Source organism: Mixophyes fleayi, chromosome 3 (assembly GCF_038048845.1).
Source record: "Mixophyes fleayi isolate aMixFle1 chromosome 3, aMixFle1.hap1, whole genome shotgun sequence".
In the NCBI taxonomy this organism is placed as follows: Eukaryota; Metazoa; Chordata; class Amphibia; order Anura; family Limnodynastidae; genus Mixophyes; species Mixophyes fleayi.
The window spans coordinates 336,112,378-336,256,556 of record NC_134404.1 but is presented as its reverse complement, the minus strand read 5'-3'; the positions used below and the strand labels follow the sequence as shown (position 1 = coordinate 336,256,556).

Here is a 144,179-nt window from a genome sequence, read left to right as displayed (position 1 = left end):
CTTTGTGGCGCCTTAAAAATAAACAAAGATAATGTATTTAGCTAAATACTGAAAATATATTAGAACATTTCCCATGGACAAATGTTAATATAAAACAGCTCTCACCCGTAGATCACATCAGCACATGTACAGGAGACAGTGACACTGTGCAAAACCCTGGTAATCCTCCAGCTCAGCCTCAGGCGTCAGAGGAAGCATGAGAATGATCAGATGCCAGAGGGAAAATAAACAACCCTACCTCTCATTCTCTTCCTTTGAAGTCCACACTATCCGTCTATTTTTCTATTTTTTTTATTTATTATTTTTAATTTTTATTGAGGTAAAGAGAAAAATATGTCAAGTACAATTAAATGCATTATAAAGTACAAGTATGTATTCACATTTTTTTTTTTTAACATTACAATGTGCAATCACCATTACATGTCATTCCATTCCAAAAATCCCCCTTTCCACAGGACTTAACTGTCATTAGATATAGATAGACTGATTGGGGGGTCTGCAGAGACCTTTCTCAGCTCATACCATTCAGTATTGTGGAAACTGTTCCAGAGTTGTGTTCGTATAGCGTGAGGTAAAAGGTCTATAAAACTCTCCCATGTGTTAAAAAATTGTTTTACTCTAGACTCTTTTTGCAAGGAAGTCTCTATCCAATCCATTCGAAATATATGATAGAGTTTTTCTCTAAAAAGAGAGAACACAGGAGGAGAATTCTGGGCCCAGACTTGCAGAATGCTTTTTCTAGCCGCAGCTGAAATTGCTAATAATAAACTTTTGCATCCCCTGCTAACTTTGCAGCTACTTGGAAGTATTCCGAATATCGCGCATTCCGGAGATAGGGGTGCATAGTTCACCAAATATGTATTAGAGAATCTCCAAATCTGAGTCCAGAATCTTTTAATTGGGGGACATTCCCAGAAGCAATGTGTCAGATCCGCTCTTGGAAATCCACATTTCGGACAACAATGAGATTCCGATAGTCCTATCTGAAACCTACGAGATGGAGATAGATACGCTCTATGAAAAATATTAAGAAACATTTCTGTATAGGTCATGGCCGGTAAAATTTTAATGGAGTTGGCAAGTGCTTTAAGGAGAACTTCTGGAGTCAGATGAGGGAACCGTTCCTGCCATAACGAAAGACCAGTTTTAGAGTGATTATAATCAAATTGATCCCGTATCAAGGAATAGTGTTGCGATATGGCCTGATGAGTTAAGGGAGGCTTTGAAAGCATAACATCCAAGGGATTATCCCAATCCGAGGGAGGAATTTTCCGCAAAACTGTACTAATGTAATGTTGGCATTGCTAGGTGGTAGGGAGCCAGCTGCGGATAAGTTGAGCTAATCTGGGCATAGGTCATTGGTTTACGCGTGTTTATATCGATTGTCTTATTTTAGTAATTCCCAACTTTGCCCAATCAGTAAATGGGAGGGAGGCTGAGCCATTCTGAAAATTCGGGTTCTTTAACAGGGGGAGATGCACCGAAGTATAGGGACTTAAGTGGTTTATGTGTTTGCGTGTGGTATATAAGAGTGGATTATGTATAGTCTGAGTTGGTAGTTCTTGTTCATGTAAGTGGATAAAGGCCAATAAGTTAAGATTAGGTATATAACTCTGGTCCAGTGTAGTGTTAGTATAGATGTCTGTCTTATGTAACCAGTCTCTAAGGTGCCGTAATTGAGCCGCTTGATTATATCTGGTGATATTTGGCAGATTCAGCCCCCTCTATCTTTGGACTGCTGTAACTTGATCAGCCCAATACGCGGTTTTTTGGAGTTCCAAATGAAACGTCTAAAGTCTGCATCTAATCTCGCTGCATCTGATCTTGTCAATAGTAGTGGTAAGACTTGTAGAGGATACAACAATTTAGGAAATATGATCATTTTAATTATATTTATCCTACCTCCATAAGAGAGGCGTAAGTGTTTCCAGTTATTCATCTCATGTTCCACCACACTTATCGCTTTAGAGATATTGAGGTCATATAAAGAGTGAATATTTTTTGGTAGTCGGATGCCCAGGTATGACATGGTCGATCCCGCCCAAGTAATAGGAATATCCCTTGCCCTGGCTGGGGTTATGACATCTTTACCCAGGTACATAGCGGTGGACTTCTCAAAGTTGACAGAGAAGCCCGAGACAGATCCAAACTCAACCACTCTATTCATCAGAGGTTTAAGTGAGGCTTCTGGATTAGATATATATATCATTACGTCGTCCGCAAAAGCTGTAATTTTGATTTCCTGATCCCCAATTTTAATCCCCTCCAATTGTCTCCAGTTTTGCAAGACCCTAAGCATGGGATCCAGTACTAAATTAAATAAAAGTGGGGAGAGTGGACAACCTTGTCTGGTCCCTCTAGACATTTCCAGGGGAGAACCTGTGATTCCATTGACCAATAAGGATGTCTTAGGGGAGGTGTAAAGAAAAGTAATCAGAGCCCTAAAATCCGTGTCGAAACGCCTATATGAAAGGATTTCATTCAAAAATGGCCATGCGACAGAGTCAAAAGCCTTTTGGGCATCCAAACGAAGGAGCATGTTAGAGGTGGTTCCCAAATTTGAGGCCACAATTGCTGAAATAGCAGTTCTAATACCCTTAACCGAATGTCGTCCTGCCACAAATCCCAACTAGTGGGGTGTTAACAGCCCAGGAAGAATATTTTGTAAGTGGTCTGCCATGATTTTTGCTAGAAGTTTGTAATTTGTGTTCAAAAGAGTAATAGGACGATAAGACCCCTCCAATGTAGGGTCCTTGCCTGGTTTAGGGATAAGAACTGTATGGGCCAAATTAAATGAAGGGTAGATTGGGCGCTCTCTATGAATTTTTGAGAACAAATCTGCTAGGACATGGGCCAAGTCTCCCTCTAAGATTTTATAATATTCTGCCGTGAGGCCATCTGGGCCTGGTGTTTTATTGAGTTTCAAGTGCTTAATTGCCAATTCTACATCTCGGGATGTAATGTCCTGCGACAGAGATTCCCTCTGGTCTGGTGTTAGTGAAGGTAACTTGGCCTCTGTCAAAAGTTTGGACATTAGCTGAGGATTTGGCGCAGAGCCTTTATATAAAGCTGAATAATAAGTTTGAAAGGCTTCCAATATCTCTTCCGATTTAGTAAGAAGCTTAGAAGAATTGGGGACTTTAAGGACAACTATGTGGCTTTTGCGTTTCTGGGGTTTGGTTATGTTTGCAAGCAATTTGCCGGCTTTATTTCGCCATATTTTTTGAAAACTCAATTTGTTGCTTTGCTTGAGCCGTCAAAAAGCTTTCTAGGATTTGCCTCGCATCACAATAAGCCGTCCATGTCATATCAGATTGATCGGAAGTATATCTAGTATAAGCCTCGGTCGATAGTTTGTGTAAGTTGTCATAGACCTCTCTCGTCTTTCTGCGCTGTCTAGACACATATGCAATTATATGGCCCCGCATTACCGCTTTTGAGGCATCCCAAAAAAGAATTTTATCATCCCATTGGTCAATGTTATTATCTAAATACTCCGCCCATCTGTGTCTTAAAAATTGTTGAAAGTGATCTGAGTTATATAGATAAGATGGAAATCTCCAATGTCTAGGTCTCCTTCTCAAGCTTGGATTTTGAATCGTAAGAGAAACCATGGCGTGATCTGAGATAACTATATCAGCAATGTCTGCTTAACGAACCCATGGCATTAAAGTGTCAGTGACTAATATATAATCTATTCGTGAAAAGGATCTGTGTACACCAGAATGGAAAGAGTATGATCTGTCTGTTGGGTTTAAAAGGCGCCACGGATCAACCATACCACACCCGGACACCAAACCAAAGAAACCCTCAGAATCCCTTGGGTTAGTTGTGGAAGGTGCATTTGACCTATCGTATTTTGGATCAATGACAGAATTGAAGTCATCTGCAATCATGAGATTAGGGGTATCACGTAAAACAAGCTAAATCAGAGAGTGGTAGAAATCACGTTGTGATCCATTAGGGGCATAAATGTTCAGAAGAGTAAATTTCTCATCGTTAATTTGTAAATGAATTAATAAATATCGGGATCTATGAGAGTATCTAAAACTGTGTATTGAAGATGCCTAGCAATTATTATGGCTACTCCTCTGGTTTTTGTTTTATATGAGGCTGAGATGCAATCTCCAATCCACCCAGCTCGCAAAGCCGAACTATCAGACTTCCTCCAATGTGTCTCCTGCAAAAATGCTATGTCAATATGAGCTCGCTTAAGGTGGGTAAAGACTTTTCTGCATTTAATGGGAGAGTTTAGACCACCCACATTCCAAGAAGACAAGTTAAGGGTCTGTGGAGTGTCAGACCACTGAGAATCCGACTGTGCAGACTGCATCTTAAACCTATCCCCACACAGGGGAGATCAACTAGACCAAAGGTGTGTAGAAGGAGAGTATAAAAAAACTCCTCCAAAACCATCAAAAAGGAAGTCTGACCCAAGTAATAAGTTCCCCTATCTTATACTTGCAGGGTGGGACATTGTGTGTCTAAAAAAATTGTGAAAGTTAAAAGCAAAATACATAATGCATTACATTTTTTTGTACCTCAAACATTATCTAATCATTTTCCTAACCAAATTCTGTGTATGATCTCTGGAGATAATGCCAGAGATCACAGAATCTACAACCAAAAACATTTGTAACATAACTAAGTCTATACGTATATTCATATATTGAGAATTCACAAATCAATAATAAACAGATATTATATAGTCATCATGTATATTAGTAGCCATTTTACATTTTGTTGATTGACTGCAGAGCATTATACCTTTCAAGTTGGTGCCCTAGGGAGTGAGCTAGCACTAGTTGGTGACCCTGAATGTGAAGTCAACACCTGAAAGTGTTTTTTAGCTGTCTCCGGATTTTCAAAGATTAGTGTTCGACCATTCTCCACCACTCTAAGCTTAGCTGGGTAAATGAGGGCAAAGCTTTTATTGTTGCCAGCCAGGAATTTGCAAACCGGCGCAAATTCCTTCCTTTTCTGTGACAACATAGCCGAATAATCCTGAAATATTAGTATTCTATTGCCCTCAATCTCCAATTGCTTTTTTCGCCTAAATGCTATCAAAATTTTTTCCTTGTCAGTAAAGTTTAAGGGGCATATTCAATTACGATCCGATCCGCGGTAACGCGCGTTACCGCGGAAAATGCGCAGTACGGTCGTTAATACGGTACCGCATTAACGCGGATTTTCGTACGCAGCCCTATGGGCTGCGAACGAAAATCCACGTTAATGCGGTACAGCGGATTAGATTTGCGGCCGTTCCGGCGCGATCCCGCGGATCGGGATCGTAATTGAATATGCCCCTAAGAATCTAGCCAAGACAGGTCGTGGTCTAGCAGAGTTTCCCTCTTTGATTGGGCCTAGACGGTGAGCTCTTTCTATATGTAAGTTGTCTATTTCATTGTACAAATTTAGGGCAACTATTAGGTCCTGTCTAAGATATGAGAATAAATCAGGTCCTTTCACCGACTCTGGGATATCAATAAACCTGAGATTATTCCTTCGGCTACGGTTTTCCAGGTCGTCCATTTTTTCCTGCATTTGTGCCCATTTACACGAATCTTGTTCAGCCCCATTTTGTAAGGATAGAACGTTATCCTCCACGTCGCTGGTACGTTGTTCCAGCGTATTTATTCTGTTCGTATTTTCTGCTATTTTAGCGACAGCTGCATCAAAAGTGTCCTGAATAGCTCCAAACTTTTTGTCTATGATGGGAAGGAGGATATCTAGAATGGTTTGGGCCGTATCTGAACTTGTAGTAGTTGCAGGTCTAGTAAGAGGAGTTTGGTCCCCCTCCTCCATCTCCCCTGCAGAGAGGGGCGAGGAAGGAGAGGAAGCACCCCTACCCACTCCAGGTTTGTTTCTGCCCGCCTTAACCTGGTCTGGCTTACTATTTGCATGTTTGGATGTATTTTTACTACAATACTTCTCCATATCCTAGCCAACCAGGTACTAATACAAGAACAACATAACATATATGGTTATACGTATCCAACTTCAGGAACGCTTCAGTGTTTGTCTCTGCTTCGTAGGCCCACTTGTGTGGCCGGACTCCGGGGAGAAAAGGATAGGAGGAATTCTTCTGCACTTGGCTTTCCAATTAAAACGTATCACGTGTCCACTCCAACTCTCAAATGGAGCGTATTCCGTTTCTTTCAAGATTGAAGCCGTCAATGGAAATGAGTTGCTTGAAGAGATTTGTTAAAACGCGGTCATCCAGGTGTACCACCCTCCGGAGGTCCTTATATTTGATTTTCAGTCAGTCATCTGAGCAGGATGAGTGTCCAAGGATCTAAGATAGCGACAGTCCACTACTCAAGATAGCAAGAGGCAATAGTGTGAATAAGGTCCGATGCAATGGAGTAGAATTTTTAAGCTGTGGCGCGACCATACAGCCAATTGCGAATCACAAGTCCCAGTAGCACCGCTGGAGGGTCTGGAGCAAGGAAGGAACCTAGCAAATCCAAATGTAATGAATCCACAGGCAGCACCAGACATCAGACATTCAATTAGGTCGCGAGTCAGAATAGATAGGCGAGATAGGTTTGAAGGGTCTATGTAGATGTCAGACAGGCTCAGATCTTAGTAAGGGCTCCTGACGTTGGGATGCAATGGGTTAACTTTATCCCAGTTTTAATACAGGATTTTATAGTATCTTGTTTGCCCAAAGCGATATCCAGGTTACCCCCTTTCATTTTTTAAACACATGTAGTTCCAGCAGCTGTGTTTTATGTTGTTTTTTGTTTTTCTTTTTCCTTTGGGATCCTGCATAGATTCAATAGGCACAAATTGTAGTGTGGTGTATTGCACACTAGATGGCAGCAAAGAGTAGTAATGATTATTTAGGTGCTGTTGGCATGCTGCCAGGGTAGAGACAGAAACAGCAGACTTTTTTAAGATAAACTAACTTCCATTAGTTACTTGTTGGTGTGAGTTAGAATCTCTCATCTCAGCCTCAAACATGCAGGCATCGCTGTAATGACTGACACTTCTCTCTGCCCTATTGGAAACTTTTAATGTGCTGATATCTGTTGTGGAGCTCTGCAGTCAGATTGTCTTTCAATCTGTGACCTAAGCCCATACTTGCCAACTCTCCCGAAATGTCTGGGAGACTCCCGCATTTTGCGAAAGTCTCCCGGACTCCCGGGCGAGTGTGGCAATCTCCCTGATCGGCAAAATTCGGTTTAAACGCCGCGATTCACCCGGAATCGCAGTGTTTAGCCCCGCCCCTGCTGTAAGATGACGCGTTTTGCGTCATCACGTCAAGGGGCGGGGCTAAAATGACGCGATCTTGGCGCCCCGCCCCCTGTACGCCCACGTTCCAGCCGGCATCTCCCGGAAGCCAGAAAACAAATGTTGGCAAGTATGCCTAAGCCACTCCCCCGTTCTGCATCTGAATGTGAATGGAAGCAGTGTCAACGAGGCTTTAACAGTCACTATATACTATGTGCTTCACTAGCCTTCAGGAATGTCTTCAGCGGCAGTATGGGTGAATGAATAAACTAACTGCCTCTCTGTGCAATAGAGATTGCTGCCGGGGAGCTTGTTATTATCGGAGGGATGTTTTCTCCTACCTCCGCTGTGTAGTGAAGTGTGACTCCCCCCCTCTCCACTTCACAACATGTTCCAGCAGGCACCACGAGAGTCCACTCGCCGGAAGAGAAGGACGCGATGGCGTCCAAGGACTTCCGGTCCCGCAGCACCAAGTTTCCCCAATCCTCAGGGACAACAAGAACACCTGGGAAAAAGGTCCCAATCGTCTGGGCAATGTAAGTAAGTGGCGAGACACCCGCCTCACGGTCCTCCGATTGGAGCTGTCAGATTTTTAAAACGGCTGCGCTTCTGAAACTGCCAGGGCCGTGGGGAGGGCTCCAGGCTGGCGGATATGCCAGCAGTAACTCTCAGGGGGAAAGTAGCGCTTCAGGATAGTTTTATTTGGGTGTGGGTCGCCAGTAATTGGTATTTTTATCCTTTTGGCACGGAGCTCCAGGCAAATGCGACCGTCTTGGATGGCTACCTGGCCCCGCCCCCCTATCCATCTATTTTATCCTCTCCACCTTTGTGTTGTTGTCATTTATCGCCCCCCCCCCCCCCAGGTCCAGTTTCCCAATACCTTGTCAACTTTGTGGCCTGGCTCAGTTATTTCCTATCTTATGACCTGCCTACACTCATACTAGGCGATTTCAACATTAGCATTGATAATCCTAATCCCAATTCTGCCACTAAACTTCTTTCACTTACTTCATCTTTTGGATTCCCCCAATGGACCTCACCTCCCACCCACTGTGATGGGCAGTCCCTTGACCTTGTCTTCTCCCGCTACTGCTCCATCTCTAGTTTCTCCAATTTAGCCTTCCCACTCTACAACCACAACCTTCTTTCCTTCAGCCTCACCTTACCTCATGCCCTTCCCCCTGCACCCAAATACACACGTACACAACGAAGCCTAAGTACTCTTAACCCAACCCACTTCTCATTTTCACTAAAACAACAATTTTCTCCAATGACTACATTGTCCTGTCCTAATCAGGCTGCCGCTTTCTATAACAAAATACTCCCTTCAGCCCTAGACACTGCAGATCCAGCTACTACATATAGTCTCAGACGATCCAAACCCCAACCATGGCACAACAAACAGACCCGCTACCTGCAAAAGTGCTCCCACACTGCAGAGCACCGCTGGAGGAAATCTCGTTCCTATCCCGATTTCCTCCAGTATAAATTCATCCTTTCGTCTTACATCACAGCCCTTTCAATTGCCAAACATTCTTCAAATCTCTAATATCCACCCAGTCTTCTAACCCAAGTCGCCTCTCTAACCACCAGCACCTCCTCCTCTTTCCTCCCTCACTGCCCATGATTTTTCACCTATTTCAAATACAAAATTGACAGCATTCGACAAGATATATCCTCATGCCATATTCCCATCACTCTACCCACCTTTATCTACACTCCCCAATCCACCCTTAATTCATTCACTCCAGTAACTGAAGACGAAGTCTCTGCACTCATCTTATCATCTCACCCTACAACCTGACCACTCGATTCCATTCCCTCCCAACTACTCCGCTCCCTCTCCTCCACTACATGCCCACCTCTAACTCACTTCTTCAACCTGTCTGTCTCCACTGGCACATTTCTATCCTCCTTTAAACATACGCTCATCAAACCTTTTCTAAAGAAACCATCTCTCGAGCCACCCTCACTCTCCAACCACCACCTACTTCTCTCCTCCCCATTGCCTCCAAACTACTTGAGTGATTAGTGTACAAACACCTGTCTCACTCTCTCCTCTTATTCCATTCTCGAGTCTCTGCAATCAGGATTCCGTCCCCAACATTCCATTGAAACTGCTCTCACAAAAGTGACCAATGATCTACTTACTGCAAAATATAATAGTAATTTCTCTATACTCATTCTCCTGGACCTCTCTGTTGCTTTTGATACTGTTGATCACCCTCTTCTACACACGCTTCACTCCATTGGCCTTCGTGACAGTTCGTTCCTGGTTCACTTCCTACCTATCAAATCGCTCCTTTAGAGTGTCGATCTCTGGCACATCCTCCCCTCCACTCCCAGTATCTGTTGGGGGCCGACAACACTACAAATCTATATCTCTTCCCCTAACCTCTCTCCTTCTGTACTAGCTTGTGCAACCAACTGTTTTTCTGCTATCTCCACATTGATGTCCCAACGCTACCTAAAACTCAACATCAATAATAAATGAAGGTCGCGCTGCTAGAAAGCAAATCAATGTTGGCTAAATAAACACCACAGTTTACGGAGGATCTCCTGTCAAGCAAAATGATTCAATTGACAAATTACCAGGTAAAATTAACACTGCATTTAATATACTTGTCAATATCCACAATCAATCGGACTTAAAATAGTGCTCCTGGATCTATGAAATAAACCCTATATTAGGGTATACCCAATATAGGACACTATATTTAAACACACATATAAAGAAACACACATATAAAAACACACATATAAAAAGGACACAACCGCGGCTGTATAAAAAAAAGTTGGTGTACACAGAAAAAAGCACATCCAGATATAGAATAATCAGTCATAGATCCGGAACATCCAAAGTATTCAGTATATGCTTAATAGAATGCACACTGTTCTATGAATAATGAGTAAATACCTCATGGATACGGCCTCCTTCAGAGTCAAATAGTGTGTGTGGCGAGATAGATCTCAATCACCTTATTTCTATGATCCGTCAATAAAACAGATGATCCGTTTTTTGGATGATATCATTCCCTCTGAGGTTAGCCGGTCTCTAAAGCACGGACTCCGCTGTACAACACAGATCCGGTAATAGTGTTGTCTCAATTCCGGCTGGAGAGCGCTCTTAGTTCATAGTACAGGTTGTTGGAGCCAGTGATAATAAAGGCTTCTTATGGACCAGCTGAGTGGTATAATGCCCCAGAGTGAATTTGAATAATTAAAGATGATTCGCCACTTCAATAAAGACACTTGAATGTTAGAATCGAAGGCACACTTGTATCCATGTATAAAACACACAAACCCCGCTGACGCGTTTCGTGCTTCTCAGAGCACTTTCTCAAAGCTTTGAGAAAGTGCTCTGAGAAGCACGAAACGCGTCAGCGGGGTTTGTGTACAGTATGAACAGTGTGCATTCTATTAAGCATATACTGAATACTTTGGATGTTCCGGATCTATGACTGATTATTCTATATCTGGATGTGCTTTTTTCTGTGTACACCAACTTTTTTTTATACAGCCGCGGTTGTGTCCTTTTTATATGTGTGTTTTTATATGTGTGTTTCTTTATATGTATGTTTAAATATAGTGTCCTATATTGGGTATACCCTAATATAGGGTTTATTTGATAGATCCAGGAGCACTATTTTAAGTCCGATTGATTGTGGATATTGACAAGTATATTAAATGCAGTGTTAATTTTACCTGGTAATTTGTCAATTGAATCATTTTGCTTGACAGGAGATCCTCCGTAAACTGTGGTGTTTATTTAGCCAACATTGATTTGCTTTCTAGCAGCGCGACCTTCATTTATTATTGTTGTTTGTGGTACTTATTATTATTAGTGGGATTGAGCTGCCCACTGTTGGTCTGCAGCAGCGAGAAAGTCTGCCTATTATTAGGTTTCTCCATCTTCTATCTCCCTCCAATTTATTAGAGTGTAACCCCTAATTTTTCTCCAGTGTGCGCCCTAACCCTTATTGGGATTATCTGTCTAAAACTCAACATGTCCAAAACAGAGCTTATTATATTCCCTGCTGCCAGAGTCACCACCTGCCCTCAAATCTCCCTCACTGTCAATAAAACCAAAATGTCCTCAGTCTCCCAAGCCCTCGGCCTTGTTGTCACACTTGACTCCGCCCTCTGCTTTATTCCTCACATCCAGACTCTCTCCAAGTCCTGTCGAGTCCACCTTAAAAGCCAGAATGCGCCTTTTTCTTACTCAACATGCTACCAAAACTCTTATCCATTCTCTCATCATCTCCTTTCTTGACTATTGCAATCTCCTGCTATCTGGCATTCCTAATACCCATATATCCACACTTCAATCCATCCTAAATGCTGCTGTAAGACTGATCTTCCTCTCTCACTACTCCACATCTGCTGCACCACTTTGCAAATCCCTACACAGACTCCCTGTGTTCTGCAGAATCAAATTCAAATTACTCACCTTTACCTACAAAGCCCTTAACAACACGACTCCTGCATACATCTCAAATATCATATCAAAATACTCTCCCTCCTGCCCTCTTAGATCTACCTCTGACCTGCGCCTTGTCTCGTCTCTGGTAACCACCTCTCACTCCCACCTACAAGATTTCTCCCGTGCTGCTCCCCACTTATAGAAAACTCTACCACGCTCAATCAGACTTCCCCACAGTCTTCAAATCTATAGATGGTCTTTGAAAACCCATCTCTTTTCTAAAGGTGACCTTATCCTCGATAACACTATTCACACTAAAGCACCCTCACACCTGTCCCAATCTCCACTCTTAAAATAGATTTACTCCTCTTGTTTCAGCTGTGTCCGCTTCCACTTAGATTGTAAGCGCAGGGCCCTCCATACTGTTTGTTTTCATGTCTGCATGTATTTTATCTACCTTGTATTTCCCTGTTTTATGTATGTACTGTTTTCCCTACTGTACGGTGCTGCGGAGCACTGTGGCGCCTTACAAATCCTCTGTCGGTCTCCAATATCACCTTTACCCGGATGACATTCAACTTTACATCTCTTCCCCTGATCTCCCCCCCCCCCTCCTCTCTCCCATATCTGACTGCCTTTAAGCCATCTCCTCTTGGATGTCCTCACACTTTCTTAAAATCAACATTTCCAATACCGAACCCACTGTCTTTCCTCCCTCTAAATCTTCATCCCCCCTCGATCTATCACTGTCAACACCACCATCTGTCTTCCACAACTCTGCTGCCTAGGTGTCACCCTTGACTCCTACCTCTTTTTTTTACCCCACACATCCATTCTCATGCTCAATCCTGTCGTTTCCAACTATGCAACATCTCCCGCTTCTGACCCTTCCTGCCACCACAACCATCATTCATGCTCTCATTTCCCATCTCGGTTACTGTAACCTTCTCCTTACTGGCCTCTCCTGCTCCCACCTTGACCCCATTCGCTCAATACTCAACGCGGATGCAAAACTTATCTTCTTTTCACGCCGCTCCTCTTCTGCCTCCCCTCTCTGCCTTGCCATTCACTGGCTCCCCTTCAGGATCCTTTTCAAACTCCCACCCTCACTTACAAGTCCCTCTTCCACTCCACTGTCCCATATATCTCTAACCTCCTCTCCATTCACACTCCCTCCCGTTCCCTGCAATCAACCAATGATCATCGCCTCTCGTCCACTCTGATCGCCACATCTCCCACGCCAGAATTCAAGCTTTCTCTGTGGCTGCCACCCTCCACTGGAACGACCTTCCACGCTCTATCCGACAGTCCCCTAATCTGTGCTCCTTCAAACGGGCACTGAAAACTCATGTTTCTCATAGTCTACCAGCCATCCACCTAACCATCTTACATCCATCCACCTGATCATCTTCCATACAGCCACACATGCTTGATCCCCTCACCTCTCTCCTCCCGTGTCCCTATACACGTGTCTCCTCCGCGTGATCCCCTCCACTGACTCCCCCGTGTGCCCAAAGTCTGTTTTCCCTCCAGTTAGTATGTAAGCTCTTAGGATCAGGGCCCTCTTCCCTCCTATCTCTTTACCATTTCTTCTCATCCAACGTCACTGTACTAGCTATGCTTGGAGCTATAGGAGTCTTGGTTTTGCTTGATCATTGTTCTGTACTGTTTACCCTGTATTGTCAATTGTGTGTATTCTGTATGGCGCTGCGGAAACCTTGTGGCACCATATAAATAAAGGACAATAATAAATAATAATATTTGATGTTCGAGATTAAAAAGTTTTAGCTTCCATAGTTTCTGTGCTCACAATGGACTGTGAACACAGTTTAAATGCATGTGAAGATGGTGATCAGTAAATTAGCACGACAAAAGTAGGATAATAGCGAATACTATTTTGATAAGCAGTGGGCAGCACAGTGGTTAGCATTGCTGTCTCACAGCGTTGTGACGAGTTTAGTTCGGAGAAGGGCCCTAACTGTATGGAGTGGGTATGTTCACCCCATGACAAAATAGATCCATAAGGGGTGGGGGGTATGTATTGGGGAGGTTAGAATGTAAGCTACATATTCTCTGTACAGCGCTGCATAAGGATTGGCAATATATAGATAACATGATAATAAGCATTCGAGAACTGTTCTCTTACAGGCAAGTGCAGCACAGGGGAAAACAAAAGGATGTTAAACAGTCATAGTACATTCACAAACATAACAGATTAAATTATTGTTATTTGCTTGTTGGTCTATTTGCCATTATACTCATAGGGGGAGATTGAAATGGGCGCGTTACTCTTGAAAGTAACGTGACCTGTCCACTATTACTGTTACTACGGTAATAGTGTGCTCTATGAACTTTCATTCAGTAATTTTAACCCGGATGTCTGCTCACGGCTTCCTTTGCCGTGAGCAAATATCAGCCTTAAAAATTATCGTAGTAACGGTAATAGTGTGCAGGCCACGATACTTTTAAGAGTAACGCGGCCAAATGGATTCCCCTCATAAAATATTCATTATTTTCATCTCAACATTTTATAATTCTAATAAAAAAAAACAACTAAAACTAATACAACAGGGGACATTTATAAAAACTAAAACGCTGTCCATAACAATCAGACTTTTACTTTCAATTTTAGAAACTGCACCACAATCAGCTAAAATATTTCTATGACCAACACTACATTTTTTCCTATACAATTGGGTTTTTTTTTGTTTGTTTTTTATACAGATAATGTATTCAAAAATAGTTTATTAAATAACTCTGGAAGAAACTTAATACATTCTACTTTAAGGAAACAGCTATATGTTAACTTCTAAGTATTTTACCCAGAGTTTACTTCTGTCTAAAAGTGGGCCTGCTTGTGTGTGTGTTTTTGTTTTGTTTTTTAAATACGTTTTATTAATAACATCTGATCTTGAACAGCATTACAAAATATAAAATTCTTGAGAGGTACATTAGTGAGATGATAAATGCAGATACAAATTTAACAATGTGTATGACACTCTCACAGTGCTTTTACAATACAAATTCAGCTTCATATGAGCGTGATAACATGACGGTTATTTTGTTTTAAATTATACAAATAAAAGAAAAAAGATGTGAAGGGGGGAGGTATAGGGCAAAATGGGGGAGGGGAAAGAGCAGATTGGGATGGTTAGGGGAAGGGGGAAGGAATTCACGCTTTTATGTTTTTTGCAGAGGGTAATCTGGGGTTTCAAGTAACAGATCGGACATGCCTAGAATTGAAGCAGGGGTTGGTTATGGTATGAGGCCCATGGAGACCAGACTTTGTTGAAGGACACGGAGGAGCCCCTAAGCACGCTGGTGATGTATTCCATCTGATAGGTGTGCCAGACCCGACCACAGACCATCTGGAGCGTTGGAGGCGTGGGGTTCTTCCAGTGGGCAGCTATTTGGCAGGTAGCTGCACTGATTATATGCCGAAGAAGCTTATGGGTGTGTGTTGGAAGGTCTGGGAGAGGTAGAGGCAGTAATACATGCTTAGGGTCGGAGGGTACGGGAGTATCGAGAATAGCTGTTGCTAGTGCGAGAACTTCTGTCCAGAATGGGCGCAGTTTGGGACAGTCCCAGGAAGGAAGCCAGTGTGGCCACAATCTCTCCAGCAAGCTGGGCTTGTTTGAGGGTATATAATATGGAGCCTAGAGGGGACGTAATACCATCTATGCAGCAATTTATTAGCGTTTTCTTTGATACAGACATTTATGGAACAACGTGCTGTCCACTCATAGATGTCCGACCATTCTTCTGGGTCTAGGGATGTTCCCAAATCTGCCTCCCACTGTGTCTGAAAACGGTCCTTGGCCTCCGTGGAGGTGGGGAGTAAGGAAATTGTATAGCGTTGAGATCAGACCTTTTGAGGATGGTCCCGATAGGCATAAGTTCTCGAACACAGTGGGGGGTCTAGCAGAAAACTGAGCTCTGACCTGCTGGTGATAGTGCATGATTTGTAAGTATTGGTGGAACTGTCCCATCGTGAACCCGCACCGTTCTATACAATTATTTTTATAAATGTGACCTATTGTATATATCATTTCCAAATCAGTATTTTGCAGCTGCATATTTGGAAACCTTTGCAACTGAAGCCAAACAATGGAAAATTAATTTTAAAAATTAATTAAAAGTATGATGCACGTTATAGAGCACAGGCAGCTCTCTAGCTGTTGTAGAACTATAAGTCCCAGCAGTCACCATTAACTAGAAGACCAAAAATCAGTTGCATTACTTTATTTTACATATGTACACGGTATTATAGGGAGTTGACAGTAAATTTAAGAGCACTGACAGCTCTCTAGCTGTTGTGGAACTATAAATCCCAGCATAACAGGCCCAACTATGAGAAGAAAAAAGCTGACATATTGTATTAGTTTACTTTAACAAATGCACACAGTATTTTGGAAAGTGGACTGTAAATGTAAACACTTCCATTAGACGTAATTATAATTTTGTAAAGCCAAAAGTATTAAACAAAAACATAACCTGAAAATATAGCCTCTTGGATCTACCAGCTGGAAGATGAAAACAAATATTGTCAATGAACCCAAATTTACAAATAACTAATTCTGAAATAATAAAGAACATATTTGTAGTTAAAGACTTTTAAAGAATCATGTTTTATTTTAGTTTTCCAGCTTCCTGTAAGCATTTCATCACATATGGGATATCAATCCTTTTAAAGGTAGGATTTGTAGCAGCAATTTTCTCAAAAACGTCAACGACCTCTGACGCCTCCATATTTTTGATGCTGCTGAAGAAGATCTGTGTGGCATGACTGTTCCCAACAGCTCCTGGTTCTTGGGTAGAGCCGTCTTTACACAAGCTGGCTGCACATGGTGACAAAGAATAAACTGCTTTGTCTAGACTCTGTAGACTATGACTGTCGCGTTGTTGATCAGTCCCCTCTTTATATGCTGAAGCCAGATGACTGTTGGAGAAGGATCCATGCGCATTTGCCATGCGCTCTTCCTGAAACTTCATCAGCGCTTCAGTACAGTTCTTAGTGATGTGTTTAATAAATACGGCATCCTCATCATTTTCTATCTCAAATGTTCTCAAGAAATCAAAAAAGCCATCATTGTTTTGAAATGTGGTAACTCTCCGTAAATCTGTGCGAGTGGATTTTAAAATGTCCTTTAACTTGTTGGGGAGATAAGTTTTACTTGAGGAATATTTGGCCACTTTGGCTGGCGTCGGGGCCTCCATGCAAATTTTCATATCTTTAACTTCTTGAATTTTTTTCCTCCCGTGCTTAAGTTGAATCTCTAATGCAATGGAATTCAATACTTCAAGAAATTCACCCTCAGATCCAAATGGAGGTAAGTAACGTAGGGTTACAGGATAGTGTTTGCGCAGATATTTCTGCATATGAAATGTCCCAGTTATATGGATGATTACATTTTGCCTGACAGCTTCTGTACCACAGAGCTCACACTGGTACTTGTAGTTGTCCACCTGGATTTCCACAATGTACTCCAAGCCAAGCAAGGGCGCATCCTTCGCATATGTATCCAGGAATTGCTGTAAGCTGTCTACGGGTCGCACCCCCGCAGGGGAAAAACGTCTAATGATCGATTTGTGTTTATTCCCCATCACGTGTTCGTAGAGGTTGGAGAGTGACGTACAGGTAACATTGCAATCTTTACATACATATTTCCGAGACACTTTATTCTCTTCCATGACCGAGCACCGTTTAGTTACCTGGACTGACACTTCCGGTACCGGGCCTGTGTGATGTGGTGTAGTCGGCTGCCGCTTCAGGGTGAACAGTGCGCAGGCGCAGGATGAAAAACAAGAAGTAGGTGATGCAACGCAGCAAGAGTGCGCAGGCGCCTAATCTTTTTTTTTTTTTATTTCGTCCGCGCCTGCGCACTGTTTACACTGAAGCCGCAGGTGTCTCCACCACATCACATAGGCCAGGTACCGGAAGTGGCAACCCAGGTAACTAAACGGGGCTCGGTCATGAAAGAGAATAAAGAGCCTCGCAAATATGAATGTATATATTGCAATGTTATATTTTTCGCCAGCCTCCAACCTCTACCGGCACATTAGGTGGAGTCACCACAAATTGGCAGTGATACGTGCTTTCCCTGCGGTGGTGCACTAAGTAGATAGCTAGCAGCAATTCTTGGATACATATGCGTAGGATGAGACCGTGGTGGCGGCGGCCCATGTAGCTATACAGGGCTCGGTCATAGAAGAACTGTACTTCAGTCTACGAGCATATTTTGGAGAGTAAACACAAATCGTCTCTGAGACATACTTCCCCTGCTGAGGTGCTACACGTAGGCAGCTTACAGCAATTCCGGGATACATATGTCAAGGATGAGCCCATGCCTAGCTTGGAGTACATTGTGGAAATCTAGGTGGGCAAGTACACGTACAGGTGTGAGCTGTGTGGTGCTGCAGCTGTCAGGCAAATTGTAATCGTCCATATAACTGGGACATATCATATGCAGAAATATCTGCACAAACACTATCCTGTAACAGTACGTTACTTACGTCCTTTTGCAACTGAGGGTGAGTTGATTATAGCATTGTATTCCTCTGCATTAGAGATTCAACTTAAGCATGGGAGGAAAAAAAATCCAAGAAACGAAAACTAACAACAAGGGCCCAATGCCCACCGACCAAAGTGGCAAAAATATTCATCAAGCAAAACAGATCTCCCCAGCAAGAAAAAGGACACTGTAAAATACAGTTGCACTGATCTAAGCAGAGACCGTCCCTCTTACCAAGAAACAGAATTGAAAATATATATGGAGCATCTGGAAAGACAGGACACCGTGAAGAAAGAAAGATGGAAAAATACCAAATGTCTGCTATTTCAAAATAATGATTTCTTTTTTTATTTCTTGAGAGAATTTTAGGTAGAATATTATGAGGATGCCGTATTTATTAAACGCATTACTCAGAACTGTACTAAAGCGCTGATGAAGTTTCAGGAAGAGCTAGCAAATGTGCAAGGATCCCTCTCCAGCAGTCATCCGGCTTCAGTACATTAAGACGGGACTGATCAACAACGCGACAGTCACAGTCCACAGAGTCTGGATAACGCCGTTTCTTCTTTGTCACCATGTGCAGCCAGCACCAAAGAACCAGGAGCGGTTGGGAATAGTGATGCCACACAGATCTTCTTCAGCAACATCAAAAATATGGAGGCATCAGAGGTCATTCTCGTTTTCGAGAAATGTGCTGCTACAAATCCTGCCTTTTAATGGGATTGATATCCCAAAGGTGATAAAATCCCTACAGAAAACTGGAAAACATGATGCTTTTGCATTCTTTAACTACAAATGTGTTCCTTAGTTAAAAAATAGTTATTTGTACATTTGGGTTCATTGACAAAAAAAACCCCATTTTTTCCTCCTCCAGCTGAGAGATCCAAGATTTTATATTTTCTGTTTTTGTCTTTTTGTACAATACTTTTGGCTTTACAAAGTTACAATTAAGTCCAATGAAAGTGTATACGTTTACAGTCCGCTTTTCATAATATCATGTGTATTTGTTAAAGTAAACTAATACAACATGTCAGCTTTTTTTGCTCATCTAGTGTGCCTGTTATGCTGGGTTTTTTAGTTCCACAACAGCTAAAGTGCTGTCTGTGCTCTTACATGTACAGTCCACTCCCTATAATACGGTGTGCATTTGTAAAATAAAGTCATGCAACTGATCTTTGGTACTCTAGTTAATGGTGATTGCTGGCACTTCTGGTTCCACAACAGCTGGATAGCTGCCCGTGCTCTATAACGTGCCTCAAACTAGTAAAATGAAAACCTATCAATTTTCCTTTTTCCACGGTTTGGCTTCAGATGTGAAAGTTTACAAATGTGCAGCTGCAAAATGCCTATTATGAAATGATGTATACAATAGGGCACATTTATGAAAATAATTGTATAGGAAAAATGTAGTGTTGCCAATAAAAATATTTTAGCTGATTGTGGTGCAGTTTCTAAAATTGAAAGTAAAAGTCTGATTGTTATGGACAGCGTTTTAGTTTTCATAAATGTCCCCTGTTGTATTAGTTTAAGCTGTTTTCTTTTATTAGAATAATAAAATGTAGACATGAAAATAATTAATATTTTGTAAGTATAATGGAAAATAGACCAACAAGCAAATAATAATAATTCAATCTGTTATGTTTGTGAATGTACTATCACTGTTTAACATCCTTTTGGTGTTCTCCCCGGTGCTGCACTTACCTGTAAGAGAACAGTTCTCGAATGCTTATTATCATGTTATGTATATATTACCAATCATTATGCAGCGCTGTACAGAGAATATGTAGCTTACATTCTAAACTCCCCAATACATAAACCCAGCCCCCCCCCCCCCCACCCGCTATAGATCTACTTTGTAATTGGGAAAACATACCCACTCCATACAGTTAGGGCCTTTGTCAGAACTGAACTCATCACAGTGCTGTGAGACAGCAATGCTAACCGCTGTGCTGCCCACTGCTTATCAAAATAGTAATCGCTATTATCCTACTTTTGTCGTGCTAATTTACTGATCACCATTTTCACATGAATTTAAACTGTGTTCATTGTGCGCACAGGAACTATGGAAGCTAAAACTTTAATCACAGACTAAAATATACAAATATTATAATTTTTATATTTTCTAATGCCACTGTCAGTGAGAACATCATCCTAATATATTCTTTTAAATGTATAGATAAGGGTTACTATGAATCAATCACAAATATCTTATATGATAAAATATATATAATTATATACAAACCCAATGAATCAATGACATTCAAATATCATTTCATAAAACACAAATGTAATTTAAAAACTATGACATATATTTCATAAAATATCATATAAGTACAGAATTACAGCAATGAACCAATCACCACTTTAAATTCAAGAAGAAGCTGTTATTAAATTTATATCCCACCAAAATTAGATGGGTATATAATATGGTAGGGATGAATTTCTGTGATTTCCTGGTATCTCTTATAACATCCAAATACTATTTCGTATTGGAAACAACAGTGGCTACAGGTGATAAGACACATCCAGCTCATTAACCACATTTCAGCCTTAGTGATCGGACTATAGTGGCAAGTTTGAAGCTGTGTATATTCATACAACCACGCGTTCTTTGAATCTGTTGCCGCCTATAATTACTGTCCTGGAGAGCCTTCTCATAAAAAAGTCACCCACCCGTTCTAAGAAGTGAGAAGCTGGATTGAATGTATATCTCCTCTTGCCGACTGCCTCTATCCAATGGAACTTCCTGTTGGTACGCACATATAATCTGTCCAGACAGAACTTGGACACAGTATATCAGTTCCTCCACTTGATTTGGTAAATGTTCTAAATAGTGAGCCTTGTAAATTATACTCTTGTGTTTTTTTAAATAATTCAAATGTATTGTTGAAGGGGATGAGGATGAGCCTACTTTAATATCTGTAGTTGCTCATACATTAGTTATCTACTACAGACTCAGTAAAACCTTCCCACATACCAGCAAACACAATAATATCCATTGCACAAAGACAGTGGTTCCAGCTATTGACCATGGGCGTAGTGATATTGTAGGATTGCCCCCCCCGGTGTATTTTCTCTGTTATGATAAATAAAAAATAAGCGCAGCTTGCTCGGAAATTTGGTCCAAATTTTCTTTTCTGCAAACCATTTTTACTATTTTTGTTCTTTATTATCTTCTTCTTAGTCCCTACTTTTCCTGACTGTCAGTACCTCTTAGTTTTATAAAGGGGAACAATATACAGAGACAGTGTCCCAAGGTTTTATAAATAGCCTTAATATCTTGTCGCAAGCCTCGTATGACTGTTTGTAGTCTTTTCAATCAAGTAATGGGTTCAGTATGTAAATATATTTTATATACTTTTATACTGCACTGAAGTTGCAGGAGTCTATAGTGACATGATTCAACTGTCTGTACACCAGATTAGGTATTTCTCCTCCTAAATTCTGCCCAAACTAGGCATGTCTCCTCAGCAAGATTTGCGAAATGTGCCTCGAGAGGCACAAAGGGTGGAAGGAAGGTAGACTCTGGCTGTAGGTGAATTTGGCAGACAGGGCCACCATCAGAAATCGTGGGGCCCAGTACAAATGAAGCAGGCAGGGACCCACGAAGAACCCCCCCATAATGAAACACCCCCCCATGCCCCTCCCCCCGATGAACCCCCCCAACACCAGTAGCATTCAAAATGTTCTTTAATTATTAGTTGAAATAAAGAGAAAAATCAGAAATAAAAGGTGATAATAACATTTCTTTAAAATATACTTGCCAAGATCGCAGTTGCTGCTCCTTCTTCAGCGGCAGCGGGAACATCAGTGAGATATCAGGTCACACCACACCATCACTCACCGACAGGGAGAAGGGAGGATCACATGATTGCAGGGACGGAGCAAATAATCCCACGATTTACAGCTTCCTGGCTGTCACAGAAAGATCACATGATCGCAGGGGAATGATTGCTCCGCCCCTGCAATCGCATTCTGCATTCTTCCTTACCAGGGGGCTTGCTGTCCTCCAGTCCCGGCGTCTCCGCTGCTGTCTTCAGCCTGGTTGTCACCGTGACAGCCAGGCTGAAGACAGCAGCGGAGACGCCGGGACTGGAGGACAGTGGGCCCCCTGGTAAGTGTGTGCCACTGGGCCCCTTGGTGAGCCCGGGCCCGGTACAAGAGTACCCCCTGTTCCCCCTGATGGCGGCCCTGTTGGCAGATATACAGATACGCATGATTGTATGGAATATTTGAATCAGACTTTTACCGCAAGACCTGACATATGTGACACTCCCTTAAAAAATGTAGATTTTACGTTTTATACGAATGGGAGTTGTCATAGACAGACACACACAGGAGAATTATAGTACTAGTTATACTGTTGAAGATGACAAAGGTGTTCTAAAATCTGAACCCTTTGGCCCACCTCACTTAGCCCAAGTAGCTAAACTCGTGAGATTGAGAAGGGCATGTGATTTGGCAGAGGGCAAATCAGTAAATATATACACTGACTTTAGGTATGGCTTTTGGGGTAGTGCATGACAATGGGGCTCTATGGACACTTATGAAGCTTATGACAGCAGCAGGCACACTAGTAGCGCACTCACACCACATTAAAGAACTTCTGACAGTGATACAACTACCCAAGGAAGTAGCCGTTATCAAGTGTAAAGCAAACACAAGCGACAAGGACCCCATATCACTTGGTAATGACAGAGGAGATGTGGCTGCTAAGAGAGCAGCAGGTTCATCCCTAAAAACAATTTTGACTAAATTAGTGACGTTTAAAGCTCTCAGTGTACAGAAAAAATTAGAAATGTAAGATTTGTGTTTCTTACAGGAGAAGGCTGTCTGGAAGTTGAAGGAAAGTGGTCAAAAGTCCTCCGAACTCTGGAAAGATGGACAAGGTAGGCCAGTGGCTCCCAAGGCATATCTTACACACTTAGCAGAGACAGCCCATGGGTTGACTCACCTGGGTAAGGAGGATATGTGCAAATTGGTAAGAGCATACGGGTGTGCATCAGGCTTCTCTTCACAGGTTAGTAAGAAAGCAATGTCTTATCTTATTTGGCTGAGAAAGAATACGGGAAAAGCTATACCAACAGAGACATACCACATTTCTCCTACAGAAGGACCTATCCAGGTCATACAAATTGACTTCATCCAATTACCACCCTGCAGAAATCTCAGGTATTTATTAGTATGTATCAATGTTTTATCTAAGTGGGTAGAGGCTTATCCAGCTGCCTCTAATACTGCTGTTTTTACAGCTAAGAAAATTGTTTAGGAGTTTGTAGCTTTGGTATTCCCAAAATCATGGAAAGTGATTAGGGTACACATTTTTCTGGTATGTCTTTCAACTTGTGTGTAAACTCATGGATATTGATAGTAAGTTGCACACTCCCTATAGGCCACAAGCCAGTGGCAAAGTAGAGAGAGTAAAGAGTACTATCAAAAACAAATTGAGTAATGTGATGAATGAAACTGGATTGGTGTGGCCGAAAACATTGCCACTAGTTCTCCACAGCATCAGAACAACTCCTAGACACCCTCTTAACCTGTCACCATTTTAGACAAACAACCTCACATGATGGTAGATCCTCAAGATGATTTAAAATGTAACGGTGAAGTGACTGTTCAAATCTTATAAAGAGGAGCAAACAGTGGAGACATAAACAAAAGCATTTCAAAATACTGTCTCCTGATATGCCAGACGCTAACTTTCATGATGTTGAATCTGGGAAATATGTCATGACTTAAGACTTAAAACTGCAGTCAATATGTCCCTCCCCCCTTCCTCCTCTCCCCTCGTACCTCCCCAAAAAAATAAAAAATCATAGCAGTATGTTCTATTCACTAGATAAGTACAATGGTATAAGTTGCACCTCTGCTATTGTGGGGGGAAAAAAAATTCTATCTCAATTGACCACTTCGCAGATTTTTAACTCCCTCCTGGAATGTTTCTGGATGAGAAAGATGTATTTTTATTTTGTCTGTCACTTTCTTTTGCATTTCTCATTTTTCTTATCTGGTGTCGTTATATCTAGTAATAATGGTACCTGGACAAGATGTATGATTTGTACTGTTGTGCTGTATACATGTATCTGCTGTTATAAATAAAAAGTTTTAAAAAAACCCAAAAAAAACTGCAGTCAATAACATCTGAGCCAAGGATTCCACAAGGACTACTCTCCCATCATTGAGCTACAGTCTTTCTGTTTTTCTTTCAGTATTTTTCTCATCCTTTATTTTTTCTAGGACAATCTATTTTTGCAACAGTGATCTGGTGATCGAGATTGATTTGGGCAATGGTACTGATGTTTTGGTAATGAAGAAGAATATGGTAGCACAATCAGTTCAACCTAACACATTATTGAATTCAGGGGTAAATAAAAGGTCTTCTAACCCTGGACCTCAGAGGCAGTGTAAGGAGCTATTGTCTGAAGAATACTGTGTCTGTAAGTACTGTGAACCCATAATCGAAGAGAAATCCATCCAGCGATGTCAGTCTAATAAATATTTGAACTTGTGCAGACATCCATTAGATGATTATCATTTATTGGTGGGTATGGTGTTAAACCAAACTGAATGCTGGGTGTGTTCTCACGTGCCTCAGGGACAAAATAATGTAGGATTAGTGCCTTTCCCACTGAACATCTCTGAGGTACTCAAATTACATGGGGGGAGACCAATAGAAGGGAGATATAATATTATTAGGTCCCCAAGTTTGACACTTCGCCAATAGGTCTCTGCTGTGTCTGAATTTTTCTCACGCAAAGAAACTTGAGTATTGGGAAGCAGAACAAAATAATCAGACAATAGCCCGCCTCACAAATGTTGATAAAAGACCCATCAATATTATTAGAATATAGTTAACTAAAAAGGCTGAAGGATATCATAAACGAGGTTATGTTAACAGACATGAGAGTGTTGGTTGGGAAAGTTCTTCTATGTTACTGTTTACATGTTGTCCAAACTGAGATTTGCCTTAAACAGATGGAAATACTAGATATGGGGAAATTTACGAAGATATTGTGTAAAGTTATAACAGCCCATACAGTGCCTCATACCATTTCAGAAAATGTATATTATATATGCGGGCAAAGGGCTTACAAATGGTTAACTTCAAGCTCCAAAGGTATATGTTTCCTAGGAAGAGTGGTTCCTGAAATAATCATCATCATCATCATTTATTTATATAGCGCCACTAATTCCGCAGCGCTGTACAGAGAACGCACTCACATCAGTCCTGCCCCATTGGGGCTCACAGTCTAAATTCCCTAACACACACACAGACAGACAGACATAGACAGACACACAGTCTAGGGTCAATTTGTTAGCAGCCAATTAACCTACCAGTATGTTTTTGGAGTGTGGGAGGAAACCGGAGCACCCGGAGGAAACCCACGCAAACACAGGGAGAACATACAAACTCCTCACAGATAAGGCCATGGTCGGGAATTGAACTCATGACCCCAGTGCTGTAAGGCAGATGTGCTAACCACTACGCCACCGTGCTGCCCGACTAATGACTATTTCTCATGATAAAATGACTGACTTCCACAGAACAACTTCACCTCCATACGTACACACACAGTATGAACACATCATCATCATCATTTATTTATATAGCGCCAACATATTCCGTAGCGCTTTACAATTGGGGACAAACATAGTAAACTAATAAACAAACTGGGTAAAACGGACAAAGAGATGAGAAGGCCGCTGCTCGCAAGCTTACATCTATGCACACAGAGACAAAATAAATATGATTCCAGGGGAAGAACCATCAGCCACAAATTTAATTACAGAATCCACAGGGTTTCAGATCTTGGTTGCATTGGACCTCACCAAGACTACTGAGGGAACCCGAAATTATAAATATATACAGGACCTGGCTAAACTAATTGACAATATTACAGAGATGTATGATGACACATTCAGGTATATGGAGGGATTAGTACAACATAGAATGGTACTAAATTATCTCACTGCAATTGCTAGTGGATATTGTGTGACGTTAGCCACTCAGTTTGATGATAAGTGTTGTACCTACATAATGGGCACAAGAGCTAGTCACTGGTATAAGTAAACTCCTTATCCCTATAATTGGTACCTAAGCCTGTTTTATACCATAGCGGAGATTCATTAGACGTGGGCAGGTGTCTGGCAGACCATACGTGCCTATTTTTTGTGACCCCCTGTGCGAGGGCTATGATGACGTGATTCACAATGGAAGTGGTCGGGGTCTGGGAAGGTGGTCTTATATAATTTATTGAGAAATAGGAATTATTGCAATATTTGATAATTAGCTAAAAGACTACCACATTTAATTCACCACACGTTTGTTTCATCTTGGTGTATAATGATAATCTGTGTAATAAACAAACAGCAAGGGGTAAATGTATGAATCTCCGGATTCTTCATCTCCGGCGTGTTCAGCCTCTTCAGCGCTTAAATTTAAAGCGGCGCTGCATTGTAAAGGGAAGTTTCCCTTTACAATGCAGCGCCGCTTTAAATTTAAGCGCTGAAGAGGCTGAACACGCCGGAGATGAAGAATCCGGAGATTCATACATTTACCCCCAAGTCTTTATTAGATTCTCAAACAGATTTAGAAGAAGTCATTTATGTAACCAAGAACCGTTAACCTGTGGGGACTGACCTGCTACTATTTATCTGTAAACTGTTAATTAGTCACAATTTTAATAACAATATTGTTCAGAAGTTAATTATATATCCATGATTTTACAACGGTGTGAATAAAGAAGTTAGTTGGATAGATTTGATGATGATAATGATTGGGGGGGGGTATGAATTTGAATGGAATTAAATATTGATGTGAGGGTTACTTAGGTGGGGGGGGGGGTGATGTGGGAGTTAATAATTATAAGGGCCTCCGTGTGTGATGTGTGGGAACTGGGGTTGGGGTGATAGTGGAGGATTGCATGGGGAAAGGGGCAAAGATGGCATTGCTGTAATATGTGGGATAGGTCTGATACTGGTGTAATATGTGGGGATGGTATTGGTTTGATATATATTAATGGCAGAAAAATATGGATATATTAATCTCAGCTCCTGGACCTGAGGACCTTCCTCCAGCGGCCTTTCTGGGTCTTAGGCCCTTCCAACTCATCTCATTTGCTCACACCAAGGCTCATCTGCTCACACCAAGGCCTTCCGCAGCCTATAACCATCCAAGAGGTCTCCCTCTACACTGTCCTCCTGAAGCCTCTGTATATATTCCTGCTCCTCTTTCCTGATGACCTCCACAGGCCAGGCTTCTCAAACCATGACTGGATCTGCCTCCCCCCCCCGACTGGTACTCTCCTGTGGACTCGCAAAGCCTACCTCTCCATGTAGCTTCCCTCTACAGCTTCCTCACACCAGAGACGGGGCCCAACCTCCACTGGTGCCTATCCCACTGGTCACATCCATGCCAGACCCATGCCACGGACCTCCGATATCCCTTCAACCCCTATGCTAGACTAATCCTCTGCCCCGGACCTCTGTTACCTCACTACCCCTCTGTTGGACAATTCCTGCACCCCAGACCTGTGTTACCCCTCTACTGGACATCTTAACATAAGGATACCTTCTTTGTGGCCCTTTTCTTGTCTGGCCTAATGCTTATGTCCCCCGACCTTCTCAGCTCTCTCAGCCAACCTCTGTCCACCCTGTCTTCAGTCCCCCCAACCTAGACTACTGAGTGTTCCCCTGGGTCCTCGACATGCATCCTCATCCTTTAGGTAATTCATCCAGTGACCTCCCATCTCCAGCACAGTGTTACTAACCGTCCTGCTTCCGCCGTTTTGATTTCTATTACTAGGTTTGTACATATTTACATTGTATTTATCACTGTGTATACTTTTATTTCTAGCTCTCTTAACCTCCTTGCCATCACTGAAACCTGGTTGCCCTCCTCTGATACCACTACTCCTGCTACAGGGGCCTCTTCTTCACCCATTCCACCAGGTGGTGATGTGGGCACCCTTCTCTCTTTCAGTTGCACCTTCCAGGTCATTCCCTCTGAACATTCCCTTTTCTTCTACTCCCTCTCTCCTTGCCAGATGCACCCTCCCCCCTTACCCAAATCCTTGCTCCTCGAATGCAATCTCAATGTCCTCAACGCTGCTATCTTCTGCTCCTCTATTGATACACTCCTCTCTCCAATTACTGGACAGACGTGCTCTGACCAGGCTGTTACCTCATACAACCATACTCTCTGCCCTCGAGCCTACTTCAGCAGGGGCAGGCTGGGCTGGGGGGCATCTGCCCCCCAGGCTGGTCCCATAGTGGGCTACCTTGGGCTGGGTCACTGTGCCACCTGCATTTTTTTCCATTAAATTAGGCTACTGAGCAAGGCTGTAACTAGGGCTGTGTGACAGGGGCGACCGCCCAGGGTGCGACGCTGAAGGGGGGGCGCAATTTAGTAATATATTAGTTTCATTTGGTTAAAATTGAGGGCTAGGGGGGCGGCATTTGTCTTTCTCAGCCCAGGCGCTAGAATTCTAAGTTACGGCTAATCTACTGAGTCGAGTCTTGTCCCCCAGGCTAAAATCTGCCAGCCCTCTCCTGCACATCAGTCACCCTACGGTGCTCCAAACCCCACCATAGCACTGCAAAGTTAGTCCTTGCAAAGATGTTCTTGCACTGTCAAATGCCAGTGGAGGTAGCCTCACTCTCTCTAACTTCCAATACTTGAAGTGTCTTCTCTCTTCAGGGAGCGAGAATAATATTCAATCCTGCATACGCCCGCACCATCACTGTTTCAACAACTATAGACATGGTTGTTTCACATTTCCCATTGTGGAAAACTATTTGTTCCAGAAAAATAAGTACGTACTGTATTTCTCACTGCACAGTACCACATCTCTTACTCTGTATGTGGTGTGAAATTGTCATTATCTGTTTTAATTCTGCCTGCGACATACTTAGTATGGTTAACACACACTTCTCTCCTCCTGTCTTCATCACTTTTAACTCTGCTCGCCTGCTACCTAGCCTTACTCCTTGAGGACCCTCTTCCCCCATCCCCTCTCACTTCCTCCTCTTCCCCTGGGGGTCTCCCTCTCATCCGTGCCCTCCCTCCTTGGTGCCGTTGTTGGCTGACCTTCCCCCGCCCCTCTAGCTGTGCCTTGAGCTCACTGAGTTACTGTGATTATTGTTTACTGTTCTGTGCCGTCTCTCCTCGTATTGTTATTTCGTTTGTCCCTGTACGGCGCCGCGGACACCTAGTGGCGCCTTATAAATAAAAATTAATAATAATTAATAATAATAATCGGGGCAATTCCCCCCTTCGCAATACAGTCATAGTCCATCGTAACGTACCCTGCAGGTGAACTGTGCAGTCGAGGTTCTGGGCAATGGATTCCTAGTGTCTGGTGGAAATGTAGAAGTTAAATGGAAAGTTTGCGGTAGTTACCAACACAGGAAAGCATCCAGAAGTATTTTCATTGAAGCTTGATAGGTGTGATTTGTAATTGTCCACGATGAAATTAGTGTTAGAAAATTGTCACTAGAAATAGGGATAGCATCCCTTAGTAAAATGTATGATATGGCGTTCAAAGTGTATAAAAAGTTACTATATGTTAGTGGTCAGGTCAGAAGCCAAGGGTCTGGTAAATCATGGCAGAGACCGGAACTCGGGCAACTTTACAAGTTTCAGTATTAGTGATTACTGTTCTATTCAGCATGCACAGGGTTAATGGCAGCAATCCAAGAAAGACAGGTACTGGGGAGAATTAGGACTCGTGGTTAGAAACAATCCAAGGGTCTGGTACACAGAGAGAGAAGTGTGTGTGTGTGTGTGTGTGTGTTTTCTATGTACACATACACACAGCTCTTCAATCTACAGTCACATTTAATCCACTTCAGTGTCACAGTTGTTATGCTGTAAACCATTGCAGTCACACAATGCATACGGAGACCAGTCCCAGGAGAGAGGAAAATGAAAAATGGGTGTGGTGGGAGAGAAAGGTAGGGGATGCCTGTTTTATCTCTAGTGGGCCCCACAATTTCTGATTGCGTTCCTGTTCTTAGCTATTGTTGCACTTTTTTTCCTCATTTATAACTTTTTATTTAACATTTGTTGGGCACAAACATACAGAATACACTGGAACAGGTTTCCAAATTTTAGAATAGTTTGTAAAAAGCAACAATAAAACTTGTATCATTTATGGGGTGTGAGGTAGTGGGAAGGGGGCAGGGCTGGAAGGAGACGGAAATATTGCAACCTTGGTGTTTTGTAGTATCTGAATTCTGCAAAGTTTGGTGAGGGCAATGTTTGTTGTTGGAGCCAAGCACTTGTCTCATTTTAAATATCACACGGCATCATGGCCACCATCAGGGGGGTACAGAGGGTACCCTTGTAACGGGCCCGGGCTCACCAGGGGGCCTGGCGGCACACACTTACCAGGGGGCCCGCTGTCCTTCAGTCCCGGTGTCTTCGCTGCTGTCTTCAGCCAGGCTGAAGACAGCAGCGAAGATGTCGGGACTAGAGGCCGTAACTGTACCTTTAGCACTTAACTTCCCTCTCTCTCCCTAATATGTATATATATATATATATATATATATATATATATATATCACTTTTTGCACACACTTTTTGCATCGCCTAAGTCTGACCCCCTTCACGGAAGAGGGGACCAGGGAGGGAGCCGGATCGTGACCACAAAAGGTAAGCTTTTTTTTTTCTACAGGATTTTTTTTTCATTGCCTTTCCCCCTGGGCCCCCGGGCAACTGCCCATCGTGCCCAGTCGGAAAGACGGCCCTTCTACAACGGGGGGGTTCTTCAGGGGGCACTACCTGCTTCATTGTACTGGGCCCCACGATTTCTGATGGCGGCCCTGCCCAGCATGATTGGCAGGGCCACCTTAACAACTTTTTGGGCCCCCGGGCAATGCAGTGTACCGGGCCCCTAAAAAAAATAAATATATAAATATATATATATATATATATATATAAATAGTGTGTGTGTGTGTAAAAAAAATATATATGTATATATATATATATATATATATATAGGGGCCCCCTTAATTTACCTTAAGTCCGATCCTCTTCTTTTTTCCGCGCCGCTGAGTCTCTTCTGCCCTCTTCCGTGCTGTGGTTGCAGTGAATGCTGGGTGTGACATCACGCCCAGCATTCACTGCGAGTACAGCACGGAAGAGGGGACCAGGGAGGGAGCCGGATCACCGCTGATGTGACCGCAAGTTAAGTATTTAAAAAAAATATATATATATTTTTTTCGGATGGGCCCCCCTTGCCTGCAGGGCCCCCGGGCACCTGCCCATCGTGCCCAATGGAAGAGACGGCCCTGATGATTGGTAGTCTGCGGAGAGGGGGGGGGGGTGAAGGTAGCTAATGGTATGGAGTGTTTGTTGGGGTCTACTTTGTTTGATGAGCCACAGGGCCCACGTGCATTTGAAAGTGTTTTCTTTATTTGTTGTACAGATGACAGGTAATTGTTTTGATGCATGCTATAGGCCAGATATAGGATTTATGAGAAGAAGCAAGGGAAGGGGGAGTTGTTGTTTACATGATTTGGCAATAGCACATCTAGCTGATTTCTGAACACAGGAAAAGTAATTTTAAATAGATGGCATTCTAGTGTTGTACAACTACAAGTCCCAGCTTGACGGCTAGTATGGGACTTGCACGCAGTTCCACAAGAGCTGGATTGAGAGCTATAGATCCCATAATTCTGGTAAGTGGAGAAAAACAGAACTTCCTCCTGAACAACCTTGTCAATAAAGTATATGTATGTGTGTGTCGTGAATGCCAGCAACAGGTTAATCAATATTAATTGTGCATTTGAGTAAACATCATTCTTCCACCGTTTCTGAGACTGCAGAATTATGCCATCCCCTCTGCTTCAACCTGTTACGCTATCTCCGTACGCCTACTGCGTCTGCGCACTCATTCTGCGTAGCATCACCTATATTTTTTTTTTATTATTTTTTTTTATCAGGCCGCGCCTGCGCACTGTCAATCCTGAAGCCGCAGGCGTCTCCACCAGATCACATAGGCCCCGTACCGGAAGCTGCAGCCAAGATCACTAATCGGGGCTCAATCATGGAACATAAGAAAGTACCTTTTAGATATGAATGTAAAGACTGCAGTGTTACGTGTGGTTCAGTCACCACCCTCTACATGCACTTGATGGGGAGGAAACACGTTGGCCCTGAAACGTTCTTCCCCTGCCTGGGTGCCACCCGTGATCAGCTTACAGCACTTCCTGGATACATATGCGAAGGATAAGGCCATGCTTGGCTTGGAGTACATTGTGGAAATCCAGGAGGACAAGTACAGGTGTGAGCTCTGTTGTTCAGAAGCTGTCGAGCCAAATGCAGTCAGCCATGTAAATGGGTCACGTCACAAGCTGAAGTATATGCACAAGCACCATCCTGAAACATTCTGTTACTTAAATGGGTTTACAGATAAGGCTGAAAAGTTGAAAGCAGTGTATTCATCTGCAATAGAGATTGAACTTAAAAAATGGGAGGAAAATAATAAAAAAAACGGAAAGTAACAACGAGGATCCGACGCCCACCAAAGTGGCCAAATATTCCTCAAGCAAAACTGATCTCACTAGCAAGGAAGAGGACACTTTAGAATCCAGTCGAACTGATCTAAGTTGAGACCGTCCCTCTTTTCAAGAAACCAAATCGAAAATGTCTTCGGACCTTCTGGAAAAAGAAGACATCCTGAAGAAAAAAATGTGGGATTATAACAAACGTCTGTCATTTCAAAACAATGATTTATTTTTTGATTACTTTAGAGAATTTGAGATAGAAAATGATGAGGATGCTGAATTTATTAAACACATTACTCAGAACTGTACTAAAGCGCTGATGAAGTTTGAGGAAGAGCTAGCAAATGTGCAAGGATCCCTCTCCAGCTGTCATCTGGCTTCAGCACATAAAGAGGCGACTGATCAACAACGCGACAGTCTACAGATTCTAGACAAACCAGTTCCTTCTTTGTCACCATGTGCAGCCAACTTGTGCAAAGACGGCTCCACACAAGATCCAGGAGCGGTTGGAAAATATGATGCCACACAGACCTTCTTCAACAGCATCAAACATATGGAGGCGTCAAAGCTTGTTGGCATTTTCGAGAAATTTGCTGCTACAAATCCTGCCTTTAAAGGGATTGATATCCCAAATATGATAAAATACTTACAGGACACTGGAAAACTAAAAAAAACATGATGCTTTAAAATTCTTTAACTATAATTCTGAAATAATAAGGAACATATTTAGTTATTTGTAAATTTGGGTTCATTAACAATTTTTTTTTCCTATTCCAGCTGAGAGATCCAAGATGCTATATTTTCAGGTTATGTTTTCTGTACAATACCTTTAGCTTTGCAAAGTTATAATTAAGTAGGGATGTGCATCGGCGACTTTTGGTGTCTCGTGTTTTGTGTTTTGGATTCGGATTTTCTCGATGTTTTGGGTTCGGATTTGTTTTGCAAAACACCTGCCGAAAGGTTGTGGTTCGTATTTAAGGTTTTGGATTCGGATTTTTTTTGAAAAAAGCATAAAAAGTTCAAAAATCAAGTTTTTGGGCTTATTTTCACTCCTACGCTATTATTAACCTCAATAGCATTCAATAACAATCATTTCCACTAATTTACAGTGTATTCTGAACACCTCACAATATTGTTATTAGTCCAAAACGTTGCAACGAGGTATTTTTCTAGACTGCGTAGTGGAGTGGTCCCCACAATATAATAAGAAAACCATCAACTGGTCTTAATCGCACCAAAAAATGTACCTGGACTGCGTAGAGGAGTGGTCACCACAATATAATTTAAAAACCCTGAACTTGTATGATTCGCACCAATAAATGTACCTGGACTGCGTAGAGGAGTGGTCACCACAATATAATTTAAAAACCCTGAACTTGTATGATTCGCACCATTAAATGTATCTGGACTGCGTAGAGGAGTGGTCACCACAATATAATAAGAAAACCATCAACTGGTATGAATCGCACCAAAAAATGTACCTGGACTGCGTAGAGGAGTGGTCACCACAATATAATTTAAAAACCCTCAAATGATCTGAATCCCACCAAAAATTGTACCTGGACTGCGTAGAGGAGTGGTCCCTACAATATAATTAAAAAAAACCTCCACGGGTCTGAATTCCAAAAAAAAGTTTCTTGACTGCGTAGTGGGGTGCCCCCGGTACACAACTTTTTACCGGGGCCACAATATAATTAAAAAACCCTCCACGGGTCTGAATTCTACCAAAAAAGTTTATGGAATGCATAGTGTAGTGTTCCCCACAATATTATTTAAAAAATTTGCAGCAACAGTCAACGTTGTTTAATATCTGATACACCTCTATCTGGACTGCATAGTGGAGTGGCCCCGGTACTAAATTTGGTACCGGGGCCACAATACCTCCTCCAACTTCCAAGTGTAGTGTTTATAACATATAAACACTACAGTAGTTCTAGCACGTCAATACCTCTTATTTTAAATTATGACAGGGCATTTTACTTTTGGTTTAATTTTTTGAATTTGTTGACATTTTGTTTTACTTTTTGAACATGGCAAACGACTGTTGAATGGTCACATAATGCCAAAAAAAGAGTTGTAAGATGGAATTGTCCTTGGGCCCTCCCACCCACCCTTATGTTGTTGAAATAGGACATGCACACTTTAACAAACCAATCATTTCAGCGACAGGGCCTACCAAACAACTGTGGCTAAAATGATTGGTTTGTTTGGGCACCCACACCAAAAAAAAATTAATCTCTCCCTGTACAAACTAAACAGGCTCTACTGAGGAAAGATGTCGTCCTCATCCTCAACCTCTGATTCCTCTCCCCCTACAGTGTGTACTTCCTCCTCCTCACACATTATCAATTCGTCCCCGCTGGACTCCACAATCACAGGTCCCTCTGTACTATCTGGAGGGCAGTGCTGTACTTCATTGAGGAATTGATTATTCATTTTTATAAACATAATTTTTTCAACGTTGTGAGGAAGCAACCTCCTTCGCCACTCACTGACCAGGTTCCCCGCTGCACTAAAAACTCTTTCCGAGTACACACTGGAGGGGGGACAACTCAGGTAAAATAGAGCCAGTATGTACAGGGGCTTCCAAACTGCCTTTTTTTCCTGCCAGTAACAATATGGACTGTCTGACATGTCTATTTGGATGGTGTCAGCAAAATAATCCTCCACCATTTTTTCTATTGTTACAGCATCCAATGCAGCAACAGTAGACATGTCTGCAATGATTGGCAGGACCTTCAGTCCGGACCAGATGTTATCAGCATCCCCGCCAGCGGGTCTTTTAGGAAAACTGAGCTTTTTCCTCGCTGCTTTATCCTCCAAATTTTTGTTTTCCATTATATGTAGCACAAGAGAGCGTACCCCTAAGCCACACACACTCGGCAAAGCCTTTAAAAATTATATGCGGCACAGGAGAGTACCACTGGACTTATACTGCTGAATCAGTGAACTTTGTAATATTGCAGTACCACTGGACTTATACTGCTGAATCAGTGAACTTTGTAATATTGCAGTACCACTGGACTTATACTGCTGAATCAGTGAACTTTGTAATATTGCAGTACCACTGGACTTATACTGCAGAATCAGTGAACTTTGTAATATTGCAGTACCAATGGACTTATACTGCAGGATTGTTTTTGGATATTTTTTTTTTATTTTTTTTTTTTATAATTATTTTTTTTTTTATAACTTTTTTTACATTTTTTTTATAACTTGGGAATAATGGGGAAATAACAATGCCCTTAGAAGGACAGGGCACAGGACACAGCACCACTGGACTGAACAGGACACAGCACAGGACCCAGCAGCACCACTGAACTCAGAAGGACAGAGCACAGGACACAGCACCGCTGGACTGAACAGGACACAGCACAGGACCCAGCAGCACCACTGAACTCAGAAGGACAGAGCACAGGCCACAGCACCACTGGACTGAGCACAGCACAGGATATAGCAGGGCAGAGGACCACCTAACACACCCTCCCTCTACCCTGATCAATGCCTGAGTGAAGATGGCGGCGGCCAGCAGGGAATTTATAGAATCCGAGTATCGCGAGATCCGACAACGGGATTATGACTTGGAGCCTCGCTTTCAGTTTTGCAATTGGCGGGAATACCCGGATCTGTCTCGGATCCGGCTCGGATCGGCAAGGTTCGGGTGGGCTCGGATTTCAGATATCCGAGCCCGCTCATCCCTATAATTAAGTCCATTGGAAGTGTATACATTTACAATAAACTTTGCATCATACCGTGTGTATTTGTTAAAGTAAAGTAATACAACATGTCAGATTTCTTTTCTGCTCATCTGGTTAGCTTGTTATGCTGGGACTTATAGTTCCACAACAGCCCTTACGTTTACAGTCCACTCCCTGTAACACCGTGTGCTTTGGTAAAATAAAATAATGCAACTGATTTTTAATCCTCTATTTAATGGTTATGCTGGGACTTCTAGTTCTACAACAGCTGTACAGAGAATATATAGCTTACATTTTAAGCTCCCAAATGCACACATACCCTCCCCCCCCCCCCCCCCTCCAACCCCCTATGGGTCCATTTTGTCATGGGGAGAATATACAGACTCCCTACAGTTAGGGCCCTTGTCAGAATTGAGCTCCTCACAGCGCTGTTGGACAGCAATGCTAACTGCTGTGCTGCCCACTGCTTATCAAAGTAGTAACCGCTATTTTCCTGCTTTTGTCATATATTGATTTACTGATCCCCTTTTTACATGCATTTAAACAAAAAACAGTCCACAGAAGCTAAAACTTTAATCTCTGATATCAAATATACAAATATGATTATTTTATATTTTCTAATGCCACTGTAGGTCATATTTAAAGTACAAATATATATTCTGTGAATTTGCAAATGCAACAGTGAGTAAGTTTTTAAATTTATGTGTCTGAGAGGTCATTTGAAACGTGTCTATGTTGCGTTCATGATGGAAAATCTATTTCCTTAGCTGCCAATAGTGGCCATACTACATAGATATATTGGTGTTACCAATCACAGTGTGACCCTGGTGTTGTTTTACTGTATTCACAATAGCACGGCCTGAAACAGATAGCCCCTCTGATAAACCTGTGGGATGGGTTTCTGACTGCTCTGAGAGGCTGAGGGTCCATTTTGTCAAAGCCACTAATGTGCTCCTTTTAGCTGTACAGTGATTCTTGCTCCTATCAACAGATCTGCTGTGGGCTTCCCTTGCCTGCTTAACATGTGCAGGGAAAACACACACAATATCTGCACAGAGTAAAGGTCTGAGTAAACAGGGAGACAGCTGCTTCAGGACACCAAGTTGTTGGTCACCCACTTCATCCTGTGTTAATTTCCCTCTGGCATTTGATCATTCTCATGCTTCCTCTGATGCTCGAGACTGAGCTGGAGGAGTCCCAGGGTTTTGCAATGTGTCACTGTCTCCTATATATGTGCTAATTTGATCTCCAGGTGAGAGCTGTTTTATTTTAAGATTTGTCCATGGAAATTGTTATAATTGGTTTTTAGAATTTATTGGTAGCTAAATACAACATTATCTTTGTTTATTTTTAAGGTGCTACAAAGGGTCCGCAATGCCCTGTTCTCTATGCAAAATGTATCTGCTTTTATGCTGTATATTGTGTGAGTTAACTTGTATTAGATAGTTATTTTAAATCCAATGAAATTGTTATGATGTCCAGTGGTGTTTTTCTTTAACATCATTAGTTTTTATTAGAATGTTTTGAATTCAAAAATGGAAAGGCAACAAAAGAAAAAATAAATAGGGGTCGGGGAGGGGATATATAGTGGGGATCAGATGATACAAAATATTCAAAAGACCGAGTCCAACAATCCGGTTAGCACAATATACCCACTGACAATCCACTACGATTACAATGTAAATGGTTAAAGCTGGCAAAGGGATTCAATCAACCTAAGTGGTTGGGTGTCCACAGAATCTGATGGATCAAGACGTATGGAGCGCTCTCCGTCAGTAACAAACTCATGTCAGTTATGCATCAGAGAGGAGGAGGGTGCTGCCATAGAATAGGGGACTCGTATCGTCTAAGTTTCAAATTGAAACTGGGTTTAGACGACAGTATTTTTGGATAGTGGAAGGGGGAGGAGTTTTCCATAGTTGAGCTATGGTCCAGTGGTGTGTTCATGTTGTAATCTGCTGTGTGTGTGTATATAGAGGGTAATACAATTCTATTATGATTATGTGCAAGGGTCAGGTCATGTTGGATTGGTGTAGGGTCCTATGTCTGTATGGCAGGTGTGGACAATTTCCAGAAACCCTACTGACTAAAAATGCCATAGCCATTAGAGGAAGCCCCTGATTCTGTGCACTCTCCCCTCGCCGGATGGCAGCCCCACCTGAGCTTGGTGGAACCATTAGAATCCTGTCCATCATGCTTTATAGCCTGTTTGCAGGTTGTCATGTTAGGAGGGAGCCAGCAGAGTGTGAGTGACAGACTTGTAGACTTGCTCTAGAGAAATGCACCAGATTAACGCATGGGGCATATGGCCTAACTGAAATACTGGGATAAATTTAGGCAAGATCATGTTCCTTTTTCCAGCAGGCAGAGACCCTTTTGACCACCAATGTGAGGAAACGGGGTACTACTGGACTGAGAACTATGTAATCATCACCCGTTTCTCACGGTTTATTGTACTTTTTAATCCTTGGCCCAGTCTAAGTATATACACCAGAGCATTGGTGTATTATGTGTATTATTATTTCATGTTATTAGACACATTTTGCCCATACTATTACCTGTGATATTGTATGTAGTATAAATAGAAACAATATTGCCATACTGTGTGAAAATATCAGAACAACAGCAGTCATTTTGCTTGTGGTAGCTAATGTAATTACCATTTGTCTCAAATGTGTATTGTATGGGGTGCAGCTGAGATGAGGTTTGTTATCAGAACAATGTCTGAGTTAACTAGCTGGCAGCCCATGTTAATTAGCTAGGTCAACAGATAACCTGAGAGGTAATGAGGTTAGAACTTCTACTCATATGCAATGTGCCTCCACAGTAATATATTGGTTGAAATAGCATGGGGAAATGTATCAATATGTGTCAATATAAATGTAATTGTATCAAAAGGTATCACAGACTTATATTGTGTAACCCTGCTGATATCATGTGTCAAAAGTCTTATTGTTCCATGTAAGCGTGCAGTGTCATTCCTTGATGTACTATTGTAACCCCATGTGTAGTGTATCCAGCCAAAACAGCTAATTGAGTCAAGCCATTCTATTGTCTAATCAAGGTAACAGGGACAGTATGTCTAGCAGCTAAATTGTTGACTGGGAGGCCCCTTCTGTAAAGGGGAGGTTGGAGACATTTGACCCTATTTCCTGGGTACAGAGAAAATAATATAGGGCGAGGAGAATGCCAGGGGGGATGCTAGTTTGGAGGATCCTGGTGTAGAAGACATCAGTGAAAAGGACTCTGGGCCAGGAACTGTGGTGCCGCTGGAGGGAACCCTACCAGGACAGGGTTGGTGTGAGCTAGTAACCCAGGCTAGGAGACACCATAACTGTTTTGCTAAACGGTAGTGGTAATATTGCGGGAGGATAAGACGCTGAAAGGGACAGAGATTATGACTTTGGAGTGCTGACTGCAGGAGGCTGCTGGAGGATACGTGCTACCATTTACCCTGTAACTTGTGAACGTCTTGTGGTGTTGTGCTGTCGTAATAAAGTCTTATTTTGGATATATCTTGGTCTACCCGAGTGAGTTGAATCCCACAGAGGGTAACTTCCATCCCAGCTAAGGGTGGTATCCTCACATTTGGTGGCAGCAGTGGGATCACTCGGCCCGGTGTTGCAAGAACCGGGAAGGCTGCAAGGGACGCAAGCGGTTGCAGTCCAAGGGCCTTGTAGGTACAGCACAGCACGGGCTACACAGCACCCAAAGGAAGCCTATCAGAGGAGTTGCAAGAAACGTGAGACATGATCAAGTATAACTCCCTAAAACTGGATGAACTCCGGGGATTATGCCAGACAAGGGAAATTGCTACTACCCAGGATGACTTCAGGCCACAACTAGTGGAAAAACTATGCAAATGGGACCTGTGCCTACTCGATAATGCGGGCAGGATGAAAATAGCAGAGGTCCCAGCAGTGGAAGGCACCCAAGTTGGGACTTATGTTGCAGAAATCCTGAAAGCCAAGGAGTTGTATGAGGACCAGGAGCAGCCAGTAAGGATTCAGGAGATTGCAGCTACAATACAAACATCCCCCACCCCAGGCCAGTCAGCAGTGCACAGTGGAAGCTATGACTATGGTCAGCTTCGTCAAGAGCTGCAGCACGTCCTCAGTCAGTGGATCCGGAGAAAAGGACTTGAGCTGGTAAAAGCAGGGCTGACTGAGATATTTCCCAGCCTTCAGGATTGGGTGGCAAAGTGTAACCCACAGTCCTGGGATAAAGCAGAAAAGGGGCAGAGTGAAGGCCAAAGGCGACCCAGCAGTCAAGGACAAGCAATACCACACTTGGGACAAGTCGGGAAGTGGTGCCTTCGATGTGAATACTGGGGACATCTTCAACAGCAGTGTCCCAGGAAAGGAGGTCAATTAGACCAATTCCCTCCCACGGGGGTTGTTGGCAGGAGCCACCCCCGGAAAAACAAACACTACCACCCTGATGCGCCAGAGGCGAGGGGGGTAAAGGCCACTTGCAATGCTGTGGCTGACATGAGGCAAACAACAGGAGGACGCCTTTACAGGCACTTGAAACCTGTATGGGTGGATGGCAGAAAAGCCCAAGGATTTAGAGACTGTGGGGCAGCCATCACCCTGGTACGCCCCGAGTTGGTGGATTCCAGAAGAATTATCCCCAACAAGTACTTTAAAATTAGGATGGAGGATGGACGATGGGCAGAGATTCCAACAGCCCAAGTCCAGTTGCATTGGGGCCATTGTAACAACCTGGTAGAAGTTGGAGTTATGGCAGGAATGTCCAATGAGGTGATTTTGGGCAATGATTTGGGGCAAGACCTCAGGAATTATTTTGTTGAAAAAGCCCATAGAAAGGTGAGCCCCAGGCAGAGGAAGAACAACCACTTCTACACGCCAGTAACTAACGGGTATCAGCAACCTTTCTTTACCATCTCCGGGCCTCTGAGGGTGAGTAGCCAAGACCATCCTGAGGGGGGGGTTAGTCCTGGGGGAGGAGGATAAATCTAGACTGCAAGAAGCCCAGCTACTAGATGCAGATCTAGAAGGGATGCGGGCACTAGCAGATATGTCGTATAAGACTGGGGTGGTAGAGGATTGTGCTTGGTTGGATGGGTTACTGTATAAGGTGTCCAGCCCAAATCATAAGTACAGGTTGGTAGTCCCACCCGAATATCGGGATCGGTTTATAGCTCAGGCCCATGGGGAAGGGGGTACCGATCACAGAGGAAAAAGGAGAACACGAGCCAGGCTCAGACAGCAGTTCATGTGGTTAGGTTTAGCGAGGGATGTAGACCGCTACATAGCCAACTGTGCAGACTGCAAGAATATGTTAGGGCATGGCTGCAACAGTGACATTCGGACACAGGAGGGGAAAAGGCAGCATAAAAAGCAGGACATTGATGACTGCGTGATGTTACTCTCAGTAGTCCCTGCAGGAGATAGTGTGCAGCAGGATTCCTGCAAGAACCCTGTGCATAAGCGGGTGCAGACTGGGGAAATGAGTAATCCCAGTGCAGAAGGGAACTGGGAAAGGGGGAGGCGTAGCCAGACAGAACCCCAGACAACCAGGGAAAGGCAGTCGGTAAGGCTCTTAGACAGCAGGGCTCAGAGTAGCTACTGGAGCAGGAGACCGAGACTTCCCGCAGAGGTTCTGGGAATTGATAGGTGCTGGCGGCTACAAGAATATAACAAGGTGCAGCAAGTGAACGCTGGAGGCTGCGCACAGCCCAGCAGGAAATTGGTTCATCTCGTGGGAAACCACATAAAACCTGCAGTAGTGTCTGCAGAAGAGACTGGGGCTCAAGTTTAAAAAGTAGGGGAGGAATGTGAGGAAACGGGGTACTACTGGACTGAGAACTATGTAATCATCACCCGTTTCTCACGGTTTATTGTACTTTTTAATCCTTGGCCCAGTCTAAGTATATACACCAGAGCATTGGTGTATTATGTGTATTATTATTTCATGTTATTAGACACATTTTGCCCATACTATTACCTGTGATATTGTATGTAGTATAAATAGAAACAATATTGCCATACTGTGTGAAAATATCAGAACAACAGCAGTCATTTTGCTTGTGGTAGCTAATGTAATTACCATTTGTCTCAAATGTGTATTGTATGGGGTGCAGCTGAGATGAGGTTTGTTATCAGAACAATGTCTGAGTTAACTAGCTGGCAGCCCATGTTAATTAGCTAGGTCAACAGATAACCTGAGAGGTAATGAGGTTAGAACTTCTACTCATATGCAATGTGCCTCCACAGTAATATATTGGTTGAAATAGCATGGGGAAATGTATCAATATGTGTCAATATAAATGTAATTGTATCAAAAGGTATCACAGACTTATATTGTGTAACCCTGCTGATATCATGTGTCAAAAGTCTTATTGTTCCATGTAAGCGTGCAGTGTCATTCCTTGATGTACTATTGTAACCCCATGTGTAGTGTATCCAGCCAAAACAGCTAATTGAGTCAAGCCATTCTATTGTCTAATCAAGGTAACAGGGACAGTATGTCTAGCAGCTAAATTGTTGACTGGGAGGCCCCTTCTGTAAAGGGGAGGTTGGAGACATTTGACCCTATTTCCTGGGTACAGAGAAAATAATATAGGGCGAGGAGAATGCCAGGGGGGATGCTAGTTTGGAGGATCCTGGTGTAGAAGACATCAGTGAAAAGGACTCTGGGCCAGGAACTGTGGTGCCGCTGGAGGGAACCCTACCAGGACAGGGTTGGTGTGAGCTAGTAACCCAGGCTAGGAGACACCATAACTGTTTTGCTAAACGGTAGTGGTAATATTGCGGGAGGATAAGACCCTGAAAGGGACAGAGATTATGACTTTGGAGTGCTGACTGCAGGAGGCTGCTGGAGGATACGTGCTACCATTTACCCTGTAACTTGTGAACGTCTTGTGGTGTTGTGCTGTCGTAATAAAGTCTTATTTTGGATATATCTTGGTCTACCCGAGTGAGTTGAATCCCACAGAGGGTAACTTCCATCCCAGCTAAGGGTGGTATCCTCACAACCAAATATTAGGACTTTCCTGCTAACAGCTGATGGCGGTTTTATATTGGCAATATTTTTGCATCTTCGTACCTGACTGAAGTTTAAACTTTTGTAGACAGATTCAGTTTGGCGCGAGGGGACGCTGTGTGTCCTTGGAACACACCCCGCTCATATTCCCATAATGGTGCTGCCAGACATCCAGGTGATAAATGACTGCACCTCGCGGCTAATTGAATCTGCCCCTTCATGTGCTAAATATGTGATATTTGGCTCCTGTGATCATGGTGATGGTTCATTCGTATTTCATACATCACCCACTACTTCATACTTAAGCCTCGTTACAGATTTGATGGGCTATCAGTTATATATACAGCTGCTCTCGTACTAGTACTTCTGGTAAGCAGTTTGCATTCTTTGTATGGGAGCTCCTGGGATATAACATTGATAGACGCAGCGTTCGTTTGTCTATGGTCTGAGCAGCTTCTTGTATTCAGTAATCATCTGCTGCTTGTCTGGGATGTCCTCGGTTTTGAAGGAAGTGGGGATAATATTGCAGATTGTGCTTCTATTATTATTATTATTATTATGCTTCTATGTACAAGTTTATCAAATCTGCAGGCAAGGAAAGATTCTGGGAAAAACTTACTGAGATTATTACAGTATACTACCTTATTACATTATACTCATAATATGGAGCATAGTAAGAGAGGAGGAAAACCTCAATATAACAGTAATAATAGACCACACCAGTGGATTTCAAACTTTTTCAGTTCAAGGCACCCTTAGGGTATCCATATTTTTTTCAAGGCACCCCTAAGTCCAAATTTTTACCAAGTTGTTCCCCGCCTTGCTTACCACTGGACCTGGCCGAGGCACCCCAAGGAGGCTAGGCACAGTTTGGGAACTACTGGACTACACAGTGAGCAACTTAGGATACAGCGCCATCTACTGTTCTTCTACTATAGTTTCTCAAATAGTAAGTAGACTGTAGCTGTTGTTATAATCCCAACAGATAAAACTCCCTGTAGCCAATCAGATCCTCTGAATGGTCACAGGCGATGAGTGAGCTGATAATGTTCCGCCCACCAGTGTGATTGTCTAGTTATGGACACGGCTGCATGTGACATGATGTGAGGAGGGATGGAGGCAGCAGGGAGCTACAGACTGAGAGCTATATAGTGGAAAGAGCAGGGTCCCCCAGCAGCACATAGATGACCGATGTGTTAGTGAAGACAGGGCTGGATGTGACAGGGGCAGTGACATGATGTGAGGAGGGGAATGGAGGCAAGCAGGACGCCATAGGCCAGACCTAGCAATCCTGTCACTCTCCATGTGTTATCAAACTACAAGTCCCAGCATACCCTGCCAGCTATCGGCTGGCTATCTGCTGTCAGAGCATGCTGGGGATTGTAGTTTCACAACACTTGGAGAGCCACAGGTTGTTTAGGCCTGCTGTAGACACAGTCAGGTAGGAGCAGAGCAGCCACCAGCACAGAGTATTGATGTTCCCTACCTATCACACTGGTCCAGGAGAACTGTGGTGTCACACACACCTCTATAGGAATTGAAGTTCATCCATAAAAGCTTGTGAGCCCAATAACATATGGAACAGTGTGTGAATATAGTGATTGTACATATGGATGTCTGTCCTGCACTGTCCGTCCTGTCATCACTCTGAACATAAGTGTGTAATATCAGTGCCCTCTTCATAAAAAGTATTATGAGGTGAATCTCATTCATTACATGTGTCTGATGTTCATTATGTATTCATTATATTTTCCTGTAGTCTACGCTCTCCCCTTCTGTTATTCTGGGTCTGCAGGCCTTTGTTGTTCTCTCCATTAGACCGCCGTCCTTATGTCTTCTCCATACATTTGTCTCCTATGTGTCTTTGGCAGCTTTATTTGTTCCTTCACCTCTTTTCTCCTTATATAACTTGTCTATCTGTCGGCTTTCCTACATTTCCTTGTATTTCCTTTTTTTAGTTATCTTTTATTTACATGGTGCTGTACGATAGGTGGGCTGAGGCGGGTAAACAAGCCAACCGACATAATGTGACATGACATAATATAACATGACACAATAGGCAGGACATAATAAAACATGACGTACCGTGTACAGCAGAACATGGGTAATAGAGAACAGGTTACATGGTAGATTGCAGTCATGGAGGAAGTCGAGGGAGAGACATAGCAGTGAGGTAGAGTAAGAGGAAACTGGATAACAAGATGGAGGGATGAGGGAAATTACTGCATGGGATACAAGATCCTGTGCGTGGGATGTTAGGGGATGTATAAGAGAGAGGGTGGGGGTACAAGATTAGGGAGAGCCCTGATTGTGCATTACATTTGGAATCTCTGCTAATTTAAAGGTGTGAGGGAAAAATGAGCTGGGATTCCAGTCAGCGGCGACCGTTCCGGAGAGACCTCTCGCTGAATTGAATCTCCGCCAGAGAGGGGAGGTTTTAGCCAGATGTTTAGCGGTGGATTGGTAGGCTTTAATAAACAGATGGGCTTTTAGGGAAGACTTGGAACGTTGCAGGCAGGGGGAGAGTCAGAGCACGAGGGACGTTGTTCCAGAGGTGGGGAGCAGAACGGGAGATGTCGTGGAGGCGGGAGTAAGACATTATCAGAAGGGAGTTGAGGGCGATGGTCATCCGACTGGAGAGGGTGGGAGGGAATGTATATGGAGATGTCGGGAGCAGAGGCGATGGTGAGAAGTTTGAACTGGATTCTATAGGGGAAAGCCAGTGTAAGGTTTGTCAGAGAGGGGAGGCAGAAGTGGATCAGCAAGAACGGAAGCTCTGTCTTGCTTCAGCGTTGATGAGCCATCTAGATCCCCTACCCCCCCCCCCCCCAGCTTGGAGAGAAATGACAAGATTCTCTTCTCTTAAATGACTTCTTGTACCCCAGAGTGCTGAGGACATATTGAGTGATGGGATGACGGGATTTAGCCAGCTATTAGCCACAGTTGTACTGTCTTATATTACTGAGGTTGTTTTGAGTAATGTTAGTATCAGTACAAAATAACATGAAATGGATCGTATAATATGTGCATTTTGTCTTGAATTTGGTTACAAGTCACCCTTAAAAAAATATTTAGCCAACTTATTTTTTATTTTGATAAAATAAATATATAAGGACAATCTTTGAAGAGTTAATTTCTCTTGTGGTTACACATTAATGATTCCTTTGGATGTGTACTGTACACATGTAAAAACAAGATCATCTTAGAGTGAGAAATAGAAAAGCTAAAGATAAAGGGCCATAAATTGCTGGAAGTGACAGCAAGAAATGCATACTGAAAGGTCAACGTAAAGTAAAGGATAATGGGCCTGATTCATTAAGGAAAGTCATTTTTTTACTGAAGTTTTCTTCTGGACAAAACCATGTTACAATTGGGAGAGGAGGGGGGGGGGGTTGATTTCAGACTACTCTGGTTTGGTGGCTTGTAAATAAACTATAATGTGCTACATAAAAAGCAGTGCGTCTGTCCATGTTGGGGCCAGTAGTCCTACACGTGTAGGTTACTGTACATTGTGAATTAGTGTGCACCATTTTCACAGAGAGACTTATAACACTTAAGACTTTGGGCTAGATTTACTAAGCTGCGGGTTTCAAAAAGTGGGGATGTTGCCTATAGCAACCAATCAGATTCTAGCTGTCATTTTGTAGAAGGTACTAAATAAATGACAGCTAGAATCTGATTGGTTGCTATAGGCAACATCCCCACTTTTTCAAACCCGCAGCTTAGTAAATCTAGCCCTTTGAGTGTTCTGGTCCAGTCACATGGATCAATCACCCCCTTCTGGGTCCTCCACTGCTGGGAACGGAAATCCTTGTTTGGCACAGACAACGTACAGACCTGATAATATAAAAATGGTGATGTTTTTGAGAAAGTAAAGCAGCCAAATTTAAATGAATATGTAGTAATTTTAATGGTAAAAGAAATAGCTACTTTATATCAACCCTCCATATACAAAAAAGCAGCTTTTAGTTTGTTTACATCACATTATGTATTTCTTACAAAATATTCAAATATACAGTATATTACAAAGTGCAGCTGTCTGTAGTATGTAACAGCACACACAAATGTCTGATAACGTCCATTTATAATATCAGGTAATATATTTCACTTGCTGGTCCTCATCATAACAAGCGTCAACATAACTATCACTCTTCGAGTTGAATTCATCAGGCATTATCAGGTGGGATAGAGTAGAAATAAAATAATTAATAAACCGTTTGTATTATGTTTCTTGCGCTGTCCTTTGTTAATATCGCTTGATCAACGGACCTTAAAGAAGAACACACATAACAGTCTTCCAACACGTGTCCTTTTACCCTCTGGAGCGCAGCTCTGGGAGAAGCAAGTCACAAGCACTATTTGAACTCCTCGTTAAACAGGTGAGCATTCAGCAGGATCCTGCAGTTACAGACGATACTTGACAGACAGATATTCTGTTGAAGATTTCTAGGGTCAGCATTCAAGAGGGGCTCAGCGTGAACAGAGGGTTGGTATGTACAGAGATTGTGATAATAGATATAACAAGTGGAAATGGATTGGACAGCACTAAATAATTTTGTAGTGAAAAGATAATTAAAATGGAAGAGAAGAGGATTTCAGTAGAAAAATAATTAATGATGGGGAGTATAAAGGTTATTTCTGCAGCGGCTATTTGAATGGATTGTAGGGGACCAAGTTATTATTGCAGTAAGATGGAGCTTGCAGCAGTCTGGACAGTATGTAACAGAAATTGCTTTGTAGTACAAGAAAAAAATTGTTTTATTTCCAAAAGAGTAATCAGGGAAAGAAAACAGAAGAAATAATAAGATTTTTATACATCCGATAAATCCTATCATCTTAGTCCCCTGGGAAACATTGGAGTATAGCGTAGGGATCAGTCATGCAGGCACTTAAGACATCCTAGAACAGGCCTGTCCAACCTGCGTCCCTCCAGGTGTTGTGAAACTACAAGTCCCAGGATGCCCTTCCAGCTATCAACTGGTTGTCTACCGGTAATGCATGCTGGGGCTTGTAGTTTCACAACATCTGGAGGGCCGCAGGTTGGACAGGCCTGTCCTAGAAGTTCTCAGTAGCTCTACCCCCTCTCCTGATAGGCCTTCTATTTATGTTTAACCCAGAAGAGGAGTAGACAGGCTCAAACGTCAGCGATCGTGGGTGGACAATACACCATCATGCCAATTTCTTATCAGCAGACTTGGTGACTGGCCACCTTGCAGATCAGGCTTGCAGTCTACGCTGCAAACACCGCCTGGGTGCAGACGAGAGACACCTGGACACCTTAGCTTTTGGTACATTAACAGGAAGGAAAGCACTTTTTCCTCCCATCACCTAACTAATAATATTGTCTAGCTATGGCCAAAACAGTTGACAATCCGTGATCTGATATTGCTAATAAGAAGCCCTCAGTAAGCTGCTCGGACCAACATTTCACAACCTTGGTCACCCAAGCAGAGGCCAAAGTGGGCCTTAAGGAGGCTCCTGCTGTCCCAAAAAAAAAGGACTTAAGGTTGCCCTCGACCTCATGGTTCGCACCATTCTTAAGCCTGGCTGCACTAGGACTTGGGATGGTAGTTGTCTTGGACAATCCCATTAAAGGTGCGCCCACCTTAGGAGGGGTTTCCCATTTACCAATATCCTCAGAGGGAAGAAGATAACAACTGTAAGCTACGGGGAAACCTGGAACTTCTGTCCAGCAAGTTACAAACCTCACCCAACAAATCATCCACTTAATCAGAGAAGGCTTCACAGTCTCAGGGACTACTATCTCTGGGATGTCTAACACCTGGCGCACAGCACGTATCAGCTCCTCCACCCCCTGAATGTAAGTGGTTACTTCCTGCCCAATCAGGAGTCCTCCATATCTAGCACTTTGCCCTCTCTATGAGAACAGTCAGAGTCTGCCTCATTCTCATGTTGGGCTGTCACCATCCTCCTGCTCTTACAATTAGCGGATTCCAACATCCTGGGCAGCACGGTGACGTAGTGGTATGTTCTCCCTGTGTTTGCGTGGGTTTCCTACGGGTGCTCTGGTTTCCTCCCACACTCCAAAAACATACTGGTAGGTTAATTGGCTGCTATTAAATTGACCTTAGTCTGCGTCTGTCTGTCTGTGTGTGTTATATACACACACACAGTCCCTGCCCCTATGGGGATTGGACTGATGTGAGTGCTCTGCACAACGCTGCGGAATTATTGGCATTATATAAATAAATGGTGAAGATGATGATGATCCTCTCCAAAAAGAAGGAAACCAAAACCAGGCTACTGCCACAGGACCTTGAACCAGCAATACAGTCACCGAACAAGCCAGACTCCCTGAAGAGCCAAGGGGAACTGACTAGCTGAGCAATCTAAGCCGTAGAGTTAGCTAGTGACCTAGCCCAAGCATTCGGAGTTTCAGCTGGGATGGGTAAACTTCATCATATAATCGAACATTATAAGCAATGATAGAAGAAAAAAATACAAGAACAGGCAGAAGCATTCACAAAAAAAAAAAAAAGTGAGCCTGCAAGGCAGCCCTAGAGCACAATAAATCTTTGGGGCTAACCACTCAGTAAAACCCAAAAAACATATTACCTTAAGATGGAGGAATAGAGAAAAGGAGTGCTGGTGATCCAAGAGGTGACTGCACACGTCGATTGACAGACCACCGGAGAGACAGTGCAGGGAAAGGAAAGAAACACCTCCCCCCAGAAATGCATTGCAAGCTGTTTAAAAGGATGCATCCTCCACCAGTCCAGTGCCTAGTGGGGGCTTACATACACCCAGGTCCCTTAAGGAAACATGAAGCCTGCCCCAACTAAGAGGTAGCCATTCCTGTGGCCCACAGCGTCTTGATAAACTTATCTTCCAGCACTATGGTGGGAAAGGTTAACACTCACAGTCCTGCCGTCCTACAGAGCACTGTGAAGCAGTGACTGCCATTCCTGCAATGACTGCCTGCGAACCCCTGTACCGACTATGGCCGAGTCCTGTGGAGGAATCCAGCATTGTGGCATTAGCATAAGCACCACCTCGTTACCTCCGATCTCCCGCTCCGAGTGTTGCACAGTCATCCGCGCTTTGACACAAATCACAGACCACCCTAGTGTGATAGGATGGACCGCCTATGCCACCCTGTCTGTTGTTGCTGGAAACCGGCTAGACTTACTTTGCCAACTATCCCTTTCATTATCCCAACGTTCCCTTTCGTTATCCCAAATGCACCCTCTAACCGCAGTAGGAGGGGCTTACAAATGCTGCCATCACTGGACTCCTTACCGGCATCCAGTACTGGGTTTCTTCTGTGTAACTGTCGCTGCTAGTGTGTCTCGTTGTTGGTGTACCTGGGCTGGTACCCCTGACCTCATACTATGGATCAGGGCTGCTGTGGATGGAGCCCCCCCAAGCCTATCACACTGGCCAGAGCTGCTGGGTATCGGGCAGAGCAATGGTACCGGAAAGCTGGGTCCAAACCTCAGAACAGGCGGGAATGGATTAGAGTTGGGTCTAATCTGTAGGTCACAGGATTTTCAGAATAGAGTTTCCAAGCAGGTCTTTGAAGCAAGTGATATTTATTTGCTCTCACACTGGTTGTTTTTTTTTATACAGTTTGGAGACTAGTCTTAGCAGGAGGTAAACTGTCCTCTTGTCCCTTTAACCAATCTGGGTTAATTCATGCAGCCTGCACGTGAATCAACTCAGAGAGGTCAACACCTTTTTACATAGATACTAGTGGCAGGGGAAAGTATATTTCCCCCCTGTCCATAAGCTGCCAGGGAGAGGGGGGCTCAGCCCACTCTCCTCCCCTGGTACCTGTCTGTCTGGCGCGAGAGATTTATCTTTTAAATTTCCCGCCCAAACTTACTTCCAGGGACCCTGCGCTGGGGTCTGGCTCTGATCCCTGGCCGAAAATAGTACCAGGGGAGAGCAGCCAAATCCCAGGACAGCAGTCCCTGCCCTGTTGGTAATTGAAGCTCTTTGAACTCCAACTAGGGACTTAGCTTCCTGGGACCCCCAGGATGCGCTCCACCTCCTGGACCCATTGGATTCCAGGAGGTTCCCGTGGAAGTCCCTCTGGCAGCTACTGAAGCTGCCTGCCGGAGGGTGAAAAATCCAGGGCTGCCTCTGCAGCCCCTGCTGGACCAGCATGGACAGGGTAAGTGCTTTCCTTTATTTTACACATATACATTGCACATACATCTACATTATACACATTTACACTGTCCTACATCGACGCCAGGGTTTAACCCTTGCTGCACACCAGCTAACTACCGGCGCTGCAGCACACATACAATTATTACATACATATTTATTTTTATTTAAATACATTTGAAAACACCACCTCCACTACCCACAGCCTGGCGCCAGGAGTTAACCCCTTTGTTGATGTAGCACACGCATAACCATACATTTTTATTTACAAAGAAAATATTCAAATACATACACAGTTCACATGGCGGCTAGCAATGGTGATTTAACTCCTCCGGCACCGATCACTAACCTTCCCGGCGCCGCAATCCATTTAATCTCTAGGGTGACCAGGCCACACCCTCTCTTCCCAGCACATTTATCACGCATGCCCCCTCTCTGCCCAGCACATTAAGCCACGCATGCCCCCTCTGCCCAGCACCTTTAGTCACGCATGCCCCCTCTCTGCCCAGCACCTTTAGTCACGCATGCCCCCTCTCTGCCCAGCACCTTTAGCCACGCATGTCCCCTCTCTGCCCAGCACCTTTAGCCACGCATGTCCCCTCTCTGCCCAGCACCTTTAGCCACGCATGTCCCCTCTCTGCCCAGCACCTTTAGCCACGCATGTCCCTTCTCTGCCCAGCACCTTTAGCCACGCATGTCCCCTCTCTGCCCAGCACCTTTAGCCACGCATGTCCCCTCTCTGCCCAGCACCTTTAGCCACGCATGTCCCCTCTCTGTCCAGCACCTTTAGCCACACATGTCCCCTCTCTGTCCAGCACCTTTAGCCACACATGTCCCCTCTCTGCCCAGCACCTTTAGTCCCGCATGTCCCCTCTCTGCCCAGCACCTTTAGCCACGCATGTCCCCTCTCTGTCCAGCACCTTTAGCCACGCATGTCCCCTCTCTGTCCAGCACCTTTAGCCACGCATGTCCCCTCTCTGTCCAGCACCTTTAGCCACGCATGTCCCCTCTCTGCCCAGCACCTTTAGCCACGCATGTCCCCTCTCTGCCCAGCACCTTTAGCCACGCATGTCCCCTCTCTGCCCAGCACCTTTAGCCACGCATGTCCCCTCTCTGCCCAGCACCTTTAGCCACGCATGTCCCCTCTCTGCCCAGCACCTTTAGCCACTCATGTCCCCTCTCTGTCCAGCACCTTTAGCCACACATGTCCCCTCTCTGCTCAGTACCTGTAGTCACACATGTCCCCTCTCTGCCCAGCATCTTTAGTCACACATGTCCCCTCTCTGCCCAGCACCTGTAGTCACACATGTCCCCTCTCTGCCCAGCACCTGTAGTCACACATGTCCCCTCTCTGCCCAGCACCTTTAGTCACACATGTCCCCTCTCTGTCCAGCACCTTTAGTCACACATGTCCCCTCTCTGTCCAGCACCTTTAGTCACACATGTCCCCTCTCTGTCCAGCACCTTTAGTCACACATGTCCCCTCTCTGCCCAGCACCTGTAGTCACACATGTCCCCTCTCTGCCCAGCACCTGTAGTCACACATGTCCCCTCTCTGTCCAGCACCTTTAGTCACACATGTCCCCTCTCTGTCCAGCACCTTTAGTCACACATGTCCCCTCTCTGTCCAGCACCTTTAGTCACACATGTCCCCTCTCTGCCCAGCACCTGTAGTCACACATGTCCCCTCTCTGCCCAGCACCTGTAGTCACACATGTCCCCTCTCTGCCCAGCACCTGTAGTCACACATGTCCCCTCTCTGCCCAGCACCTGTAGTCACACATGTCCCCTCTCTGCCCAGCACCTTTAGTCACACATGCCCCTTCTCCATTATCCCTTCCTCTTACCTTTTTCTCCACTGCATAGAACACAGGAAGACATCCAGCAGCAGCCCGCGTGCACTGTGTGTCATGTGACCACTGCAGTCACATGACCTGGTGCTCTCACAGTGACGTCCGAAGGTAGCTGACCCGAAGAGGATATAGCCACCACTGTACGGACAGTGGCAGCCCAGGTAACTCAGCAGGGCTCAGTCATGGGAGAGAAGATAGAGCCTCGGAAATACAAAGTCAAAAATTGCAAAGCTACCTGTGCGCCAGTCTCCAGCCCCCGCCAGCAGGTGGGGCGCAGTAAACGCAAATTGGCCGTGATAAGTGCTGTGACATCCGTAGACAACATACAGCAATGCTTAGATACATATGAGAAGGGTGAGCCCGTGGTTGTGATGGCCAAGACAAATAAACGGCGCCGAGTCATGGAAGAGAAGAAAGAGCTCCGGCTTTATGAATGTAAATATTGTAATGTAATCTGTACGTCAGCCTCCAGCCTCTACGAACACGTGATGGGGAATAAACACAAATCGGTCCTGAGACGTAATTACCCTGCGGAGATGCTACACGCAGACAGCTTACAGCACTTCCTGGATACATATATCAAGGATGAGCCCATGCTTGGCTTGGAGTACATTGTGGAAATCCAGCTGGGCAAGTACAGGTGTGAGCTCTGCGGGACAGAAGTTGTCAAGCACACTATAGTCGGCCATGTAACTGGGACATTGCATATGCAAAGATATCTGCAGAAGCACCATCCTAAAACCGTATGTTGCTTAAATCAGCCCGCACATAAGGGTAAATGGAATACATTATTGTATTCATCTGCATTAGATATTCAACTTAAGCATGGGAGGAAAAAAATCCAAGAAATGAAAACTAAAAATGAGGGCCCAACACCTGCCAAAGTGGCAAAGTATTGCTCAAGCAAAACTGATCTCCCCAGCAAGGAAAAGAACACTGTAGAATCCAGTCCCACTGATCTAAGCAGAGACCGTCCCCCTTCCCAAGAAATAGAATTGAAGATGTCTACGGAGCATCTGGAAAGACAGGACACTGTGATGTATGAAAGATGGAGAAATGCCAAATGTCTGCGATTTCAAAACAATGATTTCTTTTTTGATTACTTGAGAGAATTTGAGATAGAAAATGATGAGGATGCCGAATTTATTAAACACATTACTCAGAACTGTACTAAAGCGCTGATGAAGTATCAGGAAGAGCTAGTAAATGTGCAAGGATCCCTCTCTAGCTGTCATCCGGTTTCGGCACATAAAAACGTGACTGATCATCAGCACGACAGTCTACAGAGTCTAGACAAACCAGTTCCTTCTTTGTCACCATGTACAGCCAACTTGTGCAAAGACGGCTCCAGCCAAGAACCAGGAGCTGTTGGGAACAGTGATGCTGCACAGACCTTCTTCAACATCATCAAAAATATGGAGGCGTCAGAGGTCGTTGGCGTTTTCGAGAAATTTGCTGCTACAAATCCTGACTTTAAAGGGATTGATATCCCAAATATGATAAAATACTTGCAGGACACTGGAAAATTAAAAAAAACATGATGCTTTAAAATTCTTTAACTATAAATATGTTCCTTATTCTTTCAGAATTAGCTATTTTGTAATTTTTGGTTTATTAACAATTTGTTTTTCCCTATTCTAGCAGAGAGATCCAAGTTGCTATATTTTCAGGTTCTGTTTTTTGTATAATTCTTTTGGCTTTACAAAGTTATAATTAAGTCCAATGGAAGTGTATACATTTATAATCCACTTTGCATCATACCGTGTGTATTTGTTAATGTAAAGTAATACAACATGTCAGTTATCTTTTCTGCTCATCTAGTTGGCCTGTTATGCTGGGACTTATAGTTCCACAACAGCTAGAGAGATGTCTGTGCTTTTACGTTTACAGTCCACTCCCTGTAATACCGTGTGCTTTTGTAAAATAAAATAATGCAACTGATTTTTGATCCTCTAGTTATTGGTGATGCTGTGACTTCTAGTTCTACAACAGCTGTACAGAGAATATGTATCTTACATTTTAAGCTACCAAATGCGCCCCCCCCCCCCCCAACCCCCTATGGGTCCATTTTGTCATGGGGAGAATATACAGACTCCCTACAGTTAGGGCCTTTGTTAGAATTGAACTCATCAAAGCGCTGTTGGACAGCAATGCTAACCGCTGTTTATCAAAGTAGTAATCGCTATTTTCCTGCTTTTGTCATATTGATTTACTGATCACCATTTTCACATGCATTTAAACACACACAGTCCACATAAGCTTAAACTATAATCCCTGATAGCAGATATACAAATATGATGATTTTATATTTTCTAATGCCACTGTAGGTCATATTTAAAGTACAAATATATATTCTGTGAATTTGCGAATGCAACAGTAAGGAAGTTTTAAAATGATTTGTCCGAGAGGTCATTTGCAACGTGTCTGTTGCGTTCATGATGACAATCTATTTCCTTAGCTGTTCCGAGTGAGCGATAGGAGAGGCACAATATATGCTCACAGGACTGAACTGTCCGAGGTTTTATTTATGACAAAGACGACAGCCGGAGGTAGTTTAAGACCCCCGGCTGTTCAGTGGAGGATCCCGAGGAGGGAGATTTTCCCGCCTTTTTCTACCTGACAGGACTGGGCAGCGACTCCATCAGACACAGACTGACTGACAGGGCTGGGCAGCGACTCCATCACACACAGACTGAGTGACAGGACTGGGCAGCGACTCCATCAGACACAGACTGACTGACAGGACTGGGCAGCGACTCGATCTCCCCTTAGGATCCTCTTCAGATTCCTCTGTTCTTAAAAACGCTAAGTACCCCATAGGGGATATATATATATATATATATATAAGTTTTTATATATATATATGTAGATATAGTCTATATATGTATGAATATTTTCATAACCTGTTCCCCTATTCCCACCCTTACCCTATTGAAATAAGGGCTGGTAACCTATTTTTTTTTTTTTAGCGTGCACAAGTTAAAATATATTTGCTAAAAGCTATTTTTTTTTCTAAAAAAAAAAAAAAGTAAAAGAAATAAAAAAGAAAGCACAGGAAATTTATATTTAATTTGTGAGAGGAATTATATATATAAAATGTCTGACAAAGGAAAGGGTGTCAGCGTTAAATATTTTTCTTGTTCTAAGGGGCATATTCAATTAGCTTTCCGGTTCGCGGTAATGCGCGGTACCTCGAAACCTGCGCAGTATTGCCAGTAATACGGCACCGCAATAACGTGGAATTTCGTACACAACCCTATGGGCTGCAAACGAAAATCCACGTTATTGCGGTACCGCGGATTGACTTCGCGGCCCGTTACGGCGCGATCCCACGAACCGGAAAGCTAATTGAATATGCCCCTAAATGCTAAACTACCGGTAGCACAAGTGGACAAAGGGGCTGTGTGTGCAAAGTGTGATTCGGGAGTACAGGGCGGGCAGACCCGGGGTGGCCCTTCCCCCGTGGTGGAGGAACCGGTACGGGTTTCCTCTTTGGCGCAGTCTGTTTCTGTGCTCACCCAGCTGATCAATAGACAGGCAGAGACAAATTCCACTGTAATTGGAGTGGATTCTGGCTCTGCTTCTGCAACTTCTAGCGAAATGATTAAGCCTGGGACCTCAGGCGGTTTGGTGCATGACTTGTCTCAGGTACAGTACTCTACATCTCAATCTGAACCAGCATGGTCATCCGCCTTGGGGAAGCGTTTGGACCGATTGAATAGTTTCTCAGACTCTTCTTCACGTTTAGCTCCCAGATCAAAGCACCCTCGCCATTCTCATCCTTTGTTACTTTCTGATTCTGACAGCTCATCTGAAGAGGAAGGCGAGGTAGGAGAGGATTCAGATTCTGTACAATTAGGTGACTGGGATGAAAATTCCAGAAACCAGGGGATTCAGGATTTGGTGTTAGCGGTGCGTCAGACCCTTGATCGCATGGAAGAGGATTTAGTTCTTCCCGTCCAGTAGACCTAAAACTATTTGCTTTCCTACTTCCCCTGAAATTACGGAAATTGCTGAATCTGCCTGGAAACATCCAGGCAGAAAGATATTTAACGTAAGTACAAAAATCCTCTTTTCTTGCTCTGAGCAACAGACCTACTGTGGGCTTTCGTTGTCTGCTTAGCCTGTGCAGGGCCATCTTTTCCATTGGGCACGATGGGCAGGTGCCCGGGGGCCCCACAGGCAAGGGGGCCCCATAGACAGGGCTCTTAAGTAAAATAAATAATCCTGCAAAAAAAATAATCCTGCAAATATATCTATATCTATCTATATATCTATATATGATACACATATATAGAGGTAGGGGCCCCTCTGCACTGCTTTGCCCGGGGGGCCCATAATGTTGTTAAGGTGGCCCTGAGCCTGTGCAGGGAAAACACACAATATTTGCACAGAGTAAGGGTCTGAGTAAACAGGGAGACGGCTGCTTCAGAGCCACTTTGGACACCAAGTTGTCGGTCACCCTCTTCGTCCTGTGTTTATTTTCCCTCTGGCATCTGATCATTCTCCTGCTTCCTCTGATGCTTGAGGCTGACCTGGAGGAGTACCAGGGTTTTGCAAAGTGTCACTGTCTCCTGTACATGTGCTAATGTGATCTCCAGGTGAGAGCTGTTTTATTTTAAGATTGGTCCATGGAAATTGTTATAATTGTTTTTTATTATTTATTGGTAGCTAAATACATTATCTTTGTTTATTTTTAAGGCGCCACAAAATGTCCACAACATCCTGTTCTCTATGCAAAATGTAATTCACAGTATCTGCTTTTATGCTGTATATTGTGTGAGTTAACCTGTATTAGATAATTATTTTATATTGTTATGATGATGTCCAGTGGTGTTTTTCTTCAACATCATTCGTTTTTAGTAGAATGTTTTGAATTCAAAAAGGGATAGGGAACAAAAGAAAAAATAAATAGGGGACAGGGAGGGGATATATAGGGGGATCAGACGATACAAAATATTCAAAAGACCGAGTCCAACAATACAGTTAGCACAATATACCCACTGAAAATCCACTATGATTGCAATGTAAACTGTTAAAGGTGAAAAGGGATTCAATCAAGCTATGGGGACTCGTATCGTTTCCATTACAAATTGAAACTGGATTTAGACAGTATTTTTGGATAGTGGGAGGGGGAGGCGTTTTCCATAGTTGGGCTATGGTCAAGTAGTGTTTTAATGTTGTAATCTGCTATGTGTGTGTGTATATAGAGGGTAATACAATTCTATTATGATTATGTGCAAGGATCAGGTCATATTGGGTTGGTGTAGGGTCCTATGTCTCTATGGCAGGTGTGGACAATTTCCAATCGCCCTACTGACTAAAAATGCAATAGCCATTAGAGGAAGCCTCCAATTATGTGCGCTCTCCAGATGGCAGCCCCACCTGAGCTTGGTGGAACCATTAGAATCCTGTCCACCATGCTTTATAGCCTGTTTGCAGGTTGTCATGTTAGGAGGGATCCAGCAGAGTGTGAGTGACAGACTTGTAGACTTGCTCTAGAGAAATGCATCAGATTAATGCATGGGGCATATGGTCCTGACTGAACTACTGGGATACATTTGGGCAACAGGGCCGGACTGGGACTAAAAACCAGCCCTGGCATTTAAAGCACACAGGCCCAACTCTTGTGGGCTCCATGCACTATATTGTTGCACACTGATGCTGGCGCAGTGTGCGTTGCTGGTGCAGTACAACATGATGTAGTATGAGTGTGTGTGTGTGGGGGGGTATTTCTTCTAATGACCCTTAACATTACATTGTTAGCACCCATATTACATCAATAAATACCATAACAATACATTATTAGTACCCAAATTACAGCAATGAATAACCCCCCACACACACTCCTACTACATTGATACCCACCCACATTACAGCAACCCGCATCACCCCCACATTACAGCAATCAGCATCACCCCCCCCACATTATAGCATCCAGTATTACCCCCATTCCAGCAACAAGCATCACCCCCACATTGCAGTAACCGGCATCACCCGACCCCTCCCACCCCCCCACATTACAGCAACCGGCATCATCCTCACATTACAGCAATACCTTATCATACTTATTAGCAATACTAAGCCCCAAACACACTACAACATTGCCACCTCCACGCCACCCCATACTACAGCAATACCACCAATTATACAGACGCCACTGTAGGAGACCAATGTTTTGCTTTTTTCAAATCTCCCACAAAATAGCAACAACAGAATACTTACACACATATAGTTCCCTCAATTAAATAGTAATGGCAGAATTTTCATGAATCATTCCACATGAAATAAAACTAACAAATATATCAGAAAAAACATAACTATTGAATGATCATTTGAACCCATGCGGCCGCATTAAAAGTATTTCCATTTACAGAAAAATGTCAGAGAAAAATATTTTTTATACTACAGTAACTGAATATGCGTCTTTTCTATTCATTTTAAATAACACAGTATATTAATTAAGGGGGATAGAGGAGGTGGGTGAGAGATAATTGGATGTGATCCATCAGTTTGATTAGATAGGAAACATTTAGATTATTTACCTGGAGACATCTACCCCCTTGACTCACAGGCAGGGCTGACGAGAGGAATTTTGGGACCCAGTACAGCAACTTCTTTGGGCCCCCGTCATATTCAACAATGAGAGACTTGCCTTTGGCAGAAGTTCATATTATGCCACACCTTAGTGCCCCCAGTTCATACTATGCCACACCGTAGTGCTCCGAGGTCATATTATGCCACATAATATTCATATTTGGCCTTGCAGTAGTGCCCACAAATCATATTCCATACAGTAGTGCCCCCAAATCATATTATGCCACAATAGTGCCACCAAATAACATTGTGCCATACAGTAGTGCCCAAACAAAAAACTCAATTCACAAATAAAAATTGGTACAGCATATCAGATACTACAGTGTGAGTCCCAGGAGCAATACACCATTTACAATGCAAACAAAAATAGATATATTGACACCAAGGCCGCCATCAGGGGGGTACAGGGCGTACTGTTGTACCAGGCCCGGGCTCACCAGGGGGCCCGGTACAACAGCGCAACACAAACTTATCTGGGGACCCGCTGTCTTGCAGTCCGCTGGTCTCCGCAACTCTGCACTGATGTATTCAGCCTGGCTGTCCCCGTACTGGGCCCCATGATTTCTGATGGCGGCCCTGATTGACACAATCACAGATAAAATTTATGACGAGCAGTGTTTTTTCCCTCTTAATTAAAAGTCTCTGCACAGATAAATATGCAAGAAACTTACAGCGCAATAATGAGCAATAATAGTGTTTTAAACATTATTAGATACACAGTAGTACCCCCAGTTCAACAAAGGATGGTTAAAAACACATTGCACACAAGAAAATATATGAACTTACCTGATTATGGCATCCTGTGTTCTGTTATCCTACTGGGCGCACTGGGCAATGAGGGATCTGCAGCTGTCAGCTCACACAGCCAGTCGGGAGCAGGGACCATGGGCAGTGGTCAAAGTGGAAATTTAGAAGTGGGGGTATGGAAAATATAAGTGAATGGAGTATGAAGGCTTGATTTTTTATTTTCTTTTAACACTTGTCCCCTCTGTGCATTCCCATTCTTCATTACTACTTGTGTTTTATGATGGCTGCTTGCCTGACATTCCCATTCTTAAGATGTCTCTCCCTTTCTACTTTCTTTTACCTATGCCCCTGCACCATCTTCTCCTTTGTCCCTCTCACTTTACTCCCTGCACCCCCTTCCCCCTGGCTCTCACCCCTCTTCCTGCACCCTGTTCCCCCCCTGGCTCTCACCCCTCTTCCCCCCTGGCTCTCTCCCCCAGCACCCCCTTCCCCCCTGGCTCTCACTCCTCTTCCAGCAACCCCTTCCCCTCTGGCTCTCACCCCTCTTCCAGCAACCCCTTCCCCTCTGGCTCCCACCCCTCTTCCAGCACCCCCTTCCCCCCTGGCTCTCTCACCCCTCTTCCAGCACCCCCTTCCCCCCTGGCTCTAACCCTCTGCCAGCACCCCCTTTCTCCCTGGCTCTAACCATCTTCCAGCACCCCCTTCCTCCCTGGCTCTAACCCTCCCCCAGCACCCCCCTCCCCCCCTGGCTCTCCCACACTGGTGAAAAACCTGCCCCCCCCCAAGCGCGAGAATCCACATATCCCCGCGAAAATGATGGCGGCCCCCGTGCGAATAACCGCGCACCCTCCCCCCCCCCCCCCCCGAAAATCACGGCACCCCCCCCCCCTCCTCCCTGCTATCCCCTCCCTAGTCAGAAAAAAAAAAAATTGTGTCCACATTGCAGGGCACACTGCGCAGGATAAGGGGGAGGGAGCAGAGGAGCCCTCGTCCGTCGCGCAGCAGAGGTGCCCAGGAATCCAAGAAGTGTCGGCCCTGTTGGGCAAGATCACGTTCCTTAATTCCAGCAGGCAGAGACCCTTTTGACCTCCAAATATTAGAAATTTCCTGCCAACAGCTGATGGCGGTTCTATATTGGCAATAGTTTTGCATCTTCGCAACCGATTTAATTTTAAACTTTTGGAGGCAGATTCAGTTTGGCGCGAGGGGGCGCTGTGTTTCCTTGGAACATTCCTTCGCATCTCGTAAAGCTGCTGCCAGATATCCAGGTGATACCTGACGGCACCTCTCGGCTCATTCAATCATGTGCTAAATTATGTGATATGTGGCTCCTGTGAATATGGTGATGGTTCATCCTTATTTCATACATCACCCACTACTTCATACTTAAGCCTCGTTACAGATTTGATGTACTATCAGTTATATATACAGTTGCTCTCACACTAGTACTTCTGGTAAGCAGTTTGCATTCTTTGTATGGGAGCTCCTGGGATCTCACATTGATAGACGCAGCGTGCGTTTGTCTATGGTCTGAGCAGCTTCTTGTATTCAGTAATCATCTGCTGCTTGTCTGGGATGTCCTCAGTTTTGAAGGAAGTGGGGATAATATTGCAGATTCTGCTTCTATGTCCAAGTTTATCAAATCAACAAGCAATGAAAGATTGTGGGAAATCTTTACTGAGAGTAATACAGTATACTCACTTATTACAGTATACTCACTTATTACAGTATACTTATAATATGGAGCATAGTAAGAGAGGAGGAAAACCTCATTATAACAGGAAGAATAGACTACACCAGTGGTTCCCAAACTGTGTGCCTAGACTCCATGGGGTGGCTCGTTGATCTCACAGGGTTGCCTCTGCCAGGGCCAGTGGTAAGCAAGGCGGTGGACTCATTGGTAATTATTTTGATGTAGGGGTGCCTTGAAAAAATTATGGGACCCTAAGGGTGCCTTGACCTGAAAAAGTTTGGGATCCACTGGACTACTCAGTGAGCAACTTAGGATACAGCGCCACCTACTGTTCTTCCACTATAGTTTTTCAAATAGTAAGTACCCTGTAGCTGTTGTTATACTCCCAACAGATAAAACTCCCGGTAGCCAATCAGATCTCCTGAATGGTCACAGGAGCAGGAGATGAGTGAGCTGATAATGCTCAGTCCACCTCTGTGATTGTCTAGTTATGGACACGGCTGCATGTGACATGATGTGAGGATGGGAATGGAGGCATCAGGAAGCTACAGACTGAGAGCTATATAGTGGAAGGAGCAGGGTCCCCAGCAGCACATAGATGAGAGATGTGTTAGTGAGGACAGGGGCAGTGACATGATGTGAGGAGGGGAATGGAGGCAAGCAGGACGCCATAGACAAGACCTGGACAACCTGTTGCTTTCCATGTGCTGTAAAACAACAAGTCCCAGCATACCCTGCCAGTTATCGGCTGGCTATCTGCTGTCAGAGCATGCTGGGGATTGTAGTTTCACAACACCTGAGAGCCACAGGTTGTTTAGGCCGGCTATAGACACAGTCAGGTAGGAGCAGGGCAGCCACCAGCACAGAGTATTGATGTTACCTACCTATCACACTGCTCCAGGAGAACTGTGGTGTCACACACACCTCTATAGGAATTGAAGTTCATACATCCATAAAAGCTTGTGAGCCCAATAACATATGGAGCAGTGTGTGAATATAGTGATTGTACATATAGATGTCTGTCCTGCATTGTCCGTCCTGTCTTCACTCTGAACATAAGTGTGTAATATCAGTGCACTCTTCATAAAAAGTATTATGAGGTGAATCTCATTCATTACATGTGTCTGATGTTCATTATGTATTCATTATATTTTCCTGTAGTCTACGCTCTCCCCTTCTGTTATTCTGGGTCTGCAGGCCTTTGTTGTTCTCTCAATGAGACCACCGCCCTTATGTCTTCTCCATACATTTGTCTCCTATGTGTCCTTGGCAGCTTTATTTGTTCCTTCACCTCTTTTCTCCTTATGTAACTTGTCTATCTGTCGGCTTTCCTACATTTCCTTTTTTTTTTAGTTATTATCTTTTATTTATATGGTGCCACGTGAGTTCTGCAGCGCCTTATGATAGGTGGGCCGACGCGGGTAAACAAGACAAGCAGCATAATGTGACATGACATAATATAACATGACACAATAGGCAGGACATAATAAAACATGACGTACCGTGTACAGCAGAACATGGGTAATAGAGTACAGGTTACATGGTAGATTGCAGTCATGGAGGAAGTCGAGGGAGGGGAACATAGCAGTGAGATAGAGTAAGAGGAAACTGGATAACAAGATGGAGGGATGAGGGAAATTACTGCATGTGATACAAGATCCTGTGTGTGGGATGTTAAGGGATGTATAAGAGAGGGGGTGGGGGGTACAAGATTAGGGAGAGCCCTGATTGTGAATTACGGTTGGAATCTCTGCTCATTTAAAGGTGCGAGAAAAAATGAGCTGTGATTCCAGCCATAACATCGTCACGAGGTGACTCCACAGATGTTCCAGAGACACCTCACGCCTAATTGAATCTCCGCCAGAGAGGGGAGGTTTTAGCCAGATGTTTAGCGGTGGATTGGTAGGCTTTAATAAACAGATGGGCTTTTAGGTAAGATTTGGAACATTGCAGGCAGGGGGAGAGTCGGAGTATGAGGGACGTTTGTCCAGAGGTGGGGAGCAGAACGGGAGATATCGTGGAGGCGGGAGTAAGACATTATCAGAAGCGAGGTGAGGGCGATGGTCGTCCGACTGGAGAGGGCGGAGGGAATGTATATGGAGATGTAGGGAGCAGAGGTGATGGTGAGGAGTTTGAACTGGATTCTATAGGGGAAAGGGAGCCAGTGTAAGGTTTGTCAGAGAGGGGAGGCAGAAGTGGATCGACAAGAAAAGAAGCTCAGTCTTGCTGCAGCGTTGATGAGCCATCTAGAGCCCCTTCCCTGAAAGTACCCCCCTCCCAGGTAAGATTATTGAACAGCTTGGAGGGAAATGATTCTCTTCTCTTAAATGACTTCTTGTACCCCAGAGTACTGAGGACATTTTGAGTGATGGGATGATTGGATTAGCCAGCTCTTAGCCACACTTTTACTGTCTTATATTATTAAGAATGTTTTGAGTTACATTAGTATCTGTAGAAAATAACATGAAATGGATCGTATAATATGGGCAGTGTGTCTTGGCTTTGGTATTAAGTCACCATATCAAAAATAATATTTATTTTTAGCCAATTTATTTTTTATGTTACGACAACCTCTGAAGAGTTACTTTCTCTTGTGGATATTCATTAATGATTCAGATGGATTTGTACACATCTAATAACAAGATAATTGTTGGGACTAAATCCCCTTCACCGTAGGTACCTGGTACATACACTGTATGGGAAATAGCACACTCAGTGTGAGCCAGCTAAATCCCATTCACTGAAGGTACCTTTTTGGCCCCCTGCTGGCTGGGTCATGAATTGGAAGGGGATTTAGCCAGCTCACAGTGATGTGTCTAAATCGCCTTCGGTGTAGGTACCTGGTACATTCACTATAGGCAACATCTCCACTCTTCCAAAGCCGCAGTTTAATAAATATGCCCCCATGACTGTGCTTGTCCGGCCAGCTGCCTGGATCGGTCACCCCCTCCTGGGTTCTCCATTGCTGGGGGGCAGTCTTGGTTGGCATAGCAATTACAGTTAAAATACAGACTTTATATACTAAAAATTTAGATGTTTTTGAGAAAGTATAGCAGGCAAAACAACAATAAAGATGTAGTGATTTTAATGCTGAAAGAAATAACTAGTTTATTACAACCTTTACCTCTCAAATATACAAAAAAGCTGCTTTCAGTAGGTTTTGTTTACATCACATTATGAATTTCTTACAAAATATTCTATTTCAAATATAGAGTATATTACAAAGTTCAGCTGTCTGTAATATGTAACAGCACACACAAATGTCTGATAACGTCCATTTACAATATCAGGTAATATATTCCACTTGCTGGTCCTCATAACAAGCTACAACATAACTATCACTCTTCACGTTAATGTCATCAGGTATTATCAGGTGGGATAATAACAAGAAGTTCGAGAGTAGAAATAAAATAATAAACTGTCTCTATTAGGTTTCTTGCTTTCTCCTTCGTTAATATCGTTTGATGAACGGACACTTTAAAAAATAAATCCCATAACAGTGCGCTCCAGAACGTGTCCTTTAACCCTCTGGAGCGCAGTTCTGGGAGAAGTAAGTCACAAGCACCATTTGAACTGTCCGTTAAACTGGTGACTTTTCAGCAGGATACTTTCATTAGAGATGATACTTGACAGACAGATATTCTGTTGAAGATTTCCAGGGCAGCATTCAAGAAGGGTCGTAGTCCTGAGTGCGGAGGTAACCTGGGAGAAAAAAAAAAGCGGCAGCGTGAGGAGAGGGTTGGTGTGACAGGATGGACCGCCTATGCCACCCTGTCTGTTGTTGCTGGGAACCGTTCCCTTTCGTTATCCAAAAAGTGCCCTCTTGCCGCAGTAGGAGGGGCTTACACGAGCTGCCACCACTGGACTCTTTACCAGGCATCCAGTACCGGGTTTCTTCTGGGTCACTGACGCTGCTAGCATATCTCGCTGCTGGTGTACCCGGACTCGTACTCCTGACCTCTTACTATGGATCAGGGATGCTGTGGATGGATCCCCCCTGGCCTATCACACTAACCAGGGCTGCAGGTAGCAGGCAGGCGATGGTACTGGAAGCTCTTGGGTCCGTACCGCAGACACAGCCGGAGAATGGATTAGATTTTAGGGTCTAATCTGTAGATCACAGGTAAACAGCAATATTGAAGATGATTCCAACCAGGTCTTTGAAGCAAGATGGTTTATTTGCTCACGCACACTGGTGGAAGGTTCCAGTGTGATCAGGTCAGATGACAATTCAGAAGAACACCTATCTGCTCACAGAGATCATCTTTTATACAGTTCAGAAATAGTCTGATTTTAGAAACAGGATATACTCTATTGAAACTCGAAATTTAAATGCATTTCACGGCTAACAAAATTTACACTTATCTATGAAATTCACTCTGGCAAAAGGACACACAGTAACGACCCCCTGCTGGGCCTTTGGCCAGAGCAGGCCTGACACATCATCACAAAACTTCCTTAGCACTTTCTGCTATCAGACTTCAAACAAATACCTTAGACATGAATGCATTTCCTCTCACTAAGATATGCAAAAGGCTTTCAAAACAAAGACTTATTGTATCAGATATATACATCAGAAATAGGCATTTCCTATAGCAGGGTTAAACAGAGACAAATTTCTCCCCTGGTCTCAGAAATAACGACTTCCTATCTTACACTAAACAAGAATAAGTGCAAATGCAGTTATATAAATATGCGCCCTGCGCTATTTCCTTTAAATACATTTTTACCACAAGTTATTTATCAGTGATCCAGTGACAGTTGGTAGGTACAGAGATTGTGATAGTAGATGTTACAAGTGGAAATGGATAATTAATCTAAACTGAAGGCCTAACAGGACAGGAGAATAGAGCAAGAGGAGTGTAAGTGAACTACTAGGATACTGATGGCTAACCTGTGACACTCCAGGTGTTGTGAAACTACAAGTCCCAGCATGCTCTGCCAGCTATCAGCTAGTTATCTACTGGCAAAGCATGCTGGGGCTTGTAGTTTCACAAACCCTGGAGTGCCATAGGTTAGCCATCACTGTTCTAGGATGTCTTAAATTGCCTTATCGCCTGGTCCCAACACTATCCTACAATGGTTCCTGGTGTCCCGCAATGAATGCCTGAAAAATATCAAAATTAAAAAGTTATGGATAAGTGAGAAGGCAGAAGTATGCGTGCGTAGAAAACTAGATGTATTGTTATTTTTGTGACATAATCTTTTATGTACGGTGTTGTGACAAAAGCAGTTATACTCGCGGCTTGTAATGATAATATCATCTGAGTAACGTGACTAGATACAGTATTTTTTTAAAAAACAAAACCACATGATCTATGGCAATAACGGTCTCTGTATTATTATCACATTTGCTGGTAAGGCTCTGACTACTCTTTCAATTAAAGGTGCCTCTTTTCATTTTGAAGCAAGAGCGGTGTCGGGATTTAGGCAGCGGGGCCTGTGAGGGAAAAGCTGGTGGCCAGCAGTGAGACACGATTGTGGGCAGGAGGCCTGTGAGGGAAAAGATAATGTAATACGTGTCATGGGGAATATCAGAGAAAATCTGGTGAGTGTCGTCAGGGTATTGTTGGTTGAGGAGGGGCCGTGTGGGGAAGAAGCCTCTCCCTCACATGTCCCTTCTGCCTACATGCTTTACTCAGACACGTCCCCCTCTGCCCAGCACCTTAACACATGCCTCCCCACTGCCCATCACCTTTAATCAGACATGTGCCCCTATGCCCTGGAGCTTCACATGTGCCCCCTGTGCCCTGCAGCCTCCATCAGACATGCCCCCCCCCTGTGCCCTGCAGCATCCATCAGACATGCCCCCCACGTGCCCTGCAGCTTCCATCACACATGACCCCCATGCCAGAGCAGCTTCCATCACACATGACCCCCCCTGAGCCAGAGCAGCTTCAATCACACATGCCCCCTATGCCCTGCAGCTTCCATCACACATGCCCTCTGTGCCCTGCAGCTTCCATCACACATGCCCTCTGTGCCCTGCAACTTCCATCACACATGCCCTCTGTGCCCTGCAGCTTCCATCACATATGCCCTCTGTGCCCTGCAGCTTCCATCACACATGCCCCCTGTGCAAAAGCAGCTTCCATCACACATGCCCCCTGTGCAAAAGCAGCTTCCATCACACATGCCCCCCTTTACTCTGCAGCTTCCATCAGACATGCCCCCTCTGTGCCCTGCAGCCTCCATCAGACATGCCCCATCTGTGCCCTGCAGCTTCCATCACACATGTCCCCCCCTGTACCCTGCAGCTTCCATCACACATGTCCCCCCCTGTACCCTGCAGCTTCCATCACACATGCCCCCTGTGCCCTGCAGCTTCCATCACACATGCCCTCTGTGCCCTGCAGCTTCCATCACACATGCCCCCCCTGTGCCCTGCAGCTTCCATCACACATGCCCCCCCTGTACCCTGCAGCTTCCATCACACATGCCCTCTGTGCCCTGCAACTTCCATCACACATGCCCTCTGTGCCCTGCAGCTTCCATCACACATGCCCTCTGTGCCCTGCAACTTCCATCACACATGCCCTCTGTGCCCTGCAGCTTCCATCACACATGTCCCCCCCTGTACCCTGCAGCTTCCATCACACATGCCCCCTCTGTGCCCTGCAGCCTCCATCAGACATGCCCCATCTGTGCCCTGCAGTTTCCATCACACATGTCCCCCCCTGTACCCTGCAGCTTCCATCACACATGCCCTCTGTGCCCTGCAGCTTCCATCACACATGTCCCCCCCTGTACCCTGCAGCCTCCATCACACATGCCCCCTGTACCCTGCAGCTTCCATCACACATGCCCCCCCCCCCCGGGACTGACACACACTCTCTCCCTTCTTCTTACCTTTTTCTACACGAATAATGGCAGGATCCGAAAGAAACGATTGAGCTCCTTCCACAGACTACAATACAATTCCAGCAGCCCCGCCTACACTGTGTACCATGTGACCGCAGCGGTCACATGACCCTGTGATGTCATATTGACGGGCCGGGGATCCTGAAGGGGATTCAGCCGCTGCCGGTCAGTCATGGAAGAGAAGAGAGAACCTGGGATATATGAATGTAAATATTGTAATCTTGCCTGTAGGTCAATCTCCAAACTCTACGCACACATGGGGCTGAAAACACACATATTGGCCGTGACACAGGCTGTCCCTGCGGGGGTGACATCCGTGGACAACATGACACAATTCTTCGATACATATATGAAGGGTGAGCCCGTGGTTGTGACGGCCAAGATAAATAAACAGCACCCAGCGATGGAAGAGAAGAAAGAGCTTGGGAGATATGGATGTAAATATTGTAATGTTACCTGTGGGTCAGTCTTCAGCCTCTACGAACACGTAATGGGGAATAAACACAAATCGTACCTGATACGTTCTTACCCTGCGGAGTTTCCACATGTAGACAGCATACAGCACTTCCTGGATACATATGTGGAGGATGAGCCCATGCTTGGCTTGGAGTACATTGTGGAAATCCAGCTGGGCAAGTACAGGTGTGAGCTCTGTGGGATAGAAGTTGTCAAGCACAATATAATCAGCCATGTAACTGGGACATTGCATATGCAAAGATATCTGCAGAAGCATCATCCTGAAACAGCATATTACTTAAATCAGTCTGCACCTAAGGATAAATGTCATACATTATTGTATTCATCTGCATTAGATATTCAACTTAAGCATGGGAGGAAAAAAATCCAAGAACTGAAAATTAGCAATGAGGGCCCAACACCCGCCAAAGTGGTGAAGTATTGCTCTAGCAAAACTGACCTCCCCAGCAAGGAAAAGGACACTGTAGAATCCAGTACCACTGATCTAAGCAGAGACCGTCCCTCTTCCCAAGAAACAGAATCGAACATGTCTACGGAGCATCTGGAAAGACAGGACACCGTGATGGATGAAAGATGGAGAAATACCAAATGTCTGCAATCTCAAAACAATGATTTCTTTTTTGATTACTTGAGAGAATTTGAGATAGAAAATGATGAGGATGCCGAATTTATTAAACACATCACTCAGAACTGTACTAAAGCGCTGATGAAGTTTCGGGAAGAGCTAGCAAATGTGCAAGGATCCCTCTCCAGCTGTCATCTGGCATCAGCACATGGAGATGGGACTGATCAACAACGCGACAGTCTATAGAGTCTTTACAAATCGGTTCCTTCTTTGTCACCATGTGCAGCCAGCTTGTGCAAAGACAGCTCCACCCAAGAACTAGGAGCTGTTGGGAAAAAGTGATGCCACACAGACCTTCTTCAACAGCATCAAAAATATGGAGGCGTCAGAGCTCGTTGGTGTTTTCGAGAAATTTGCTGCTACAAATCCTGCCTTTAAAGGGATTGATATCCCAAATGTGATAAAATACTTACAGGACACTGGAAAACTAAAAAAAACATGATGCTTTAAAATTCTTTAACTACATTCTGAAATAATATGGAACATATTTACTTATTTTTAAATTTGTGTTCATTAACAATTTTTTCCCTATTCCAGCTGAGATCCAAGATGCTTTATTTTTAGGTTGTTTTTTGTATAATAGTTTTAGCTTTGCAAAGTTATAATTAAGTCCAATGGAAGTATATACATTTACAATAAACTTTGCATCATACCGTGTGTTTTTGTTAATGTAAAGTAATACAACATGTCAGCTTTTTTTTCTGCTCATCTGGTTATCCTGTTATGCTGGGACTTATAATTCCACAACAGCTCTTACGTTTACAGTCCACTCCCTCTAATATTGTGTGCTTTTGTAAAATAAAATAATGCAACTGATTTTTATTCCTCTAGTTAATGGTTAAGCTGGGACTTCTAGTTCTACAACAGCTGTACAGAGAATATGTTGCTTACATTCTAAGCTCCCAAATGCACACATACCCCCCCCCCCCAACCCCAATTTTTTTATGGGGAGAATATGCAGACTCCCTACAGGTGGGATGTTTTTCAGAATTGAGCTCATCAAAGTGCTGTTGTACAGCAATACTAACCACTGTGCTAACCACTGCTTATCAAAGTAGAAATTGCTATTTTCCGGCTTTTGTCATATTGATTTACTGATCACCATTTTCACATGCATTTAAACACACACAGTCCACAGAAGCTAAAACTATAATCCCTGATATCAGCTATACAAATATGATTTTATATTTTATAACGCACTAGGTCATATTTAAAGTGCAAATATATATTCTGTGAATTTGCAAATGTAACCGTTTTAAAATTATATGTCTGAGAGGTCATTTGAAATGTGTCTATGTTGCTTTTCATGGTGACAATCTATTTCCATAGCTGCCAATAGTGGCCATACTAGATAGATATATTGGTGTTGCCAATCACAGTGTGACCCTGGTGGTGTTTTACTGTATTCACAAGAGCATGGCCTGAAATAGAGAGCCCCTCTGGTAAGGCTGTAGGATTAGTTCCGGACTGCCCCAGGAGGCTGTGGGTCCATTTTGTTTAAGCCACTAATGCGCTCCTTTTAGCAGTAGAATGACTAGCAACAGATCTGTTGTTGGCTTCCATTGTGTGTTTAGCCCAGTGTTGGCTAACCTGTGACACTCCAGGTGTTGTGAAACTACAAGTCCCAGCATACCCTTCCAGCAATAAGCTGCTATATATTGGCAAAGCATGTTGGGACTTGTAGTTTCACAACACCTGGAGTGTCACAGGTTAGCCAACACTGGTTTAGGCTGTGCAGGGAAAACACACACAATATCTGCACAGAGTAAAGGTCTGAGTAAACAGGGAGACAGCTGCTTCAGAGCCACTTTGAACACCAAGTTGTTGGTCACTCGCTTCATCCTTTTATTTTCCCTCTGGCATTTGATCATTTTCATGCTTCCTCTGATGCTTGAGGCTGAGCTGAAGGAGTGCCAGGGTTTTGCAATGTGTCACTGTCTCCTGTACATGTGCTAATGTGATCTCCAGGTGAGAGCTGTTTTATTTATTTATTTTCTCAAAAGGTTTTTAGTAAAAGAATATATAACAAACATAGCAGTTACCACAGAGTACAGTGCATAATGTAGATCCAATAAATCAGTCAGAACTGCCCATAAACCATCAAAAAAGAGCTGTTTTATTTTAAGGTTTGTCCATGAAAATTGTTATAATTGGTTTTTAGTATTTATTGGTAGCTAAATACAACATTATCTTGGTTTATTTTTAAGGCGCATCCTGTTCTCTATGCAAAATGTAATTCACAGTATCTGCTTTTATGCTGTATATTGTGTGAGTTAACTTGTATTAATTAGATAGTTATTTTAAATCCAATGCAATTGTTATGATGTCCAGTGGTGTTTTTCTTCAACATCATTTGTTTTTATTAGAATGTTTTGAATTCAAAAAGGGAAAGGGAACAAAATAAAAAATAAATAGGGTATCAGGGAGGGGATATATAGTGGGGATCAGGCAATACAAAATATTCAAAACACTGAGTCCAACAATACAGTTAGCACAATATACCCACTGACAATCCACTACGATTGCAATGTAAACTGTTAAAGGTGAAAAGGGATTCAATCAAGCTATGGGGACTCGTATCGTCTCCATTACAAATTGAAACTGGATTTAGACAACAGTATTTTTGGATAGTGGGAGGGGGAGGAGTTTTCCATAGTTGGGCTATGGTCAAGTAGTGTTTTAATGTTGTAATCTGCTGTGTGTGTGTATATAGAGGGTAATACAATTCTATGATGATTATGTGCAAGGGTCAGGTCATATTGGGTTGGTGTAGGGTCCTATGTCTGTATGGCAGGTGTGGACAATTTCCAATCACCCTACTGACTAAAAATGTCATAGCCATTAGAGGAAGCCTCCAATTATGTGCACTCTCCAGATGGCAGCCCCACCTGAGCTTGGTGGAACCATTAGAATCCTGTCCATCATGCTTTATAGCCTGTTTGCAGGTTGTCATGTTAGGAGGGAGCCAGCAGAGTGTGAGTGACAGACTTGTAGACCTGCTCTAGAGAAATGCATCAGATTAATGCATGGGGCATATGGTCCTGACTGAAATACTGGGATACATTTGGGCAAGATCATGTTCCTTTTTCCAGCAGGCAGAGACCCTTTTGACCACCAAATATTAGGAATTTCCTGCCAACACCTGATGGCGGTTCTATATTGGCAATAGTTTTGCATCTTCGCAACTGATTGAAGTTAAAACTTTTGGAGGCAGATTCAGTTTGTCGCGAGGGGACGCTGTGTGTCCTTGGAACATTCCCTCATGTCCCGTAAAGGTGCTGCCAGACATCCAGGTGATACCTGACTGCACCTCGCGGCTCATTGAATCTGCCCCTTCATGTGCTAATTATGTGATATGTGGCTTCTGTGAATATGGTGATGGTTCATCCTTATTTCATACATCACCCACTACTTCATACTTAAGCCTCAGTACAGATTTGATGTGCTATCAGTTATATATACAGCTGCTCTCACACTAGTACTTCTGGTAAGCAGTTTGCATTCTTTGTATGGGAGCTCCTGGGATATAACCCTGATAGACGCAGCGTTCGTTTGTCTATGGTCTGAGCAGCTTCTTGTATTCAGTAATCATCTGCTGCTTGTCTGGGATGTCCTCAGTTTTGAAGGAAGTGGGGATAATATTGCAGATTCTGCTTCTATGTCCAAGTTTATCAAATCAACAAGCAATGAAAGATTGTGGGAAATCTTTACTGAGAGTAATACAGTATACTCACTTATTACAGTATACTCACTTATTACAGTATACTTATAATATGGAGCATAGTAAGAGAGGAGGAAAACCTCATTATAACAGTAGAAATAGACTACACCAGTGGTTCCCAAACTGTGTGCCTAGACTCCCTGGGCTGGCTTATTGATCTTACAGGGTTACCTCTGCCAGGGCCAGTGGTAAGCAAGGCGGTGGACTCATTGGTAATTATTTTGATGTAGGGGTGCCTTGAAAAAATGATGGGACCCTAAGGATGCCTTGAACTGAAAAAGTTTGGGATCCACTGGACTACTCAGTGAGCAACTTAGGATACAGCGCCACCTACTGTTCTTCCACTATAATTTCTCAAATAGTAAGTACCCTGTAGCTGTTGTTATACTCCCAACAGATAAAACTCCCTGTAGCCAATCCGATCCCTGAATGGTCACAGGAGCAGGAGATGAGTGAGCTGATAATGTTCCGGCCACCTCTGTGATTGTCTAGTTATGGACACGGCTGCATGTGACATGATGTGAGGATGGGAATGGAGGCAGCAGGGAGCTACAGACTGAGAGCTATATAGTGTAAGGAGCAGGGTCCCCCAGCAGCACATAGATGAGAGATGTGTAAGTGAGGACAGGGCTGCATGTGACATGATGTGAGGAGGGGAATAGAGGCAAGCAGGACGCCATAGACCAGACCTGGCCAACCTGTTGCTCTCCATGTGTTGTAAAACTACAAGTCCCAGTATACCCTGCCAGTTATCGGCTGGCTATCTGCTGTCGGAGCATGCTGGGGATTGTAGTTTAACAACACCTGAGAGCCACAGGTTGTTTAGGCCGGCTATAGACACAGTCAGGTAGGAGCAGGGCAGCCACCAGCACAGAGTATTGATGTTCCCTACCTATCACACTGGTCCAGGAGAACTGTGGTGTCACACACACCTCTATAGGAATTGAAGTTCATACATCCATAAAAGCTTGTGAGCCCAATAACATATGGAGCAGTGTGTGAATATAGTGATTGTACATATAGATGTCTGTCCTGCATTGTCCGTCCTGTCTTCACTCTGAACATAAGTGTGTAATATCAGTGCACTCTTCATAAAAAGTATTATGAGGTGAATCTCATTCATTACATGTGTCTGATGTTCATTATGTATTCATTATATTTTCCTGTAGTCTACGCTCTCCCCTTCTGTTATTCTGGGTCTGCAGGCCTTTGTTGTTCTCTCCCTGAGACCACCGCCCTTATGTCTTCTCCATACATTTGTCTCCTATGTGTCTTTGTCAGCTTTATTTGTTTCTTCACCTTTTTTCTCCTTATATAACTTGTCTATCTGTCGGCTTTCCTACATTTCCTTTATTTAGTTATCTTTTATTTATACAGCACTACATGAGTTCTGCAGCGCCATATGATAGGTGGGCTGAGGCGGGTAAACAAGCCAACCGACATAATGTGACATACATAATATAAAATGACACAATAGGCAGGACATAATAAAACATGACGTACCGTGTACAGCAGAACATGGGTAATAGAGAACAGGTTACATGGTAGATTGCAGTCATGGAGGAAGTCGAGGAAGGGACATAGCAGCGAGGTAGAGTAAGAGGAAACTGGATAACAAGATGGAGGGATGAGGGAAATTACTGCATGTGATACAAGATCCTGTGCGTGGGATGTATAAGAGAGGGGGTGGGGGGTACAAGATTAGGGAGAGCCCTGGTTCTGTATTACGGTTGGAATCTCTTCTCATTTAAAGGTATGAAAAAAATTAGCTGCGATTCCAGCCATAACATCGTCACGAGGTGACTCCACAGATGTTCCAGAGACACCTCACGCCTAATTGAATCTCCGCCAGAGAGGGGAGGTTTTAGCCAGATGTTTAGCGGTGGATTGGTAGGCTTTAATAAACAGGTGGGCTTTTAGGAAAGATTTGGAACATTGCAGGCAGGGGTAGAGTCGGAGTATGAGGGATGTTCGTCAAGAGGTGGGGAGCAGAACGGGAGATATCGTGGAGGCGGGAGTAAGACATCAGAAGGGAGGTGAGGGCGATGGTCGTCCGACTGGAGAGGGTGGAGGGAATGTATATGGAGATGTAGGGAACAGAGGTGATGGTGAGGAGTTTGAACTGGATTCTATAGGGGAAAGGGAGCCAGTGTAAGGTTTGTCAGAGAGGGGAGGCAGAAGTGGATCGGCAAGAAAAGAAGCTCAGTCTTGCTGCAGCGTTGATGAGCCATCTAGATCCCCTTCCCTGAAAGTACCCCCCCCCTCCCCCCAGGTAAGATTATTAAACAGCTTGGAGGGAAATGATTCTCTTCTCTTAAATGACTTCTTGTACCCAGAGTACTGAGGACATTTTGAGTGATGGGATGATTGGATTTAGCCAGCTCTTAGCCACACTTTTACTGTCTTATATTACTGAGGTTGTTTTGAGCTACATTAGTATCAGTAGAAAATAACATGAAATGGATCGTATAATATGGGCAGTGTGTCTTTCTATTCTATAGAAATATTCTATTTCTTGGCTTTGGTTCTAAGTCACCATAACAAAAATAATATTTATTTTTAGCCAATTTATTTTTTATGTTAGGACAACCTCTGAAGAGATACTTTCTCTTGTGGATATTCATTAATGATTCAGATGGATGTGTACACATCTAATAACAAGATAATTGTTGCGACTAAATCCCCTTCACCGTAGGTACCTGGTACATACACTGTATGGGAAATAACACGCTCAGTGTGAGCCGGCTAAATCCCCTTCACTGAAGGTACCTTTTTGGCCCCCTGCTGGATGGGTCATGAATTGGAAGGGGATTTAGCCAGCTCACAGAGATGTGTCTAAATCGCCTTCGGTGTAGGTACCTGGTACATTCACATTCACTATAGGCAACATCTCCACTCTTTCAAAGCCACAGTTTAATAAATATGCCCCCATGACTGTGCTCGTCAGGCCAGCTGCCTGGATCGGTCACCCCCTCCTGGGTTCTCCATTGCTGGGGGGCAGTCTTGGTCGGCAGTCTCGGTCGGCATAGCAATTACAGGTAAAATACGGACTTTGTATACTAAAAATTGAGATGTTTTTGAGAATGTATAGCAGGCAAAACAACAATAAAGATGTAGTGATTTTAATGCTGAAAGAAATAACTAGTTTATTACAACCTTTACCTCTCAAATATACAAAAAAAGCTGCTTTCAGTAGGTTTTGTTTACATCACATTATGAATTTCTTACAAAATATTCTATTTCAAATATAGAGTATATTACAAAGTTCAGCTGTCTGTAATATGTAACAGCACACACAAATGTCTGATAACGTCCATTTACAGTATCAGGTAATATATTCCACTTGCTGGTCCTCATAACAAGCTACAACATAACTATCACTCTTCACGTTAATGTCATCAGGTATTATCAGGTGGGATAATAACAAGAAGTTCGAGAGTAGAAATAAAATAATAAACTGTCTCTATTAGGTTTCTTGATTTCTCCTTCGTTAATATCGTTTGATGAACGGACACTTTAAAAAATAAATCCCATAACAATCCGCTCCAGAACGTGTCCTTTAACCCTCTGGAGTGCAGTTCTGGGAGAAGTAAGTCACAAGCACCATTTGAACTGTCCGTTAAACTGGTGACTTTTCAGCAGGATACTTTCATTAGAGATGATACTTGACAAACAGATATTCTGTTGAAGATTTCCAGGGCAGCATTCAAGAAGGGTCGTAGTCCTGAGTGCGGAGGTAACCTGGGAGAAAAAAAAAAAAAAAAGCGTCAGCGTGAGCAGAGGGTTGGTGTGACAGGATGGACCGCCTATGCCACCCTGTCTGTTGTTGCTGGGAGCCGTTCCCTTTCGTTATCCAAAAAGTGCCCTCTTGCCGCAGTAGGAGGGTCTTACACGAGCTGCCACCACTGGACTCTTTACCAGGCATCCAGTACCGGGTTTCTTCTGGGTCACTGACGCTGCTAGCATATCTCGCTGCTGGTGTACCCGAACTGGTACTCCTGATCAGGGATGCTGTGGATGGATCCCCCCTGGCCTATCACACTAACCAGGGCTGCAGGTAGCAGGCAGGCGATGGTACTGGAAGCTCTTGGGTCCGAACCGCAGACACAGCCGGAGAATGGATTAGATTTTAGGGTCTAATCTGTAGATCACAGGAAAACAGCAATATTGAAGATGATTCCAAGCAGGTCTTTGAAGCAAGATGGTTTATTTGCTCACACACACTGGTGAAAGGTTCCAGTGTGATCAGGTCAGATGACAATTCAGAAGAACACCTATCTGCTCACAGAGATCATCTTTTATACAGTTCAGAAATAGTCTAATTTTAGAAACAGGATATACTCTATTTCAAGGCTAACAAAATTTACACTTCTCTATGAAATTCAATCTAACAAAAGGCCACACAGTAACGACCCCCTGCTGGGCCTTTGGCCAGAGCAGGCCTGACACTTCATCACAAAACTTTGTTAGCACTTTCTGCTATCAGACTTCAAACAAATACCTTAGACATGAATGCATTTCCTCTCACTAAGATATGCAAAAGGCTTTCAAAACAAAGACTTATTGTATCAGATATATACATCAGAAATAGGCATTTCCTATAGCAGGGTTAAACAGAGACAAATTTCTCCCCTGGTCTCAGAAATAACGACTTCCTATCTTACACTAAACAAGAATAAGTGCAAATGCAGTTATATAAATATGCGCCCTGCGCTATTTCCTTTAAATACATTTTTACCACAAGTTATTTATCAGTGATCCAGTCACAGTTGGTAGGTACAGAGATTGTGATAGTAGATGTTACAAGTGGAAATGGATAATTAATCTAAACTGAAGGCCTAACAGGACAGGAGAATAGAGCAAGAGGAGTAAGTGAACTACTAGGATACTGATGGCTAACCTGTGACACTCCAGGTGTTGTGAAACTACAAGTCCCAGCATGCTCTGCCAGCTATCAGCTAGTTATCTACTGGCAAAGCATGCTGGGGCTTGTAGTTTCACAAAACCTGGAGTGCCATAGGTTAGCCATCACTGTTCTAGGATGTCTTAAATTGCCATTTTGTCTGGTCCCAACACTATCCTACAATGGTTCCTGGTGTCCCGCAATTAATGCCTGAAAAATATCAAAATTAAAAAGTTATGGATAAGTGAGAAGTCAGAAGTATGCGTGCGTAGAAAACTAGATGTATTGTTATTTTTGTGACATAATCTTTTATGTACGGTGTTGTGACAAAAGCAGTTATACTCGCGGCTTGTAATGATAATATCATCTGAGTAACGTGACTAGATACAGTATTTTTTAAAAAACAAAACCACATGATCTATGGCAATAACGGTCTCTGTATTATTATCACATTTGCTGGTAAGGCTCTGACTACTCTTTCAATTAAAGGTGCCTCTTTTCATTTTGAAGCAAGAGCGGTGTCGGGATTGAGGCAGCGGGGCCTGTGAGGGAAAAGCTGGTGGCCAGCAGTGAGACACGATTGTGGGCAGGAGGCCTGTGAGGGAAAAGAGAATGTAATACGTGTCATGGGGAATATCAGAGAAAATCTGGTGAGTGTCGTCAGGGTATTGTTGGTTGAGGAGGGGCCGTGTGGGGAAGAGGCCTCTCCCTCAAATGTCCCTTCTGCCTACATGCTTTACTCAGACACGTCCCCCTCTGCCCAGCACCTTCACACATGCCTCCCCACTGCCCATCACCTTTAATCAGACATGTGCCCCTATGCCCTGGAGCTTCACATGTGCCCTGCAGCTTCCATCACACATGCCCCCCTGTGCCCTGCAGCATCCATCACACATGACCCCCATGCCCTACAGCTTCCATCACACATGCCCCCCTGTGCCCTGCAGCTTCCATCACACATGCCCCCTGTGCCCTGCAGCTTCCATCACACATGCCCTCTGTGCCCTGCAGCTTCCATCACACATGCCCTCTGTGCCCTGCAGCTTCCATCACACATGCCCTCTGTGCCCTGCAGATTCCATCACACATGCCCTCTTTGCCCTGCAGCTTCCATCACACATGTCCCCCCTGTGCCCTGCAGCTTCCATCACACATGTCCCCCCTGTGCCCTGCAGCTTCCATCACACATGCCCCCTGTGCCCTGCAGCTTCCATCACACATGCCCCCTGTGCCCTGCAGCTTCCATCAGACATACCCCCTCTGTGCCCTGCAGGCTTCCATCACACATGCCCCCCTGTACCCTGCAACTTCCATCACACATGCCCCCCTGTACCCTGCAACTTCCATCACACATGCCCCCCTGTACCCTGCAACTTCCATCACACATGCCCTCTGTGCCCTGCAGCTTCCATCACACATGCCCTCCCTGTGCCCTGCAGCTTCCATCACACATGCCCCCTGCAGCTTACATCACACATGCCCCCCTGTGCCCTGCATATTCCATCACACATGCCCCCCTGTGCCCTGCAGCTTCCATCAGACATGCCCCCCTGTGCCCTGCAGGCTTCCATCACACATGCCCCCCTGTACCCTGCAACTTCCATCACACATGCCCTCTGTGCCCTGCAGCTTCCATCACACATGCCCTCCCTGTGCCCTGCAGCTTCCATCACACATGCACCCTGCGCCCTGCAGCTTACATCACACATGCCCCCCTGTGCCCTGCAGCTTCCATCACACATGCCCCCCTGTGCCCTGTAGCTTCCGTCAGACATGACCCCCGTGCCAGAGCAGCTTCCATCACACATGCCCCCTATGCCCTGCAGCTTCCATCACACATGCCCCCTGTGCCCTGCAGCTTCCATCACACATGCCCCCTGCAGCTTACATCACACATGCCCCCCTGTGCCCTGCAGCTTCCATCACACATGCCCCCCTGTGCCCTGCAGCTTCCATCAGACATGCCCCCCTGTGCCCTGCAGGCTTCCATCACACATGCCCCCCTGTACCCTGCAACTTCCATCACACATGCCCTCTGTGCCCTGCAGCTTCCATCACACATGCCCTCCCTGTGCCCTGCAGCTTCCATCACACATGCACCCTGCGCCCTGCAGCTTACATCACACATGCCCCCCTGTGCCCTGCAGCTTCCATCACACATGCCCCCCTGTGCCCTGTAGCTTCCGTCAGACATGACCCCCGTGCCAGAGCAGCTTCCATCACACATGCCCCCTATGCCCTGCAGCTTCCATCACACATGCCCCCTGTGCCCTGCAGCTTCCATCACACATGCCCCCTGTGCCCTGCAGCTTCCATCACACATGCCCCTCCTGAGCCAGAGCAGCTTCCATCACACATGCCCCCTATGCCCTGCAGCTTCCATCACACATGCCCCCTGTGCCCTGCAGCTTCCATCACACATGCCCCCCCTGTGCCAAAGCAGCTTCCATCACACATGCCCTCTGTGCCCTGCAGCTTCCATCACACATGCCCCCTGTGCCCTGCAGCTTCCATCACACATGCCCCCTGTGCCCTGCAGCTTCCATCACACATGGCCCCTGTGCCCTGCAGCTTCCATCACACATGCCCTCTGTACCCTGCAACTTCCATCACACATGCCCTCTGTGCCCTGCAGCTTCCATCACACATGCCCTCCCTGTGCCCTGCAGCTTCCATCACACATGCCCCCTGCGCCCTGCAGCTTACATCACACATGCCCCCCTGTGCCCTGCAGCTTCCATCACACATGCCCCCCTGTGCCCTGCAACTTCCATCACACATGCCCTCTGTGCCCTGCAGCTTCCATCACACATGCCCTCCCTGTGCCCTGCAGCTTCCATCACACATGCCCCCTGCGCCCTGCAGCTTACATCACACATGCCCCCCTGTGCCCTGCAGCTTCCATCACACATGCCCCCCTGTGCCCTGCAGCTTCCATCAGACATGCCCCCCTGTGCCCTGCAGGCTTCCATCACACATGCCCCCCTGTACCCTGCAACTTCCATCACACATGCCCTCTGTGCCCTGCAGCTTCCATCACACATGCCCTCCCTGTGCCCTGCAGCTTCCATCACACATGCACCCTGCGCCCTGCAGCTTACATCACACATGCCCCCCTGTGCCCTGCAGCTTCCATCACACATGCCCCCCTGTGCCCTGTAGCTTCCGCCAGACATTACCCCCGTGCCAGAGCAGCTTCCATCACACATGCCCCCTGTACTCTGCAGCTTCCATCAGCCATGCCCTCTGTGCCCTGCAGCTTCAATCACACATGCCCCCTGCGCCCTGCAGCTTACATCACACATGCCCCCCTGTGCCCTGCAGCTTCCATCACACATGCCCCCCTGTGCCAAAGCAGCTTCCATCACACATGCCCCCTGTACTCTGCAGCTTCCATCAGCCATGCCCTCTGTGCCCTGCAGCTTCCATCACACATGCCCTCCCTGTGCCCTGCAGCTTCCATCACACATGCCCCCTGCAGCTTACATCACACATGCCCCCCCTGTGCCCTGCAGCTTCCATCACACATGCCCCCCTGTGCCCTGTAGCTTCCGTCAGACATGACCCCCGTGCCAGAGCAGCTTCCATCACACATGCCCCCCCCCTGAGCCAGAGCAGCTTCCATCACACATGCCCCCTATGCCCTGCAGCTTCCATCACACATGCCCCCTGTGCCCTGCAGCTTCCATCACTCATGCCCCCCCTGTGCCAAAGCAGCTTCCATCACACATGCCCTCTGTGCCCTGCAGCTTCCATCACACATGCCCCCTGTGCCCTGCAGCTTCCATCACACATGGCCCTCTGTGCCCTGCAGCTTCCATCACACATGCCCTCTGTGCCCTGCAGCTTCCATCACACATGCCCCCTGTGCCCTGCAGCTTCCATCACACATGCCCTCTGTGCCCTGCAGCCTCCATCACACATGCCCCCTGTGCCCTGCAGTTTCCATCACACATGTCCCCCCCTGTGCCCTGCAGCTTCCATCACACATGGCCCCTGTGCCCTGCAGCTTCCATCACACATGGCCCCTGTGCCCTGCAGCTTCCATCACACATGGCCCCTGTGCCCTGCAGCTTCCATCACACATGCCCCTTCCCCGTGACTGACACACACTCTCTCCCTTCTTCTTACCTTTTTCTACACGAATAATGGCAGGATCCGAAAGAAATGATTGAGCTCCTTCCACAGACTACAATACAATTCCAGCAGCCCCGCCTACACTGTGTACCATGTGACCGCAGCGGTCACATGACCCTGTGATGTCATATTGACGGGCCGGGGATCCTGAAGGGGATTCAGCCGCTGCCGGTCAGTCATGGAAGAGAAGAGAGAACCTGGGATATATGAATGTAAATATTGTAATCTTGCCTGTAGGTCAATCTCCAAACTCTACCAGCACATGCGGCTGAAAAAACACATAAGGGCCGTGACACAGGCCGTCCCTGCGGGGGTGACATCCGTGGACAACATAAAGCAATTTTTAGATACATATATGAAGGGTGAGCCCGTGGTTGTGACGGCCAAGAAATATAAACAGCACCCAGCGATGAAAGAGAAGAAAGAGCCTCGGATATATATATGTAAATATTGTAATGTTACCTGTGGGTCAGTCAATAGCCTCTACGGTCACGTGATGGGGAATAAACACAAATTGTACCTGACACGTTCTTACCCTGCGGAGTTGCTACACGCAGACAGCTTACAGCACTTCCTGGATACATATGTGGAGGATGAGCCCATGCTTGGCTTGGAGTACATTGTGGAAATCCAGGTGGGCAAGTACAGGTGTGAGCTCTGTGGGATAGAAGTTGTCAAGCACAATATAGTCGGCCATATAGCTGGGACACAGCATATGCAAAGATATCTGCGCAAGCATCATCCTGAAACAGTATATTACTTAAATCAGTCTGCACCTAAGGATAAATGTAATACATTATTGTATTCATCTGCATTAGATATTCAACATAAGCATGGGAGGAAAAAAATCCAAGAACTGAAAATTAACAATGAGGGCCCAACCCCTGCCAAAGTGGTGAAGTATTGCTCAAGCAAAACTGACCTCCCCAGCAAGGAAAAGGACACGGTAGAATCCAGTCCCACTGATCTAAGCAGAGACCGTCCCCCTTCCCAAGAAACAGAATTGAACATGTCTACGGAGCATCTGGAAAGACAGGACACTGTGATGAATGAAAGATGGAGAAATACCAAATGTCTGCAATTTCAAAACAATGATTTCTTTTTTGATTACTTGAGAGAATTTGAGATAGAAAATGATGAGGATGCCGAATTTATTAAACACATCACTCAGAACTGTACTAAAGCGCTGATGAAGTTTCGGGAAGAGCTAGCAAATGTGCAAGGATCCCTCTCAAGCTGTCATCTGGCATCAGCACATGGAGATGAGACTGATCAACAACGCGACAGTCTACAGAGTCTGGACAAATCGGTTCCTTCTTTGTCACCATGTGCAGCCAGCTTGTGCAAAGACAGCTCCAGCCAAGAACCAGGAGCTGTTGGGAAAAGTGATGCCACACAGACCTTCTTCAACAGCATCAAAAATATGGAGGCGTCAGAGCTCGTTGGTGTTTTCGAGAAATTTGCTGCTACAAATCCTGCCTTTAAAGGGATTGATATCCCAAATATGATAAAATACTTACAGGACACTGGAAAACTAAAAAAAACATGATGCTTTAAAATTCTTTAACTACATTCTGAAATAATAAGGAACATATTTGCTTATTTTTAAATTTGTGTTCATTAACCATTTTTTTCCTATTCCAGCTGAGAGATCCAAGATGCTATATTTTCAGGTTATGTTTTTTGTATAATACTTTTAGCTTTGCAAAGTTATAATTAAGTCCAATGGAAGTATATACATTTACAATAAACTTTGCATCATACCGTGTGTTTTTGTTAAAGTAAAGTAATACAACATGTCAGCTTTTTTTCTGCTCATCTGGTTATCCTGTTATGCTGGGACTTATAGTTCCACAACAGCTCTTACGTTTACAGTCCACTCCCTCTAATATTGTGTGCTTTTGTAAAATAAAATAATGCAACTGATTTTTATTCCTCTAGTTAATGATTAAGCTGGGACTTATAGTTCTACAACAGCTGTACAGAGAATATGTATCTTACATTTTAAGCTCCCAAATGCACACATAACCCCCAGTGGGGCAATATTTTTATTGGGAGAATATGCAGACTCCCTACAGGTGGGGCGTTTTTCAGAATTGAGCTCATCACAGTGCTGTTGTACAGCAATACTAAGCACTGCGCTGAAAACTGCTTATCAAAGTAGAAATTGCTATTTTCCTGCTTTTGTCATATTGATTTACTGATCACCATTTTCACAAGCATTTAAACACACACAGTCCACAGAAGCTAAAACTATAATCCCTGATATCAGATATACAAATATGATTTTATATTTTATAACGCACTAGGTCATATTTAAAGGGCAAATATATATTCTGTGAATTTGCAAATGGTTTAGTTTTAAAATTATATATCTGAGAGGTCATTTGAAATGTGTCTATGTTGCTTTTCATGGTGACAATCTATTCCCATAGCTGCCAATAGTGGGCATACTATATAGATATATTGGTGTTACCAATCACCGTGTGACCCTGGTGGTGTTTTACTGTATTCACAAGAGCATGGCCCGAAATAGAGAGTCCCTCTGGTAAGGCTGTAGGATTGGTTCCTGACTGCCCCGGGAGGCTGTGGGTCCATTTTGTTGAAGCCACTAATGCGCTCCTTTTAGCAATAGAATGATTCTTGCCCCTAGCAACAGATCTGTTGTTGGCTTCCATTGTGTGTTTAGCCCAGTGTTGGCTAACCTGTGACACTCCAGGTGTTGTAAAACTACAAGTCCCAGCATACCCTTTCAGCAATAAGCTGCTATATATTGGCAAAGCATGTTGGGACTTGTAGTTTCACAACACCTGGGATCTCACATTGATAGACGCAGCGTGCGTTTGTCTATGGTCTGAGCAGCTTCTTGTATTCAGTAATCATCTGCTGCTTGTCTGGGATGTCCTCAGTTTTGAAGGAAGTGGGGATAATATTGCAGATTCTGCTTCTATGTCCAAGTTTATCAAATCAACAAGCAATGAAAGATTGTGGGAAATCTTTACTGAGAGTAATACAGTATACTCACTTATTACAGTATACTTATAATATGGAGCATAGTAAGAGAGGAGGAAAACCTCATTATAACAGTAGAAATAGACTACACCAGTGGTTCCCAAACTGTGTGCCTAAACTCCATGGGGTGGCTCGTTGATCTCACAGGGTTGCCTCTGCCAGGGCCAGTGGTAAGCAAGGCGGTGGACTCATTGGTAATTATTTTGATGTAGGGGTGCCTTGAAAAAATGATGGGACCCTAAGGGTGCCTTGAACTGAAAAAGTTTGGGATCCACTGGACTACTCAGTGAGCAACTTAGGATACAGCGCCACCTACTGTTCTTCCACTATAATTTCTCAAATAGTAAGTACCCTGTAGCTGTTGTTATACTCCCAACAGATAAAATTCCTTGTAGCCAATCAGATCCCTGAATGGTCACAGGAGCAGGAGATGAGTGAGCTGATAATGCTCAGTCCACCTCTGTGATTGTCTAGTTATGGACACGGCTGCATGTGACATGATGTGAGGAAGGGAATGGAGGCAGCAGGGAGCTACAGACTGAGAGCTATATAGTGGAAGAAGCAAGGTCCCCCAGCAGCACATAGACGAGAGATGTGTTAGTGAGGACAGGGCTGCATGTGACATGATGTGAGGAGGGGAATGGAGGCAAGCAGGATGCCATAGACCAGACCTGGCCAACCTGTTGCTCTCCATGTGTTGTAAAACTACAAGTCCCAGCATACCCTGCCAGTTATCGGCTGGCTATCTGCTGTCAGAGCATGCTGGGGATTGTAGTTTCACAACACTTGGAGAGCCACAGGTTGTTTAGGCCGGCTATAGACACAGTCAGGTAGGAGCAGGGCAGCCACCAGCACAGAGTATTGATGTTACCTACCTATCACACTGGTCCAGGAGAACTGTGGTGTCACACACCCCTCTATAGGAATTGAAGTTCATACATCCATAAAAGCTTGTGAGCCCAATAACATATGGAGCAGTGTGTGAATATAGTGATTGTACATATAGATGTCTGTCCTGCACTGTCCGTCCTGTCTTCACTCTGAACATAAGTGTGTAATATCAGTGCCCTCTTCATAAAAAGTATTATGAGGTGAATCTCATTCATTACATGTGTCTGATGTTCATTATGTATTCATTATATTTTCCTGTAGTCTACGCTCTCCCCTTCTGTTATTCTGGGTCTGCAGGCCTTTGTTGTTCTCTCCATGAGACCACCGCCCTTATGTCTTCTCCATACATTTGTCTCCTATGTGTCTTTGTCAGCTTTATTTGTTCCTTCACCTGTCTTCTCCTTATATAACTTGTCTATCTGTCGACTTTCCTACATTTCCTTGTATTTCTTTTTTTTTAGTTATCTTTTATTTATACAGCACTACATGAGTTCTGCAGCGCCATATGATAGATCGGCTGAGGTGGGTAAACAAGCCAACCGACATAATGTGACATGACATAATATAACATGACACAATAGGCAGGACATAATAAAACATGACGTACCGTGTACAGCAGAACATGGGTAATAGAGAACAGGTTACATGGTAGATTGCAGTCATGGAGGAAGTCGAGGGAGGGACATAGCAGTGAGGTAGAGTAAGAGGAAACTGGATAACAAGATGGAGGGATGAGGGAAATTACTGCATGTGATACAAGATCCTGTGTGTGGGATGTTAGGGGATGTATAAGAGAGGGGGTGGGGGGTACAACATTAGGGAGAGCCCTGATTCTGAATTACGGTTGGAATCTCTGCTCATTTAAAGGTATGAAAAAAATGAGCTGCGATTCCAGCCATAACATCGTCACGAGGTGGCTCCACAGATGTTCCAGAGACACCTCACGCCTAATTGAATCTCCGCCAGAGAGGGGAGGTTTTAGCCAGATGTTTAGCGGTGGATTGGTAGGCTTTAATAAACAGGTGGGCTTTTAGGAAAGATTTGGAACATTGCAGGCAGGGGGAGAGTCGGAGTATGAGGGACGTTCGTCCAGAGGTGGGGAGCAGAATGGGAGATGTCGTGGAGGCGGGAGTAAGATATTATCAGAAGGGAGGTGAGGGCGATGATCGTCCGACTGGAGAGGGCGGAGGGAATGTATATGGAGATGTAGGGAGCAGAGGTGATGGTGAGGAGTTTGAACTGGATTCTATAGGGGAAAGGGAGCCAGTATAAGGTTTGTCAGAGAGGGGAGGCAGAAGTGGATCGGCAAGAAAGGAAGCTCAGTCTCGCTGCAGCGTTAATGAGCCATCTAGATCCCCTTCCCTGAAAGTACCCCCCCCCCCCCCCCCCCAGGTAAGATTATTGAACAGCTTGGAGGGAAATGATTCTCTTCTCTTAACTGACTTCTTGCACCCCAGAGTACTGAGGACATTTTGAGTGATGGGATGATTGGATTAGCCAGCTCTTAGCCACACTTTTACTGTCTTATATTACTGAGGTTGTTTTGAGTTACATTAGTATCACTAGAAAATAACATGAAATGGATCGTATAATATGGGCAGTGTGTCTTGGCTTTGGTATTAAGTCACCCTATCAAAAATAATATTTATTTAGCCAATTTATTTTTCATGTTAGGACAACCTCTGAAGAGTTACTTCCTCTTGTGGATATTCATTAATGATTCATAGGGATGTGTACACATCTAATAACAAGAGAGAGGGAGAAATAGAGAAACTGAAGATACATGACCATAAATTGCTGGAAGTGACAATAAGAAATGCAAACGGAAAGGTCAACTCAAAGTAAAGGATAATGTGTAGATATCAATCCAGGAGACAAGTTATTTACAATTATTACTCTGGGCTAGAACCTTAATGCAGATCAACATGCATTAGACCTCTATGAAAAGCTCCCCCCCTCCCCATGGCCGGATTTACCGCTAGGCAACCTAGGCACTTGCCTACCGCCAGGGGGCCTGACGGGTGGTGGGGGCGCCAGCAATGAAAACAAAATATTGAAAAAGTCACAGAAGTGACGAGACCGGTTGCGTCATTATTTGGAAACGGGAAATAATGTGCGTTCCACCGTGGAACGGTGTTTAGGGTTTGAAAAAAATGGAGATATTGTCTATAGCAACCAATCAGATTGTAGCTGTCATTTTGTAGAATGTACTAAATAAATGAGAACTAGAATCTGGTTGCTATAGGCAACATCTTCACTTTTTCAAACCAGCAGTTTAGTAAATATACCCCCCCGTCCCCCAGCTCAGATGTAAATGAATTGCAGACACAGTGGGAAGAAGCTTGCCATCGTTTATTGAAAAATAGTTGTGCAGTACATGCAGCCTTGATTTATCTCTTTCTTATCCTCCATATCTTAAATAACCACATTGAGACAGGGGATGGGATACACCTTTTACAGCTTTGTAAAACATGACAGTGTGCAATGCACCACCCACACAGGGCAATAGACTGCTGACAGTTAATATGGGTAGGAAAAACTGTTGTGGTTCCACTTTACACACCTAAACCTTATCTCATTATTCCACAGTAACAGACCAAGCGCGGGGAAGCCCGGTGGTCACACCATCCATCCTCTAGTGGGTAGCGGGTCTTTATTTCAGAGGGTTGGTATGTACAGAGATTGTGATAATAGATATTACAAGTGGAAATGGATTGGACAGCAGTAAATACTTTTTGTAGAGGAAATCTAATTAAAAGGGAAGACAATGTCATTTCAGAAGGAGAACAAGGATGTCATTCATTTGTAAACTTGCCTGATGAAGCAGCCTCTGTGCTCTGAAAACTAGCAAATATAATCTTTTTGTTGGTTTTTAGCCGATAAAGGTATCACTCCTATAAAACTTTGGTCTTTTTTGACACAAAAGTACTTAACATCACATAGATTTTTCTTGCTAACATGGTACTACAATAATAATAATAAAAAAAAATTGCTACACAGTAGGAGAACAGTAATTAATGATGGAGAGTATAGAGGTTATTTCTGCAGCAACTAGTTGAGTTGTAGGGGTCCAAGATTTAATCACACATGTCCCATCTGCCCTCATAATTTAATCACACAGGCGCGTCCCCCCCCTTCCACCGACCACCGTAGACTTCCAGCAGCCCCGCCTACACCTTGTACCATGTTACCACAGCGGTCACATGACCCTGTGATGTCATATTGACGGGCCAGGGAGCCTAAGCTGAAGGGGATTCAGCCGCGGTTGAGACTAAATCCCCTTCGGCTTAGGTACCCGGCACCTACACTGCATGGGAAATAGCACACTCAGTGTGAGCCAGCTAAATCCCCTTCACCGAAGGTACCTTTTGGCCCCCTACTGGCCGGGTCATGAATTGGAAGGGGATTTAGCCAGCTCAGTGTGAGCCAGCTAAATCCCCTTCAGCGTAGGTACCTGGTACATACACTGCATGGGAAATAGCACACTCAGTGTGAGCCAGCTAAATCCCCTTCACCGTAGGTACCTGGTACATACACTGCATGGGAAATAGCACACTCAGTGTGAGCCAGCTAAATCCCCTTCAGTGTAGGTACATGGTACATTGACTGTATGGGAAATAGGATTTAGCCAGCTCTTAGCCACACTTATACTGTCTTATATTACTGAGGTTTTTTTTGGTGATGGTAGTATCAGTACTAAATAAAATGAAAACATATAGTATAATATGTGCATTTTGGTTTTTTTAATTAGTTAGCCAGTCACCCTAAAAAACGAATATTTATTTTAGCCTTTTTCTTGTTATTGCTAAAATGTACATAATGTGAGAACCTTTTAATAGTTAATTTCTCTTGTGGTTACTCCTTAATGATTTATATGGATGTTTAGAGATCTAAAAACAAGATAATATTAGAATGAAAAAGAGATAAACTTAAGATACAGGGTCATAAATTTCTGGAAGTGACAGCAAGAAATGCAAATTGAAAGGTCAACTCAAAGTAAAGGATAATGTGTAGAGATATCAGGCCATAATAAAAGTTATTTACAATTATTATTCTATGTTAGAACCTTAATGCACAGTAGCATGCATTAGACATCTAAAAAGAGCACAATCTCCCTCTCTATTCACAGAACTTGTTTTCACTAGCAGACAATTCTAGTTGGCAGCTCATTTGTTTGGTGTTACTTATTATTCTCTATGTCTGGTGCATGTAGATTTGCTTACAGGAGATGACTATTATACTTGTATGCTTTTTACTGGATGCTTTAGGTTATGTTATAATTATACATGCACACTATCCCGTTTTGTCCTGGAGACTTCCTAATTCTGAATAGGTCTTCCACTCCCGGGAGAGCAGTTCGTTTTCCTGCATCCTTCCACTTCCTAGTGAAGTGGGCAGGATGGGGTCCTCTATGATGTGAGTCATGGCAATCCGTGTAATGTCGGCTTTCCCACCTGGGTGATATATCTACACAGTGATATCAAGGACCTTTTTTAACTCCCAGCATTCCACTATTCTGATGTAATATAAAGCATTAGAAAACCATCGACCTAACAAAGATTAACTGTATATAAATTAAATATCAAAAAAGCAATGACAACAACTTTCATAAACTAAAAAAAAAAATAATTTACAATATATACAAAACAAAATGTAAATGCAATATAATACATTGTTCCTTTCAACTAAAAATTGAAAGGTAATTTTTATTCTCAATAATGACAATGTAATTAATACATTGTAGCTTATCTCTTTTTGTCTTTACATTGCGGACAGTAAAACATTTTTCTTTTTGTTGTAACACATTTGTCATCCTTTGTTAAGCCAACACAAGTGAAATGATACCACTTTTTACAAAGGTCACACTCCACCATTCCTTCTTAAGGCTTGTGGATTTTGCAGAGGCAATGTGTTGTGAGTTGTATTTTTTTTTTCAACATTGTTTTGGCCTTGTTTAATTTAATATGTGGAAACATGGTAATGTTATTTTCTTCAATGCATTTGACTAAATGTTTCCTCATCTTGTCTTGTTCTAAATGTATTTTATTTAAATTGAACCCATTTGCCTGTGACACAGCATTGGCCAAGGCAAATACCCCACAATCATTTGCACCATCCTGTTTTTGGCAACATACAAAATTAATGTCAAGTACTGAATATTCACCAGTAAATAGCGGAGCATATAAACACAATATCTGTTCTTGAAGAGTCTCTGGAATTGATGGTTTTAAGGAGTCACAAACAGTCACTGAATTCTGAGACCTGTGTGACACCACCCAGTGAGCACCCAAATGGTGTATTTGCAGAATATTATCACAGTAATTCGTAGAAACACTCCCATGTGCCAGTAACACTGTATCCTGCAGACCGGCAAGAGAAGGGAATTCTTTGATATTAAATACTGGGAGATATTCATGACATTGTCATCTAAGCAGGCGTCATTGGATACAGCTTCTTTATCAGCAGTAGTTAATTTGATCCCATTGACTGTGACCCATGGGCTCTCAGTAACTGTAGTGCCTGAGTGGACAGTGTCAAAATCTTCTGATTCAGCAATTTGAGGATCTACTTCTACCGATTGCCAGACATCTACTCTAAGCATATCAGCTCTTGATCCAACCCTCTGGGACGCTGGATGCTTAGGCTTTCCATCTTGCTATCCGTTATAGAAATATAGTGGTGTAGTACATGCGACTTAAGCACTTTCTTATCCACCATATCTTAAATAACGACATTGAGACAGGGGATGGGGTACTCAGGTTTAATACATGACACTGTGCAATGCACCACCAACACAGGGAAATAGACACTGATGACAGTGGGTAGGCATTACTGTTGATGTTCCGCTTTAAACACCTAAAACTTACCTCATTATTCCACAGTAACAGAACAAGAGTGGGAAAGTCCATTTTGTCATGCCATCCATTGTCTATTTGGAAACTAGTTTAATTCAATGTATGGTTTGTATGTTTTTGCACCAAAACACAATACTTCTTATTCTGTATCATATGAAAAACACTGTACAAGTTCTATATTCCCAATATAGGTGCACAATTAAAGTTTATTATGCTCGGGCCCTTCTTGTCATTAGATGTGGTGTTCTACACGTGGCGCTACACCCAAATATTTAGTAAATTTGAAGAAATTTTATTATTATAACAGCTATGAAAAAGTAATTATTGACAGTCAAAAGTAATGTAGACATTGAAGAATACACTCCGAGAGTGTCACAACTTGTTCTCAAAATATCAAGGCATATTATGTTGTCTCTTTTCTTAAAAGATAATTAAGAGAACTGATAGATGTACATATTTTGTTGTACACTGCTTGGTAGAACTGTTATACTTTATGCATTTATCTAATATTTTTACACGTTTTTAGGACACAAGCGGAAAGTGTGAAGGTTTCTTATACACGGCTTACGTATACACATGTAAGAAATATCTACTTTACATGGGGTGGGTGGAGGGTTGATTTAAGACTACTTTTCCAAGTCTGGTGGATTTTACACAAAAGAGAATGTGCTACATATAAAGCAGTGTGTGTGGCCAAGGTGTGCACAGTGATACTACCTGTGTAAGTTAATGTACATTCTGAATTATTGTGCACCATTTTCACAGACAGTCGTATGACACTCAAGACAATGAATGTACTGGTCCATGCAGCCGGATGGATCAGTTAGCCCCTTCAGTGTCCTCCACTTCTGGGGGGGGGGGACGACCTTGGTTGGCATAGCAATTACAGACTTTCAATACTAAAAATGCCGTTGATTTTGTGAAAGTAAATCATTTAAACTTAAAATAAATATGTATGATTTGTAATGTGGAAATAAATAACTAGTTTATAACACTTAGACGTTAAATACACTAAAATGCTGTTTTAAGTATGTTTTATTAACATCACATATTAAATTATTATTAGAAAAAAGTGAAATATATATTACAAAATTCAGCTCTATGTAGTATGAGACAGTACACTCAAAAGTCTGATAATGTTCATTTACAGTGTTAGCTAATACATTCCACGTTCTGGTTTTTGGCATAACAAGCGAGAACACAACTATCACTCTTTACATCAGGCATTATCATACGAGATAATAAAATGAAGGTCTGGAGTAGAAATAAAATGTCTTCATGTTTCTTGCGTTCTCCTTTGTTAATATCGCTTGATGAATGGATGCTTTAAAGAAACAAAACCATAACAATCCTCAAACACGTGTCCTTTTAAACTCTGTAAAGTGGTTCTGGGAGAAACAAGTCAAAAGCAGTAATTTAACTAGTCAATAAACAGCTGATCATTGAGCTGGATCCAGCAGTTAGAGATACTTGACAGACAGACATTCTGTTGAAGAGTTCCAGGGGCAGCTTTGAAGAAGGGTAGTCCTGAGGGCAGAGGTAACCTGGGAGAAAGAGATAAAAAAAAAAAAAAAGGTTCAGCATGAGCAGAGTGTTGGTATGTAGAGAGATAGTGGTTATAAATATAACAAGTGTAAATGGATTAAAAAGACTAAATACTTTTGTAGTGAAAAGATAAACAAAAGGGAACACAACTTTATTTTAGTGGGATGACAGTAATTAACCCTAGAGAGGTAATTCCTGCAGCAGATAGTTTGATGAATTGTAGGGGTCCAATATTTCATTGCACATGCCCCCCCCCCCTCTGCCCGGCACCTTCACACATGCCCCACTCTGCCCTACACCTCCACACATGCCCCCTCTCTGACCGGCACATCCACACATGCCCCCTGTGCCAGCCCTGCATCCACCACACATGCCCTCTGTGCCAGCCCTGCATCCACGACACCTGCCCCCTGTGCCAGCCCTGCATCCACCACACCTGCCCCCTGTGCCAGCCCTGCATCCACCACACCTGGCCCCTGTGCCAGCCCTGCATCCACCACACATGCCCCCTGTGCCAGCCCTGCATCCACCACACATGCCCTTTGTGCCAGCCCTGCATCCACCACACCTGCCCCCTGTGCCAGCCCTGCATCCACCACACCTGCCCCCTGTGCCAGCCCTGCATCCACCACACCTGCCCCCTGTGCCAGCCCTGCATCCACCACACCTGCCCTTTGTGCCAGCCCTACATCCACCACACCTGCCCCCTGTGCCAGCCCTGCATCCACCACACATGCCCTTTGTGCCAGCCCTGCATCCACCACACCTGCCCCCTGTGCCAGCCCTGCATCCACCACACCTGCCCCCTGTGCCAGCCCTGCATCCACCACACCTGCCCTTTGTGCCAGCCCTACATCCACCACACCTGCCCCCTGTGCCAGCCCTGCATCCACCACACCTGCCCCCTGTGCCAGCCCTGCATCCACCACACATGCCCCCTGTGCCAGCCCTGCATCCACCACACATGCCCTTTGTGCCAGCCCTGCATCCACCACACCTGCCCCCTGTGCCAGCCCTGCATCCACCACACATGCCCTTTGTGCCAGCCCTGCATCCACCACACCTGCCCCCTGTGCCAGCCCTGCATCCACCACACCTGCCCCCTGTGCCAGCCCTGCATCCACCACACCTGCCCTTTGTGCCAGCCCTACATCCACCACACCTGCCCCCTGTGCCAGCCCTGCATCCACCACACCTGCCCCCTGTGCCAGCCCTGCATCCACCACACATGCCCCCTGTGCCAGCCCTGCATCCACCACACATGCCCTTTGTGCCAGCCCTGCATCCACCACACCTGCCCCCTGTGCCAGCCCTGCATCCACCACACCTGCCCCCTGTGCCAGCCCTGCATCCACCACACCTGCCCCCTGTGCCAGCCCCGCATCCACCACACCTGCCCCATGTGCCAGCCCTGCATCCACCACACATGCCCCCTGTGCAAGCCCTGCATCCACCACACATGCCCTTTGTGCCAGCCCTGCATCCACCACACCTGCCCCCTGTGCCAGCCCTGCATCCACCACACCTGCCCCCTGTGCCAGCCCTGCATCCACCACACATGCCCCCTGTGCCAGCCCTGCATCCACCACACCTGCCCCCTGTGCCAGCCCTGCATCCACCACACATGCCCCCTGTGCCAGCCCTGCATCCACCACACATGCCCCCTGTGCCAGCCCTGCATCCACCACACATGCCCCCTGTGCCAGCCCTGCATCCACCACACACTCACACACACTAGCTCCCCTTCTACTTACTTTTTTTTACACGAATGCAGCCAAGATTCGAAAGAAATGATGGAGATCCTGCACGGATAATACAGCCTTTGAGCAGCCGCCTAACACCTTTTAGCATGTGACTGCTGCGATCACATGACCCTGTGACGTCATATTGACGGGCCCGGTACCTACACTGAAGGGGATTCAGTCGCTGCCGGTCGGTCATGGAACCGAGGAGAAAGCCTCTGATATATAATTGTAAATATTGTAATATTACCTGTCCGTCAGTCTCCAAACTCTACTCACACATGAGGCATGAAATACACATAAGGGCCGTGACACGGGCTGTCCCTGCGGGGGTGACATCCGTGGACAACATAAAGCAATTCTTCGATACATATATGAAGGGTGAGCCCGTGGTTGTGACGGCCAAGATAGAAACATGGCTCAATGTCCTGCAACAGAAGATCGAGCTCCGGAGATATGAATGTAAATATTGTAATGTTTCCTTTTCGTTAGCCGCCAACCTCTACGGTCACGTAATGGGGAATACACACAAATCGTCCCTGACACGTTCTTACCCTGCGGAGTTGCCACATGTAGACAGCTTACAGCACTTCCTGGATACATACATCAAGGATGAGCCCATGCTTGGCTTGGAGTACATTTTTAAAATCCAGGTGGACGAGTACAGGTGTGAACTCTGTAAAGCAGTTGTCAAGCACAATGTCGTCAACCATATAACTGGGACACAGCATATGCAAAAGTATCTGCGCAAGCATCATCCTGAAACAGCATATTACTTAAATCAATGTGCACATAAGGATACATTTCATTTGTTATTGTATTCATCTGCATTAGATATTCACCTTAAGCATGGGAGGGAAAAAATCCAAGAAATGAAAATTAACAATGAGGGCCCAACGCCCGCCAAAGTGGTGAAGTATTGCTCAAGCAAAACTGATCTCCCCAGCAAGGAAAAGGACACTGTAGAATCCAGTCCCACTGATCTAAGCAGAGACCGTCCCTCTTCCCAAAAAACAGAATCAAACATGTCTACGGAGCATCTGGAAAGACAGGACACCGTGATGGATGAAAGATGGAGAAATGCCAAATGTCTGCAATTTCAAAACAATGATTTCTTTTTTGATTACTTGAGAGAATTTGACATAGAAAATGATGAGGATGCCGAATTTATTAAAGACATTACTCAGAACTGTACTAAAGCGCTGAAGAAGTATCAGGAAGAGCTAGCAAATGTGCAAGAATTCCTCTTCAGCTGTCATCTGGCTTCAGCACATAAAGAGGTGACTGATCAACATTGCAACAGTCCACAGAGTCTAGACAAACCAGTTCCTTCTTTGTCACCATGTGCAGCCAACTTGTGCAAAGATGGCTCCACCCAAGAACCAGGAGCTGTTGGGAACAGTGATGCCGCACAGATCGTCTTCAACAGCATCAAAAATATGGAGACGTCAGAGATCGTTGGCGTTTTCGAGAAATTTGCTGCTACAAATCCTGACTTTAAAGGGATTGATATCCCAAATATGATAACATTCTTACAGGACACCGGAAAACTAAAAAAAACATGATGCTTTAAAAATCTTTAACTATAATTCTGAAATAATAAGGAACATATTTAGTTATTTATAAATTTGTGTTCATTAACAATTAATTTTGTACAATACTTTTAGCTTTGCACAGTTATAATTAAGTCTAATGGAAATGTATACATTTACAATAAACTTTGCATCATACCGTGTGTATTTGTTAAAGTAAAGTAATACAACATGTCAGCTTTTTTCCTGCTCATCTGGTTATCCTATTATGCTAGGACTTATAGTTCCACAACAGCTCTTATGTTTACAGTCCACTCCCTGTAATACCATGTGCTTTTGTAAAATATAATAATGCAACTGATTTTTAATCCGACAGCTAATGGTTATGCTGGGACTTCTAGTTCTACAACAGCTGTACAGAAAATATGTAGCTTACATTCTAAGCTCCCAAATGCACACATACCCCCCCCAACCCCCTATGGGTCCATTTTGTTATGGGGAGAATATACAGACTCCCTACAGGTGGGGCCTTTGTCAGAATTGAACTCATCACAGTGCTGTTGGACAGCAGTACTAACCACTTTGCTGTCCACTGCTTATCAAAGTAGAAATTGCTATTTTCCTGCTTTTGTCATATTGATTTACTGATCACCATTTTCACATGCATTTAAACACACACAGTCCACAGAAGCTAAAACTATAATCCCTGATAGCAGATATACAAATATGATGTTTTTATATTTGCTAATGCACTGTAGGTCATATTTAAAGTGCAAAGATATATTCTGTGAATTTGCAAATGCAACAGTTTTAAAATTATATGTCTAAGAGGTCATTTGAAATGTGTCTATGTTGCGTTTATGGTGACAATCTATTTCCATAGCTGCCAATAGTGGCCATACTACATAGATATATTGGCGTTACCAATCATAGTGTGACCCTGGTGGTGTTTTACTGTATTCACAAGAGCATGGCCCGAAATAGAGAGCCCATCTGGTAAGGCTGTAGGATTGGTTCCTGACTGCCCCGGGATGCTGAGGGTCCATTTTGTCGAAGTCACTAATGCGCTCCTTTTAGCAGTACAGTGATTTTTGCTCCTAGCAACAGACCTGGGGGTAAATGTATCAAGCTGAGAGTTTTCCAGCGGGTTTGAAAAGTGGAGATGTTGCCTATAGCAACCAATCAGATTCTAGCTGTCATTTATTTAGTGCATTCTACAAAATTATAGCTATAATCTTATTGGTTGCTATAGGCAACATCTCCAATCAGATTATAGCTATCATTTTGTAGAATGCACTAAATAAATGACAGCTTGAATCTGATTGGTTTTTCAAACCCGCCGGAAAACTCTCAGCTTGATACATTTACCCCCTGTTGTTGGCTTCCCTTGTCTGCTTAGCCTGTGCAGGGAAAACACACACAATATCTGCACAGAGTAAAGATCTGAGTAAACAGGGAGACAGCTGCTTCAGAGCCACTTTGAACACCAAGTTGTTGCTCACCCTCTTCATCATTTTCCCTCTGGCATCTGATCATTCTCCTGCTTCCTCTGATGCTTGAGGCTGAGCTGGAGGAGTACCAGGGTTTTGCAATGTGTCACTGTCTCCTGTACATGTGCTAATGTGATCTCCAGGTGAGAGCTGTTTTATTTTAAGATTGGTCCATGGAAATTGTTATAATTGGTTTTTAGTATTTATTGGTAGCTAAATACAACATTATCTTTGATTATTTTTAAGGCGCCACAAAATGTCCACAACATCCTGTTCTCTATGCAAAATGTAATTCACAGTATCTGCATTTATGCTGTATATTGTGTGAGTTAACTTGTATTAGATAGTTATTTTAAATTCAATGCAATTGTTATGATGATGTCCAGTGGTGTTTTTCTTCAACATCATTTGTTTTTATTAGAATGTTTTGAATTCAAAAAGGGAAAGGGAACAAAATAAAAAATAAATAGGGTATCAGGGAGGGGATATATAGTGGGGATCAGACGATACAAAATATTCAAAACACAGAGTCCAACAATAAAGTTAGCACAATATACCCACTGACAATCCACTACGATTGCAATGTAAACTGTTAAAGGTGGCAAAGGTATTCAATCAAGCTATGGGGACTCGTATCGTCTCCATTACAAATTGAAACTGGATTTAGACGACAGTATTTTTGGATAGTGGGAGGGGGAGGAGTTTTCCATAGTTGGGCTATGGTCAAGTGCTGTTTTAATGCTGTAATCTGCTGTGTGTGTGTGTGTGTAAATAGGGGGTAATACAATTATATTATGATTATGTGCAAGGGTCAGGTCATGTTGGATTGGTGTAGGGTCCTATGTCTGTATGGCAGGTGTGGACAATTTCCAATCACCCTACTGACTAAAAATGCCATAACCATTGGTGGAAGCAGCCAATTCTGTGCGCTCTCCTCTCGCCGGATGGCAGCCCCACCTGAGCTTGGTGGAAACATTAGAATTCTGTCTATCATGCTTTATAGCCAGTTTGCAGGTTGTCATGTAAGGATGGAGCCAGTAGAGTGTGAGTGACAGATTTGTGGACTTGCTCTAGAGAAATGCACCAGATTAATGCATGGGGCATATGGTCCTGACTGAAATACTGGGATAAATTTGGGCAAGATCATGTTCCTTTTCCAGCAGGCAGAAACCCTTTTGACCACCAAATATTAGAAATTTCCTGCTAACAGCTGATGGCGGTTCTATATTGGCAATAATTTTGCATCTTCGTACCTGACTGAAGTTTAAACTTTTGGAGGCATATTCAGTTTGACACGAGGGGACGCTGTGTGTCCTTGGAACACCCCCCGCTCATATTCAATTTTATCTGCCCCTTCATGTGCTAAATATGTGATTTCTACTTCATTCACTCTGGGGGACACCGCTACCATGGGGTTGTATGAGGGCGCATGGAGTTGGCACTTAAATAGTTAACAACTAAGTTTGCTGCTGACTCCTCCCCTCTGCAATCCCGCAGACCCCAGTTTTGTTTAAGTGCCCAAGGAGTTGGCCTGTGTTTAGTACTGCTTAGCCGTACTTGCTGCTTAGGTTTAGATTTTATTATTTTTATTAAATTATTGGTATGAGTGTAGGTGAGGATGGATGTAGTTAACATTTTTTTCCCTTACAGGTTTCAAAAGGGAGCAATGCTCCGTTTTCCTTTAAAAAAGAAGAAGAATATTTATAACAGAAAAACCGCACAGCTCAGTGTTGTGTTTATTGATCAGGAGCAGTGACAGCGCTAAGCGACTATCACTGCACTGTCCCGACGGGTCCGGCGCTGCCACAGGCAGAGAGCGCCGCACTCCATCCGAGGACCGCACATACTGGGAGATACCAAGTCCCCCGCTGAGGCGGAGGGGGGGACTTGGATCTCATAGAGCCCTAGGAAGGATTCCGAATGGGCACTGATACAGGAGCGCAACGCAGTGCGGCAGCCTGGGCTGATAGAGGCTTCCTATGGGCGTTTGAACCATCAGACTGCGGGGATTGAGTGAGAGATTTTCCCCCTGTCAGTGGTACGCTCCGGAGCGGGAGATATTCGCACCTTTTCCTGTCATCGCAGTCGGACTTCAGAGGGACCTCAGAGAGTTCTACTGCTGCTGGCTGCTCCTCATAAGTCCTCCTTGTGTCAGCTAAGTAAGTACCCCATAGGGGATATATATGAAAAAAAACCCACCAGTGCTGGGAGTGTAAAGGAGACCCCCCTGCTGATTGGTACACTCCAAAGGCGGGAAAATTGAGCTAGAGTTTACCTCAGAGGACTCCTGACTGAAATAATGGAGAATCCATCTGCTGCTGCTTCACTGACAATTGCACTAAGTATCCTAGTTGTTTATGATATAAGTCAGCAGAGTTTTTTTCATATATATATATATATATATATATATATATATATATATATGTTTGTTTATGTATTTATATGTGTTTACAAAAGGCATATAGGGTTATAACTAGACTCTATCTGCACTTAGGTGATTTTATACAATATCTTCCACTTTTACATTATTATTACCACAGTGTCAGGCGCCGTCCCCGCTGATCGCTGACAGCCGGGAACGGACGCCCGACTTCCGCCGAGCGATCTGTTGCTTAGCAACATTCCCGCTGCGGCTTCCTGCTTGGCCGTCGGGCGCATGCGCCCTGCCTCCGTCGGACACTACTACTCCCCAGACGCCGCTCCCCGGAAGCCCTCCAATCAGGTACTGTCCCTGGCTATTTAAACCTGTCTCTGGCGCCATTTGGGTGCCAGAGTAACAGGTCCTTACCTGGTGTTACTGGTTTACATACTCCTGCAGTGTTCATTGTATTCCTGTCTCCTCGTTGTGACCCGGCTCGTTTGACTACTCTTCATTCTGTGTGACCCATTCTGCTCTGCGACCTCGGCTTGTTTGACCATTCTCTGGATTTTCCCTGGTACCTTGCATTCCCGATTTGGCTTGACCGGGACCGTCTGACCCCGCTACACTACACCGGCAACTGGCTAGCAGGACCGCGACCTGCGTACCCTGTGCAGCGAAGTCCAAACCTCCTTGGCGAATACCAGGGGTACGTTAGACTCCGCACCTGTTAGTTCAGTAGCGTCAATACCGGTTAGTGCCCTGCTCTCGTTCTCCTCAAGAGGCCACGGCCTGACACACAGATATTTATATTACTGATTTGAGGGTATTAGCCAGAGTCAGAACTAGTAATTATTTTACTGTATTTTTCTCTGTGAAAGTAGTCTAATCTGTATTTCTTAAAAAAAAATAAAGAAATATAATGTCTGATAAGAACAAGAATTATTGTGAAGAATCTTATACCTGTCAGATTATCTGTGGGGTAAATAGACAGTTTGTGCTCAGTGTGACCCTGTCCTCAGCAGTAAGTACCTCACTGGGTAATAACTTGTCACTGAGGCTCCTTGTGGTAATAGAGAGAACACTGTCTATATATATATATATATATATATATATATATATATATATATATATACTCTACCTACAGTTTAGAGTTTTATTATAGAAGGATCTAAAGTTAATGGAGACAGTATTTTACATGAGTGTTCAGTCAATGATTATGAGACATAATTTTATTATTCAGAGATTAATTTCTATACTGTTTTGAGGCATTAGCCAAGGTCAAAACAAACGTGGTTATACAATCTATTATCTCTGTGGTCTGATTGTTTATGGCCTGTCTGTTTCTTTTTAAATAATAATATAAAAAGACTGAGGTGGAGCATGTTATTTTCCTATAGGACTGCTCCCCCTTCACAAATTGGTCTGTTCCTTGAAGTCAATTCACAGAACTGGACAGTAGACAGTTGAAGAAACTCCTGAGCAGTTTTACTTCACAAGCACTGATCAGCAGTAATATGTGTGTGACTGACAGGCTGCTCTCTATCAGCAGTAATATGTGTGTGACTGACAGGCTGCTCTCTATCAGCAGTATATATACTGTGTGTGACTGACAGGCTTCTCTCTATCAGCAGTATATATCATCATAATCAACATTTATTTATATAGCACCAGCAAATTCCGTAGCACTTTACAATTGGGAACAAACAATAAGACAATACTGGGTAATACATACAGACAGAGAGGTAAGAGAACCCTGCTCACAAGCTTACAATCTATAGGACAATGGGAGTTAGAAACACAAGGGCATGTGCTACATCATATTGCACAATGGACCAGCCAGACTGCAAATGTAAAAGTACTGAGTGGACTATGTGTGTTGCAATGTTGGTCAGAAGGTTGTTGTCTTGCGTTAGCAGTGTAGAGGATGGTAATAGGGTAATCTAGGGAAATTAAGATGATGGTTGAGGAATATCATAACCTTGTCTGAAGAGGTGGGTTTTCAGTGAATGCTTGAAGGTTTCAAGACTAGAGGAAAGTCTTACTGTGCGAGGGAGGGAATTCCACAAAGTGGGTGCAGCCCGGAAAAAATCCTGTAACCGAGAATGGGAGGATGTGATGAGAGTGGAGGAGAGACGTAGATCTTGTGCAGAACGGAGGTGTCGAGTAGGGAGCTATTTCGAGACAAGTGAGGAAATGTATGTCAGTGCAATTTTGTTGATGGCCTTGTATGTTAGTAGAAGAATTTTATATTGGATTCGTTGAAATACAGGCAGCCAATGTAGAGACTGACAGAGTGGCTCAGCAGAGGAATAACGGTTTGTAAGGAAAATCAGTCTAGCCGCTGTGTTCAAAATAGATTGTAGGGGTTCAAGTCTGATTTTGGGAAGACCAGTAAGGAGGGAATTGCAATAGTCGATGCGGGAGATGATGAGTGCATGATTTAATGTTTTTGCGGTGTCTTGTGTCAGATATGTGCATATTCTGGAAATGTTCTTTAGGTGTATGTAACATGATTTAGATATAGAGTTGATGTGGGGAATAAACGACAGTTGTGAATCAAGGATTACACCTAGGCAACGAGGTGGGATTTATGCGGGGTGGGATTTATGGTCATGTTATCGACAGAAATAGAAATGTCAGGCAGGAAGCTTCTGTTTTTGGGTGGGAATATTATTAATTCAGTTTTTGAAAGATTGAGTTTGAGTTGGCAAGAAGACATCCAAGATGAAATGGCAGAAAGACAGTCAGTAACGCGAGACAACACAGATGGTGAAAGATCAGGAGAGGATAGATAAATTTGTGTATCATCCGCATAGAGATGATACTGAAATCCAAAGGAGCTTATTAGTTTTCCAAGAGAAGTGGTGTAGATAGAGAATAGCAGAGGACCTAGGAATGAGCCTTGTGGAACTCCAACTGATAAAGGAAGCGGAGCAAAGGTGGATCCAGAGAAATTAACACTGAAAGAGCGATTAGATAGGTAGGATGAGAACCAGGATAGGACAGTGCCTTCAAGACCTAGGGATTGTAGCGTTTGTATGAGGAGCATACAATTCTGAGGCCATAAGAGTCATTGGGGGCATTACTGTGGCATAAAAGATATTGGGGACATTACTGTGGCATAAAATGTATTGGGGGCAACTGTGGCATACTATGTGTTTCTGGGGGCAACTGTGGCATATTATGTGTTTCTGGAGGCAACTGTGGCATATTATGTGTTTCTGGGGGCAACTGTGGCATATTATGTGTTTCTGGGGGCAACTGTGGCATACTATATATTTATGGGGCAACTGGCATATTATGTGTTTATGAGGGCAACTGTGGCATACTATATATTTATGGGGCAACTGGCATATTATGTATTTATGGGGGCAACTGTGGCATACTATGAGTTTCTGGGGGCAACTGTGGCATAATATGTGTTTCTGGGGGCAACTGTGGCATACTATGAGTTTCTGGGGGCAACTGTGGCATAATATGTGTTTCTGGGGGCAACTTTGGCATACTATGTGACTGTGTATCTGGGGGCAACTGTGGCATATTATGTGTTTCTGGGGTCAACTGTGGCATACTATGTTTCTGGGGGCAACTGGCATATTATGTGTTTCTGGGGGCAACTTTGGCATACTATGTGACTGTGTTTCTGGGGGCAAGTGTGGCATATTATGTGTTTCTGGGGGCAAGTGTGGCATATTATGTGTTTCTGGGGTCAACTGTGGCATACTATGTGTTTCTGGGGGCAACTGGCATATTATGTGTTTCTGGGGGCAACTGTGGCATACTATGTATTTCTGGGGGCAACTGTGGCATAATATGTGTTTCTGGGGTCAACTGTGGCATATTATGTGTTTCTGGGGTCAACTGTGGCATATTATGTGTTTCTGGGGTCAACTGTGGCATATTATGTGTTTCTGGGGGCAACTGTGGCATACTATGTATTTCTGGGGGCAACTGTGGCATATTATGTGTCGAAGTCAGTAAATTGGAGAAAGTCATTTCAATTAAAGTCTAGCAAACTTGGTTGTCTTTGTCTGAAAAGATGCGTACGTATGCTACGGCGTACAAGGGCACGCTACGGCGTGAAAGGGCGTGCTCATCCACTACACGTGGCAGCAACAGTAATCGGTCTTTTACCATACATTCGCACAGACACGCAACATTATAAAATAGTACACATTAATGGTAGTTACAACACATAGTCAGTTATGTCGAAATATAGTAGTATTTATATGTTATATCAGAGTTACATGCATATTAGTGAAATACACGGAATGGGTTGAAGGAATAACATCATGAGTGGTATCATACTGAACCTTGTTACATATCCTACTGTTTGGTTCACTCTGCGAGGGAATCGCAGAGTGCATACACAAGTTATGAAGGATAGGGAATTATGAACTACTTAAGACTAAGGAATCTTGGCGGGAAGAGCAGAGCATACCCCCTGCTGAGATGACCCCCTCCTTTGGATTCCTTTGTATGAACTGGCCAATGATGACGACCCCTTGGACCTTCCTGAGACCTGGACCAATAGATGCAAGCTATTCCATCTTCATTGTATTACTGTATGTGATTGTGTATATAAGCAGCAGCTTGTGATCCAGAGAGCAGACATCTTGTCCCCAGACTTCAGGATTGAATGACTGCACTGGATCCAGAGCGCCTGCGATAAGTAACGGCTGTATTTTCTATTACTTCGCTTGAGCATATTTATTCTACTTATTGCGAATAAATCTTTGTGCTTTGGAAACATAAATCGAGGTTCGACAATCGTTATTGGTTAGCGACAATACGCACTTAACAATTTGGGGGCTCGTGAGCTTTGGAGGTTTCGTTGCCGATGATACGCAAGACCAACGGATTTCGGTTCCTCAACAAAGGGTGGAGACGCGTCATAAACGGGTAAGAACGCATGGTGTTCAAAACCTGAATTTTACTCTATGTTGCGAAACCGAATGTCCGTTTTGCATTATCTAGGGCACGCTAACTAGAACCTAGGGACAAAAGAGAAAACTGTTTCTTTTTACTGTCATTGTGCGTTTTAACTGTATTGCATTGCTTAGCGTATGTGTACTTCCTGCTGTGCGTACGCGAACTTCCGGTAGATTTGCCACGTGGTTAAACAATCGTCTTGATAGTTATTATATGTGCAGAGCAGCGAATGCAAACCGGAAGTAGGCGTGATGAAAAGCGCGCGCAAGGCGGATGTACCCGTTGCGAAGCGTGGCGAACTCAGCGCAAGCGCGCCCCCGCCACCTTATGTGGCGGGAGGGGTAAGTACAGCCGTTGTTAAAACTGAAAATAGAAAAATTGCTAAGTTGTATCCTGTTTTAAACCAGTTTCAATCAAGTGTATCTGAAAATGAAGATGAACCCACTGTGATTTCAGCCATTGCCCATGCTGTTAGTGTACTAGAGGCTCAGCGCAAGTATGAGAAAATGGCTGAGATAGGTGAGAGTAGCGTGATCACTAGGAGTGTTTCTGGGGGCAACTGTGGCATATTATGTGTTTCTGGGGGCAACTGTGGCATACTATGTATTTATGCGGGCAACTGTGAAATATTATATATTTCTGGGAGCAACTGTGGCATACTATGTATTTCTGGTGGCAACTGTGGCATACTATGCATTTCTGTGGGCAACTGTGAAATACTATGAATTTCTGGGGGCAACTGTGAAATACTATGTGTTTCTGCAGGCAACTGTGGCAAAGTATGAATTGGGGGCACAATTATGAGGTATGATGTGAACTGGGCCACTACTGTGCGGCATAACATTTTTTTTTTTTGCTGGTCCCTTACTGTTAATATGATATCAGCCCCATAAAATGAGAATTTTTTTTATATATATATATAGCTGCCGAGAGGGGAGGGGGCGGCTACAAATTGCCTGGGCCTGCTTGGTGGCCCGAGTCCCCTCTGGAGACCTAATTTTGAAAAAAATAAAAATATTTTAAAAGTACTTTTTTAATATTTTTTTTATTGAGTGCAGGGGGATCGGTAGTGGCTAAATTCCCTTCAGCTCAGGTACCTTCAGACGCCAGGTCATGTGACTGCAGTGGTCACATGGTACTCGACGGGCTGCTGGATATCTTCCCATGCTGTGCAGTGGAGAATAAGGCAAGAAGAAGGTGTGATGGAGAGGGGGCATTTGTGACGAAAGGCGATGGAGAGGGGCATGTGTCACTAAAGGTGCTGGGCAGAGGGGGGGGGGGGGGGAGTGTGATTAAAGCATGTGGGCAGAGGGGACATATGTGAGCAAAGCTGCTGAGCAAGGGGGCATGTGTGAGTAATGCATTTTTCTGTAAGAGGGTGGCCTGTTGCTTTTCACCTTCGAGATATGCCCCCAATGATGTACTTCCACACCCCGAATTGTATGACCACTTGCATGGTAAAAAAATGTGGCAGAACAACATAACTATAAGGGAGGACCCATGGAGTTGCTGTACTGGGGTCATGAATTTCTCTAGGCAGCTCTGTATGTATGTGTGTGTGTATATTATAATATACACACACACGACTAGATTTTAGCCGACACTCCGATGGAAAAAGGTTGCCAACCCCTGCTCTAGTGGGTATCGGGTCTTTATTTCAGAGGGTTGGTATGTACAGAGATTGTGATAATAGATATTACAAGTGGAAATGGATTGGACAGCACTAAATACTTTTGTAGAGGAAAGCTAATTAAAAGGGAAGACAATGTCATTTCACAAGGAGAACAAGGATGTCATTCATTTGTAAACTTGCCTGATGAAGCAGCCTCTGCTCTGAAAGCTAGCAAATATAATAATTTTGTTGTTGGTTAGCCAATAAAGGTATCACTCCTATAACACTTTGGTCTTTTTTGACACAAAAGTATTTAACATTACATAGATTTTTCTGGCTAACATGGTATTACAATAATAATAATAAAAAAATTTTTTTTGCTACACAGTAGGAGAACAGTAATTAATGATGGAGAGTATAGAGGTTATTTCTGCAGCAGCTAGTTGAATGAATTGTAGGGGTCCAAGATTTAATCACACAGGCCCCCTCTGTACACATGCTTTAAGCACACATGCATACTCCCCCATCACATCAACCCTTCTTCTTACCTTTTTCTCCACAGGACAGGTACAGTAAGATTTCTAACAGCCGGTCTGCACTGTGTGTCATGTGACCGCTGCAGCCACATGACCTGGTGATGTCACAGTGACGTCTGAAGGTACCTGAGCTGAAGGGGATTTAGCCACTACCCATAATTCTTCCATTTCCTGAGAACTAAGCATCCAGGTTGCGACTAAATCTCATTCACCGTAGGTACCTGGTACATACACTCAGTGCCGTAACTAGACATTTTAGTGCCCTGGGCGAGACATGGCACCGACGCCCCCCCATCTAAGTGGGAGTGACAATCGTTGAGTGGGCGTGGTCAACCTACTGTGGGGGCGTGGCTAGCGCTTTACAAGTTCTAGACCGCACTGAAACCCCCTCCCTCCCCATTCTGGCTTTGTAAGGATCTTTATGTAAGAAGCCTCTATAGAATCAAAGTACTTTAAATGCGGCTATCGCATGCTAGCTGTATAAAAAATAAATTGGTTATTGAAATAAAACGCACTAAAACGAATTTAAACAGAATTGTAACGGTACCATCTGTATCACACTGCCCTTTCATCACAATGTGCCCTCCATCACAGTTTCTCCTTTATCACATTGTGCCCCCTTATCACACTAAATGAATGATTATTAATATATATATATATATATATATATATATATATATATATATATATATATATATATATAAAGGAATAAAGGAAACACGGCGCCACATGGTGTATTACCACAATATATTAATGTAGTAAGAGAGAGTAAAGTGGAGGAGTCAGAGATGTACTCAAGGATAATAACTTCTCTCCGGTAGGGCTAATGAAACCAAAAGGGTGAATAGATATATACAAAAGTGACAGCACACTGTGTTCAATGCCACCAATGTAATCACCAATAAACATAAAACTGCGTACCAGATAAAAGAACCAGGAGATGTATGAATCAGTTCAATGGAAAACTCCAAATCTGTGCAGCTGTTGCCAGTAACGTCACTCATCCAAATGTACAATTCTGTTAGGACTGTAACTTCAGCATCATAGGAGCAATATAAAAAAACTCATATAGTGTAATATTGTAAAAACTCAGATTTTACTAATAAAATAGTAAGTATCACACTTACATAAAAACACAAGGTAACAAACATATATTGGTATCTTTAGGTACTCATCTGGGATGTAATCAGAGATGTATGCATAGATATCAATCAGCTCATATATAAATCTCTGCAGCGCTCCCACCACACTAGTACCACGATATCCAAACAGATGATGGAAAGGTCCTTAGATACTCAACGCGTTTCGTCTGGTTAGATGTTCAGACTTCATCAGGAGGAAAAAATAGTATATATATATACACACACACACACACAATATGAAGAGCATTCTAGTGTCCGCCATACCATACAGAGAGCATTCCTATGACCACCATACCGTACAGAGAGCATTCTTATGACCACCATACCGTACAGAGAGCATTCCTATGACCACCATACCGTACAGAGAGCATTCCTATGACCACCATACCGTACAGAGAGCATTCCTATGACCACCATACCGTACAGAAAGCATTCCTATGACCGCGATACCGTACAGAGAGCATTCCTATGACCGCCATACTATACAGAGAGCATTCCTATGACCGCCATACAATACAGAGAGCATTCCTATGACCGCCACACAATACAGAGCATTCCTATGACCACCATACAATACAGAGAGCATTCCTATGACCACCATACCATACAGAGAGCATTCCTATGACCACCATACCGTACAGAGAGCATTCCTATGACCACCATACCGTACAGAGAGTATTCCTATGACCACCATACCGTACAGAGAGCATTCCTATGACCGCAATACTGTACAGAGAGCATTCCTATGACCGCCATACTATACAGAGAGCATTCCTATGACCGCCATACAATACAGAGCATTCCTATGACCGCCATACAATACAGAGAGCATTCCTATGACCGCCATACAATACAGAGAGCATTCCTATGACCGCCATACCATACAGAGAGCATTCCTATGACCACCATACCATACAGAGAGCATTCCTATGACCACCATACCATACAGAGAGCATTCCTATGACCACCATACCATACAAAGAGCATTCCTATGACCACCATACCATACATAGAGCATTCCTATGACCAACATACCATACAGAGAGCATTCCTATGACCACTATACCATACAGAGAGCATTCTTGTGACTGCAATACAGATACCATCCCCCCCTCTCCTCCCTCCATAATAGCAGCTCACATTCCACCCCTCCCTCCATAATAGCAGCTCACATGCCCCCCTTCCATAATAGCAGCTCACATACCCCCCTCCCCTCCCTCCATCCATAATAGCAACACACATCCCCCTTGCCCTCTTTTGAAGCTTACCTTTTTTGTCTTTCATCCTGTCCAGCCGTTGCTGCCTGGCTCCTCTCTGCTGCCTAGCAACGTCATGACATCAGACGCTGAGGGGCAGAGTTCAGAAGGGGGTGGAGTCAGGTGCCAGCCGCCATTTTGGATGCGCCGGGCGGCCGGCAGTCTGTTTCTGAGGTTTGTTATTTTTTTTTCAGTCTCCTCACAGAGGCAGGTGCGGGCGGCCACTGTGCCCCCTTGGGACTGCGTCCTGGGCGACGGCACCGCCCGCACCTGCCTGGTTACGGATCTGCATACACTGTAAGGGAAACAGCACACCCAGTGTGAGCCAGCTAAATCCCCTTCACTGAAGGTACCTTTTTGGCCCCCTGCTAACTGGGTCATGAATTGGAAGGGGATTTAGCCAGCTCAGTGTGAGCAAGCTAAATCCCCTTCAGCGTAGGTACCTGGTACATACACTGCATGGGAAATAGCACACTCAGTGTGAGCCAGCTAAATCCCCTTCAGCGTAGGTACCTTGTACATACACTGCATGGGAAATAGCACACTCAGTGTGAGCCAACTAAATCCCCTTCACCGTAGGTACCTGGTACATACACTGCATGGGAAATAGCACACTCAGTGTGAGCCAGCTAAATCCCCTTCACTGAAGGTACCTTTTTGGCCCCCTGCTAACTGGGTCATAAATTGGAAGGGGAATTAGCCAGCTCACAGAGATGTGTCTAAATCCCCTTCAGTATAGGTACCTGGTACATTCACATTCACTATAGGCAACATCTCCACTCTTTCAAAGCCGCAGTTTAATAAATATGCCCACATGACTGTGCTCGACCGGTCAGCTGCCTGGATCACCCCTCCTGGGTCCTCCATTGCTGGGGGGCAGTCTTGGTCGGCATAGCAATTACAGATAAAGTACAGACTTTATATACTAAAAATTGAGATGTTTTTGAGAAAGTATAGCAGGCAAAACAACAATAAAGATGTAGTAATTTTAATGGTGAAAGAAATAACTAGTTTATTACAACCTTTACCTTTTAAATATACAAAAAAGCTGCTTTCCGTAGGTTTTGTTTACATCACATTATGTATTCCTTACAAAATATTCTATTTCAAATATAGAGTATATTACAAAGTTCAGCTGTCTGTAATATGTAACAGCACACACAAATGTCTGATAACGTCCATTTACAGTATCAGGTAATATATTCCACTTGCTGGTCCTCATAACAAGCTACAACATAACTATCACTCTTCACGTTAATGTCATCAGGTATTATCAGGTGGGATAATAACAAGAAGTTCGAGAGTTGAAATAAAATAATAAACTGTCTCTATTAGGTTTCTTGCTTTCTCCTTCGTTAATATCGCTTGATAAACGGACACTTTAAAAAAAGAAATCCCATAACAGTGCGCTCCAGAACGTGTCCTTTTACCCTCTAGGAGAAGTCACAAGCACTATTTGAACTCTTCCTTAAACAGATGAGTTTTCAGCAGGACCCTGCAGTTAGAGACGATACTTGACAGACAGATATTCTGTTGAACATTTCCAGGGGCAGCATTCAAGAAGGGTCATAGTCCTGAGAGCGGAGGTAACCTGGGACAAGCAAATAAAAAAAGCGTCAGCAGAAGGTTGGTATGTAGAGCGATTGTGATAATAGATATAACAAGTGGAAATGGATAGGACAGCACTAAATACTTTTGTAGTGACAAGATGATTTCAGTAGGACAACAGTAATTAATGATGGGGAGTATAAAGGTTATTTCTGCAGCGACTATTTGAATGGATTGTAGGAGACCAAGATATCATTACAGCAGTCTGGATAGTAAGCAACAAAAATTGCTTTGTAGCATAAGAAAAAAATGTTTTATTTCTGAAAGAGTAATCAGGGAAATAAAACACAGAAGAAATAATAGGATTTTTATATATATAGTCCCCTGGGAGACACTGGGAAACATTGGGGTATAGTGTAAGGACCAGACATGCGGACATTTTAAGACATCCTAGAAGTTCACCTTAGCTCTACCCCCTCTATACCACTCTCTCCATAGGCCTTCAATTTATGTTTAACCCTGAAGAGGAGTAGACCGGCTCAAACATTAGCGATCATGGGTGGGCAGAACACCATCATGCCAATTTCTAATCAGCAGACTTGGCGACTGGGCACCTAGCAGAGAAGAGGGAAAAACAGGAGAGAAACCTGGGCACCTTAGCTTTTGGTACATTAGCAGGAAGGAAAGCACTTTTTCCTCATGTTGCCTAACTAATAATATTTTCTAGCTACGGCTCAAACAGGACACCCACAGAAAACGGAAGTGACTCAAGAGTCTTCTTGGACTCCATATCAGCTTCCAAGGACTAAAGCCAGAGAGTCCAAATTGACAGAGGCAGATATCCATCCCCCAATCAATCCATTGTCCAGGACCACCTCTCCCAGATACGCCGTAGCTCTCTAAATCTGCTCCACCAACAGGAGCAATTCAGATCACGGATTGCCAGCTAAGAAGCCCTCAGTAAGCTGCTCGGACCAACCTTTCACAACCTTGGTCACCCAAGCAGAGGCCAAAGAGGGCCTTAAGGAGGCTCCTGCTGTCCCAAAAATTATTTAAGGTTGCCCTCAACATTATGGTTCGCACCATCCTTAAGCTGCATTAGGAATTGGGATGGTAGTTGTCTTGGACAACCGCGCTACAGGTGCGTCAACCTTAGGAGGTGTTTCCCATTTACCAATATCCTCAGAGGGAAGCAGTATACATAACTGTAACCTACAGGGAAATCTGGAACTTCTGGTCCAGCAAGTTACAAATCTCACCCAAAAAATCTTCCAGTGGAAGAAAAAGGTCAAAAACCTTAAGAGGAACAGAGAAAATGAGTGCTGGTGATCCAAGATGGCTGCTGTTCTGGTGACTGCACACGTGGAGTGACAGACCACCGGAGAGACAGTGCAGGGAAAGGAAAGAAGCACCTCCCCAGAAATGCATTGGTAGCTGTTCAAAAGGACGTACCCTCCACCAGTCCAGTGCCTAGTAGGGGCTTACATATACCCAGTATCCCCCACCTGACCCAGACCCCTTAGGGAAACATGAATCCTGCTCCAACTAAGAGGTAGCCATTCCTGTGGCCCACATCAACTTGCTAAACCTATCTTCCAGCACTGGTGGAAAAGGTTAACACTCACAGTCCTGCCGTCCTACAGAGCACTGTAAAGCAGTGACTGCCATTCCTGCAATCACTGCCTGCGAACCCCTGTACCGACTTTGGCCGGGTCCTGTGGAGGAATCCAGCATTGTGAGTGGGGACATTAGAGTAAACACCACCTCGCTACCTCCATTCTTACGCTCAGAGCGTTAGACAATCATCCGCGCTGTGACACTAAAGTCACAGGCTTTGGAGACCACCCCAGTAATAAAATTCTAAACTAAAGGCCTAACAGAAGAGTGGTATACAGCAGGAGTAGTGTCAGTGAACTTTCAGAATGTCTTATATTGCCCTTTCGCTTGGTCCCTACAGTATCCTCCAATGGTTTCTGGTGTCCCGCAATGAATGCCTGAAAAATAGCCAAATTTAAAAGTTATGGATAAGTGAGAAAGCTGAAGTATGCCACCTAAAAAAGTGTGTAGAAAACTGGATGTATTGTTATTTTTGTGAGATAATTGAGAAAAGTCTTTTATGTACAGTGTTGTGACAAAAGCAATTATACTCATGGCCTGTAATGAAAATATCATCTGAGTAAAATGTAACTAGATGCAGTAATCTTTAAAAAACAAAACCACAACATCTGTGGCAATAACGGTCTCAGTATTATTATCTCACTTGCTGGTAAGGCTCTACTCCCTCTTTCAAATAAAAGGTGCCTCGTTTCATTCTGAAGTAAGAAAGGTGTCAGGATTGAGGCAGCGGGGCATGTGAGGGAAAAGCTGGTGGCCAGCAGTGAGACACGATTGTGGGCAGGGGGCCTGTGAGGGATAAGAGAATGAGCACCTGTCATGGGGAATAGCAGATAAAAGATGGTGAGTGTTGTCAGGGTATTGTTGGTTGAGGAGGGGCTGTGTGGGGAAGAGGCTTCTCCCTCACATGCCCCTTCCGCCCACATGCTTTACTGACACATGCCACCCCCTCTGTGCCCTGCAGCTTCCATCACACATGCCCCCCCTGTGCCAGCGCTATAACCATCACACATGCCCCCCTGTGCCAGCGCTATAACAATCACACATGCCCCCCCTGTGCCAGTGCTATAACCATCACACATGCCCCCTCTGTGCCAGCGCTATAACCATCACACATGCCCCCCCTGTGCCAGCGCTATAACCATCACACATGCCCCCCTGTGCCAGCGCTACCACCATCACACATGCCCCCCTGTGCCAGCACTACAACCACACATGCCCCTCTGTGCCAGCGCTACAACCATCACACATGCCCCCCTGTGCCAGCGCTACAACCATCACACATGCCCCCCTGTGCCAGCGCTACAACCATCACACATGCCCCCTGTGCCAGCGCTACAACCATCACACATGCCCTCCCTGTGCCAGCGCTACAACCATCACACATGCCCTCCCTGTGCCAGCGCTACAACCATCACACATGCCCCCCTTTCCCAGCGCTACAACCATCACACATGCCCCCTGTGCCAGCGCTATAACCATCACACATGCCCCCTGTGCCAGCGCTATAACCATCACACATGCCCCCCCTGTGCCAGCGCTACAACCATCACACATGCCCCCTGTGCCAGCGCTACAACCATCACACATGCCCCCTGTGCCAGCGCTACAACCATCACACATGCCCTCCCTGTGCCAGCGCTATAACTATCACACATGCCCCCCCTGTGCCAGCGCTACAACCACACACATGCCCTCCCTGTGCCAGCGCTATAACAATCACACATGCCCCCCTGTGCCAGCGCTACAACCATCACACATGCCCCCCCTGTGCCAGCGCTACAACCATCACACATGCCCCCCTGTGCCAGCGCTACAACCATCACACATGCCCCCCTGTGCCAGCGCTACAACCACACACATGCCCTCCCTGTGCCAGCGCTACAACCACACACATGCCCTCCCTGTGCCAGCGCTATAACCATCACACATGCCCCCTGTGCCAGCGCTACAACCATCACACATGCCCCCCTGTGCCAGCGCTACAACCATCACACATGCCCCCCTGTGTCAGCGCTACAACCATCACACATGCCCCCTGTGCCAGCGCTACAACCATCACACATGCCCTCCCTGTGCCAGCGCTATAACCATCACACATGCCCCCTGTGCCAGCGCTACAACCATCACACATGCCCCCTGTGCCAGCGCTACAACCATCACACATGCCCTCCCTGTGCCAGCGCTATAACCATCACACATGCCCCCCCTGTGCCAGCGCTACAACCACACACATGCCCTCCCTGTGCCAGCGCTATAACAATCACACATGCCCCTCTGTGCCAGCGCTACAACCATCACACATGCCCCCCCTGTGCCAGCGCTACAACCATCACACATGCCCCCTGTGCCAGCGCTACAACCACACACATGCCCTCCCTGTGCCAGCGCTACAACCATCACACATGCCCTCCCTGTGCCAGCGCTACAACCATCACACATGCCCTCCCTGTGCCAGCGCTATAACCATCACACATGCCCCTCTGTGCCAGCGCTACAACCATCACACATGCCCCCTGTGCCAGCGCTATAACCATCACACATGCCCCTCTGTGCCAGCGCTACAACCATCACACATGCCCCCCCTGTGCCAGCGCTACAACCATCACACATGCCCCCTGTGCCAGCGCTACAACCACACACATGCCCTCCCTGTGCCAGCGCTATAACCATCACACATGCCCCTCTGTGCCAGCGCTACAACCATCACACATGCCCCCTGTGCCAGCGCTGTAACCATCACACATGCCCCTCTGTGCCAGCACTACAACCATCACACATGCCCCCTGTGCCAGCGCTGTAACCATCACACATGCCCCCTGTGCCAGCACTACAACCATCACACATGCCCCCTGTGCCAGCGCTGTAACCATCACACATGCCCCCTGTGCCAGCGCTGTAACCATCACACATGCCCTCCCTGTGCCAGCGCTGTAACCATCACACATGCCCCCTGTGCCAGCGCTATAACCACCACACACTCACACACACTAGCTCCCCTTCTACTTACCTTTTTCTACACGAATGCAGCCAGGAACTGAAAGAAATGATGGAGATCCTGCACCGAGTACCATAGACTTTCAGCAGCCGCCTAACACTGTGTACCATGTGACCGCTGCGATCACATGACCCTGTGACGTCATATTGACGGGCCAGGTACCTACACTGAAGGGGATTTAGCCGCTGCCGGTCAGTTATGGAAGAGAGGAGAGAGCCTGGGAGATATGAATGTAAATATTGTAATGTTACCTGTTCGTCAATCTCCAACCTCTACAGGCACATGGGGCGGAATAACCACAAATTGGCCGTGACACGGGCTGTCCCTGCGGGGGTGACATCCGTGGACAACATACAGCAATTTTTAGATACATATATGAAGGGTGAGCCCGTGGTTGTGACGGCCAAGATAAATAAACAGCACCCAGCGATGGAAGAGAAGAAAGAGCCTCGGATATATGGATGTACATATTGTAATATTACCTGTCTGTCAGCCTCCAGCCTCTACGGTCACGTAATGGGGAATAAACACAAATCAACCCTGACACGTTCTTACCCTGCGGAGTTGCTACACGCAGACAGCTTACAGCACTTCCTGGATACATATGTGGAGAATGAGCCCATGCTTGGCTTGGAGTACATTGTGGAAATCCAGCTGGGCAAGTACAGGTGTGAGCTCTGTGGTACAGAAGTTGTCAAGCACAATATAGTCAGCCATATAGCTGGGACACAGCATATGCAAAAATATCTGCGCAAGCATCATCCTGAAACAGTATATTACTTAAATCAGTCTGCACATAAGGGTCCATGGAATATATTATTGTATTCATCTGCATTAGATATTCAACTTAAGCATGGGAGGAAAAAAATACAAGAACTGAAAATTAACAATGAGGGCCCAACGCCTGCCAAAGTGGTGAAGTATTGCTCAAGCAAAACTGATCTCCCCAGGAAGGAAAAGGACACTGTAGAATCCAGACGCACTGATCTAAGCAGAGAACGTTCCTCTTCCCAAGAAACAGATTTGAAAATGTCTACGGAGCATCTTGAAAGACAGGACACTGTGATGGATGATAGATGGAGAAATACCAAATGTTTGCTATTTCAAAACAATGATTGCTTTTTTGATTACTTGAGAGAATTTGAGATAGAAAATGATGAGGGTGCAGAATTTATTAAACACATCACTCAGAACTTTACTAAAGCGCTGATGAAGTTTCGGGAAGAGCTAGCAAATGTGCAAGGATCCCTCTCTACCTGTCATCTGGCTTCAGCACATAAAGACTGATCAACAATGGGACAGTCCTAGTCTACAGAGTCTAGATAAAACAGTTTCTTCTTTGTCACCTTGTGCAGCCAACTTGTGCAAAGACGGCTCCACCCAAGAACCAGGAGCAGTTGGGAAAAGTGACGCCACACAGATTTTCTTCAACAGCATCAAACATATGGAGGCGTCAGAGGTCATTGAAATTTGTTGCAACAAATCCTTCCTTTAAAGGGATTGATATCCCAAATATGATAAAATACTTACAGGACACTGGAAAACTAAAAAAAAAAAAAAACCATGATGCTTTAAAATTCTTTAACTACATTCTGAAATGATAAGGAACATATTTATTTATTTGTAAATTTGGGTTCATTAACAATTTTTTTTCCTATTTCAGCTGAGAGATCCAAGATGCTATATTTTCAGGTTATGTTTTTTGTACAATACTTTTAGCTTTGCAAAATTATAATTAAGTCCAATGGAAGTATATTCATTTGCAGTAAACTTTGAGAAGTCATTTGAAATGTGTCTATGTTGCGTTCATGGTGACAATCTATTTCCATAGCTGCCAATAGTGGCCATACTACATAGATATAATGGTATTACCAATCACAGTGTGTCATTCTCATGCTTCCTCTGATGCTTGAGGCTGAGCTGGAGGAGTGCCAGGGTTTTGCAATGTGTCACTGTCTCCTGTACATGTGCTAATGTGATCTCCAGGTGAGAGCTGTTTTATTTTAAGATTGGTCCATGGAAATTGTTATAATTGGTTTTAAGTATTTATTGGTAGCTAAATACAACATTGTCTTTGTTTATTTTTAAGGCGCCACAAAATGTCCAACATCCTGTTCTCTATGCAAAATGTAATTCACAGTATCTGCATTTATGCTGTATATTGTGTGAGTTAACTTGTATTAGATAGTTATTTTAAATCCAATGCAATTGGTATGATGATGTCCAGTGGTGTTTTTCTTTAACATAATTCGTTTTTATTAGAATGTTTTGAATTCAAAAATGGAGAGGCAACAAAATAAAAAAATAAATAGGGCACAGGGAGGGGATATATAGTGGGGATCAGATGATACAAAATATTCAAAACACAGAGTCCAACAATACAGTTAGCACAATATACCCACTGACAATCCACTACAATTGCAATGTAAACTGTTAAAGGTGGCAAAGGGATTCAATCAAGCTATGGGGACTCGTATCGTCTCCATTACAAATTTAAACTGTATTTAGGTGACAGTATTTTTGGATAGTGGGAGGGGGAGGAGTTTTCCATAGTTGGGCTTATGGTCCAGTGGAATTTTCATGTGGTAATCTGCTGTGTGTGTATTTAGAGGGTAATACAATTCTATTATGATTATGTGCAAGGGTCAGGTCAGTTTGGATTGGTGTAGGATCCTATGTCTTTATGGCAGGTGAGGACATTTTCCAATCACCCTACTTACTAAAAATGGCATACCTATTGGAGGAAGCCCCTGATTCTGTGCGCTCTCCCATCTCCGGATGGCAGCCCCACCTGAGCTTGGTGGAACCATTAGAATTCTGTCTATCTTGCTTTATAGCCTCTTTGCAGGTTGTCATGTTAGGAGGGAGCCAGCAGAGTGTGAGTGACAGACTTGTAGACTTGCTCTAGAGAAATGCACCAGATTAATGCATGGGGCATATGGTCCTGACTGAAATACTGGGATACATTTGGGCAAGATCACGTTCCTTTTTTCAGCGATCCTTTTGACCACCAAATATTAGGAATTTCCTGCTAACAGCTGATGGCAGTTTTATATTGGCAATATTTTTGCATCTTCGTACCTGACTGAAGTTTAAACTTTTGGAGGCAGATTCAGTTTGGCGCAAGGGGACGCTGTGTGTCCTTGGAACATTCCCTCGCGTCCCATAATGGTGCTGCCAGACATCCAGGTGATAAATGACGGCATCTCGCAGCTAATTGAATCTGCACCTTCATGTGCTAATTATGTGATATTTGGCTCCTGTGAATATGGTGATGGTTCATTCGTATTTCATACATCACCCACTACTTCATACTTAAGCCTCAGTACAGATTTGTTGTGCTATCAGTTATATATACAGCTGCTCTCACACTAGTACTTCTGGTAAGCAGTTTGCATTCTTTGTATGGGAGCTCCTGGGATATAACATTGATAGACGCAGCGTGCGTTTGTCTATGGTCCGAGCAGCTTCTTGTATTCAGTAATCGTCTGCTGCTTGTCTGGGATGTCCTCGGTTTTGAAGGAAGTGGGGATAATATTGTAGATTCTGCTTCTATTATTATTATTATTATTATGCTTCTATGTACAAGTTTATCAAATTGGCACACAATGAAAGATTGTGGGAAAACTTTACTGAGATTATTACAGTATACTCACTTACTACATTATACTCATAATATGAAGCATATCAAGAGAGGAGGAAAACCTCATTATAACAGTAAAAATAGACTACACAGTGAGCAACTTAGGATACAGCGCCACCTACTGTTTTTGCACGAGTTTCTCAATTAGTAAGTAGCATGTAGCTGTTGTTATACTCCCAACAGATAGAACTCCCGGTAGCCAATCAGATCCCCTGAATGGTCACAGGAGCAGGAGATGAGTGAGCTGATAATGTTCAGTCCACCTCTGTGATTGTCTAGTTATGGACACGGCTGCATGTGACATGATGTGAGGAAGGGAAGGGTGGCAGCAGGAAGCTACAGACTGAGAGCTATATAGTGGAAGGAGCAGGGTCTCCCAGAAGCACAGAGATGAGTGATGTGTTATTGAGGACAGGTCTGCATGTGACAGGGGCAGTGACATGATGTGAGGAGGGAAATTGAGGCAAGCAGGACGCCATAGGCCAGAGCTGGCCAACCTGTCGCTCTCCATGTGTTGTAAAACTACAAGTCCCAGCATACCCTGCCAGTTATCAGCTGGCTATCTGCTGTCAGAGCATGCTGGGGATTGTAGTTTCACAACACCTGGAGAGCCACAGGTTGTTTAGGTCTGCTGTAGACAAAGTCAGGTAGCAGCAGGGCAGCCACCAGCACAGAGTATTGATGTTCCCTACTTATCACACTGGTCCAGGAGAACTGTGGTGTCACACACACCTCTATAGGAATTGAAGTTCATACATCCATAAAAGCTTGTGTGCCCAATAACATATGGAGCAGTGTGTGAATATAGTGATTGTACATATGGATGTCTGTCCTGCACTGTCCGTCCTGTCTTCACTCTGAACATAAGTGTGTAATATCAGTGCACTCTTCATAAAAAGTATTATGAGTTGAATCTCATTCATTACATGTGTCTGATGTTCATTATGTATTCATTATATTTTCCTGTAGTCTACCCTCTCCCCTTCTGTTATTCTGGGTCTGCAGGCCTTTGTTATTCTCTCAATGAGACCACCGCCCTTGTGTCTTCTCCATACATTTGTCTCCTATGTGTCTTTGGCAGCTTTATTTGTTCCTTCACCTGTCTTCTCCTTATATAACTTGTCGGCTTTCCTACATTTCCTTGTATTTCATTTTTTTAGTTATCTTTTATTTATATGGCGCCACGTGAGTTCGGTGGGCTGAAGCTGGTTCTAATCGCTCTTTCACTATTAATTTCTCTGGAGCCACCTATGCTCCGCTTCCCCTATCAGTTGGAGTACCACAAGGCTCAGTGCTAGGTCCTCTACTGTTCTCTATCTATACCGCTTCTCTTGGAAATCTAATAAGTTCCTTTGGCTTTCAGTATCATCTCTATGCGGATGATACCCAAATCTATCTATCCTCTCCTGATCTCTCGGCATCTGTGTTGTCCCGTGTAACTGACTGTCTTTCTGCCATTTCATCTTGGATGTCCTCTCGCCAACTCAAACTTAATCTTTCTAAAACAGAGTTAATAATATTCCCACCCGCCAACAAGAGCATACCTGACATTTCTATCTCTGTTGATAGCATGACCATAAATCCCACCCCACAAACTCGCTGCCTAGGTGTAATCCTAGACTCACACCTATCCTTTGTTCCCCACATTGACTCTATATCTAAATCCTGCTACATGCATCTAAAGAACATTTCCAGAATTCGCACATATCTCACGCAAGACACTGCAAAGACCTTAATTCATGCACTCATCATCTCCTGCATTGACTATTGCAATTCCCTCCTTACTGGTCTTCCCAAAAACAGACTTAAACCCCTACAATCTATTTTGCACGCTGCGGCAAGACTGATTTTCCTTGCAAATCGTTCTTCCTGTGTTGAATCACTCCGTATGTCTCTACACTGGCTGCCTGTTTTGTACGGAATCCAATATAAAATACTTTTACTAACCTACAAGGCCATCAACAAAGCTGCACCAACATACATCTCTCTTGTCTCAAAATATCTCCCAACTCGGCAACTCCGTTCTGCACAAGATCTGCGTCTCTCATCCACCCTCATTACATCCTCCCATTCCCGGTTACAGGACTTTTTTCAGGCTGCACCCACTCTATGGAATTCTCTCCCTCGCACAGTAAGACTCTCCTCTGGTCTACAAACTTTCAAGTGTTCTCTGAAAACCTACCTCTTCAGACAAGCTTATAATATTCCTCAGCCACCCTCTTAACTTCGCTACCTTTAGCCTGTTATACAGTTTCACGCGGGACGGCTGCCCCCTGACCAACATTGTTGTGTGATGGGTTCATTTAGCTTATGAGTCACTTTTACCTTTGCAGTCTGGCTGGGCCAAAATGCAAAATGTAGACTTAACCTCATGTGTCAATCTCCCATTGTCCCATAGATTGTAAGCTTGCGAGCAGGGCCTCCTCACCTCTTTGTCTGTTTTACCCAGTTTGTTTATTATGTTTGTCCCCAATTGTAAAGCGCTACGGAATATGTTGGCGCTATATAAATAAATGATGATGATGGTAAACAGGACAACCGGCATAATGTGACATGACACAATAGGCAGGACATAATAAAACATGACGTACCGAGTACAACAGAATATGGGTAACAGAGAACATGGTAGATTGCAGTCATGGAGGAAGTCCAGGGAGGGACATAGCAGTGAGGTACAGCAAGAGGAAACTGGATAACAAGATAGAGGGATGTGGGAAATTACTGCATGTAATACAAGATCTTTTGCGTGGGATGTTAGGGCATGTATAAGAGTGGGTGGGGGGTACCAGATTAGGGAGAGCCTTGATTGTGAATTACATTTGGAATCTCTGCTAATTTAAAGGTGTGAGGGTAAATGAGCTGCGATTCCAGTCAGTGGCGAACGTTCGAGGCACCTAGCTCCAAATTGAATCTCCGCCAGAGAAGGGAGCCAGTGTAAGGTTTGTCAGAGAGGGGAGGCAGAAGTGGATCAGCTAGAAAGATAGCTCAGTCTTGCTGCAGCGTTGATGAGCCAGTGAGATCCCCTTCCCTGAAAGTACCCCCCCCTCCCCCTAGGTAAGATTATTGAACAGCTTGGAGGGAAATTACAAAATTCTCTTCTCTTAAATGACTTCTTGTACCCCAGAGTGCTGAGGACATTTTGAGTGATGGGATGATTGGATTTAGCCAGCTCTTAGCCACACTTTTACTGTCTTATATTACTGAGGTTGTTTTGAGTTACATTAATATCACTAGAAAATAACATGAAATGGATCGTATAATATGGGCAGTGTGTCTTGGCTTTGGTTCTAAGTCACCCTATCAAAAATAATATTTATTTAGCCAATTTATTTTTCATGTTAGGACAACCTCTGAACAGTTACTTTCTGTTGTGGATACTCATTTATGATTCAGATGTATGTGTAGACATCTAATAACAAGATAATTGTAGAAGAAGAAATAGAGAAACTGAAGATACATGACCATAAATTGCTGGAAGTGACAATAAGAAATGCAAACGGAAAGGTCAACTCAAACTAAAGGATAATGTGTAGATATCAACCCAGGAGAAAAGTTATTTACAATTATTACTCTGTGCTAGAACCTTAATATATATTTTTTTTCTACACAGTAGGAGAATAGTAACTAATGATGGAGAGTATAGAGGTTATTTCTGCAGCAGCTAGTTGAATGAATTGTAGGGGTCCAAGATTTGTTCACACATGCCCCCTCTGTCCACATGCTTTAATCACACATGCCCCCTCTGTCCACATGTTTTAATCACACACGCCCCCTCTGTCCACATGCTTTAATCACACATGCCCCCTCTGCCCACATGCTTTAATCACACATGCCCCCTCTGCCCACATGCTTTAATCACACATGCACACTCCATCACATCAACCCTTCTTCTTACCTTTTTCTGGACAGGACAGGTACAGTAAGATTTCTAACAGCTGGTTTGCACTGTGTGTCATGTGACCGCTGCAGCCACCTGACCTGGTGATGTCACAGTGATGTCTGAAGGTACCTGAGCTGAAGGGGATTTAGCCACTACCCATAATTCTTCCACCATTTCCTGAGAACTAAGCATCCAGGTTGCGACTAAATCCCCTTCACCGTAGAAACCTGGTACATACACTGTATGGGAAATAGCACACTCAGTGCGAGCCAGCTAGATCCCCTTCACTGAAGGTACCTTTTTGGCCCCCTGCTGGATGGGTCATGAATTGGAAGGGGATTTAGCCAGCTCACAGTGATGTGTCTAAATCCCCTTCAGTATAGGTACCTGGTACATTCACTATAGGCAACATCTCCACTCTTCCAAAGCCGCAGTTTAATAAATATACCCCCATGACTGTGCTCGTCCGGTCAGCTGCCTGGATCAGTCACCCCTCCTGGGTCCTCCATTGCTGGGCGGCAGTATTGGTTGGCATAGCAATTACAGGTAAAGTACAGACTTCACATACTAAAAATTAAAATGTATAGCAGGCAAAACAACAATAAAGATGTAATAATTTTAATGGTGAAAGAAATAATTAGTTTATTACAACCTTTACCTCTCAAATATACAAAAAAGCTGCTTTCAGTAGGTTTTGTTTACATCATATTATGTATTCCTTACAAAATATTCTATTTCAAATGTAGAGTATATTACAAAGTTCAGCTGTCTGTAATATGTAACAGCACACACAAATGTCTGATAACGTCCATTTACAGTATCAGGTAATATATTCCACTTGCTGGTCCTCATAACAAGCTACAACATAACTGTGACAGGATGGACCGCCTATGCCACCCTGTCTGTTATTGCTGGAAACCGGCTGGGCTTACTTTGCCACCGTTCCCTTTCGTTATCCAAAAAGCGCCCTCTTGCCGCAGTAGGAGGGGCTTACACGAGCTGCCACCACTGGACTCCTACACCGGCATCCAGAACCAGGTTTCTTCTGGGTCACTAACGCTGCTAGCGTATCTCTTTGCTGGTGTACGTGGCTGGTAACTCCGGACCTCTTACTATGGATCCGGGTTGCTGTGAATGGGTCCCCCCTGGCCTATCACATGGATCAGGGCTGCATGGGTAGCCGGCAGAGCGTTGGTACTGGAACAGCTTGGGTCCAAACCGCAGAGACAGCCGAAGAACGGATTAGATTTTAGGGTTTAATCTGTAGATCACAGGAAAACAGCAATATTGAAGATGATTCCAAGCAGGTCTTTGAAGCAAGATGGTTTATTTGCTCACACACAAACTAGTGGAAGGTCCCAGTCTGAACAGGTCAGATGACAATTCAGAAGAACACCTCTCTGCTCACAGAGATCATCTTTTATACAGTTCAGAAATAGTCTATTTTTAGAAACAGGATATACTCTATTGACACAACCATGAATTTACATGCATTTCAAGGCTAAAAAAATTTACACTTATCTATGAAATTCACTCTGGCAAAAGGCCACACCGTAACGACCCCCTTGCTGGGCCTTTGGCCAGAGCAGGCCTGACACTTCCTCACAAAACTTTGTTAGCACTTTCTGCTATCAGACTTCCTTGCACATGTGCTAATTGCAGGTTTCCACAAGCAACCTTACACATCCTAAACAATGACACTTCCATACTAAATACATCCCAATACACACAAGACCTCCATCCACAAAGGCCTATTGTATCAGATATATACATCAGAATTAAGGCATATCCTTTAGTAAGGTGAAAACAGGAAAGACCAACTTTTCTATCCTGGTCTCGATAACGACTTCCTATATTACAATAAACAAAAATAAGTGCCTATGCAGTTATATAAATATGCGCCCTGCGCTATTTCCTTTAAATACATTTTTACCAAAAGTTATTTATCAGTGATCCAGTCAAAATAACTATCACTCTTTGCGTTAATTTCATCAGGCATTGTCAGGTGGATAATAACAAGAAGTTCGAGAGTAGAAATAAAATAATAAACTGTCTCTATTAGGTTTCTTGATTTCTCCTTCATTAATATCACTTGATGAACGCATACTTTAAAAAGGGAATCCCATAACAGTGCGCTCCAGAACGTGTCCTTTAACCCTCTGGAGCGCAGATCTGGGAGAAGTCACAAGCACTATTGGAACTCTTCCTTAAACAGATGAGTTTTCAGCAGTAATTAGTGATGGAGAGTATAGAGGTTATTTCTGCAGCGACTATTTCAAGATATCATTACAGCAGTCTGGAAAGTATGTAACAAAAATTGCTTTGTAGTATAAGAAAAAATGTTTTACTTCTGAAATAGTAATCAGGGAAATAAAACACAGAAAAAAATAATGGGCATATATATATATATATTATATAAGTCCCTGGGAGACACTGGGAAACATTGGGGTATAGTGTAGGGCCCAGACATGCGGACACTTTAAGACATCCTAGAAGTTCACCTTAGCTCTACCCCCTCTATACCACTCTCCCCATAGGCCTTCAATTTATGTTTAACCCTGAATAGGAGTAGACAGGCTCAAACATTAGCGATCATGGGTGGGCAGAACACCATCATGCCAAATTCTTATCAGCAGACTTGGCGACTGGGCACCTAGCAGACAAGAGGAAAAAACAGGAGAGAAACCTGGGCACCTTAGCTTTTGGTACATTAGCAGGAAGGAAAGAACTTTCTCCTCATGTCACCTAACGTAGCTCTCTGAATCTGCTCCACCAACAAGAGCAATTTAAAACACGGATTATCAGCTAAGAAACCCTCAGTAATCTGCTCGGACCAACCTTTCACAACCTTGGTCACAGAAGCAGAGGCCAAAGTGGGCCTTAAGGAGGCTCCTGCTGTCCCAAAAATGATTTAAGGTTGCCCTCAACGTTATGGTTCGCACCATCCATTCAAAAGGACGTACCCTCCACCAGTCCAGTGCCTAGTAGGGGCTTACATATACCCAGTATCCCCCACCTGACCCAGACCCCTTAGGGAAACATGAATCCTGCTCCAACTAAGAGGTAGCCATTCCTGTGGCCCACATCAACTTGCTAAACCTATCTTCCAGCACTGGTGGAAAAGGTTAACACTCACAGTCCTGCCGTCCTACAGAGCACTGTAAAGCAGTGACTGCCATTCCTGCAATCACTGCCTGCGAACCCCTGTACCGACTATGGCTGGGCCCTGTGGAGGAATCCAGCATTGTGAGTGGGGACATTAGAGTAAACACCACCTCGTTACCTCCATTCTTACGCTCAGAGCGTTAGACAATCATCCGCGCTGTGACACTAAAGTCACAGGCTTTGGAGACCACCCCAGTAATAAAATTCTAAACTAAAGGCCTAACAGAAGAGTGGTATACAGCAGGAGTAGTGTCAGTGAACTTCCAGAATGTCTTATATTGCCCTTTCGCCTGGTCCCTACTGTATCCTCCAATGGTTCCTGGTGTCCCGCAATGAATGCCTAAAAAATAGCCAAATTTAAAAGTTATGGATAAGTGAGAAAGCTGAAGTATGCCACCTAAAAAAGTGTGTAGAAAACTGGATGTATTGTTATTTTTGTGAGATAATTGAGAAAAGTCTTATGTACAGTGTTGTGACAAAAGCAATTATACTCATGGCCTGTAATGAAAATATCTTCTGAGTAAAATGTGACTAGATGCAGTAATCTTTAATAAACAAAACCACAACATCTATGGCAATAACGGTCTCTGTATTATTATCTCACTTGCTGGTAAGGCTCTACTCCTCTTTCAAATAAAAGGTGCTTCGTTTCATTCTGAAGTAAGAGGTGTCAGGATTGAGGCAGCGGGGCATGTGAGGGAAAAGCTGGTGGGCGGCAGTGAGACACGATTGTGGGCAGGGGGCCTGTGAGGGAAAAGAGAATGAGCACCTGTCATGGGGAATAGCAGATAAAAGATGGTGAGTGTTGTCAGGGTATTGTTGGTTGAGGAGGGGCTGTGTGGGGAAGAGGCTTCTCCCTCACATGCCCCTTCTGCCCACATGCTTTACTCACACATGCCACCCCCTCTGTGCCCTGTAGCTTCCATCACACATGCCCCCCTATGCCAAGAGAGAGACACACACACTACCATGTGACCACTATGTCAAACAGCTTCCACCACACATGCCCCCTGTGCCAGCCCTGCTTCCACCACACATGCCCCCTGTGCCAGCCCTGCTTCCCCCACACATGCCCCCTGTGCCAGCCCTGCTTCCCCCACACATGCCCCCTGTGCCAGCCCTGCATCCACCACACATGCCCCCTGTGCCAGCCCTGCATCCACCACACATGCCCCCGTGCCAGCCCTGCTTCCACCACACATGCCTCCTGTGCCAGCCCTGCATCCACCACACATGCCCCCTGTGCCAGCCCTGCATCCACCACACATGCCCCCTGTGCCAGCCCTGCATCCACCACACATGCCCCCTGTGCCAGCCCTGCATCCACCACACATGCCCCTGTGCCAGCCCTGCTTCCACCACACATGCCCCCTGTGCCAGCTCTGCATCCACCACACATGCCACCTGTGCCAGCCCTGCATCCACCACACATGCCCCCTGTGCCAGCCCTGCATCCACCACACATGCCCCCTGTGCCTGCCCTGCTTCCACCACACATGCCCCCTGTGCCAGCCCTGCATCCACCACACATGCCCCCTGTGCCAGCCCTGCATCCACCACACATGCCCCCTGTGCCAGCCCTGCTTCCACCACACATGCCCCCTGTGCCAGCCCTGCTTCCACCACACATGCCCCCTGTGCCAGCCCTGCATCCACCACACATGCCCCCTGTGCCAGCCCTGCTTCCACCACACATGCCCCCTGTGCCAGCCCTGCATCCACCACACATGCCCCCTGTGCCAGCCCTGCATCCACCACACATGCCCCCTGTGCCAGCCCTGCATCCACCACACATGCCCCCTGTGCCAGCCCTGCATCCACCACACATGCCCCCTGTGCCAGCCCTGCATTCACCACACATGCCCCCTGTGCCAGCCCTGCATCCATCACACATGCCCCCTGTGCCAGCCCTGCATCCACCACACATGCCCCCTGTGCCAGCCCTGCATCCACCACACATGCCCCCTGTGCCAGCCCTGCTTCCACCACACATGCCCCCTGTGCCAGCCCTGCATCCACCACACATGCCCCCTGTGCCAGCCCTGCATTCACCACACATGCCCCCTGTGCCAGCCCTGCATCCATCACACATGCCCCCTGTGCCAGCCCTGCATCCACCACACATGCCCCCTGTGCCAGCCCTGCATCCACCACACATGCCCCCTGTGCCAGCCCTGCTTCCACCACACATGCCCCCTGTGCCAGCCCTGCATCCACCACACATGCCCCCTGTGCCAGCCCTGCTTCCACCACACACTCACACACACTAGCTCCCCTTCTACTTACCTTTTTGTACACGAATGCAACCAAGATCCGAAACAAATGATGGCGCTCCTGCACGGATAATACAGCCTTTGAGCAGCCGCCTAACACTGTGTACCATGTGACCGCTGCGATCACATGACCCTGTGACGTCATATTGACGGGCCCGGTACCTACACTGAAGGGGATTCAGCCGCTGCCGGTCAGTCATGGAACCGAGGAGAGAACCTGGGAGATATGAATGTAAATATTGTAATGTTAATTATTCGTCAGTCTCCAAACTCTACCAGCACATGGGCTGGAAAATACACATAAAGGCCGTGACACGGGCTGTCCCTGCGGGGGTGACATCCGTGAACAACATACAGCAATTCTTCGATAAATATACGAAGGGTGAGCCCGTGATTGTGACGGCCAAGAAAAATAAATGGCACAAAGTCATGGAAGATAAGAGCGAGCCTCTGATATATGAATGTAAATATTGTAATGTTACCTCTTCGTCACTCTTCAACCTCTACCAGCACATGCGGCGGAATAACCACATATTGGCCGTGACACAGGCTGTCCCTGAGGGGGTGACATCCGTGGACAACATAAAGCAATTCTTCGAGACATATATGAAGGATGAGCCCATGTTTGTGACGGCCAAGATAAATAAACAGCACCCAGCGATGGAAGAGAAGAAAGAACCTCGGATATATGAATGTAAATATTGTAATGTTAACTGTCAGTCAGCCTCCAGCCTCTACCAGCACGTGATGGGGAATAAACACAAATCGTCCCTGAGACGTACTTTCCCTGCGGAGTTGCCACATGTACACAGCTTACAGCACTTCCTGGATACATATGTGGAGGATGAGCCCATGCTTGGCTTGGAGTACATTGTGGAAAACCATGTGGGCAAGTACAGGTGTGAGCTCTGTGATGAAGAAGTTGTTAAGCGCATTGTAGTCCGCCATGTAACTGGGCCACAGCACATGCAAAAATATCTGCACAAGCATCATCCTGAAACAGCATATTGCTTAAATCAGTCTGCACCTAAGGATACATGTAATACATTATTGTATTCATCTGCATTAGATATTCAACTGAAGCATGGGAGGAAAAAAATCCAAGAACTGAAAATTAACAATGAGGGCTCAACGCCCGCCAAAGTGGTGAAGTATTGCTCAAGCAAAACTGATCTCCCCAGCAAGGAAAAGGACACTGTAGAATCCAGTCCCACTGATCTAAGCAGAGACCGTCCCTCTTCCCAAGAAACAGAATTGAAGATGTCTACGGAGCATCTGGAAAGACCGGACACCGTGATAAATGAAGGATGGAGAAATACCAAATGTCTGTTATTTCAAAACAATGATTTCTTTTTTGATGACTTGAGAGAATTTGAGATAGAAAATGATGAGGATGCCGAATTTATTAAACAGATCACTCAGAACTTTACTAAAGCGCTGATGACGTTTCGAGAAGAGCTAGCAAATGTGCAAGGATCCCTCTCTACCTGTCATCTGGCTTCAGCACATGGAGAGGTGACTGATCAACAATGCGACAGTCTACAGAGTGTAGACAAAACAGTTTCTTTGTCACCATGTGCAGCCAGCTTGTGCAAAGACAGCTCCACCCAAGAACCAGGAGCTGTTGGGAAAAGTGATGCCACACAGACCTTCTTCAGCAGCATCAAACATATGGAGGCATCAGAGGTCGTTGACGTTTTTGAGAAATTTGCTGCTACAAATCCTGACTTTAAAGGGATTGATATCCCAAATATGATAAAATACTTACAGGACACTGGAAAACTAAAAAAAAACATGATGCTTTAAAATTCCTTAACTATAAATATGTTCCTTTTTTTTTAGAGTTAGTTATTTGCAATCTTGGGTTCATTAACATTCGTTTTTCCTATTCCAGCTGGGAGATCCAATATGCTATATTTTCAGGTTATGTTTTTTGTATAATACTTTTGGCTTTACAAAGTAGTAATTAAGTCCAATGGAAATGTATACATTTACAATCCACTTTGCATCTTACTGTGTGTATTCGTTAAAGTAAAGTAATACAACATTTCAGCTTTTTTTTTCTGCTCACCTAGTTGGCCTGTTCTGCTGGGATTTATAGTTCCACAACAGATAGAGAGCTATCTGTGCTCTTACATTTACAGTCCACTCCATGTAATACTGTGTACATTTGTAAAATAAAGTAATGCAACTGATTTTTGATCCTCTAGTTAATGGTAATGCTGGGACTTCTAGTTCCGCAACAGTTGGACAGCTCCCCATGCTCTATAACATGCATCATACTAGTAAAATGAAAACCTGTCAGTTTTCCTTTGTCCACAGTTTGGCTTCAGTTAGTTGCAAAAGTTTCCAAATATTCAGCTGCAAAATACTTAGTTTGAAATGATATATACAAAAGGTCAGATTTATGAACACAATTGTATAGCAATAAATGTAGTAGTGCCCATAGAAATAGTTTGGCTGATTGTGGTTTGTAAAATTGAAAGTAAATGTCTGATTGTTATGGACATCATCATCATCATTTTTATATATATATATATATATATATATATAATATATATATATATATATATATATATATATATAGCGCCAGCAAATTCCATAGCGCTTAACAATTGGGGACAAACGCAGTAACAAACAAACTGGGGAAAATAGGCGAACCTGAGGTTAAATCTACGTATTGCATTTTGGTCCAGCCAGATTGCAAAGGTAAAAAACAAAAATATATTAAAAAAAATGGATAAGTATGCTATATGATCCAGTCACACAGCAATGTTTGTCATAGGGTTGTTTTATGTGAATTGTGTAATGGGTGGTAATCTAGTGAGGCTAAGATGGTGGTTGAGGAATATTATAAAATTGCCTTTAAGAGTTGAGTTTTCAGAGGACGCTTGAAGGTCTGTAGAACAGGAGAAAGTCTTATTGTGCGAGGGAGGGAATTACATAGAGTGGGTGCAACTCGAAAGAAGTCTTTTTAGCTGATGATGATGAAAATACCGTACCTAATATTCACATAAAAAAATTAAAATGTTATTCTCAACTAATATGTAAAATTGGGGGCATTTTACTCTATCGGGTTAATGGCCCTTGATATGATCCTAAGTTAGTGTTGGAGCTTTGCTATGGCATGTGGATATGAATTACTATTAAGACGAACCTTACAGTTGTAGCATATTCTAATGTCTGCTAGGACCTGAATTCTACTCTACTATTAACACCACATTTATTCCCCATTTTTGCAAGATCATATCTATCTCTTATAGAGGGACAGATACCCTCCTGGATCTAAATCCCCTCCCAGTTGTATCTGTTATTGGTGTACATTTGTATGGGGTGTTTTTTTTGCGTAGAATCATATAGTACAAGTCCCTTCTTCTGTCCAAACCACATCCCCTGACATGCTCACGCCACACCCATTTCAGTCCATGCCACGCCCCCTTCTGAAAAGTGGACATCAGGAATGTGCTAGCTCCCACTGTGCACTCGGGAGAGGAGAGAGGGGGCCTCGGGAATTTGGTTTATCCCATACTAACCAATTTTTTAGTCTTTCCCTCCATGGGATCCCGGAGGGAACGCATTGATGCGGGAGAATGGGTTTGCATAAGTCTACGGGAGACTTATGTCAGCCTCCCACACACCAGTACAGGCGGGCGTACAGATTCAGATGATGCTGAAATTCAGACAAAATTCAGAGATCCATCATTAGCAAATTAATTTGCGAATGAATCTCCATTCCCCCAAAATAGTTCATATTCACTGCGACTCAGAAAAATCACAGAATGTGAGAGACGCAGCCAATCGGGAAGCATTCGCGTTTTAGTTTTTATAAATATCCCCCATTGTATTAGTTTTAGATGTTTTTTTTTTATTAGAATAATAAATTATATATTTATAAAGGAAAATAGACCAACAAGCAAATGCTTATCAATATAGTAAAAAAAACTATTACAGGGCAAAGTGTCAGATGAATACACCTGTGTAGTCGGCTCCGACAAAAAGCTTTTTTAAGAACACTCTGGTTTCCAAAGCCAGAGTTTAACAGTTTATTTACTGTACAGTCATAAAAAACAGTGATGTCACAAAGATACACAGATACAGTATTAAGGTCCATATTCATAGGTCGATGGATCATGACCTCTCAAGAACTCGACGCCCCATTGGCTGATTCCTCTGGTCATTGTTCTGTTACGTCCGTGTATATCTTTTGCAATAGTGATTGTCCGATCACTGTGGTTCCAAAACACACAGGTTTTACTTGCAATAGTATTACAAGACAAAGTTTGGCATGCATGCGCTTGTTAGCACTAACACAAGCTTCTGTCAGGACGCACTGCTTTCCAAAGCCAGAGCTGAACAATTTAAACACTGTACCGTTGTAAAAAGCAGTGACATCACTAAGATACACAGTTACAGTATTAAGGTCTTCATTCATAGGTCGAAGGCTCTTGACCTCCCAAGAATGTGGTGTGCCATTGGTTGATTCCTCTGGTTATTGTTGCTTGACATTTCCAGGTGCCCTTTAGGTTCCCAACTGTAGACCTATATAAACTTGTTCTTTTATGATCCCTGTGAACTGACAATTTGGTGTATGAAAAGTGATATGTATTTATAACTAGCGCTCGCAAAGTTAAACTCTACATAAATACCACCAGAATTGTTCTCATGCAATTGCGAACAGAATGATACCAAACTCAATTTAATTTGTAGGTTGTAAACATTTTTTCCCCTCTTTTCCCTTGGATTTATGTGTATTATTTTTGCAAACAACTTATTAAGTATTTCTGTCCTGACCTAAATACTTATTACATTTTTTCCCCTCTTTACCACTTTATATTTTATATTAACTAAAATAAATAGATTAAACTAATTTGCATGTTGTTAACTGCAATAATAATTATTCGGTTGCATACTAATTGCATCACAAACGATATTAGTATACAGAAAATATTGTTAACCAGCTTAATCCAATTATTATGTAATAATAATAATACACTTAAACAGTCCACCCTTTGAGAGTGTATCCGACTTCATTGTCTTACCAATCCGGCAGCGTCCGGGACCCAGCATCCTCCTCGCTGAATGTCAGGCGTGACGTCATCAAGTCCGACATATACAGTTAGGAGCGGCAGAAGAGGGAAGCCGGAAGAAAAAGAAGAAGGAAGGCCAAGTATGGTAAGTAAATAACTGAGGGGAAAAGGTGATAGGAAATAGCAATGAATGGGCAAAAGAATGAAGGGGGGAGCAGTGTGAGGACGAAGGGGCACAGAGTGAGGACGAAGGGGCACATTGAGAACATGAAGGGGCACACTGAGAACAGGAAGGGGCACAATGAGGGAGGATGAAGGGGCACAGTGTGAGGATGAAGGGGCATAGAGTGAGGATGATGGGGCACAGTGTGAGGATGAAGGTGCACAGTGAAAACATGAAGGGGCACACTGATGATGAAGGGGCACACTGAGAACAGGAAGGGGCACAATGAGGGAGGATGAAGGGGCACAATGAGGGAGGATAAAGGGGCATAGAGTGAGGATGATGGGGCACAGTGTGAGGATGAAGGTGCACAGTGAAAACATGAACTGGCACAGTGAGGATGAAGGGGCACAGAGAGGATGATGGGGCACAGAGTGAGGATGAAGGGGCACAGTGTGAGAACATAAAGGGGCACAGTGTGAGGATGAAGGGGCACAAAGAGAACATAAAAGGGCACAGTGTGAGGATGAAGGGGCACAGTGTGAGAACATAAAGGGGCACAATGTGAGAACATAAAGGGACACAGAGTGAGGATGAAGGGGCTCAAAGTGAGGATGAAGGGTCAGTGTGAGAACATAAAAGGGCACAGTGTGAGGATGAAGGAGCACAGTGTGAGGATGAAGGGGCACTGTGAGAACATAAAGAGGCACAGAGTGAGGATGAAGGGGCACAGTATGAGGATGAAGGGGCACAGTGTGAGAACATAAAGAGGCACAATGTGAGGATGATGGGGCACACTGTGAGAACAAAGAGGCACAGTGTGAGGATGATGGGGCACAAAGTGAGGATGAAGGGGCACAGTGTGAGAACATAAAGAGGCACAGAGTGAGGATGATGGGGCACAAATTGAGGACGAAGGGGCACAGTGTGAGAACATAAAGAGGCACGGAGTGAGGTTGATGGGGCACAAAGTGAGGATGAAGGGGCACAGTGTGAGAACATAAAAGGGCACAGTGTGAGGATGAAGGGGCACAGAGTGAGGATGATGGGGCACAGTGTGAGAACATAAAGGCACAGAGTGAGGTTGATGGGGCACAAAGTGAGGATGAAGGGGCACAGTGTGAGAACATAAAGGGGCACTGTGAGGATGAAAGGGCATAGTATGAGGATGATTGGGCACAGTGTGAGAACATAAAGAGGCACAGAGTGAGGATGAAGGGGCACAGTGTGAGAACATTAAGGGGCACAGAGTAAGCATGATGGGGCATAGTGTGATGATTTTTGTACATGTTTTATGTTGTTTGATCTTATTCCTTTTAATGATAGCTGTAAATTATTCTTTGACAGAAATATAATTGAGAAAAATATATAAAAATACTCTTTTCCCTTGGATTTATGTGTATTCTTTTTGCAAACAACTTACTAAGCATTTCTGTCCTGACCTAAATACTTATTACATTATTTTAACCCAACTACTTATAAAACGAGACTGCTCAGTAATTATTCTGGAGGGGTGCCTTGAAAAAATGATGGAGACTCTAAGGATGCCGCAAATTGAAAACGTTTGGGAACCATTGGTTTAATAAAAGGATTTCCGCACCAGTAATATCTTCCTGTCATTATTTCACTATTGCTGGTATCTCATCCTCAATATATGTTTTGAGGGTGCACTCATCATCATCATCACCACCATTTATTTATATAGCGCCACTAATTCAGCAGCACTGTACAGAGAATTCACACACATACACACACACACACACACACACACACACACACACACACACACGTGTTAGCAGCCAATTAACCTACTAGTATTTTTTTGGGGAGTGTGGGAGAAAACCGGAGCACCCGGAGGAAACCCACGCAAACACGGGAAACACATACAAACTCCTCACAGATAAGGACATGGTCGGGAATTGAACTCATGACCCCAGCGCTGTAAGGCAGAAGTGCTAACCACTTTTAGAACAGTATATACTGTCAATATAGACAAGATGAAGAGTTCTGCTAATGGAGGCACTAATGTTATCAATATCAGTATGAGATCACAGCTTCAATCATAACATTTACATTTTATAAAACATATTTTTATTGTGTTATTAATTAAAAGAAACAATGCATACCAACGGTGAATTATACTAGGGAAATATAAAGTTAAAATTGTGGAGAGAAAAATATTGTGAATATAAAATTAAAATAATGGGGAAAAGAAAAGTATCCCCAATGTCCGATCCGTCTATGCTCACTGGGATAGCTGAATTTTATTTCAAATGTTGTCATTCTTGTCATAACTTCGACAGAATCGGGGTACATCAAAATAGATTTGATTTGGTACTTTCATTGTACCTGTGAGCTAGGGATATGCAAGATAATTGGTAATATTAATGAAGTGTGTCCATTAGCAAACGATCAGCTAATATCACATAAAGAATTTTATTAATGGAAGAACCACCCCCACCATGTATAGCTCAACCTCTCCTTAAAGAGTTGTAAATATGTTCAGCTCACTGTTAGGACTATAATCAGGTCCCAGCAGGATAGTTATATGCCAATTGAAAGTTTTGAACTTTAACATCATTTGCCTCACAGCACTGGGGTCATGAGTTCAGTTCCTGACGATGGCCTTATCTGTGTGGAGTTTGTATGTTCTCCCTGTGTTTGCGTGGGTTTCCTCCGGGTGCTTCGGTTTCTTCCCACACTCCAAAAACATACTAGTAGGTTAATTGGCTGCTATCAAATTGACCCTAGTTTCTCTCTCTTTGTCTGTGTGTTTATGTTAGGGAATTTAGACTGTAAGCTCCAATGGGGGCAGGGACTGATGTGAATGAGCTCTCTGTACAGAGCTGCGGAATTATTGGCGCTATATAAATAAATGGTGATGATGATGATTTATTGCCTGTATTTAATTTAGTTAAGACAGCCACAGTGTCTTTACGTACATGCCACTTTCGATGTTTACATAACTATGTTGTTTTGACATCTACTAGGCGATATCGTAATACCTCCTCCTCTAACACGAAACATGAAATTCACAATAATCGTTTTACTGATTTGGTGGTAAATGTATCAAGCTGAGAGTTTTCTGGTGGGTTTGAAAAGTGGAGATGTTGCCTTTAGCAACCAATCAGATTCTAGCTTTCATTTTGTAGAATGTACTAAATAAATGAAATGATAGCTAGAATCTGATTGGTTTTTCAAACCCACCGAAAAAACTCAGCAGCAGACATTTACCCCTTGGAGTAAGGTAATTAAAAATGGTGTTAAATGAAGTGTCACTGCAAAAGTATATCAACGAACAATCATATTTTTTATAAGTATCCCTTACTAACATGCAGCATATAGAATCCAAACAAGCAGCAGTAAGATGTGGTCAGACATCCATTCATTTGTACTATACAGTGTTGCAGCTGGTCTTCTGCAGATCATCGCGGTGATGTAACTGCATGTGCAACCACGCAATGCATGCGCAGACCAGCCCCAGGAGAAAGGATACAAATATTAGAGAGAGGAAAATGAACAATAGGTGTGGGGGGGGGTGCCTGTTTTATTTGTAGTGGGCCCCACATTTTCTGGTTGCAGCCCTGTTCTTAGCTATTTTTGTGCTTTTTTTCTCATAACTTTTTATTTAACATTTGTCAGATATAAACTTTAACATTCAAAAATATACAGAATACACTCGGGAAACGGGAACCCAAATGTTACCATAGTCTGTAAAAAAATAAAGCTTTAAATATTTATGGGGTGTGAGGTAGTGTAAATGGGGGGAGCTGGAAGTGGGACCAGGAGGAGACAGAATGTTGCAACTTCAGTATTTTCTAGTATCTGAATTATACAAAGTTTGGTAATGGCAATGTATATTGTTGGAGCCAAGCACTTGTCTCGTTTTAAATATCACATGGCATGATTGGTAGTCAGAGGCTAGGGGCTTCGTTTATTTTGGAGTGTTTGTTGGGGTCTACTTTGAAGAGCCACGAGGCCCAAACTCATTTGAAAGTGTTTTTTATTTGTTGTACAGATGGGGGGTATTGTTTTCCATGGGTGCTATAAACCAGATATAAGATTTATGAGAAACATGGGGGGAGCGGGGTTGTTTACATGATTTAGAAATTAGGCATCTAGCCGATTTTAGCACTTTTACACAACAATAAATGCAGGAAACATGCATTTAAATAGATGGGATTCCAGTTTTTGTGGAAACTACCAGTCCCAGCTTGCAGACTAGGCCGGGGCATATAGTTCTACAACAACTGGACAAATAAACGCATGGAAAGCTGCATTAACAAAGAAGCAAAACAACAGCAAACCATGCCTTTTCCAACTAGTCCCAGCATTCGCTAACAGCTACATGCCCATGTCCACTAAATCTTCTTTTTACTATAGAACAGTCTTAGACAACAGTCTTAGCATGGGACTTATAGTTCCACAAGAGCTGGGCCGAGAACCACAGATCCCATAATTCTGGTAAGTGAAAACCCTTATAAACAAATTCAGAACTTCGTCCTGAATAACCTTGTAAATAAAATATGTGTCGTGTATGCCATCAACTAGTCAATATTAATTGTGCTTTTGAGTAAACATAATATTTGCACTATTTCTGAGACCACAGAATTAAGCCATCCCCTCTATTTCATCCTGTAGCGCTATCTCCATATGCCTACGACGACTGCGCATTCTGGCTGCGTAGCACCACCTACTTTTTTTTTTCTTTTTCTTTTCAGGCCGCGCCTGCGCACTGTTCAACCTGAAGCCGCAGGTGTCTCCACCACATTACATAAGCCCGGTACCGGAAGTGGCAGCCCAGGTAACTAAACGGTGCTCAGTCATGGAAGAGACTAAAGAGCCTCGGAAATATGAATGTAAATATTGCAATGTTACCTGTTCGTCAGCCTCCAACCTCTACGAACACGTAGTGGGGATTAAACACAAATTGGCCATGAGACGTGTTTGCCCTGCGGGGGTACCAGACGTACACAGTTTACAGCAATTCCTGGATACATATGTCAGGGATGAGCCCATGCTTGGCTTGGAGTACATTGTGGAAATCCAGGTGGACAAGTACACGTACAGGTGTGAGCTCTGTGGTGCTGCAGCTGTCAAGCAAAATGTAATCGTCCATATAACTGGGCCACAGCATATGCAGAAATATCTGCAGAAGCACCATCCTGAAAAGTTATGTTACTTAAATCGGTTTGCAACTAAGACTGAATGGATTAAAGCATTGCATATATCTGCACTGCAGATTCAGCTTAATCATGGGAGGAAAAAAATTCAAGAAATTCAAGAAGCGAAAATTGACAATGAGGGTCCGACGTCCGCCAAAGTAGCCAAATATTCCTCAAGCAAAACTAATCTGCCTAGAAAGAAAAAGGACACTGTAGAATCCAGTCACACTGGTCTAAATAGAGACCGTCCCTCTTCCCAAAAAGCAACATCGAAGACGTCTTCGGAGCATCTGGAAAGAAAGTACACCATGAAGAAAGGAAGATGGAAAAATAACAAATTTCTGCAATTTCGAAACAATGATGGCTTTTTTGATTATTTGAGAACATTTAAAATAGAAAATGATGAAGATGCCATATTTATTAAACACATCACTAAGAACTGTACTAAAGCGCTAATGAAGTTTCAAGAAGAGCAAGCAAAAGCGCAAGGATCCCTCTCCAGCAGTCATCTGGCTTCAGCACATGGAGATGGGACTGATCGAAAACGCGGCAGTCTACAGAGTCTAGATAAAACAGTTTCTTCTTTGTCACCATGTGCAGCCAGCTTGTGCAAAAATGTCTCCACCCAAGAACCAGGAGCTGTTGGGAACAGTGATGCCACACAGATCTTCTTCAGCAACATCAAAAATATGGAGGTGTCAGAGGTCGTTGGCGTTTTCGAGAAAATTGCTGCTACAAATCCTGCCTTTAAAGGAATTGATATCCCAAATGTGATGAAATACTTACAGAAAGCTGGAAAACTAAAGAAAACATGATGCGTTAAAATTTATAACTACATATATGTTTGTTATTATTTCAGAATTAGTTATTTGCAAATTTGGCTTCATTGACTTTTTTTCCCCTATTGCAGCTGGAAGATCCAAGAGGCTATATTCTCAGGTTATATTTATTATTTAATATTTTTGGCTTTAGAAAGTTGTAATTAAGGCCAGTGGAAGTGTATAGATATACTGTCCATAATGCTTTCCATAATACCGTGTGTATTTGTTGAAATAAACTAATACAACATGTCAGCTTTTTTTGCACGTCTAGTTATGCTGGGATTTATAGTTCCACAACAGCTGCAGAGCTGTCTGTGTTCTTTCATTTACAGTCCACTTTCTACTATACCTTGTGCATTTCTAAAATAAAGTAATGCAACTGATTTTTGGTCCTCTAATGGTTATGCTGGGACTTATAGTTCCACAACAATTGGAGAGCTGTCTGCGCTCTATAACGTGCATCATACTAAAAAATGAAAATCTGTCCGTTTTCCCTTTTCCACGATTTGGCTTCAGTTAGTTGCAAAAGTTTCCAAATGTGCAGCTGCAAAATACTTATTTGTAAATTATATATACAATCGGGCGCATTTATGAAAACTGTTGCATAGGAAAACTGTGATGTTGCCCATGGGAATATTTTAGCTGTCTAAATGCGACACCCTGAATATATTTTTGTTTCACTGGCTAGGGAATCAACTACAGGAGACTCCTTGATGTTGGCAGGTGAGCTTACCCCAATATAGCTATATTGTGCACAAAATTCTCCTTTATGTATATGCTGACATATAGTGATTTATACACAAGTTAACCCGTGCATGATACTCATGCATTTTAGTCAAATCAAGATACTTAAGGTCTTAAAAAGGTTCTTGTCATGCATTTGGGCCTAGCCCAGGCCTCCTCAGGGGAAGATCGTTACTTCCCGACGCAAGCGCCCTTTTTAATGTGTGTTCATGAGGTAAAATTACCTCACGAAAATGAGTTTGACCCCTCAACTCGTAAATTTAGCCTTTACTACCCCTCCCACGGGGGGAAGGGGGGATGATGGAAGTTAACTGACTTGACTATTCTAATTTTTTTGTCAAATAATGTCAGTATACCAAATTTCAGGTCAATTGGATGAGCCCTTTCTGAGAAAATAGTTTTTTCCACACACACACACTAACGCACGCCTCTACACATGTGTGTTCATGAGGTAAAATTACCTCACGAAAATGAGTTTGAGCCCTACCAAATTTCAGCCATTTTTAATTTTTTTTCCCCACACACACTAAGAATTTAGTAGGTCAGTGTATAACTCTGCCCAGCAGGTGGCGCTGCAACTTGGTGTGTTTTTTTCCCACACACACACAGACGCCACTAAGCATTTATATATTAGATTGTTGTTGAACGCCGGACAACATTTTTCTTTTATTAGAATAGTAGGGGGAAATTCAATTGGCCGCGTTACTTGCCTCCGCATTATTACCGTTATTACAATAATAGTGAGCTTAATTATGGTAGTTTTAATGCCGGCTCTTTGCTCACAGCTCCCTAAGCTGCCAGCAGAAAGCCGGGTTAATATTACCGTAATAACGGTGATGTCTTTAGCACGGCGGTACCTCAATGGAAAACAAACCAACAAACTAATAAAAATAATTGAATCAGTCGTATGTGAATGTACTATGACTCTTTAACATCGATTTGGTGTTTTCCCCCTGTGCTGCACTTACCTCTAACAGAACAATTCTTGAATGCTTATTATTGTAATGTTATGTATATAATACTAATCTTTTCATGCAACGCTGTTGGGCCCTTTTTGTCATGGGGAGAATATACAGATTCCATACAGATGGGGCCCTTGTCAGAGTTGAACTCATCGCGACAGTGTGAGAACCACTGTGCTACCCATTGCTTATTAATGTAATAATCACTATTTTTCTGCTTTTATCCAACTGATTTACTGAGGTAATAAGCTTTTAGTTTGAGAAAACTGACAAGCGGAAATGGCAGAGGGGCAGCTAGACACCTGAGAAAGGAGGGTGGGGGGGAGGTCAGAGGAGATTTGGGTGTGGAGGTGATACCAGAGAATGAACAAGCTGATGTGTTTACCAAGGGGAGGAGGTGTACTGAGAGAAGAGCAGGGGGCTGAGTATGGAATGCCAGTGGTAGAAATGGAAAAGGAGTAGTTGAAGAGGTAGGAGGTGATCCAAGAGAGGACAGTGTCACGAAGGCCAATGGAGTGAAGAGTGTACAGCAGGAGGAGAAGTGGCCTTTGGACTTGGCAGAGAGAAGATCATTGGTGACTTTGGCCAGAGCAGTTTGAGTGGACAGAAGCCAGATTGGAGAGGATAAAGGAGGGATTTAGCAGAGAGGGAGTTGGTGAGGTGTATGTATAGGAGCCTCGCTAGTATTTTGGAAACAACAGGGAGGAGAGAGATAAGAGTCTGCACGACCCTGTCCTCAGTCCTGGCCAGGAGTTTGTGGTGGGAAGCGGAGAGCGATGGTGGATGGATCAACTGTCCATGGTACGTCCAGAGCACCATTCTGTTCTTATGGAAGATAAATATCCACTGCTCTTTTGCCCATCGCTGTATCTTTACCTGCATTTATATCTTGTTTGCACACCTTTTGGTGGCAGAGGCGGCTCCTGAGACCTCAGAGAAGTTTTTATTTAAATCTGGGTATAAGCACTCTCTGGCTATACGGTACTTGCCATATGCAGACAGAGAGGACACAGTGTAGGCTATGCATATGTACAACATAATGTCCCATCAGAATGCATGAAAAAAAACCTATTATAAAATCAATAACTTCATTAATAAAAATATATGATTAAATATATATATATATATATA

General features: G+C 44.0%; 2 long non-coding RNA genes across 2 annotated transcripts; both read right to left on the bottom strand.

Annotated features, from left to right (window-relative positions):
- Positions 1–47,276: 47,276 nt before the first annotated feature.
- LOC142144958 (uncharacterized) lies at positions 47,277–113,283 on the bottom strand. The gene is made up of 2 exons (XR_012689803.1): positions 113,249–113,283; positions 47,277–48,660 (listed from the first exon to the last, which is right to left on the bottom strand). It is a non-coding gene; the product is annotated as an uncharacterized LOC142144958 (long non-coding RNA).
- Positions 65,497–68,501, bottom strand: LOC142144957 (uncharacterized). Its single transcript, XR_012689802.1, has 2 exons — positions 68,110–68,501; positions 65,497–68,079 (listed from the first exon to the last, which is right to left on the bottom strand). It is a non-coding gene; the product is annotated as an uncharacterized LOC142144957 (long non-coding RNA).
- Positions 113,284–144,179: the final 30,896 nt, after the last annotated feature.